The following is a 141,178-nucleotide window of genomic DNA, read 5'->3' as shown; positions in this document are numbered from 1 at the left end:
TAACAGCCGATCACACAAAGCACTCTATGGTACAAATATCTCTGCTAGGGTCCCTACAATATCTTCACCAGTTTCCCACAATGTCCTGAGATCCATTTGATCAGGTCCTGGGGATTTATCTACCTTTGTGTTTTAAAACCTCCAGCACCTCCTTTTCTGTAATGTGGACTCATTTCAAGACATTGAGTCATAGAGATGTACAGCACGGAAACAGGTCCTTCGGACCAACTCCTGCATGGCGTTTCTATTCACATTTGCCATAATTTTGCCAATATCCCTCTGAACCCTTGCTATTCATACACCCATCCACATGCCTTTTAAATGTATTTCTATCAGCCTCCACTATTTGCTCTGGCAGCTTATTCCATCCACTTTGCGGGAGCCAGTTGTCCTTTAGATCCCTTTGAAAAGTTTCCCTCATTTGGGGAAATGACCTTGTCTGTGTTGACCCTGTCGATGACCATCATGATTTTAAACACCTTTTATCGGTTAACTCCTCAGCTTCCCATGTTCAACGTAAAACAGCCCCAGCCTATTCAGGCTTCTCCCTGAAGGACAAACCCTCCAACCCTGGCAATATCTTTGGTCATTTCTTCTGAACCCTTTCATGTTCCACGACATCCTTCCGATGGCATTAAGACCCGATTTGCACACAGTATTCCAATAGTGGTCAGGCCAGACACTGTTTAGTTCCCTGAGTGCCCAGTCTTTAATCACAGTAAGTTCCAAAGTGAAATATTTGTTTCGGATCTTGTAGTTTCACACATCGTTGGCTTCAATGATCATTAAGGATACCGGGTTTGTCCCGAGCTCTTCTTTTGCTCTTAATATACTTGTTGAGTCTCTTTGGATTCTACTTAACTATCTTGTGTTCCCTTTTTACATTCCTGATTTCCATCCTAAATGTATTTCTACAGCCCCGATGCTCTTGAAGGGATTCCCTTGAGTCATCCAGTTATATCTGACATGTGATCCCTTTTTTCTTGACCACAGCCTCGAAACTCAGCCAGTGTTTCCTAATTCAGTCAGCATTGAGCTGCACACTAACAGGGACACACTGGTGCTGAATGCTCCTTTTATCTCGGTTTTAAAATATTCCGACTTCCCAGAATTTCCTTTATCTGCAAATAGCCTCCCCAGACCTACTTTTAAAATTCATGTCTAATACTATCTTGCTCCATTGAATAACTTTAACTTGTGGACCAGGCCTGTCCTTTTCCATCGCTATTTTCAAACTAATACAATTGTGGTAACTTTCCAAAGTGCTCCCCCGCTAACACCTCAGTCCCGTTCCCGACCTTGTTTCCCAAGGGGAGGTCAGGTTTAGCCCCATTCTCCAGTTGGGCCACTTACATAATGACTGGGAGTTTTTGGAACACACTTATCAAATTCCTTCCCTCCAAATGCTTAACTTAGTAGCACTCCCAGTCCAGGTTTGGAACGGTTAAGATCCCCTATCATTACAACCTGATTATTCGAAGAGATATCTGAAATCTCCTGACATATTTGCTCCTTCATCTCCCATTGCTTATCGCTGTAGTCCGACCGTAGAAAACTAATGGCCTATTTTTATTTCTCAGTTCCACTAATATCGCTTAACTGGGCGATCCTGCATGAATACTCCCTCTAGGTACTGCTGGGATGTTTCCCCCAATCAAAACCACCAGCTCTCCTCCTGTTTTGCCTCCTGTTCTATCCTTCCTGTAGCATCTGTCTCCGGAATATTGAGCTGCTGGTCCTGTTGCTCCCTTAGCAGTGTTTCCATAATAGCTATGGTATCCCAATCCCATGTTCCCATCCATGTCTGGGTTCATCTGCCTTATCTGTCTGGCTCTTTGCATTGAAATAACTGCAGTTTAATCTACCAGTTTTCCCTAATTGTCTGCTATGTTCTTGCCTGCCTTCTCTACTTATATTGCTCTCTTGAACATTTGTACCAGCCTCAACTTTCTTTCTGGCCTTATGGCTCTTGGGGTGACACAGCCCTGTCAGACAGGTTTAAATCCTCTCGAGCAGCTCCAGCAACGTTCCCCACCAGATGTGGGTCCCTCTCCTGCTCCCAGTTCAGGTGTATTCCCCACCCTGTCTATCTGTGCTAACACCTGCAGACATCCAGGGAATTGCCCACCAAGGTCCCTGTGTTCCTCAGTACTCCAGGTGGACCTTTCATTCATGATGTATATCATTCGTTTATTAGACTTCCTGCAGTGCATTACCTCAGTGATCAGAAGTAAATTCTGTCTGACATTACTCTGCTCAGTTTATCATCTGATCGATATCAGACTGTAGCCTGAGACCATCCCCCTCACTATGGACAACATCCTCACATTCCGTGTTATCTGCAAACCTACTAATGTTACCTTCTGCTTTCACATCCGAATGATTAATGTCCATAAGGAACAGCGATGGTTCCTGCACAGATCCCTGTGGTACACCCGCTGGGCAAAGGCTTTCAATCACAAAACCAACCCTCCAACAATTGTGCAGCCAATTTACTAACTTACCTTGGATCTCATGGGATCTTCCCTTTTGGACCAGCCTTCCCTGTGGAACCTTGTCAAAGACCTTAATGAACTCCATATAAACCACATCATCTGCACTGTCCTCATCAATATCAGAGGACAGTCATCTAGCAGATCCATACGGACAATCCCTAATGAAATTGCGGGGGTATCCGTTTTTGGCGAATACATTGTATAGGTGTTCTTCTTCCTCTTTTTGCAGTTCTGGTGTACTGCAGTGAGTTGTGGCCCTTTTGAACAGTGTTTTGATGCAACTTCTTTTGTGTGTGTTGGGGTGGTTGCTTTCATAGTTTAGGACCTGGTCTGTGTGTGTAGCTTTCCTGTATAAGTTTGTGGTAAATTCTCCGTTCGGTGTTCTCTGTAACCTCACGTCTAGGAATGGGAGTTGGTTGTCCTTTTCTTCCTCTCTCGTGAATCGGATTCCTGTGAGTGTGGAGTTGATGATCTGGTCTGTGTTCTCTATTTCTGTGTTTTTAATAATTACAAAGGTGTCAACCACATATCTGACCCAGAGTTTGGGTTGAATTTGCGGTAAGACTGTTTGTTCTAACCTTTGCATTACCGCTTCTGCTATGAGTCCAGAGATGGGTGAGGCCATGGTTGTGCCGTTGATTTGTTCATATATTTGGTTGTTGAATGTGAAGTGTGTTGTGAGGCACAGGTCCAGTAGTTTGAGTATGCCGTCTTTGTTGATAGGTTCACCGTCCTGTTGTCTGTTCTGTATGTCCAGCAGGTTGGCTATTGTTTCTCTGGCTAGGGCTTTGTCGATAGGGGTGAACAGTGACGTTACATCGAATGAGACCATGGTTTCTTCCTTGTCTATGTATATATTTCTGATGATGTCCAAGAAATCCTGCGTTGATTGTACAGTGTGTCTGCATCTGCTGATCAGGTGTTTCAGTTTCTGCTGCAGTTCTTTAGCCAGTTTGTGTGATGGTGTCCCAGGTAGTGATACTATGGGTCTGAGTGGGATGTCTGGTATGTACACTTTAGGTAGTCCATAGAATCTGAGGATGTTGTTGCTTTCAGTTTTCAATCTCTGTAGGTCAGACCTGGTTATCTGTCCATTTTTTTGTTGGTTTCTCAGTGTGTTGTTTATCCTATTGGTGAGCTGTGGGGTGTGGCAAACTCCACGCAATTACATCCACAGATGCCTCAGGGAAAGACAACGGAACGAAGACATGCCACGACTCAAAAGACTAGCCACACTACCATACATCAAGAACATTTCGGAACTGACAGCCAGACTACTGCGACCACTAGGACACATAACGGCACACAAACCAACAGCCACTCTCAGACAACAACTCACCAGGACGAAGGACTTGACACCCAGCATGAGCAAAACCAATATAGTGTACAAAATCCCATGCAAGGACTGCACAAAACACTACCTAGGTCAAACAAGAAGGCAGCTAAGGATCCGCATCCTGAACACCAACTACCTACGACTAGCTATCCTTCATAGCCACACACGCAGATGACAAGCAACATAAGTTCGACTGGGACAGCACGACTATTATAGGACAAGCTAAACAGAGAACAGCCAGGGAATTCCAGGAGACATTGCACTCATCCACAGTTTCAATCAATAATTACATCGACCTGGACCCAATATACCAGCCACTGCAGTGGACAGCTGGAACTAACAACTGGAAGCGTCAGATACAAATCACTATAAATGCCGAAAGATCACAGAAGCGCTTCACAGGAGGCTCCCAAGCCCTGAGGATGTCACCTAGACAGGGGACGAAATGTCTGCAACACAAATGCCCAACTCGGCGAACAGAACCGCAACAACGAGCACACGAGCTACAATCTTCTCACAAACTTTAAAGCCCTTTAGACTCTCCGAAGCTCCGTCATGAACAAGCCACCATCTCTCTATTTCCTCAGCCTTCTTCAGTGTCTGCATCTCTCTCTGTATCTTCCAGTAACGTTCTTTAGTTACTGCAGGTCTGCCTAGCTCCCCAGATAACCTGTTCCATCCCATACAACTCCCTCAATCACGGTAACACCCTCTGCTCTGTCTAACCCTCCTCTTTCCCACTGTCTTCCAGGCACACGGCGATCCTGTAAGAGAGCAGTGCGGAATGGGATGTTATAAATCTCAGCTGAGGCTTGATGCCGACCATTCCCTGGGAGTCACAAGGGGAGAGACCCTGAGAGAGAGCAGCATAGAGCGGGAGAATATACATCAGCAGCGAGGATCAAGGCCGACTGGGACCTGGTGTTGGATAAAAAGCAGAGCAGGAGGCTCGAAATCAGCACCGAGTCACAGAGGGAGTGACCGTGTGAGGGAGCAACTTGGAGCAGGAGCTTGAGGCTGACTCACACCTGGGAGAATATAAATCAGCACTGAGGATCGAGGCCTAGTTGTACCTGGGAGTCACAGAGACGGTGACCCTGTGAGGTTGCAGACTGGAGTGAGAGCTGGACGATTACACGTCCGAGGAGACACATCACTGTGTGTGCACGTGTCCCTCCCTTGTTCTGTGTTTGTGTGTGTGTGTATGCGTGTGTGTCCCCTTCCCTCGCTGTGTGTGTATCACTCCTCACTGTGTGTGCGTGTCCCTCCCTCGCTGTGTGTGTGCGTGTCCCTCCCTCGCTGTGTGTGCGTGTCCCTCCCTCGCTGTGTGTGTGCGTGTCCCTCCCTCGCTGTGTGTGTGCGTGTCCCTCCCTCGCTGTGTGTGTGCGTGTCCCTCCCTCGCTGTGTGTGTGCGTGTCCCTCCCTCGCTGTGTGTGTGCGTGTCCCTCCCTCGCTGTGTGTGTGCGTGTCCCTTCCTCGCTGTGTGTGTGCGTGTCCCTCCCTCGCTGTGTGTGAGCGTGTCCCTCCGTCACTGTATGTGTGTTTGTGTGTGCGTATGTCTGCGTGTCTCCCTCCCTCACTTTGTGCGTGTCCCCTCTCGCTTTCTCAGCACAAATCCCACCCTCGCTGTGTGTGTGTCCCTCCCTCGCTTTGTTTGTGTGTGTCCCTCCCTCGCTTTGTTTGTGTGTGTCCCTCCCTCGCTTTGTTTGTGTGTGTCCCTCCCTCGCTGTGTTTGTGTGTGTCCCTCCCTCGCTGTGTTTGTGTGTGTCCCTCCCTCGCTGTGTTTGTGTGTGTCCCTCCCTCGCTGTGTTTGTGTGTGTCCCTCCCTCGCTGTGTTTGTGTGTGTCCCTCCCTCGCTGTGTTTGTGTGTGTCCCTCCCTCGCTGTGTTTGTGTGTTTCCCTCCCTCGCTGTGTTTGTGTGTGTCCCTCCCTCGCTGTGTTTGTGTGTGTCCCTCCCTCGCTGTATTTGTGTGTGTCCCTCCCTCGTTGTGTTTGTGTGTGTCCCTCCCTCGCTGTGTTTGTGTGTGTCCCTCCCTCGCTGTGTTTGTGTGTGTCCCTTCCTCGCTGTGTTTGTGTGTGTCCCTCCCTCGCAGTGTGTGCGTGTGTGTGTTTCCCTCCCTCGCAGTGTGTGTGTGTGTCCCTCCCTCGCAGTGTGTGTGTGTGTGTGTGTCCCTCCCTCGCAGTGTGTGTGTGTGTGTGTCCCTCCCTCGCAGTGTGTGTGTGTGTGTGTCCCTCCCTCGCAGTGTGTGTGTGTGTGTCCCCCTTGTGCTGTGAGTATGTGTCCCTCTTGATGTGTATGTGAGTGTCACTCCCTCACTGTGTGTCTGTGTGTGTCCCCTTCGCTGTGTGTCTGCGTGTATCCCCTTAACTGTGTGTGTGTGTATGTGTGTCCCCTTCCCTCGCTTTATGCATATGTGTGTCTCTCTTGTGTGTGCGTGTGTCACTCCTTGCTCTGTGTTTGTGTCCTTCCCTCACTGTGTGAGTGCATATTCCCATTTACTGTGTGTGCGTGTGTCCCTCCCTCGCCGTGTCTGTGCATGTCCCCTCTCCCTGTGTGTGCGTGCTTCCTGTCAATGTCTGTCCACATGCCCTGCCCCTTGACGTGTGTGTGCTTGTCCCTCCTTCACTCTGAGTCCCTCCCATGTTACGTGTGTGCATGTCCTTCAATCCCTCGCTGTGTGTGTGTGTGTCTCCCTCACTCTGTGTGTGTCGCTCGCTTGCTGTGTGTGTGTCCCTCCCTCGCTGTGTGTGCGTTTCGCTCCCTCGCTGTGTGTGTGCATCCCACTGTCGCTGTGTGTGCGTACCCTTCCCTTGCTGTACGTTTGCATGTCCCTGCCTTGCTGCGTCTCTCAGCAAGTCAGTTGCTCGCTGTGTGTGTGCGCGCGCCTCTTTCGCTTGCTGTGTGTTTCCCTTCCTCTAGTGTGTACGTGTCGCACTCTCACATGTTTGTGTGTCCTCTCTTCGCTGCATGTTCTTCACTTGCTATGTGTGTGCATGTCCCTCCCTCGCTCTGTGTGTGAGAGTGTGTCTCCCTCCTTCGCTGTGAGTGTGCGTATGCCCCCTCACTGTGTGTGTGTGTGTGTGTGTGTGTGTGTGTATGTGCGTGTCCCTCCATCGCTGTGTATGTGTGAGTTTCTCCCCCTTGCTCTGTCTGTGTCCTTCTTGGTGTGCGTGCGTGGCCCTCCCTCGCTGTGTGTGCATGTACCCCTCTCTTGCTCTGTGTCTGTGTTTGCGTGTGTCCATCCCTCACTGTGTATGCATGTCCCTCCCTGACTGTGTGTGTGCGTGTCCCCCTCTTGCTGTATATGTCTGTTTTTGTGTGCTTCCACAAGCACGTGTCGCTCCCCCGCTGTATGTAGTGTCCCTCCCTCGCTACATGTGTGTTTGTGTTTGCGTGTGTCCGTCCCTCGGCACGTGTGTGTCCGTCCCCCGGCGTGTGTGTGTCCGTCCCCCGGCGTGTGTGTGTCCGTCCCCCGGCGTGTGTGTGTCCGTCCCCCGGCGTGTGTGTGTCCGTCCCTCGGCGTGTGTGTGTCCGTCCCTCGGCGTGTGTGTGTCCGTCCCTCGGCGTGTGTGTGTGTCCGTCCCTCGGCGTGTGTGTGTCCGTCCCTCGGCGTGTGTGTGTGTCCGTCCCTCGGCGTGTGTGTGTCCGTCCCCCGGCGTGTGTGTGTCCGTCCCCCGGCGTGTGTGTGTCCGTCCCCCGGCGTGTGTGTGTCCGTCCCCCGGCGTGTGTGTGTCCGTCCCCCGGCGTGTGTGTGTCCGTCCCTCGGCGTGTGTGTGTGTCCGTCCCTCGGCGTGTGTGTGTCCGTCCCTCGGCGTGTGTGTGTCCGTCCCTCGGCGTGTGTGTGTCCGTCCTTCGGCGTGTGTGTGTCCGTCCCTCGGCGTGTGTGTGTGTCCGTCCCTCGGCGTGTGTGTGTCCGTCCCTCGGCGTGTGTGTGTCCGTCCCTCGGCGTATGTGTGTCCGTCCCTCGGCGTGTGCGTGTCCCTCTCTCGCTGTGTGTGTCTGTGTTTGTGTGCTTTCTCATGCATGTGTCGCTCCCTCACTGTCTGTGTGTGCGTGCGTGTCCCTCTCTCGCTCTATGTGTGGGTGTGTATGTGCCTGCTTGCTGTGTGTTCACGTCACTCCCTCGTTGTGTGTGCATCCCTTCCCTTGCTCTTTGTGTATATCCCCCAAACTGCATGTGCACAATTCCACTCGCTGTGTGAGTGCATGTCCCCCCTTGCTGTGTGTGTGTGTGTGTGTGTCCCTCCCTCGTGTTTATGGATGCCCCCTCTCACTTTCTGTGCACATTTCCTCCCCCTCGCCGTGTGTGTGCTTGTCCCTTCTTCCCTGTGTGTGTGTTTGTGTGTGTGTGTGTACGTTTCACACCCTCGCTGTTTGTGTGTCTCTCGCTTGCTGTGTGTTTCTCGCTCGCTGTGTGCGTGTGCGTGTCCCACCCTCGCTGTGTGCATGTCCCACCCTCGCTGTGCGTGTGCGTGTTCCGCCCTTTCTGTGTGTCTCGCTGGCTCTGTGTGTGTATGTGTCCCTTCCTCGTTGTGTGTGTGTGTATGTGCCACACCTTCACAGTATGTGTTTGTGTGTGTCCCACTTCGCTGCATGTCCCTCACTCACTGGTTGCGTGTTTGTCACTCCCTCGTGTTGTGTGTATGTGTCTCTCTCTTGCTCTGTGTGTGCGTCTCCCTCCCTCGCTGTGAGTTTGCGTGTCCCCCCTCGCTGTGTGTGTGTGTGTCTCCATCCCTCTCTCTTTCTCTCTCTGTATATGTGCACGTGTCCTTCCCTTGCTGTGTACGTGTGTGATCCTCCCTTGCTCTATATTCCCCTCACTGTATGTGTGCATCTCCCCTCGGTGTGTGAGGGCATGTCCTCCCTTGCTGTGTGCGCGTGTCCCTCCCTCGCTGTGTGTGCGTGTGTCCCCCTCAATTTCTGTGCACATGCCCTCCCCCACGCTGTGTGTCTGCTTGTCCCTCCTTCCCTGTGTGTGTGCATGTCCCTCCCTTGTGTGTATGTGCGTATCCCTCCCTCGCTGTGTGTGTGTGCGCGCGCGCGTGTCCCTCCCTTGCTGTGTGTGCTTGTCCCTCCCTCGCTTTGTATATGCGCGTCCCTCCCTCGCTGTGTGTGCGCGCTTCACTCCCTCGCTGTGTGTCTCAGCATGTCCCTCGCTTGCTGTGTGTGTGTATGTATGTGAGTGTCCCTTCCTCACTGTTTGTGTGTACGTGTCACATCCTCACTGCATGTGTTTATATTTCCCCCTTCACTGCATGTCCCTCACTCACTGTTTGAATGTGTGTCAATCCATCGCGTTGTGTGTATGTTTCTCTCTCTCGCTGTGTGTGTGCGTATCACTCCCTCGCTCTGTGTGTGTGTTTACGTGCGTGTCTCTCCCTCTGTGTGTAAGTGTGTCTCCCTCCCACGCTGTGAGTATGCAGGTCCCCCTCATTGTGTGTGTGTGCGTATACCCCTTTGCTGTATCTGTGTGTGTGTGTGTGTGTCCATTCCTCCCTCGCTGTGTGTGTGTGTGTGCATGACCTTCCCTCGCTGTGTGTGTGCACATGTCCCCCCTCACTGTATCTGTGTGTGTGTGTCCCTCCCTCGCTCTGTGTGTGTGTGTGTGTGTGTGTGTGTGTGTGGTTCCACCCTCACTCTGTGTGTGTGTGTGTACGTGTGTGTGTGTGTGTGTGCACGTGTTTCTCCCTTGTGTGTCTGTGGGTAACCCCCTTCACTGTGTTTGTTTGTATGTCGCTCACAACTGTGTGTTGCGTCCCTTCCTCGCTGTGTGTGCACATGTCCCTCCTTTGCTCTGTGTGTGTGTGTGTGTGTGTCCGTCCCTTGTGTTTGTGTGAGTGTGTGTGCATGTGCCTCCCTTGCTCTCTGTGTGTGTATGTATGTGTGCGTGTGTCCGTCCCTTCGTGTGTGAGTGTGTGACCACCTTGCTGTGTGTGCGTCGCACCCTTGCCATATCTGCAACTCCCCTCTCGCTGTGTGTGTGCGCCCCCTCTCAATTTCTGTGCACATGCCCTCCCCCTCGACATAAGTGTCTCTTCCATGTTTTGTGTGTGTGCACGCCCCTCACTGTGTCTGTGCGTGTGTGTTCCTTCGCTGCATGTGTGTGCTTGTCTCTACTTCGAGGGGTGTGCGTGTCCCTCCCATGCAGTATATGTGCATGCCCCTCCCTCACTGTGTGTCTGCGTGTATTCCCCTCATCGTAAGTGTGTGTGTTTGTCCCCTTCCTCGCTGTGTGTGTGCGTCTCTCCCGTGCACTGTGTTTGTGTGTGTGTGTGTCTTCGCTGCATGTCTGTGCATGTCCCTCCCTCGCTGTGTGAGTGTGTGTGTGTGTGTCTGTGTGTGTCCCTTGCTCTGTGTGGGTGTATCTCCCTCGTTGTGTGGGTGTGTCTCCCTCGCTGTGTGTGTGTGTGCCTCTCCTTCGCTGTGTGTGCGCGTGTCCCTCCCTCACTGTGTACATGCGTGTCTCTTCCTCGTGTGTGCGTGTCCCACCCTCGCTGCGTGGGTGCGTGTCCCACCCTCGCTGCGTGGGTGCGTGTCCCACCCTCGCTGCGTGGGTGCGTGTCCCACCCTCGCTGCGTGGGTGCGTGTCCCACCCTCGCTGCGTGGGTGCGTGTCCCACCCTCGCTGCGTGGGTGCGTGTCCCACCCTCGCTGCGTGGGTGCGTGTCCCACCCTCGCTGCGTGGGTGCTCAGGTCCCTCCCTCGCTGCGTGGGTGCTCAGGTCCCTCCCTCGCTGCGTGGGTGCTCAGGTCCCTCCCTCGCTGCGTGGGTGCTCAGGTCCCTCCCTCGCTGCGTGGGTGCTCAGGTCCCTCCCTCGCTGCGTGGGTGCTCAGGGCCCTCCCTCGCTGCGTGGGTGCTCAGATCCCTCCCTCGCTGCGTGTGTGCTCAGGTCCCTCCCTCGCTGCGTGTGTGCTCAGGTCCCTCCCTGCGTGTGTGCTCAGGTCCCTCCCTGCGTGTGTGCTCAGGTCCCTCCCTGCGTGAGTGCTCAGGTCCCTCCCTCGCTGCGTGTGTGCTCAGGTCCCTCCCTCGCTGCGTGTGTGCTCAGGTCCCTCCCTCGCTGCGTGTGTGCTCAGGTCCCTCCCTGCGTGTGTGCTCAGGTCCCTCCCTGCGTGTGTGCTCAGGTCCTTCCCTCGCTGCGTGTGTGCTCAGGTCCCTCCCTCGCTGCGTGTGTGCTCAGGTCCCTCCCTCGCTGCGTGTGTGCTCAGGTCCCTCCCTCGCTGCGTGTGTGCTCAGGTCCCTCCCTCGCTGCGTGTGTGCTCAGGTCCCTCCCTGCGTGTGTGCTCAGGTCCCTCCCTGCGTGTGTGCTCAGGTCCCTCCCTCGCTGCGTGTGTGCTCAGGTCCCTCCCTGCGTGTGTGCTCAGGTCCTTCCCTCGCTGCGTGTGTGCTCAGGTCCCTCCCTCGCTGCGTGTGTGCTCAGGTCCCTCCCTCGCTGCGTGTGTGCTCAGGTCCTTCCCTCGCTGCGTGTGTGCTCAGGTCCCTCCCTCGCTGCGTGTGTGCTCAGGTCCCTCCCTCGCTGCGTGTGTGCTCAGGTCCCTCCCTGCGTGTGTGCTCAGGTCCCTCCCTGCGTGTGTGCTCAGGTCCCTCCCTCGCTGCGTGTGTGCTCAGGTCCCTCCCTGCGTGTGTGCTCAGGTCCTTCCCTCGCTGCGTGTGTGCTCAGGTCCCTCCCTGCGTGTGTGCTCAGGTCCCTCCCTGCGTGTGTGCTCAGGTCCCTCCCTCGCTGCGTGTGTGCTCAGGTCCCTCCCTGCGTGTGTGCTCAGGTCCCTCCCTCGCTGCGTGTGTGCTCAGGTCCCTCCCTCGCTGCGTGTGTGCTCAGGTCCCTCCCTCGCTGCGTGTGTGCTCAGGTCCCTCCCTCGCTGCGTGTGTGCTCAGGTCCCTCCCTCGCTGCGTGTGTGCTCAGGTCCCTCCCTGCGTGTGTGCTCAGGTTCCTCCCTGCGTGTGTGCTCAGGTCCCTCCCTCGCTGCGTGTGTGCTCAGGTCCCTCCCTGCGTGTGTGCTCAGGTCCCTCCCTCGCTGCGTGTGTGCTCAGGTCCTTCCCTCGCTGCGTGTGTGCTCAGGTCCCTCCCTCGCTGCGTGTGTGCTCAGGTCCCTCACTGCGTGTGTGCTCAGGTCCTTCCCTCGCTGCGTGTGTGCTCAGGTCCCTCCCTGCGTGTGTGCTCAGGTCCTTCCCTCGCTGCGTGTGTGCTCAGGTCCCTCCCTCGCTGCGTGTGTGCTCAGGTCCCTCCCTCGCTGCGTGTGTGTTCAGGTCCCTCCCTCGCTGCGAGTGTGTTCAGGTCCCTCCCTCGCTGCGTGTGTGCTCAGGTCCCTCCCTCGCTGCGTGTGTGCTCAGGTCCTTACCTCCCTGCGTGTGTGTTCAGGTCCCTCCCTCGCTGCGTGTGTGCTCAGGTCCTTCCCTCCCTGCGTGTGTGTTCAGGTCCCTCCCTCGCTGCGTGTGTGTTCAGGTCCCTCCCTCGCTGCGTGTGTGTTCAGGTCCTTCCCTCGCTGCGTGTGTGTTCAGGTCCCTCCCTCCCTGCGTGTGTGTTCAGGTCCCTCCCTCCCTGCGTGTGTGTTCAGGTCCCTCCCTCGCTGCGTGTGTGTTCAGGTCCTTCCCTCGCTGCGTGTGTGTTCAGGTCCCTCCCTCGCTGCGTGTGTGTTCAGGTCCCTCCCTCGCTGCGTGTGTGTTCAGGTCCCTCCCTCGCTGCGTGTGTGTTCAGGTCCTTCCCTCGCTGCGTGTGTGTTCAGGTCCTTCCCTCGCTGCGTGTGTGTTCAGGTCCCTCCCTCGCTGCGTGTGTGTTCAGGTCCCTCCCTCCCTGCGTGTGTGTTCAGGTCCTTCCCTCGCTGCGTGTGTGTTCAGGTCCTTCCCTCGCTGCGTGTGTGTTCAGGTCCTTCCCTCGCTGCGTGTGTGTTCAGGTCCTTCCCTCGCTGCGTGTGTCTATCGGTATCTCCATCACTGTGTTTGTTTGCATGTTGCTCCCTTGCTGTGTGTGTGTGTGTCGATTATTTGCACCATCAGTGGATTGGCCATCATAAATTGACTGTGGTATTCAGGAATGTGTGGGTTAAGCAATTACACCATGAGAATTGCACGGTTAAATGTACAGGTAGAGGGGTGGGTCTGGGTAGGATAATCTTCAGAGGTTTGGAATGGACTGGTTGGGCCGAATTGCCTGTTGCACACGATGGCGATTCTATTCAGGTTATTATCCAACCCTGTCAACCATCCTCGTCTCTTACACCTGGCCTTGTCCCCAATGTTCTCCTTAACACTGTAATCGCCTCCAGACTCTAAAACACCGCTTGCCTGTGTAACCTTCTCCAGTCCTTGCAAAGATCGATATGTCTGTCACCTCTTCCTGCTTTTATACCCCTCCCTATAACTATTACCATTTGGTACAGCACTTCCAATCATTGTTCCCTCTTGAAACTTCCATTAACATTTGTATCTCTGTAAACTCATCTGGACTGTCTCAATTTCCCTTTGACAGTTACGTGCTGAGACCTGCTCTATATCAGTGACGTAATTAACTCTTGGCAACACTCACTGTTATAATCTCCCTCCAGCCTTACAGCACTGAGGGTCTGTAGAAGCTCTTTTCAACCCAACAGCCATCTCTGTGTCTGTAATCTCCTCCAGTCCCCATAATACATTCTCTCTGAGCTCCCCTGTCGTCCACTAAACACTCTCTAACAATGTCTGTATCAGTGTAACCTTCTCCAAAAACACAACCTTCCCTATCCATGTAATTCCCTACACCAGTCCCTGTCCCTCTCAGCTCCATCTAACAATACAACCCTCCATGTCTGTGTATTCACCTTCAGTCCCTACTCACCTCCCTATCTGTGTAACCTTCTCCATGCATTTTTGCTTCAGTCTCTTCAACTGTCCCTGTCAGTGTAACCTCTTCCACATGCGAAAACTCTCCTCTTTTTGACTTACTCAGACCACATAACCCTCACTGTCTATAACCTACTTCTGTCTGAGAAACCTCCCTCTGCAAATTGCTCCAATCTTCAACTCTCCATAAGCTCTTACATCCCTCCCTATCTACCAAATCTCTTCCAGTCCCTAAACACCAACAGTCTGTGGAGACCCGGCCACCATCCCTATCAGTGTAATCCTCTCAGGGCTAACAATTAATTCTGATCTGTCGAACTCACTCCATGCCTGTGCCTCTCCCAATCCAGTCCCTACAAAACCCACTATCTATTTAACACCCTCCTGTCACTATCACCCACATGTCAATGTGAGCTCCTCCTGTGTCTCCATCATCTACCCATCTCCATTATACAGCTCTTACACCACTATCTGTTTAAACATCACCCTCCCCTACAACTTCCTCCTGATTGTGCTATGCTTCCTTATCTATGAAACTGTTTCTGACCAAAATTGTTATCCCAGTCTCTGAAAAGAAACCAAGATTCCACAGCCTCCATAAACCCCAGAACCTAAGCCTTCCTATGTCTATAAACATCTTCAGTCACGATTACCCTGCATATCTCTGTTTGTTCTTCCAGTCGATACAAACATCTTTATCTCTGTAATCTGCTCAGCTCCCTAAAACAGTCCCTGTCTGTGATCCAGCCCTGGCCTACAAACATCCTTATCCCTGTAAACATCTCCTTCCCTCCCAACATTCCCAACTCCATGAAAGCTTCAGCCCTACAGCACTCCACATTTCTGTCACCTCCAGTGGGTCTATGGTCCTCCCTCCCTGTGAAACCACCTCCAGTCCCCACATCCCTCCCAATCTGTGTCCTCTGCTCCAGATCAGACCATTGCTGTCTCTGTAAACACCTCCACTCCTGACAACTCTTCCCATTTGTGTAACCTCGTTCAGATCCCATACTCTCCAGCTCCCTGCACCCTCTTCCTCCCATTGCAACCAAAACCATGTTTGTGTAACAACCTCCAGTGCTTAAACCTCCCCGACTCAGTAACCCCTTGCAGCCCTAACAAAACACCTAAACTGTGAAACCTCTCATTTCCCTACAATCCTCCCTCCCTCCCTTCCTCCTCAAATGCCTTCTTCACCTTGAAACCTCACTGAAGCCTCCTTTTGGCACTGCAACTCTCCTAATTTCTGCAAGATCCTCCTGTCCTGATATTCCTCTCTATCTCTGTAATCCTCACCACCCTCCAGTGCCCTTCTGGGGAACATGGCAGAGGAGGGAAGATTTGTAAAGTCCGAGCCATGTTATAGAGGTAGAATTCTGGGAATTACAGATTTGGTCGAATGTCTGTGGTGTGCAGATTATTGGCGAGAACTCGAAAGACAGGATTTATGACTACTAGGAAAACAATAGTTAAATTAGCCACAGTCAGAATGGGTTTGTGAGGGGTCAGGTCATGCCTCACAAACCTTATTGAATTCTTTGAGGAGATGGCAGAATACGTTGATGGCTCATTCAAAAAAGAAGGATGATTTTGGATACATGGAAATCTCTGTCTGGATACAGGATTGGATACCCCAGAATAGACAGGGTATGGCAGCAGATGGACAGTATTGAGCCTGGAGCTCAGTGGCCTGTGGTTTTCTGTAACCATTGGCCCTGGGACTCTGCTCTTTGTGATTTGCTTTTTAAAAATGATGTGCATGTGGATGTTGGAGAGTGGATTCGTAAGTTTGCCAATTACCTGAGGGTTGGTGGAGTCGTGGGGAATGTGGAGAGCTGTTGTAGGTTGCGCTAGGATATTGACAGGACGCAGAGCTGGGCTGGAAGTGACAGATGGAGTTCAATCTGGAAAAGTGTGAAGTGATTCATTCTGGAAGGTCGAATTTGAATACAGAATACAGGGTGAAAGGCAGACTACTTGACAGTGTGGAGGAACAGAGAGATCATGGGGTCCATGTCCATTATTCCCTCAAAATCGCCACGCACGTTGATAGGGTTGTTAAAAAGGCATATGTTGTGTTGGCTTTCCTTAAGCAAGGGGATTGACTGTAAGAGCTGTGAGGTTTTAGTGCATCTTTATAGCGTCCTGGTGAGACCATACTTGGAATATTGTGTTCAGTTCTGGTCCCCTGTTTACAGGAAGGATGTGCAAGTTTTAGAGAGTGCACACAGGAGATTTACCAGGATGCTGCCTGGAATGGATGGCGGTTCTTACAAAGAAAGGTTGAGGGAGCTAAGGTGGGGCGACTTTGTGGAGGTGAACAAGATGAGGAGAGGCACAGAGTGAGTGAATAGTCAGAGACTTTTCCTCCTATCGCATAAATGGCTGTTACAAGGCGGCATAATTTTAAGGTGATTGGAGGATGGATAAGAGGATAGAGAATGATAGGTGGTTGGATGGACTGCCAATGGTGGTAGTAAAATTAGACACATCTGGGATATTTAATAGACTCTTGGACAGACACATGTATAATAGTAAAATGAAGGGTATGTTGTATACTTTGATCTTACAGTTGGATAAAATGTTGGCATGAAATAATGGCCGAAGGGTCTTGGGCTGAACTGTTCTGCCTTCTTTGTTCTGTCTGATAAACTGAGTAATAAGCTCAGATCAGTGTAAAAGGATATGGCATTAAGGAGGAACGAGGGAACTGGATACAAAATTGGGCTTGATGGTTGTAGACGGAGGGTGATGGGAGACATGTTGTTTTTCTGACTGCAGGCATGTGACCAGCGATGTAGGGGGTCCTCTGTTGTTTTTCATTTGGATAAATGGTTTGGATGGGTATATTGGTTTCCTGGTAAGTAAGGTTTTTGGGTGACACTGAAATTGGTGGTAAAGTGGACAGTGAAGAAGGTTATCTATGATACCACAGGATGAACAGTCCTGCTGGGATAGTGGGCTGAAGACTAGCAGATGGAGCTTAATTAGAGAAATGTGAAGTGTTCCATTTTGGTGAAACAAACCAGGGTGGGACTTGTACTGTTAATGTTCGGGCCCTGGGTAGTGTTGTCAGTCAGAGACCCAGTGACCCAGGTACACAGTTCTTTGAATGTGGTGACACAGGTAGACAGGTTGGTGAAGCAGGTGTTTGGGATGGTTACCTTCATTGGGGAGAGCATTGAGAGTAAGAGTTGGATGTCATGTTGTGGCTGTAAAAGACATTGGTGGGCCACCATTATAACATTGTTGAGCAGTAGGAAGAACTCATCTAGTTCACTAACCTCCTTTAGGGAAGGACATCAAATATTCTAACCTGGTCTGGCCGACATGTGACTCCAGACCCACAGCAATATGGCTGACTCTGAGCTGCCCTCTGGGTAATTAGCATGGGGTCAAGAATGCTGGTTCAGGCAGTGACACCCACATCCCATGAATGAATAAATAAAAATACAATTGTCCCTCCCTACCTCTGCAAACCCCTCCAGCTGCAGCAATCCGTCCTGGCTTTGTAACACTCTGACCACTCTTTGTACCACTCTCCCCACCTCCAGCACCTTCACCTCTCCCTGTTCCTATCATGTCAATGAACCCTGACCGTGGCTCCCCTTCCCACAGCCCTCCTCCTGCGAGCAGACCCATTCCAATCCATTAACATTTATTCCTAAAAAACACTCTCACTTCAGGATTTTAAGTATTCTTTGGTGATCTTCTCAGCCTCATAATCTAGTATGATTCCTTTTGTCCTGAGTAAGGGATCAGTGTGAATTTCTTACTGAGGTTTTTACTGTTTCAATCGAATGTCCGTTTGTTGAGTATTTTGCATCGTCCCTTCAAATGTTTTCCACTGTCCATTTATAGGCACATGTTTCAGTTTGTTTAGCCTATTTACCTTGGTCAGTTCTCTCAAACTCATGCAATAAGCTATTTTTGTTTCTAGTTGTAGCTTGTCCTTTCTGTGATTTACTTTAAAATTTTATATTTATTTAAACTGCACTTTATCACAATTTCCCGAAGGATCGCTCCCGGTGACATCACTCATTCACTAAGTTTCATTACACGGTCGCTCTGCAATAGTTATATCCCGAGCCAGTTGCACAATGTGTTTTTCAAAGAAAAAAATAACCAAACTCCTCTTCCAATATCAATGCTGCCCGTGTGATTGTCCCAGATTATACAAATATTGAAGTTTTCCATAATTATCACAATGCCTTTGTTAAAAAATTCCACTGAGTTCCTGTTTATTGCAGTGATGAGCAATGAAGTGCTGTTCTGTAGCTAAAACTGTTTGATTAGATTAGATTACTTTACAGTGTGGAAACAGGCCCTTCGGCCCAACAAGTCCACACCGACCCGCCGAAGCGTGACCCCCCCGTACCCCTAACCTAACACTACGGACAATTTAGCATGGCCAATTCACCTGACCCTGCACATCTTTGTGACTGTGGGAGGAAACCGGAGCACCCGGAGGAAACCCACGCAGACACGGGGAGAACGTGCAAACTCGCCTGAGGCGGGAATTGAACCCGGGTCTCTGGCGCTGCGAGGCAGCAGTGCTAACCACTGTGCCGCCGTGCCGCCCATGTTCTACTGCTTGTGTCCTTGGCAAGTAGTAGCCAGAATTTACATTCAGACTGACTCTACGTCATGATCTGAGACCAAATGCTTTCTCTGTGATGCCTTTCTTAGTGTTACCCATTTTGTCTGAGTTTCCGCAAGGTTGCGATCCATTGAATATTTATGTCCACCTTTTGTTCATCCTGTAACCATATCTCTCTGGTGTCTAAACCTCTTCTATCTCAGTGTCACAAATCCATCTGCCTTATTGATAAGACTTCGTCCATTCAAAGTAAAACATAATTTACTCTTTCCCACAATTTCCTATCACAAACCTGTTCACTGACGTACAGTTTTAGTGAATCGCTGTCCCATCCTGTTCCTTTCTGATTGCCTTCAGCCACATTCCCATGCTGTTCCGATGCTTCACCCTTTCTCTTTGGATTTGGAAAGCTCCTTTCACCTGGACCCTGCCCCTGCATCCTCTCTGTCAGTTTAAAGCCCTGTCCATAAACCTACTGAAATGATTGGCCAGGACACTGGTCCCAGCACGGTTGCAGTGGGACCATCTTATTGGATTTTCTTATAAATCAGGTATGGGATGTGTGTGTCTCTGGCTGACCAGCCTTTATTGCCCAGCCCTAGCTGCCCATGAGCTGAGTAGCTTGCTTGGCCATTTCAGAGGGCAATTGAGAGGCAAACACTTTGCTGTGGGTATGTCGTGCAGACCACGTGGTGATCAGATCTCGTTGTTGAAAGGACAAGTGGGCGGCACGGTGGCTCAGTGATGAGCACTCCTGCCTCACAACACCAGGGTCCCAAGTTCGATTCCAGCCGCGGGCGACTGTGTGGAGTTTGCACATTCTCCCCGTGTCTGCGTGAATTGCCTCTGGATGTTCCAGTTTCCTCCCACAGTCCACAGACGTGCAGGTCAGGCGAATTGGCCATGCTAAATTGCCCATAATGTTAGGTGTATTAGGTCGAGGGAGGTGGGTCTGAGTGGGTTACTCTTTGGAGGGATGGCGTGGACTGGTTGGGCCGAAAGGCCTGTTTCCACACTGTATGGAATCTAATCTAAGGGATTGTGATTTTTTTACATCAGCAATGGTTTCATATTTGTTTATGGATTGTTAATTGCTATTTTTAAAATTATTGATTTTAAATTACACCATATCTTATGATGGGAATCAAACCTGCCTCCCCTGAACATTAGCTGAGGTTTTGGACAAATGCCCTAACAATAATGTTACTAGGCCATCACTTCACCTGCTCACTGGTTGCTCATCCCTGAGCACTGATACATGAAGCTAAACCCATTCTTCCAAACATGACTGTGTGATCCTGAAGTCTTCCAACACTCTGGTGATATCACTCAGTCTCTCTCTCCATGTGGTATCCCCCACTGTGTGGGTCTAATTGCTGCCTCTGTCAGCGCCTCCCGCTCTTCAAGTTACTCCAGATCCTGAGCCAACAGAATTCTCCACTCCAGAGAGACGCAACAGCACAGGCCAGGGATGGAGTTTGGGATTTTCCAGATCTCTGTGGGGCTCATTTCCATTCTTCTTGTGTAACCCTCACTGCATCAGTCTAATTTCCCATTCTGTCTATCTCTCTGTCTCCTGTAGATACTCAGGAAGTTGCTGATTCAATAGACTTCCCAACTGCTGTGTGTCTCATCCATCACCTGATTGAAGATGGTTGGTCAGCCAGAGAGACAAAGGGAAGGGAGATCTGGAGCCTTCAATAAATCCTGCAGTGGGGTAAGATCACTCACAGTGCACAGAGCAGAAAGCAATGAGAGGGCTCCAAACATTGGCCATCAAGACATGACATAGATACAGTACTGGATGGGGAGCACAGGATAGACACACCCCATGCTCAATCACCACGTCTACTTTAACTTATGTTGCACTGAGACAGCATCGGGAGATCATCGTTATCAATCCAGGCCTGTGCTGTCTGTGTGAGCATCAGTACAGCAGAGGGGAAAGCAGGCCTCCGACGAGAGGTTGGGAATGCTGCCTGGGATCTTTCTGTTCTGTGTTCTCCCTCCAACACTGTACTAAGACTCACTACTTTGCAACACTGTATCTGTGGCTTGTGCACCAGTGTCTTCAGTCATTTTTAACTCCTATGACAGTAGTTGTCCCTGTAACCTGCTCCATTCCCGATAGTCCCTCCACATATTTGGAATGTACTGCATTCCAGACTACCATCCCTATCGCTGTAACTTGCTTCAGTGTCTACAACATGTTTTATTTCGGTACTGTAATCCTCTTTAACTGGATACAGAGTGATACAGAACGGAAACAGAACCTGCCCATGTGACCTAAACTGAATGAGTCTCATTTGCCTGCGTTTGGCCCTTATCTCTTCAAACCTTCTCCTCTCAATATACCTCCCCAAATGTCTTTTCCATGTTGTAATTGTTCTTGTTTCTCCCATGTGCCTGAGGCAGTCTGTTCTGTCTATGCACCATCCTCTGTGGATAATGTTCCCCCTCAGCTCCCTCTTTAAATCCTTGCTCTCTCACCTCCTGTTTATACCCTCTAGTTTTGGACTCACCTACCCTTGGTTATTCACTATTCTTAGGGTCACCCCGTGGCCTCCTCTGCCCAAGGGAAATATTTAGGATAATGTTGCAAATATCTCCAACGTATGTAACGAAGTGCTGGCCAATGTTGGCAAATGTGCCAAATGCCGCTTTCCCCACCCTGTCCACCTGCCACTTCCAAGGAACAATATAACTTGCACCCCCTGGTCAAAACCCTTCAGTTTATTTCTCAGTCATTTTGTTGTTTCAAACTGTTAATTGCTTTCATTGGAATTGCTTCTTGACATCATATGACTACTGGAAAAGTAGAATTTTTTTTTATCTTAAATTTTACTCAAGATTTGTTAGAACATATATATGTATGCTGTCTAGATCTCTGATTCTCCTATTGCAAACTTATTAGAAACCAGTAATTTTTTTGTTTTAAAGTAAAAAAAATTGGTAATTCCAGTTATTTGCTGAAATAAAAAGCCACAAGCTTTCACAGTTTAGAACGTAAGAGTCAACCAGGCAAAGTCAAAATAGTATCAGTCCTAAACTCCAGTTACGTATCGGAGTTAGGATGTTAGGTGGAGGTTGTACAGGACATTGGTGAGGCTTTTCCTGGAAAACTGTATTCAGTTCTGGTCACCCATTTATAGGAAGGGTTATTGAGCTGGAGAGGGTTCAGAAGTGATTTATCAGGAAGGTGTGAATTATAAAGAAAAGCTGGATAGGCTGGGACTTATTTCGCTGGAACAGAGGAGGTTGAGAAGTGACCTGATGGAAGTTTGTAAAATAATCAGAGGTATAGATCGAGTTGATGGTGGTTGTCTTTCCATAAAATGGGGAATTTTAAGACACAGGGGCGTATTTTTAAGGTGAGAAGAGGGAACATTTGAAAAGACATGAACCAATGTTCACTTGTGGAATGAACTTCCTGAGAAAGTTGTAGATGAGGGCATAACTATGACGTTTAAAAGACATTTGGATAAATACATGAATAGGAAATGTTTGGAGGGACTTAGACCAGGATCAGGCAGTGGGACTAGTTTAGTTCAGGATTCTGTTCGGCATCGAATGGTTGGACCGAAGGGTCTGTTTCCGTACTGTATGACTCTATGACTCTATTTAGGATTACCTTGAATTAAACAGGAAGTAACAAGCAAATTATGGATGAATATGATTTGTAAAAAAAGCTTTGCAAATTGGCTGTTTATTACAGTGTGCCACACATCTTTCAACTGTCTTTCCCACAAGGAATTTGAACTCATCTATTTCTGGGAGGTAGTCTAATCCACAGTCAACTGCAACTTTACTCCATATAGCATGGTCTTCATCCAGCAAATGACAGATGTTTTTAGAACCTGCTCAACTTGATTTGCATGGTGGGGATCCATCACTGTTATCTTTAAGAATGAGAAGCAGCTCTGGTTACTTATTATTTTTGCTTATAGTCAATTTCTGGATTTCTGTCTGTCTCTCTCGCTCTCACTCTCGCTCTCTCTCACTCTCTCTCTGTTCGACAACCCTGCCCAGAGCCCTTCCATTAACTGTGTTAGTCCTCCATGGTTTGTCTTAACAAAATCCAACACCTGGATTAAACTCCATCTTTCATTCCTTGGTCCACTGACCCAGTTGGTCACGATCCCCTTTGATAACCGTATTTACTGCCCACGACACCATTCATTTGATCATCAACAAACTTTCGCACAATCACTCCTATATTTTCCATCAAATTATTTATGAAGATGATGCACATCAGTGGGCCCAGCCCTGATCTTTCTTCAATAATGGAATAAAACCATATTCTTGTCATAGAGCCATACAGCATGGAAACTGACCCTTCAGCTGATACCCACCATAATCTAAAACTAAACTCTTCCCAGCTGCCTGTTGCTGGCCCATATCACTCCAACCCTTCCCTATTCACTTGTTTATCCAAATATCTTTCAAATGTTGTAATTGTACCCACATCAACCCCTTTCTCAGGAAGTTCATTCCACACTCAAACCAGCCTCTGTGTAGCAAATTGCCCCGTATCTTTTTTTTGAACATTTCTCTCCTCTCACCTTAAAAATGTGGCCCCTCCTCTTGAGACTCCCCCATCCTGAGGGAAAGGCAACTACCATTAAATTGATCTATATACCTTATTTTTTCCCATAAACCTTTATAGCATCATGTCTCAACCTCCAGGCTCCAGTGAAAAAGACTCAGCCTATCCAGCCATTTTTCAGAACGCAAGCCTTCCATACCCAGCAATATCCTGGTAAATCTCTTCTGAATGCCCTGCAGCTTAATAATATCCTCCCTATAACTGGGCGACCAGAACTGGACAGAGTATTGCAGAACAGGCCTCACAAATGTCTGTGCAATCTCAACATGACGTCCCAAATCCTCCACTCAATGGACTGAGCAATAGTCAGTCATGCCAAGCACTGTCTTATCTATCCTGTGACGCAAACTTCAAGAATTATGTACCTGAACCCAGAGGTCCCTCTGCTCTAAAACACTAACTGAAGCCTTAACATTAATTGTATAAGCTCTACCCTTGTTTGTTTTACCAAGTGCATTACCTCCTATTTACTCCGATTGAATTCCATCTCTAGCTTTTCAGCCCATTCACTCCCTTCATCAAGATCCCTTTGTAATCTCAGAAAACATCCTTCACTGTCCATGATGCCACCCTCCAGCCTGCCAGCCCATCACACATGGCTGTCAGTAGTACACATACCTTTGCTAGGAGCTCCACAATTTCTTCCCGAGCATCCCACAGTGTCCTGTGATACACTTAATCAGGTTCTGGGACTTGCCATAGCTTTGAGTTTTAAAACCTCCAGCACCACCTGTTTTATAACATGTGCTGTTTTCAAGTCATAGAGATATACAGCATAGAAACAGACCCTTCGGTCCCAACTCGTCCAGGCTCACCAGAAGATCTAATTAAATCCATTCCCTTTTCCAGCATTTGGCCCATATACGTCTACACCCTTTCAGATTAGATTACTTACAGATTAGATTAGATTACTTACAGTGTGGAAACAGGCCCTTTGGCCCAACAAGTCCACACCGACTCGCCGAAGCGTAACCCACCCATTCCCGTACATTTACCCCTTTACCTAACACTACGGGCAATTTAGCATGGCCAATTCACCTGACGTGCACAACTTTGGACTGTGGGAGGAAACTGGAGCACCCGGAGGAAACCCACACAGACACAGGGAGAACGTGCAAACTTCACACAGTCAGTCGCCTGAGGTGGGAATTGAACCTGGATTTCTGGCGCTGAGGCAGCAGTGCTAACCACTGTGCCACCATGCCGCCCACCCTTACTATTCAGATGCCCATCCAGATACCTTTTAAATGTTGTAATTGTATCAGTCTCCATTACTTTCTCTCTCAGCTCATTCCATACACACATCACCATGTGTGTGAAGAAGCTGTCCCTTCAATCCCTCTGTAAACCATTCACCTCTAACCTTAAACCTATGCCCTCTAGTTTTGGACTCCCCATCTTCTGGGAAAAGGCCTTGAATGCTTAGCCTATCCATACCCCTCATGTTTATATAAACCTCTGTCAGGTCATCCCTCAGTCCCCGATTCTCCAGTGACAGTAACCCCAGCTTATTCAGCAACAACCCAGACAATATCTTGTTAATCTTTTCTGAGCCCTTTCAAGTTTCACAACATCCTTCCTGTAGCAAAGAGACTGGAATTGCAGAGAACTCCAATTGTGGTCTAACGTATTACTCTTGTTCCCTGAGTTCCCCAGTCTTTCTCCACAGTAAGTTCTGGAGTGAAAATATTGTTTAGGATCTTAGCAAATATCCTGCAGTTCCTCACATCGATGGCCTCATTGATCTTTAATGGACACTATTTTGTCCTGAGTTACTTATGCACTCTTAATATACTGATACAATCACTTTTGGATTCCCCTTTCCTTCTCCATTCCTGTTTTCCACCCAACGTGTATTCCTACAGCCCCTGTATATCCTCAGGGATTCCCTTGATCCAGCTGGCTATACCTGACACGTGCCCCCTTTTCCTTGACCAGACCCTCAATAGACAGCCAGTGTTTCCGAATGCTGTCAGCAATGACCTGCACACAAACAGGAACATGCTGGCGCTGATCGATCAGTTTATCTCACTTTTAAAATATTCTCACTTGCCAAACTTCCCTTTCCCTGTAAATAATTCCCTTCCCCAATCACGTTTTGAAAGTTCCTGGCTAATACGATCAAGATTGGTCAGGCCCCATTTTATAACTTGCACTTGTGGACCAGGCCTGTCCTTTTCCATCGCTGTTTTCAAACTACTAGAACTGTGGTCACTTTGGGAAAACGCTTTCCCCTCTGACATCTCAGTCCCTTTCCCTACCTTGATTCCCAAGTGGAGGTCAGGTTTTGCCCATTTCTCTTTTCAGGCCATTTACATATTGATTGGGAGTTTTCTGGTACACAATTACCAAATTCCTCCCTTGCAAACGCTGAACACTGGCAGTCCCAGTCTAGGTTTGGAAAGTTCAAATACCCCAACCATAGCAGCCTTATTATTATGGTTGATATTTAAGATGTCCCGACATATTTGTTCCTCAGTCTGCCACAGATTTTTGGGGTCAGCAGTCCGATCGTATCAAAGTGATGACCCATTCTTATTTCTCAGTTCCACTAACGTAGCTTCACTGGGCGATCCCACAGGAATATCCTCTCTAAGTACTGCTGTGATGATCCATGCAATCAAATCCCACCACCACCCGTCCTCTCTTGCCTCCCCTTCCTGTAGCATCTCTACCTTGAAACAATGAACTGCCAGTCCTGCCCCTCCCTCAGCTGTGTTTCTGTAATAACTGTAATCTCCCAGTCCCATGTTCCAATCCATGCCTTGAGTTCATCTTCCTTAGCTGTCTGGCCCCTTGCATTGAAATAAATGCAGTTTAATCATCAGTTTTCCCCCATTCCCTGCTATGTTCTTGCCTACCTTGTCTGCTGAAATTGCTGTCTTTAACTCGTGTACCAGCCTCAATCTTCTTTCTGGCCTTACGTTTATTTAAGGTCCAACACCCTGCCAGACCAGGTTATATCCTCTGAAGCATCTCTAGCAATTCACCCCACCAGGATATGGGCCCCTCTCCCGCTCCGAGTTGAGGTGCCTTTCCCACCCTGTCTCCCTGTGCTGACACGTTCAGGGATCTATGGACTAATCCACCAAGGTCCCTGTATTCCTCAGTTCTCCGCAAGGACCTACCGTTTATTATGTTTGTACTTCGCTTATCGTACCTCCCACAGAGTATTACCTCACTTCAATCAGAACGAAACTCTGCTTAGATTATCATCCAATCGACATCGGACTGCAGACGGAGACCATCCTCCTCACTGTGAACAATACCCTCACCTTTCATGTCATCTGCAAACCTACTCTTGATACCTTCTGCTTTCACATCCGAGTTATTAATGTTCAATGGTTCCTGCACAGATCCCTGTGGTGAAAGTATTCTATCTATCAATTTTGCATCCAATTTGCCAACTTGCCTTGGAACCCAGTCTTTTTGGACCAGCCTTCCATGTTGGATCTTGTTTAAGGACTTATTCAAGTCTATATAAACCACATCATCTGCACTTCCCTCATCAATATACTTAAACACCATTTCAAAAAAACTGAACTGAATTCCTCAGACAGTATCTTCCTCTGCCAAATCCGTGATGACTAAACCGAGTTGATCCTTACCTTTGCAAGTGTTGATTCATCCTCACAATTGTTCCAATAATTTCCCTCCCCCTGCTGTCAGACTATCTGCTCTGTAATTACCTGGCCTACCCCTGCTGCCCTTCTTGAACAAAGGAACCACATGCGCTATCCTCCAGTCATTCAGCACTTCACCTGTGTTCAGAAAAGTATTATATTTATCCACCAGGGCCCCAACAATCTCTGGGTAATTAGCATGGGGTCAAAGAATGCTGGTCCAGGCAGTGACCCCCACATCCCATGAATGAATAAATAAAAATACATATGTCCCTCCCTACCTCTGCAAACCACTCCAGCTGCAGCAATTTGTACTGGCTTGGTAACACCGTTCAGGCCCTGACCACTCTCTGTAACACTCTCACCACCTCCAGCACCTTCACCTCTCCCTGTTCGTATCGTGTCAATAAACCTTGACAATGATTCCCCTTTCCATTGCCCTCCTCCTGCTAGCAGACCCATTGCAATCCCTTTAAAACTTACTCTAAAACTCTCTCTCTCTCACTTCAGGATTTTAAGTACTTTGTGGTGATCTTCTCAGACTCATAATCTAATATGATCAATTTTGTCCTCAATGAGGGACCGGTGGGGATTTCTTGCTGAGTTTTTATCTGTTTCAGTGGAATGTCCTTTTGTTGAGTATTTTACACTGTTCCTTCAAATGTTTTCCACTGTTCATTTACAGACACATATTTCAGTCTGTTTAGCCTGTTTATCTTGGTCAGTTCTCCTCTCAAACTCATGTAATTGGCTATTTTTGTTTCTAGTTGTAGCTTGTCCTTTCTGTGTTTCACTTTAAAACTTTATATTTCTTTAAACTGCGCTTTATCACAATTTCCCAGAGGATCTCTCCAGGTGACATTACTCATTCACTAAGTTTTATCACACAACAGTCTCTCTGAGACAGTTACTTCCCTCGCCAGTTGCACAATGTGTTATTCTAAGAAACACTGAAAAAGACTCTCCGAACTCCTCTTCCAATATCACTGTTGTCAGTGTGATTGTCCCAGACTTTGCGAATATTGACGTTTCACTAAATGTTCACCATGCCTTTATTAAAAATTCCAATGAATTCCTATTTATTGCAGTGACGAGCCATGAAATGCTGTTCGGTGGTCTAAAACTGTTCTGCTGCTTGTGTCCTTGGAAAGTAGTAGCCAGAATTTACATTCAGATTGACTCTACTTCATGTTCTGATGCCAAATGCTTTCTCTGTAATGCCTTTCTTACCCATTATTGTTAGCGTCGTCCATTTTGCCTGAGTTTGCACAAGGTTGTGATCCATTGAATATTTATGTTCCACCTTTTGTTCGCCCTGTAACCACATCTCTCTGGTGTCTAAATCCCTTTTATCTCTGTGTCATAAATCCATCTACCTTGTTGCAGAGTCTTTGTCCATTAATAAAAAAACATAATTTACTCATTCGCACAATTTCCTGTCACAAATGGATTTGCTGATCTACAGTTTTAGTTAAACTTTGTCCCATCCTGTTCCTTTCTGTTGTCTTCGGTCACATTCCCACGCTGCTCTGATGCTTCACGTTTTCTCTTTGGATTTGGAAAGCTCCTTCCACCTGAAGCCTGTCCCTGCATCCTCTCTGTCAGTTTAAAGCCGTGTCCATAAATGTACCAACGTAATTGGCCAGGACATTGTTCCACTGGAACTGTGCTGGGACCAATCTGAATGGATTTTTTTTAAAAAACAGGTATGGAATGTGGGTGTCTCTGGCTGACTCGCCTTTATTGCCCATCCCTTGCTGCCTTGAGCTAAGCAGCTGGCTCGCCCATTTCACAGGGTAATTGAGAGACAAACACTTTGCTGTGGGTATGTCGTGCAGACCACATGAGAGCGAACTGTTGTCTTTCTTTAAAGGTCAAGTGTTTGGATTTTTATCAATACTTATTTATGGATTGTTAATTCCAATTTTTAAAACATATATTCATTTAAAATTCCACATGGTTAGAAGTTAGAAAGAAGAAGAGGGGTGGTCACTATGTTGGGACTGTACTGGAGACTGTTGTAGACCCAACAGATACCAGAGGAGCAGCTGTGTAGAGAGATTGCAGATAACTATAGGAATAATAGAGAAGTATTGGCTGGAGATTTTAATATTCCCTGTATTGACTGGGCCACCTCGAGTATAAAAAGACCTGGACGGAGGGCAATTTTTCAAATGTGTCCAAAAAAGGTTCCTAAATCAATATGCAGAGGGCCCTATTCTACTCAGGCAGGTGCAACACTGGACGTCCCCTCAGAAAACGAGGTCGGGCAAGTGACTGAAGTGTCATTCAGAGAGCACTTTGGGTCCAATGCCCACAACTGTCTTCGTTTTAACATAGTTATGGAAAAAGATCAGCAGGTCCGCAGATTGAAGAGGAAAACTGGAACAGGGCCAGGTTTGGGGCCATTAGGCAGGATCTGGCCAGCGTCAATGCCGTGAATTTAAAATTGCACAACAGCCAGTTGTAGTCCAACTCGCTTTGGAAGCGCTGGTAATCACTGTAACAGATGAAGGGCTTAAACTAAGTATGTTTGATACTATATTCCATGACACTGCCATCCTGTTGCTATAAATTCTGTACCTTAGGATTGTGCTCCACAACCACCTGATGAAGAAGCAGTGCTCTGACAGCTAGTGCTTTCAAATAAACCGGTTGGACTGGAACCGAATGTCGGGTGATTTTTAACTTTGTACACCCCCAGTCCGACACCGGCACCTCCACATTATGATTCCAATCGATCGGGTGAGTCTGTTTGAAGGAAAAGGAACAACTGGCAAATGGGAGGCTTTTCAAAGTGTGATATCAAGAGTCCAGGGCCAGTATGCTCCATTGGATAAAGGGAAAAGCTGGCAGGTTTAGGGATCCTTGGCCGATGAGGGATAATAAGGCTCTGGTCTTGAAATGAAGACTGCATGCATTGGGTTTAAGCTTTCCGTATCTACATAAACTCTTCCATTCTTAAAGACGCAATCAATCTGTGGAGACCCTACAATCCTCTCACTCCCTGTAACACTCCCAATCTGCAGAAGTCATTCCAATGCCTGTGACTCTTCTGATCCAGACCAACTATCTATGCGCTATCTTTTCATTGCCAGCACCCACCCTGTCAATGTCTGCTCCTCCACTATATCCATCCATCTGCTCATTTCCATAATCTACCCCAGTTCTTACATGTATAAACATCACCCTCCCCGACAACCCTTCCCACTTTGACCAAACTGGAGGAGGTTACAAATGCTCCCTAATCTGTGAAACTGTCTCCAACCAAAATTGCTCTCTTTATCGCTTGGAAAATCTGTATGATTCCACTCCCTCCATATCAAAATAACCTGCAGAACCTAAGCCTTCATGTATCTATAAACATCTTCAGTCACGACTACCCTCCATATGTCTGTTTGTTTTTCCAATCTGTACAACCCACTTTATCTCTGTATTCAGCTCCATTCACCTGTAAGATTCATGTCTGTGTAAAACACCCCATCCTACCAACATCCTTATCCCTGTGAACTGATCCATCCCTCCCAACCTCCCCAGCTCCATGAAACTCCTGTAGGCCCTACAGCTCTCCACATTTCTGTAACCTGCTGTGGCTCTGTGCTCCTCCCTCCCTGTGAAACCACCTCCAGTCCCCACAACCCTCTGTCTCTGTTACCTCATACAACCTCAGCAACACCTCCTCTTTGTGTCTCTTCATTCAGACCCCATCCTCTACAGCTTCCCGAAACCTCTTCCTGCCATCATAACCCTCGCTATTTAGAACATAGAATAGGACAGCCCAGTACAAGCCCTTCAGCCCTCGATATTGTGCTGACCCTTTATCCTACTCTTAAGACTAAACAAACCTCCATTCCCTACATTTTGCTATAATCGCTGTGTCTATGCAAGAGTTGCTGAGATGTCTGTAATGTGTCTGAATCTCCTACCACGGCTGGCAGTCCATTCCACGCACCCACCACACTCTGTGTAAATAACTTATCTCTGATATCTTAGCTAAATCTTCCGCCAATTACCATAAAAAATATGTCCCCTTGTGATAGCCATTTTGCCATGGGAAGTTATCTCTGGTTATCCACGCAATTGATGCCTCTCTTGCCTGAAGATTCCTGAAGAAGGGCTCATGCCCGAAACGTCGATTCTCCTGCTCCCTGGATGCTGCCTGACCTGCTGCGCTTTTCCAGCAACACATTTTCAGCCCCTCTTTACCTTGTACACCTCTATCATGTGACCATTATTCTTTATTCACTCCGATCAGAAAAGCCCGAGCTTCCACAACTTACCTTCAATGGGCATGACCTCCAGTCCAGGCAGCATCTTGCTCAGTATCCTCTGTCCTATCTTTAAAGCTTCCCCATCCTTCCTATAATGAGGTGAACAGAACTGTTCACAGTATTCCAAGTGTGGTGTAACTGGGGCTCTATAGAGCTGCAGCAAAACCCTGGAACTCTTAAACCCAATCCCTCGCTAATGAAAGCCAACACACCGTATGCCTTCTTAACACCCTCTCAACTTGGGGAGTAACTTCAGGGACACAGGAACCCTCTGTTCGTGCACACTGCTAAGTATCCTGCCTTTAACCATGTAAAGTTCTTTTTCTGCAGAATCCTCCAATGTGAAACCATCCCTATCTTTGTAACTTCCTCCAGTCCCTACAACACTCATAAACTGTGAAACCTCCTCAAGTCCCAATATTCCTAATGCCTGCAAAATCCTCCAGTCCCGATAGTCCTCCCTAACTCTGTAAATGCCACCGGCCTCCAGTACTCTTCTGGGGAACATTGCAGAAGAAGGAAGAGTTGTAGTGTCCGGGCCATGTGACAGAGGTAGGAAGGGCTGCAGAACCTGGACGATGGTACAAACATGGGAAGGGACGTGGGTCCTGTAGGAGTGTAGAGGGAGCGGGATACATAGAGCCTGCAAGATGGAACCAAGAATGGATTACGGAAACTGAAGGATGTTATGATTTGAATCACAGATCATTTTTGATTGGACCATTCAGCCCCTCTTAGAGTAAAAGAGATGTACAGCAAGGAAACAGACCCTTTGGTCCAATCCGTCCATGCCGAACAGATATACCAATCCAATCTAGTCCCACCTACCAGCATCTCTGGTCAACATTCTTGCAAACCCTTCCTATTCATATACCCATCCAGATGTCTTTGTATCAGCCTCCACCACTTTCTCTGGCAGCTCATTCCATACACGTAGCACCCTCTGCGGGGGGAAAAAAAGCTCGTTAAGTCTCTTTTATATCTTTCCCCTCTAACCATAAACCTTAGCCCTCCAGTTCTGGACTGCCACACCCAAGGGTAAAGACTTTGTCTCTTTACCCTCTCCATGCCCCTCATGATTTTATAAACCTCTATTAGGTCACCCCTCAGCCTTCGAGGCTCCGGGAAAAACAGCCCCAGCGTATTCAACCTCTCAAACCCTCCAATCCTGGCAAAATCCTTGCAAATATTTTCTGAACGCTTTCAAGTTTCACAACATCTTTCCGATAGGAAGGAGACCAGAATTGGGCACAATATTCCAAAAGTGACCTAACCAATGTTCTGTACAGCCACAACATGACCTCCCAACTCCTGTACTCAATACTCAGACCAATAAAAGAAAGCATACCAAACGCCTTCTTCACTATCCTACCTACCCGTGACTCTGGAGCTATGAACCTGCATTCCATTTTCCCTATGTTCAGCAACACTTCGTCAGACCTTACCATTAAGTGTATAAGTCCAGCAAAGATTTGCTTTTGCGAAATGCAGCACCTCGCATTTATCTGAATTAATCTCCATCTGCCACTTCTCAGCCCATTGGTCCATCTGATCAAGATCCCATTGCAATCTGAAGTAACCTGTTTCACTGACCATTACACCTCCAATTTTGTTGTCAACTGAACACTTACAAACAATACCTCTTATGCTCACATCCAAATTATTTCTGTAAATAATGCAAAGTATTGGACACAGCACCGATCCTTCTGTCACTCCACTGGTCACAGGCCTCCAGTTTGAAAACCAACCCTCCCCCACCACACTCTGTCTTCTACCTTTGAGCCAGTTCTGTACCAATTGGCTAGTTCTCCCTGTATTCCGTGAGATCTAACCTTGCTAACCAATCTCCCATGAGGAATCTTGTTGAACACCTTACTGAAGTCCATATAGATCACATCCACCGCTCTGCCCTCATCAATCCTCTATGTTCCTTCTTCAAAAATCTCAATCAAGTTTGTGAGACATGATTTCCAACTCACAAAGCAATGTTGACTATCCCTAATCAGTCCTTGCCTTTCCAAATACACGTACATCCTGTCCCTTATGATTCCCTCCAACAACTTGCCCACTGATGTCAGGCTCAACAGTCTATAGTTTCCTGGCTTTTCTTTACTGCCTTCCTTAAATAATAGCAACACGATAGCCAACCTCCAGTCTTCTGGTTCTGATGTCCTGTTTCTATAGATCTTTGCCGGAATGGGTGAGCACAGCTTCAAATTCCCAGGCTGGGAGATGTGAATTCCAATGTGAATCTATTTTTCCGTTCTATCTGTGTGCCTGATGCTGACCTGGTGGTGCTCTGGTAGAAAGCACTCTCCGTGGATCTGGTAACCTCCAGGTCTGTGTTACTGACCAGAGCTCACCTCATCAAAGCCTTAATTTGGAATGTTCTTTATTTTAACATTTAAAAATGGCAGTTTTGTGAGATGCAGGTATTGAGGAGTTGTCATTTTTGAAAGAATGAAACTTTTGTCATTGACCCTGACCCATGCAATGGGGATTTGTGGATTCTGTTGTTCTCTACAGACTATCACTCAGAGGGTTGTATCACCAGGGAATCTGAGTGCAGATGGTCTTTGCCTGGAAGAGTGTGAATTTACCAGTTTATGTCGGCTAGGACACAGGGTTTCTGGAAATGTATAACTGTGTAAATACTTCACCGACTGGTTCAGGGATGAGTGCATTGGGCTCTGAGCACCAGCAGCTGGGAAACCTCATGCTGCTTGTATGTGGGGCATGGCACCAGACTGGGTGAGAGCCGCTCCCTGAGTAAATGACAGGTACGGAGCTTGGGATCCTCCTGCTGTGTTTGACCTTGTGCCATTTCGTTATCTCCCTCTCATGACGGTGTTCTCCAGTCCTGACAGTGTCCACTCCCTGTAAACCCTTCTTGCTGTTGAACATCTTCCTTCTCTCTCACTCCCTCCAGCCCTTCCAACCTGGCCTTCGTCTCATATCTCCTGCAGTCCCAAACAACCTTGCTCTTTGTTATCGCTTTGCTTTCCTTTGAGCTGTGTGGGAACAAACCTGAAGTAGGTTTGGGCCATTGGAAGAAAAAGACAACTCCCTCTTCTCCATCCTTGTCAGACTCTCGTTGTCTGCCTCTCTCCCATAAGGAGAAGGAAGCATCCTTTCAGCATCCACCCTGTACATTCCCCTGAGGATCTGTACATTTTAATGAGGAAGACTGTCTTCCTGATGATCCTCAGCGGCACAGCACCGAAGTGACATGTTTATGTTCTATAATTTTTGCAACCACTTCATTTTGCTCGACCCCTCCATCATTCTGAAGCCTCTCCCAGTCTGGACAGTGCTCCAAACCACTAATTACTGAGAATGCTCCAACCCCCGATCTCTGGAAACTTCCCACATTCCTACAATCCTCCTTGTCTGTGAGAACCCCTCCAGCTTCTACAGTCCTTCTAAATTATTGCATCTCCTACAGCCCTCACCATCTCCGTATGCTCCAGTCACTACATTTCTGCATGCATCTGTAAACCCCTCCAGTCCTTCCAAATCTACCTATCTTTCCAAAGTCCAACAATTCCAAAAACCATCCCTCTCCATGGAACTTCCACCAGAGGCAACTGGCCACCATATCTCTGTAATCCCCTGTGCGTCTCTCTTTCTCTGTTCCCAGCTTCGGTCCCTATAACTCTACTTCCATGTGCAACATCATCAAGTCCCTGCAATCCTCCCGAACTGTGGAACCTCCAAAAGACCTTACAATTCCATCTCGATCTCTAACTGCCTGCAGTGATTTGAAACTTCGGCAATTAAGGTCAGAGAATCATAGAGATGGTACAGCATGGAAACAAACCCTTTGGTCCAACTTGTCCATGACAATCCAGTCGCACCAAACAGCACCCAGTCCATCTCCCTGTAAACCCTTCCTATTCATGTACCCATCCATATGCCTTTTAAGTGTTGCAGTTGTACTAGCCTCCACCACTTTCTCTGGCAGCTCATTCCAAACACATACCATCCTGTGTGAAAACGTTGCCCCTTAGGTCTCTTTAATATCTTTCCCCTCTCAACCTAAACCTATGCCTTCTAGTTCTGGACACCCGACTCCAGGGAAAGTACTTTGCCTATTTATCCTATCCATGCCCCTCATGATTTTATAAACCTCTCTAAGGTCGCCCCTCATAATTTTATAAGCCTCGAGAAGGTCACCCATCAACATCTGACACTCCAGGGAAAACAGCCCCAGCCCGTTCAGCCTCTCCTTATAGCTCAAATCTTCCAACCCTGGCAAAATCCTTGTAAATCATTTCGGAACCCTTTCAAGTTTCATAACATCCTTCTGATAGGAAAGAGACCGGAATTGCACACGGTATTCCAAAAGTGGCTTAACCATGTCCTGTCCAGCCGCAACATGACCTCCCAACTCCTGTTCTCAATATACTGACCAATAAAGGAATGCATACCAAGTGCCTGCAACATCGTCGCACTCCCAAACATCTCTCCAACTCTGTGACCTCTATCCATCCCTCAAAGGCCCTCTCTCGGTGATACGCGCCATGCATTTGCAACAAGGCAGATGGAATGACAGCATTAACTGAAGAGAACAGATGTGATCGACATGTTGTTATGGAGATGTGGCTGCAGAATGACCATGGCTGGGATCTGATTATTGAGGGGTTGTAGGGAGTTAGGCAGGATAAGTAAAAAAAACAAACAAGGTCCCGTTTTGTTGTGAAGAAAGGATGCAGCCAGTGCATTAGTGAGACAGCCAATTTAATCTGGGAATCAAAATTTAGAGTAATGTTGAATGGACAACTTTCAAATAGCAAGGGAAATCTGGAAGATCAAATCACAATCCATGGAATCCATGGTCGTTGGTAAGTTGGATACAATATTTTCTTGGTGATAGTAGGAAGAGGCATGTGCAGTGGTGAGTTTCTGATTGGACGTCTGTGGCCAATGATGTTTCACAAGGATCAGTGCTGCGATATCTGTTTGTGATTTATATCTGTGATTCAGATGAAAAGGTCAGCAGTTGGAGTGGTAATTTTGCAGACGACATTTGGAAAGGCATGTAATGATTAGGGATAGTTGTGGATAGTGAGGAAGAGTGTTAAAGGTCGCAGCAGTGTGTCGATCAGCTGGAACGCTGGGCAGAGAAAGGGCAAATCGAATTTCATCGGGACAAGTGTGAGGTGATGCACTTATGAAGTCAAATGGAAGAGAGAATTACACCAATTGACTAATTGGAAACATTGATAAAACAGGCGACATTGGATGCAAATCCGTAGCTTCCTGAAAATAACAACACAGCAGGATGTGGTGGTAAAGGAGGAATATGGCATGCTTCCTTTCATTGGTCACAGTACTGAGTACAGACGTTTGCATGTCATGTTGTGACTGAATAAAACTTCATTCGGCCATGTTTGGTATGTTGTGTGTTGGTCTCATCGACACACTATGATGTGGATGCTTTGGGGACCGTGCAATAGAGGGTTACCAGAATGTTGTCTGGATGAGAATGTGTTTACTGTAAGGAGTATAGACACAGTTGGATTGTTTTGCGCGGGTATCGGCGGCTGAGGGGTGATCTGATACAGATATGTAGCATTAGGAGAGGCATGGATCGTGTGGATAGTTGGAATCCTTCTTCCAATGTTGAAATCTCAAATACTAGGGTGCGTTGGTTTAAGGTGAGTGTGAGAAGTTTTATGTGAGATGAAGGAGGCCAGTTTTCTTGCCAGAGAGAGTGGAAGCTGCTCAGGAGGTGAGAGAAGTGGCAACGAGTGCGAAGTTTTGAAGTGGCATTTCGATAGCCACATGAACAGGCAGAGAATAGAGGGATATCGCCCATGTGCAGGCAGATATGATTAGTTTAGATTAGCATCATGGTCAGCACAGCCATGGTGGGCCGAAGGGCCTATTACTCTGCTGTACTGTTCGATTTTCTAACTTAACGGCATCTACCCTGTCAAAGCCCCTCCGAATCCTGGATGTTTCATTCAATTTCTCTCCCATTCTTCAAAACCCCAATGGTTTAAAGTCAATCTACTCCACCTCTTCTCATTGGAAAATCTCGCCATCTCCAGGTCAGCCAAGTGAACCTTCTCTGGCCTGCCTCTGATACAGGAATATCTTTACTTAGGGCATGCATACTGTTCATTATAATCTAGGTGTGGTCTGACTTGCACCTTGCATCGTCTTCGCAAGACTTCCCTAATTTTAGACTGCATTCCCCTGTAAGAAATGCCAACATTTGATTTGCCTTCTCTACTACCTGCTAACACTGTAAACTACCTTTTACAGAATGATCCACAAAGATTCCCAAAACCCTTTGTGCAGTCAGTCTGAAACCAAACGGTGTTAGCCTGACAGTAAGTCGGGAACGTGCTGGAATGTGTTATAAAGGATATGACAATAAATGATAACTGGACGCTTATAAACAACGGGAGACGCATGATTTTATAAAAGGGGAATATTTTTTTAAATTTGTTGCATTCTATATTTTAGTGTGACTATAAATGGCAGAATAGTTAAATCTGGGGGAGGCTAGTAGCGCTCGGGGGATATTTTAAATTTCAGAAGCATTTTGACAAGTTTCAACAAGGGCTAAAAAATAGCCCGGGAGATAATAGGGCCCCTGAAATGTCAATGAGGCTGTCTATATGGAATCACTGCTGATGGGTGAGATACTGAACAAGTGTTTTGCATTAGGATTTACTTTGGAGAAAGAGATGGAAGCTCAGGACCTTGGGAAAATACATAGTGATGTCTTGAACAGAGTTCACATTGGAGAACAGGAGGTGCTGGATGTCTAATAATGCAAACCGTTAGATAAAACCTTGGGACATGATCAGCTGTATCCCAGCGCCTTGTGAGAAGCTACCAGGTCCCTCGCAGAGATGTTTGTGTCATCGACAGCCACTACAGACCAGTGAGACTGATGGTAGAGGTGGGTAAGTTGTTGGAGGTGATTCTGAGAGAAAGGATCATCATGCATTTGGAAAGGCAAGGACAGACTAACGATAGTCAGCATGGCTTTGTGTTTGGGAAATCATGCCTCAAACCTGTGTGTAGAGGTGGATAAGTGACAGATCAAAGCAGAGCAGTACATGATGTCCACATTAACTTTAGCAAGGCCTTTGACAATGGTCTGCATGGCAGACTGGTTAATAAGTTTAGATCACACATAACCAGGGAGCACTCACCAACTGGATACAAAATTGGATTGACGGTAGGAGACAGAACGTATTCATAGAGGGTTGCTGTTCAAACTGCAGGCCTGTGACCAGCGGTGTGCTGGGTCACTGTTGTGCATCATTTATATAAACAATTTGGATGAGAAGACAGGAGTCATGGTTAGTAAGTGTGTGAGTGACACTGAAATTAGTGGTAAAGTGGACAGTGAAGAGGGTTATCGAAGACTACAATGGGATCAACAGTACTGCTGGGTCAGAGAGGTTAGGAATAACAGGTGGAGAAATGCACAGTGTTGTATTCTGTTAAAGCAGACCAGGGCTGGACTTGTACAGTTAATGTTCGGACCCTGGGTAGTGTTGTCAATCAGTGACCCAGGGATACAGATACACAGTTCTTTTAAAGTAGCGTCACAGGTAGACAGGCTGATGAAGCCGGAATTTGGGATAGTTAGCTTCATTGGTCAGAGTATTGAGACTAGGAGTTGGGATGTCAGGTTGTATCTGTACCGGACATTCATGAGGTCACCATATAAACATTGTTGATTATCTGGAAAAACTCATCTTGTTCACATATGTCCTTTAGTTATGGACATCTGAAATTCTTACCTGGGCGTGCTGCCACACCAACGCCCCACCCACTCCCTTCCCACGGCAACCTGTTAGCCCAAGTGTAAGAGAACATATGGAAGGCCACATCGGTCTGTACAGCCACCTACAGGTTCCACTGAGAGTGAATGAGAGTCAGCCTCGTCTGTGACCCATCACCAATGAGATGATGAGATAGGAAGGCTGAATTCCCTCTCAATTATCCCAGCGCCTTTGTTACAAATTCCAATAACTCCCCGTTAATGCAGTGTCTAATAATGTAATGCTATAAAAGGGCTTTAACACTGTCCTTCCACTTTTGTGTTCTGACCGTTATTACCCAGAATTTGGTTTCCTATTGCATGATAATCTGAGGACACATATTTTGTTGGTAATCCCATTGTAATCTCGAACTGTGGGAGTTCCCCATTCTGCTTCCCATTCTGTCTGTCTTTCCACAATGTTGTCTGACCTCGAATATCAATGACTCACCTTTTTTGTTCACTCTGTGAAAATGTCACCGATTGTGATTAGACAGAAATCACAGTCACACGTCCATGTAACTTATTGCAAATACTTCATGCATTCAAATTAAGAAACAGCAATTTACTTTTTTTAATCACAATTTCCGTCACAAACCTATTTGCTGATGTACAATTTCAGTTAAATGCAGTCCCTTCCTGTTTCTTTCTGTTTGTCTTTAACCACATCCCATGGTGTTCCAGTATTTCAACCTTTCTCTTTGGACTTGGGAATTTCCTTTCACCTATACCGTGTCCCTCCTCATCTTTGTCAGTTTAAAGCAATCTGCATAATCCTGGTCATATGATTGACAAGGACATTGGCCCTAGCACCGTACCACCCATTCCAATATAATGGCTAACTCCTCCTTGAGTACTGGTAGCTGTTCCCACCGCAACAGAACCACGTCTTCTGACAGCATTATATAATCCTGACAACTTCCTGTACTCTGGTGATATTACTCAGTCTCTCTCCATGTGGTATCCCTCGCTGTGTGGGTCTATTTGCTGCCTCTGTCAGTGTTTCTCCCTCTTACAGCTTGTCTGATATCCTGAGTCAACAGAATTGTCCACTTCAGAGAGACGCAGCAGCGCAGGCCAGGAACGGAGACTGGGAGTTTTGTGATCTCTGGTGGACTCTGTGCCACTCTGCACAATTTATCCTCACTGCATCAGTCTAATTTCCCATTCTGTCTATTTCTCAGCCTCATGCAGGTAATCAGGATATTCCGAATTCATCACCTCATTGAAGACGCTTGGTCAGCCAGAGAGAAATGGTGAGGGAGGTCTGGAGCCTTAAGTAAATCCTGCAGCCGGTAAGATTACTCACAGTAAACAGCACAGGGAGGAGTTCGTGGCCTTCTATATTCAGACTCGGAAGACAGGGCATAGATACAGAGCTGGGCAAGGAACAGCGACATTCTAGGCTTCATTCCCACCATCTTGTGAGGGTCCTGCTCTCACCCCTGCTGTATTAGTCGTCCTTGAGACAGCACAGGGGATCGCAGGCATCAATCCTGGCCCATGCTGTATTAGTTATCTCTGTAATATCCTTCAAACACGATAATCCTTCCTCTGTTTAGAATCTCCTCTAGTCCACACCATTCTCTCTGTCACTGTCAGGTTGTCTAATCCCTAACGCCCTAATCCCTAACCTTCTCCAGTAGATGCTAATTTCCTTCATCCCTGCAAACCCCGACAGTCCTGTCTATCACTGTAAGCTCCTCCTACCAATACCACCCTCCATATCAATGTATTTGTCTTTTACCTCTCCATCGGTCCGTACCTAAGTAATCTTCTCCAGCTCCTACAACCCTTCCTTAGCTGTGAAAGATTTGTAATCTCCTTATCTTTCTCCAATTCTTCGATCTGAATTGTTTTGAATTTCACCCTCGTTCCCGACCCCACACCCATCTGGACCATAGGAACCTATTTCAGTTTGTGCAACCCTCCCCATCTGTGTAACTGTCTCCAACCCAGTAGCCTGGCATTCTCCATTGCCCTCCGATCTATGAAGTCTCCAGAAAGTAGAAAACGCCTTATATCTGTAAACGTCTTCTGTCACTACAACCTTCCATATCTCTGTTAGTATATACAATACTATCCTACTGAAACACACTCCTGTCTGTGCCGCTCAGTCTGCCCCTCTCCCTACATCCATCCCTATCCCTATTTCCAGAGTCTAATCCAGCTCCCTCTATCTCTGTAAATTCCTCTTATCCTCAATCCCCTTTGATCCACTGACATTTTTGACCAGATGTAAATCTGTTTAACTCAAACATCCTCGAGCCCCTGTAAGCCTCCCTATCTCTGTAACCTCTACCCGTCCGTTCAACTCCCCACTACGGAGGATTGACTCCCTGCATTTGCCATAAGGCAGATGGAATAACAGTAAACAGATATGATGGAACTGTCATTCCGGAGATGTTGCTGCAGAATGACCATCGCTGGGAAGGGAATATTGAAGGTTGTTGGGATATAGTCATAGAGCCAATGAGATGTACAACATGGAAACACATCCTTCAGTCCAACCCATCCATGCCGACCAGATATCCCAACCCAATCTAGTCCCAAGAGACAAACTAGGCAAAAGAACTCAACAAGTTGCGAAGAAAGGACGAGGTTAATGCATAAATGAGATAGCCACATGGAACTGAAGATCAAAATATGTATTCTATTTGGATGGAGCTGAGAATAAACAAGGGGCAGCAACCAGAAGCAGGAATTCCTTGAGAGGCACCAGTCAATGATGGTAATGTCAATATAGTTACAGTCAGATATAACTACATTGAATGTACTTGTAGCAAGGGCAATACAGTAATTGTGTGTGACAGTGGTCTCCATGCCGACTGGATTATTATTGAGTATCAGGGCTGGAATGGATGGAATCCTGGATTGGATACGAGATGGTTTACTGTAACATCACATCAAGGAGCCATCAACAAAATTGTCTACTGTAGCTCAAATGCTGTGTAACAATAAGTATCTAAAAATCCCATTATAAAGGAGCTTTGTGAGCAGAGACCCATAATGTTATGCTGGACATATTGAGTTTGAGTTCGGACCATGAGATGCAAGAGCGGAATTAGGCCATTTGGCCCATTGAGGATACTCTTGCTCTTCAATCAGATCATGGCTGACCTGATGATCTTTAACTCTACTTTCCTGCCTTCTTCACAAAACTCTTGTTTCCCTGATTCATTAAAACCTCACCATCTCTGCTGTAACTATTCTTAATGACCCAGCCTCAGCAGCCCCCGCAGTCAGGAATTCCCACAGAGTCAGTACCCTCTGAATGAAGACAATCCTCCTCCTCTCCATCTTTAATGGGTGAGCCTTTGCTGGGGTATTATGCCCTCTGGTTACAGATTCTCACACAACTGAAATGCAAGGAAGTGACAAATATGATTATTGCAGGTGACATGAAAATTGGTGGAGTTGGGGTGAATGAGCAAGGAGATCCAAGGTTGCAGGAGGTTACTGATCAGTTGGAAAGATATGGAGAGATATGGCAAAATGAGTTTAATCTGGACAAATGTGAGGTCATGTCAAAGTCAAGAAGAAAGTTAAGATACATAGGGACATTGATGAACAGAAGGATCTTGGTGCAAGTCAGTAACTCCCTGAAAATGGCAACAGAAGTGTTTCAGATGGGAAGGAAAGCAAATGGAACACTGGTCTGCATCGGTCACAGTATTGGGTACAGCGGTTTGCATCTGACGTTTGTTTGCCCACATTGGGAGTACTGTGTGCAGTTCTCATTTCCACACAAGAGGAAGGATGTGGAGACTTTGGAGAGGGTGCAAAAGGGGTTTATCAGCATGTTGCCTGCGTTAGGTTTTTTAAGTGTTGTTTGGTGTAAGAGGAAATTTAAACAAAGTTGATTTGTTTTGCGAGATTATCAGAGGGTGACAGGCGACCAGGTACAGGAACAAACATTGGGAGAGGAACAGATAATATGGATGGTCAGAATCTCTTTTCCAATGTGTCAGTTTTGAATACTAGAGCGCATAGGTTTAAGGTGAGAAAGAGAAAGTTTAAACGCGATGTGTGAGGCAAGTTTATTTTTTACATAGAGAGTGGAAGTTATCGAGGGTGTTTGTGGAAGCAAAAATGTGAGTGAAGTTTTGAAGTGGCATTTCGACAGAAACATGAACAGGCAGAGAATAGGGGGATACGGACCATGTGCAGATGGGATAATTTAGAATCGCATCACGGACAGCACAGACATGGTGGGCCGAAGGGCCTGTTGCTGTGCTCTACTGTTCTATTTTCTAACTTCCCAGCATCTGCCCGATCAGAGCCCCTCAGAATCTTGGATGTTTCATTCCATTTCTTTCTCTTTATCTAAACGTCAATGGGTTCAACCTCAACCTACTCCACCTCTTCTCATTAGAAAATCCCTCCATTCCCGGGATCAGCCGAGTGACCCTTCTCTGGACTGCCTCCAATGCGACAATATCTTTCCTTCGGGCACTCACACTGTTCATAATATTGTAGTGTGGTCTGACTGGTACCTTGCGTCATTTTAGCAAAATCTCCCTCGTTTTTAACTCCATTCCCTCTGTAATAAAAGGCAGCATTTGATTTGCCTTCTCTATTGCCTGCTGACCCTGTAAGCTACCTTTTTTAGATTGATAAACAAGAACTCCCACAACCTGCTTCCAGTCTGAAACCCAACAGTGTTAGCCTGACTGTAAGTCAAGAGCGTGCTGAAATGAGTGAGAAAGGATAGTCAATAAAAAAATAACTGAACCCTTAGAAACACATTTTATAAAGGAGAATGTGTTTTGAGCCTGTTGGATTTAATTTGTTGTGTGAGTATAAATGGCAGCATTGTAAGTATGTAGGAGGGATGTAGTGGTACGGGGGATATGGTGTATTTGATTTTTCAAAAGCCTTTACGCAAGTTTCAATAAGGGCTAATAAGTAACTTGGTAGAGAATAGGGCCTCTTAAATATCGATAAGGTCACCTATGTGCGGAACCTGAGGAGAAGGGTGACATATTGGACAAAACAATCTTGTCAGTATTTACTGTGGAAAAAAATATGGAAGCTCAGGAACTTAGGGATAAACATAGAGATGTCTTGGAAAGAATCCTCAACAGAGAAGAGAAAGTGCTGGAATCTTAAAACAAATAAAGTAGATCAATCCTCAGAAGCTCATTAGGTCTATGCTGGAACATTGTGGGAAGCTAGGGAAGAGATTGCAGTGTCCCGAACAGAGATATTTATATTATCAACAGACACAGTGAGGTGTCGGAAGACTGGAGGGAGGATAATGCTGGTCCGTCACTTAAGGGCTGCAGTGAAAAGCCAGGAAACTACAGCCCAGTGAGCCCAGTGATGGGGAAGTTGTTGGAGGAGATTCTGAGAGAAAGGAGCTACGTATATTTGGAAAGACAAGGGCTGATTAGAGATAGTCAGCATGGCTTTGTGAGTGGGAAACTGTGTTTTACACACTGGATTGACTCTTTGAGGAGGTGGCCAAGAGATGGAAAGTCAACGTTGGCCACATGGACTTCAGCAAAGCATTTAACTGGGTTAGAAGGGATGTAGAACATCTAGTCAAGAGGAAGAAGGAAGCTTATTTAAGGTTGAGGAAGCAAGGGTCAGACAGGTTCCGAGAGGGTAACATGGAGCAGCACGACGGCACAGTGGTTAGCACTGCTACCCCATAGCACCACGGACTCCATTTCGGTTCCAGCCTCAGGCGACTGTCTGTGTGGAGTTTGCCCATTCTCCCCGTGTCTGCGTGTGGTTCCCCTAGGTATTCCAGTTTTGCCCACAGCCCAAGGATGTGCATGTCAGGTGACTCAGCCAAGCTAAATTACCCATAGTGTTCACGGATGTGTAGGTTTGGCGAATTAGCCAGGACAAATGGAGAGAATTAGGTTGGGAGAATGGTTCTGGTTGGTGTACAGTTTGGAGGGTTGATATGGAGGCATTGGGCCAAATGGCCTGTTTCCACAATGTAGGGACTCTCTGAAGGTACCAGGAAGGAACTGATTAATGGACTTAGGACAGCTAGAAGGGGGCATGAAAAAGCATTATTGGGAAGGATTAAGGAAAACCGTAAGGCATTCTCCACTTATGTGAGGAACAAGAGTATGGCCAGAGTGGGGGTAGTGCCGATCAGGATAGTGGAGGGAACTTGTACCTGAAGTCGGAGGAGGTAGTGGATTTCCTTAATGCATACTGTGCTTCAGTATTCACTCCTGAGAGGGACCTTTGTTATTTGTGAGGACAGCGTGAAACAGGCTGATATATGTGAACAGGTTGATGTTAAGAATGAGGATGTGCTGAGTATTGTGTAAAACATAAGGATAGATAAGTCTATTGGACCAGACGGGATGTGTCCAAAGTTACTACACGAAGTGAGGGAAGAGATTGCTGTGCACTTGGCAATGACCTTTGTGCCCTCACTGTCCACTGAGTTGTACCAGATGGTTGGAGGGCGGCAAATGTTATTCCCTTGTTCAGGAAAGGGAATATGGATAACGCTGGGAATTTCAGACCTGTCAGTCTTATATCTGTGGTGAGCAGATTATTGGAGAGGATTCTGAGACAGGATTTATAATTCCTTGGAAAACCATAGTTTGATTAGAAGTAGTCAGCATGGCTTTGTAAGGGGCAGGTCATGCCTTACAAATCTTATTGAGTCCTTTGGCAATGTGACAAATCACTTTTATGGCTCATTCAGAAAGTATAGAGACATGGGATACAGGGAAACCTGTCTATCTGGATACAGAATTCCTGGCTCATAAAAGATCGAGGGTGATGATGAATGCAAAGCACTCACCCTGCAGCTCAGTGTCCAGTGGTTTTCTGTAGGGAGAGGTTACAGGACCCTCCGCTCTTTGTGGTTTTATAAATGACTTGGATGTGTGAGTGGAAAAGTGGGTTAGTAAGTTTGGCAATGACACGAAGGTTGGTGGAATGGCTGAGAATGTGGAGGGCTATTGTAGGTTGCAGCTGGGCAATGACAGAATGCAGAGCTGGGCTGCGAAGTGGCAGATGGAGTTGAATCTGCAAAAATATGAAGTCATTCATTTTGGAAGACTGAATTTGAATGCATAATACATGGTTAAAGGTAGGATCCTTGGCAATGTGGAGGAACAGAGGGATCTTGGGTTCCAAGCCCATAGATCCCTGAAAGTTGCCACACAAGCTGACAGGCTTGTTAAGCAGGAATATATTGTGCTGGATTTCATTAGCTGGGGGATTGAGTTTTAAAGCCATGAAGTTATGATGCAACTCTATAGAGCCCTGGTTAGATCCCACTTGGAATATTGTGTTCAGTTCTGGACCCCTCATTACATGAAGGATGTGGAAGCTTTAGAGAGGGTAAAGAGGAGATTTACCAGGATGCTGCCTGTACTGGAGAGCATGTCTTATGAAGAAAGGTTGAGGGAGCTAAGGCTTTTCTCATTGGAGTAAAGAAGGCTGAGGGGTGACTTGGTAGAGGTGAAGACGATGATGAGAGGCAAAGAGAGAGTGAATAGTGAGAGCCATTTTTTACCCTGACATAAACAGCTATTACAAGGGGGTATAATTTTCAGGTGATTCTCGGATGGTTAAGGGGAGATTTCAGAGGTAGGTTCGTTACATAATGAGTGGTGGGTGAGTGGAATGCATTGCCAGTGGTGGCAGTAAAATTAGATGCATTCGGGACATTTAATATACTTCTGGATAGGCACATGGATGATAATAAAATGAAGGGTACGTCGGTTAGTTTGATCATACAGTCAGATAAAGGGTTGGCATGGCATCATGGCCGAAGGGTCTTGTGCTGCACTGTTCTGTGTTCTGTGTCTGTATGGTAAACTGGGTAATAAGCTCAGATCAATGTAAAAGGATATGGCATTCAGGAGGAGCGTGGGAACTGGTTACAAAATTGGGCTTGATGGTAGGAGACAGAGGGTGATGAGAGACATTTTGTTTTTCTCACCGGAGGCATGTGACCAGCGGTGTAGTGGGCCACTGTTGTTTGTCATTTGGATAAATGGTTTGGATGGGAATATTGGTTTTGTGGTAAGTAAGTTTTCTGGGTGGCACTGAAATTGCTGGTAAAGTGGACAGTGAAGAAGGTTATCTGTGATACAACTGGATGAACAGTACTGCTGGGATAGTGGGCTGAAGAATAGCAGATGGAGTTTAATTAGATAAATGTAAAATGTTCCATTTTGGTGAAACAAACCAGGGTGGGACTTGTCCAGTTAATGTTCGGGCCCTGGGTAGTGATGTCAGTCAGTGACCCAGGGATGCAGGTAGACAGTTCTTTGAGTGTGGTGTCACAGGTAGACAGGCTGGTGAAGCAGGCGTTTGGGGTGGTTACCTTCATTGGGGAGAGCATTGAAAGTAGGAGAAGGATGTCATGTTGTATCTGTACAAGACATTGGCAAGACCACCATGAAACCATTGTTGATCAGCAGGAAGAACTCATTAGATTCACTTACCTCCTTTACTGAAGGACATCTGACATTCTAACCTGGTCTGGCCTCCACGTGAATCCAGATCCACAGCAATATAGCCGACCCTGATCTGCCCTCTGGGCAATTAGCAGTGGGGGCAAAGAATACTGGTCCAATCAGTGACCCCCACATCCCATGCATGAATAAATAAAAAATTATATGTCCCTCCCTACCTCTGCAAACCCCTCCAGCTGCAGCAATCCGTACTGGCTTTGTAACACCGTTCAGGCCCTGAACACTCTCTGTAACACTCTCACCACCTCCAGCACCTTCACCTCTCCCTGTTCGTATCGTGTCATTAAGCCCTGACAATTATTCCCCTTCCCACTGCCTTCTTCCTGCTAGCAGACACGCTGCAATCCCTTTTAAACATACTCCTAAAACACTCTTTCACTTCAGGATTTTAAGTACTTTGTAGTGATCTTCTAAGCCTCATAATCTAATATGATCCATTTTGTCCTTAATGAGAGATGGGAGGGAATTTCTTGCTGAAGTTTTGTCTATTTCAATCGAATGTTCTTTTGTTGAATATTTTACACTGTTCCTTCAAATGTTTTCCACTGTTCATTTACAGACACATATTTCAGTCTGTTTCGCCTCTTTACCTTGGTCAGTTCTCATCTCAAACCCATGTAATTGGCTGTTTTTGTTTCTAGTTGTAGCTTGTCCTTTCTGTGATTCACTTTAAAGCTATATATTTCTTTAAACTGCACTTTCTCATAATTTCCCAGAGGATCTCTCCGGGTGACATTACTCATTCACTAAGTTTCATCACACAACGGTCGCTCTGAGATAGTTATGTCCCTCGCCAGTTGCACAATGTGTTATTCAAAGAAACACTGAAAAAAAAATTCTGAACTCCTCTTCCAATATTGCTCTTGTCAGTGTGAATGTCCCAGATTTTGGGAATATTGAAATTTCCCAAAATTATCACAATGCTTTTATTAAAAATTCTAATTGATTCCTGTTTATTGCAGTGATGAGCAATGAAATGCTGTTCGGTGGCTAAAACTGTCCTGCTGCTTGTGTCCTTGGCAAGTAGTAGCCAGAATTTACATTCAGACTGACTGTACTTCATGGTCTGCGGCCAAATGCTTTCTCTGTAATGCCTTTGTTATCCATTATTGTTAGCGTTACCCATTTTGCCTGAGTTTGCACAAGGTTGTGAACCATTGAATATTTGTGTTCCACCTTTTGTTCACCCTGGAACCATGTCTCACTGTTATCTAAATCTCTTTTATCTCTGTATCTCAAATCCATCTACCCTATTGCAGCGACTTTGTCCATTCCAAACAAAACATAACTTTCTCTTCCCCACAATTTCCTGTCACAAACCGATTCACTGATGTACAGTTTTAACAAAACTTTTTCCCATCCCGTTCCTTTCTGCTTGTCTTCAGGCACATCTCCATGCTGTACCATTGCTTCATCTATTCTATTTGGATTTGGAAAGCTCCTTTCACCTGAACCCTGTCCCTGCATCCTCTCAGTCAGTTTACAGTCCTGTCTATAAACCTAACGACATGATTGGCCAGGACACTGGTCCCAGCACATTTCCAGGGGAACCCAGTGCAACGGGATTGTTTTTATTAACTCATGGGATATTGGTATCTCTGTCTGATCTGCCTTTCTTTCCCAGCCCTAGCTTCCCTTGAACTGAGTAACTTGCTCGGCCATTTCAGAGGGTCATTGAGAGACAAACACTTTGCTGTGAGTATTTTGTGCAGACCACGTGAGGATAGGCAGATGTCCTTCTCGAAATGACAAATGTTTGTATTTTTTGTACATCAGCAATTGTCTCATATTTATTTATGGATTATTAATTATTATCTTTAAAAGTATTGTTTTCAAATTCCCCCATTTCTGATGGTGGGATTCAAACATGTCTCCCCTGAACATTAGCTGAGGTTTTAAATACATGCTCTAGCAATAATACCACTAGGCCATCACTTCGCCTCTCACTGGTTGCTCATTCCTGACCAGTTATACCATCATGAAGCAGAACCCCTTCTTCTCACACAATTGATTGATTCTGAGACCTTCCGACACGATTGTTTGAGCCTGATACCTTCCAGCACTCTGGTGATATCACACAGTATCTCTCTCCATGTGGTATCCCTCACTGTGTGGATCTAATTGCTGCCTCTGTCAATTCCCCTAGCTCTTATAGTTACTTCAGATCATGAGTCAACAGAATTCTCCACTCCAGAGAGACGCAGCAAGGATGGAGTCTGGGATTTTCCAGATCTCTGTTTTACTCAGGACCATTCTCCATGTGTAACTCTCACTACATCAGTATAATTTCCAATTCTGTCTATTTGTCTGTCTCCTGTAGGTACTCAGGAAGGTCCTGACTCAATAGATTTCACAGCTGCTGGGTGTCTCGTCCATCACCACATTGAAGATGGTTTGTCAGCCAGAGAGACCATGGGCAGGGAGATCTGGAGCCTTCAATAAATCCTGCAGTGGGGTAAGATCACTCAACGTGCACAGAGCAGAGAGCAATGAGAGGGCTCCATATATCGGCTAACAAGACATGACATAGATACAGTGCTGGAGGGGGAGTAGAGTACAGACAAACCTCAGGCTTAATCACCACCCCTGCTGTAAGTTTTGTTGTACTCAGACAGTACCGGAAGTGTCACAGTTACCAATCCAGGCCTGTGCTGTCTTAGTGAGCATCAGTGCAACAGAGGGGAAAGCAGGCTTCCCAAGAGAGGGTGGGAATGCTGCCTGGGATTTCTCTTCTGTATTTCCCTCTCCAGAATTGTATCTATAGCATGTCGCATGGACCTGTGTCTTCAATAATTTTTAACTCCTATAACAGTTCCTGACCCTGTAACCTCCTCCCTTCCCTATAGTCCGTCCACATATTTGAAATGTACTGCATTCCAGCCTACCATCCCTATCTCTGTAACTTGCTTCAGTGTCTACAACATGCCTTATCTCGGTCGTCTCCTCCTCAAATGACACAGTCATGCAGCACGGAAACAGAACCTTTGCTTTGATCCAACTAGTCGATGCTGAACACGTTTCCTGAACGAGTCGCGTTTCCCTGCAATTGGCCCGTATCCCTTCAAACCTTCTCCTCTCCATGTATTCACCCAAATGTCTTTTCCATGTTGTCATTGTGCTTCTCTCCATCACTTCCCCTGGCAGCTAATTCAATTTGTGCACCATGCTCTCTGTGAAAAATGTTCTCCTCTGATCCCTTTTAAGCCTTCCCTCTCCCACCTCAAATTTCTGCCCTCTAGTTATGGACTCCCTTAGCCTGGGGTAGAGACCTTCACTATTCACCTTACCTGTACCCCTCATGGTTTTATAATACTTTATAAGGTCACCCCTCAGCCACCTACGCCCAATGGAAATACGAAGGACAATGATATAAATATTTCTGTTCGTGTCCCTGCCACTACTTTACTACAATGTTCTGGGATACAGTTGTTCAGGACCTTGGGCTTTTTCTACATTTGTGTTCTAAGACCTCCAGCACCATCTCTCCTATAATGGGGACTCTCTACAAGCCATCACTGTTTCTTTCCCTTTGTTTCCTAGTCTTTGTCCACAGTACGTTCTGACATGAAATATTCATTTAGGGTCTCGCCCATCACCTGAGGGGCCTTATTGTCTCTCTAGTTGTTTTTTTGTACTTGTATGCTGTAGAATCTCCTTGCATTCTCCTTAACCTTATCTGCCAAAACTATCTCATTCCCACTGTTGTGCTTTCCAGCTTATCCACCCTATCCTTGGAAGTCAAACCCTCCAGTATCAGTAACATCTTCATTAATCTTTGCTCCGTGTACAGTTTCAGAAAATGCTTCCTAAATCGGGAAAATCAGGATTCTACACAGTACTCCAACTGGGGACCCAGCAATGTCTTGTACAGCCGTACCATGATGTACCAGCTCAATGCTCTGACCCCATGAGGGCAAGTGTACCCAATCCGCTTTCACCATCCTGTCCACCTGTGACACCACTGACAAGGAACAATGTCACTGCACCCCTTGGTCTCACTGTCTGTTCGACAGCATTGAACAGGGCCCTACCATTAACAGTATTAGTCATCCCGGTTTTGTCTTAACAAAATCCATTAATTAAAATCCATCTTTCATTCCTTGACCCACTTGTCCAGTTGATCAAGAGCCTCTTCGATAACTGTCTTCACTCCCCACTGTAACACTTATTTTGTTTACTAACGATGATTCCTATATTCTCGTTTATGTAAATAATGCACATGTGGGCCAAGCACCTATCCTTGTGGCACACCGCTGGTCAGAGCTTCCAGTCCACACAACAACTCTCTCCCACTACCCTCTGTCTCTTACTGTCAAGCCCATTTTGTGTCCATTTGTCTCGCTCTCCCTGATTCCATGTGATCTAACCTTATTAACCAGTGCACCACACTAAACCCTGTCAAAGGCCTTGCTGAAGTCAGGATAGACAATGTCTACTGCTCTGTCTTCATCTATCTTCTTAATCACCTCTTCGCAAACTCAATCAAGTTTGCGAGACACTACTTTGTACACACAAAGCTGTGCTGACTATCCCTAATAAATCCTTGCCTTTCCAAATGTATGTAACTCCTGCCCTACAGAATCGCTTCCAACAACATTCGCACCACTGACATCAACTAATTGGTCTTTTGGCCCCTGGATTTCCCTCGCAGCCTTTCTTAAATACTGACACAGCATTAGTCACCCTCCAGACTCCCAGCTCAATACCTGTAGCTGTCTTTGATCGAAATATCTCTCTAAGGGGCCCCGCAATTTTGTTCCCTAACTCCCCTCCCCCCCCCCCCCCCCCAAATGTCATGGGATATACCTGATTAGTTCCGAGAGAGTTGTCTACTTTTTATGCGTTTTAATACTTTCAGCACCTCCTGTTCGCCAATGTGGACTCTTGTGAAGACATCACTGTTTATTTCCCTGACTTCCCCAGAGTTTCTCCACAGTAAGTTCTGACGTGACATTTATGTTCAAACTGATAGAATTGTGGTAATTCTGCCACAGTGCTCCCCGACAGACACTTCAGTCCCAGTCCCTACTTTTGTTTCCCAAGGGGAGGTCAGGTTTTATCCCTTTCTGCAGTCAGGCCATTTCCATATTGACTGAGACAGTTTTCTTGAACATCCTGAACGAATTCTTCCTATCTAAGCTGTATACATTATGGCAGTCCCAGTCTAGTTATGGAAAGTTAAAATCCCTGACCATTACAACCCTATTATTCTTAGATATCTGAGATCTCCTGATATATTTGCTGCTCTATTCCCCGTTGACTATTGGAGGCCTGTACTACAGTCATATCAAAGTGATGACTCATTCTTATTTCTCAGTTCCACTAAGAGAATTTCACTGGGCGATCCCCAGGCAAACCCTCTCTAAGTGCTGCAGTGATTTTTTTCACTAATCAAGAACTCCACTCTCCCTCCACTTTTGTTTCCTGTTCTGTCCTTCCTCTAGCATCTGTCCCTGGAACATTGAGCTGCTGGTCCTGTCCCTCCCTCAGCTGTTGTTCTGTAATACCTGTGATATTTCAGTCCCGTGTTCCCATCCATGCCATGCGCTCATCTGCCTTATCTGTCAGGCCTTTTACATCAAAGTAAGTGCAGTTTAATTGATCGGTTTTCCCTCATTGCCTGCTGTGCTCTTGCCTGCCTTATCGATTGAAATGACTCTTTGAAATTCAGTCCCAACCTCAGCCTTCAGACTCTAGCCTGAGACCATCCCCCTCACTGTGGACAACACCCTCACCCTTCATGTCATCTGTAAACCTTCTGCTATCACATCCAACTCATGAATGTACATAATAAACAGCGATGGTTCCTGCACAGATCCCTGTGGTACACCCGCTGGACAAAGGCTTTCAATCACAAAACCAACCCTCCACCAATTGCGGAGCCAATTTACCAACGTACCTTGGATCCCATGGGATCTTCCCTTTAGGACCAGCCTTCCATGTGGGACCTTGTCAAAGGCCTTAATGAACTCCAAGGAACCCACATCATCTGCACTGCCCTCATCAATATTTTTAATCGTAATTTCAAAGAAAACTCCACTGAATTCATCAGACAGGATCTTCCTTTGCCAAATCCATGCTGACTATCCCTAATTGCTTCCTGCCTTTCCAGTTATTGATTCAAACTGTCCCTCAGAATTGTTCCCAATAATCTCCCTCCCCCTGCTGTCAGACTGTCTGCTCTGTAATTACCTGGCCTATCCTTTGGGTCCAGTGACCACAACTGTCTTCGTTTTAACATTGTTATGGAAAAAGATTAGACAGATTGACAGATTACGGTGTGAAATTGGAGCAGGGCCAGATTTGGGGCCATTAGGCAGGATCGAGCAGAGGTAGATTGGGTGAATTAAAAATCACACAACACCAGGTTATAGTCCAACTGGTTTATTTTGAAGCACTAGCTTTCGAAGCGCAGATGATCATCCTAAAAGATGAAAGGCTGAAACTAAATGTGTTTGATATTACATTCCATGACACTGCTATCCTGTTGCTATAAATTCTGAGCCCTATGATTGTCCTCCACAACCACCTGATGAACACACAGTGCTCTGAAACCTAGTGCCTCCGAATAAACCTGCTGGACTGGAACCTGGTGTTGTGTGATTTTAAACATTGTCCACCCCATTCCAACAACGTCTCCTCCACATTATGATTACCATCGATTGGGTGAGTCTGTTTGAAGGAAAAGGAATGACTGACAAATGGGAGGCTTTTAAAAGTGTGATCTCAGGAATCCAAGGCCAGTGTGTTTGAGTGAAGGGAGAATCTGGCAGGTTCAGAGATCCCTGGCTGATGAGAGATCTTGAGGCTCTGTTTAGGAAAAAGAAAGCAGCATACATTGACTTTAAGCTATTTGTATCTTTTTCCAGTCCGAAAGATACAATCAATCTGTGGAAACCGTACAATCCTCTCAGGTCCGTGCAGCACTCCTGATCTGTAGAACTCACTCCAATGCCTGTGACTATCTGATTCACTTCCGAAAAGACTCACTATATGTGTAACATCCTCCCGTGGCTATCTCCTACCCTGTCAATGCAAGCTGTTCCAGTCTCTCCATCTCGCCACTCATCTCCATAACCTTCTCCAGCTCTTACACCCCTATCTGTGGAAACGTCACCCTCCCCGACAACCCATCCCAATTTGACAAAACTGCAGGAGGTTACTAATGCTCCCTTATCCGTGAAACTGTCTCTAACCAAAATTACTGTCCTTTCCTCCTGGTAAAAAATGTCCGACTCCACATCCTCTATATCGAAATAACCTGCAGAACTTTATTCTTTCTTTAACTATAAACATCTTCACTCGCGACTGCACTCCACATAGCTGTGTGTTCTTCTAATCTATAAAACCGTCTTGATTTCTATAAGCTGCTCCATTCACCAAAACCACTGCTGTCTGTGTGAAACTCCCCATCCTACCAACATCCTTCACCTCTAAACTGCTCCATCCCTTCCAATCTCCCCATCTCCATGAACACCTGTAGGCCCTACTTTCGAGGAGCTATGGACCTGCATTCCCTCGGACATTACCAGGATCTGATCAGGTGTACCCTTGAACTCTGTGGGAAGCTAGGGAAGTGATTGCTGGGCCCCTTGCTGAAATATTTGTATCATCGATAGTCCCAGGTGAGATGCCAGAAGACTGGAGGTTGGCTAGTGTGGTGCCACTATTTAAACAAGATGGTAAGGAAAAGCCAGGGAACTACAGACCGGTTCGCCTGACATCAGTGGTGGGCACGTTCAAGGAGGGAATCATGATTTGCATGTATTTGGAAAGGCAGTGTCTAATTAGGGATAGTCAGCATTGCTTTTTGTGTGGGAAATCATGTCTCAAGAAATTGAATTGAGGTTTTTGAAGAAATAACAAAAAGGATTGATGAGAGCAGAGCAGTCAATGTGAGCGATATGGACTTGAGTAAGGTGTTCGCAAAGTTTCCACATGGGAAATTAGTGAGCAAGGTTAAATCTCAGGGAATACAGGGAAAACCAGCCATTTGGTTCCAGAACTGGTTTGAAGCTAGAAGACAGAGGGTGGTGATGGTGTTTTTCAGACTGGAGACGTGTAACCAGTGGAGTACCACAAGGATCGGTGCTGGGTCCACTATTTTTGTTATTTATATAAATGATTTGGATGTGAACATAGGAAGTGTAGTTAGTAAGTTTGCAGATGACACCAAAATTGGAGGTGTTATGATAGCGAAGAATGTTACCTCAGATCTGGATCGGGTGGGTCAATGGGCTGAGGTGTGGTAGATGGAGTTTAATTTAGATAAATGTGAGGTGCTGCATTTTGAGAAAGCGAATCCCAGCAGGACTTATGCACTTAATGGTATGTTCCTGGGGAGTGTTGCTGAACAAAGAAACTTTGGAGTGCAGGTTCATGGCTCCTTGAAAGTGGAGTTGCAGGTAGATAGGATAGTGAAGAAGGTGTTTGGTATGTTTGCGTTTACTGATCAGAGCATTGAGTAGAGGAGTTAGGACGTCACGTTCTGGCTGTACAGGACATTGGATAAGTCACTTTTGGAATATTGCGTGCAATACTTGTCTCCTTCCTATCGGAAGGATGTTGTGTAAATTTAAAGGTTTCAGAAAAGATTTACAAGGATGTTGCCAGGATTGGAAGATTTGAGCTACAGCAAGAGGTTAAATGGGCTGGGGTATTTGAGGCTGATGGGTGACCATACAGAGATTTATAAAATCATGAGAGGCATGGATAGGTTTAACAAAGAAGGGCTTTTCCCTGAGGTAGTGGAGTCCACAACTGAACAGCCTAGCTTCAGGGTGAGAGGAGAAAGATACAAAAGGCAGAGGGTGATGCATGTATGGAATGAACTGCCAGAGGAAGTGGTGGAGACTAGTACAATTATTGCATTTAAAAGGCATCTGGATGGGTATACGAACAGGAAGGGTTGAGGGGGTTTTGGGCCAAGTGTTGGCAAATAAGATGATATTATGTTAGGATATGTGGGTGGCGTGTACGAGTTGGACACCGAAGGCCCTGTTTCTGTGCTGTACATCTCTATGACTGTAAATGTTTTCCACTGTCCATTACCAGTCACACACTTCCCTGTTTCCCCTGTTTACCTTGGCCAGTTCCCCTCTCAAATACATATCAATGGCTTTGGTTGTGATTGTAGGATGTGCTTTATGGTCACTTTAAAGTTCTTCATCTCTTTGAATTCCACTATACCACAATTTCCCAGACGATATCTCAGTGTGACATTACTTCTTCACTCAGCTTCATCACCCAATGATCGATCTGAGACAGTCACATCCCTGGCCATTTACTCAATGTGTTGTTCAAAGAAACACTGACACAACCATTCGGAGAGGAGTTCGGAGAATATCATTTTAGACAAAGATGGAAGTCTCCCAAAATTATCACAGTGCCTTTGCATTACACAAGAATTCATTGGAATGTGTAACAGTGTTGAGCAATGAAATATTGTTAGGCAGCCTAAAAATTGTTCTCTCCTGCTTGTGTTTTTGACGTGCATTCCTCATAATCTGCATTCACACTGATTCAGCTGCATCATCTGAGACCAAATGCTTTCTCTGTAATGCCTTTGTTACCCATTACTGTCAGGGCTACCCATCCTGCACTCCCTGACACCCCTCAAGGATGTGTACAATAGAATATTTATGTTCCACCTTTTGTTTCTCCTGTAACCACATTTTTCTGGTGACCGAATATTATTTAATCTGTGTCACAAGTCTATTATCTTAATGCAGATGCTTCGTCTATTCCAAAGAAAGAATATTGAAACTAACTTTTTCCCAGAATTGCCTGTCACAGCCTAATTCACTGATGTAAAGTTATAGTTAAACTCTGTCCCATCCTGTTCCTTTCTGCTTGTCTTCAGCCACATTCCCATGCTGTTCCGATGCTTCACTTTTTCTCTTTGGATTTGGAAAGCTCCTTTCACCTGAACTTTTATCCACATTCTCTCTGTCAGTTTAAAGCCCTGTCCATAAACCAACTGACACGATTGGCCAGGACACTGCTCCCAGCATGGTTGTTTTCAATTCACTCGTGAGATGTTGCTGTCTCTTTCTGGCCAGCATTTCATGTCCACCTCCAAGCTGCACTTGAGCTGAGTTGCTTGCCAGGTCATTTCAGGGGGCAGTGGAGAATCAACCGCGTTGCTCTGCGACTGGAGTCACATGTAGGCCAGACCTGCTGTCGATAACCGATTTCCTTCCTTAAAGGCTATTAAGCAGTTAGATGGGTTTAGCTGACACCGGCATTAAATTCTGGATGAACAGTCTGGTGAGAATAACCTGAGGTCATCAGCTGTTCCACTCGTAGTTCACCCGTCACTGAGTACTGATCCCCGTGCACCATGAATCGAAACCCTTTCATCATGACCGTTGTTTGATCCTGACACTTTCCTGCACTCTGGTGATAGCACTCATTATCTCTCCATGTGGTATCCCTCACTGTGTGGGTCTAATTGCTGCCTTTGTCAGCTTCTCTCACTCTTGCAGCTGGTCTGAGATCCTGAGCCAAAATAATCCTCTGATCAACAATAGCACAGACCAGGGACAGAGACTAGGATTTTTGTGATCTCTGCTGGACTCAGTTCTACTCTACATGAGCTGAAAATGTGTTGCTGGAAAAGCGCAGCGAGTCAGGTAGCATCCAGAGAACAGGAGAATCGACGTTTCGGGCATAAGCCCTTCTTCAGGAATCTCCTGTTCCCTGGATGCTGCCTGACCTGCTGTGCTTTTCCAGCAACACATTTTCAGCTCTGATCTCCAGCATCTGCAGTTCTCACTTTCTCCTACTCTATATGAGCCATCCTCACTGCATCAGTCTAATTTTCCATTCTGTCTATTTCTCTCTCATGCAGGTAATCAGGAGGTTGCTAAATCCTGTCTCTTTCATCACCTCGTTGAAGATGCTTGGTTAGCCAGAGAGAGATGGAGAGCGAGGTCTGGAGCCTTCAGTAAATCCTGCAGCCGGTAAGATCACTCACAGTAAACAGCACATGGAGGAGTTTGTGGCTTTCTGTATTCAGACACGGAAGACAAGACATAGATACAGAGCTGGGCAATGAACAGCAACATTCTAGGCTTCATTCCCACCATCGAGTAACGGTCCTGCTTTCACCTTTGCTGTACTGGTCCTCACTGAGACAGCACAGAAGTCCCAAGCATCAATCCTGGCCCATATTGTAGTAGTGATCTCTGTAATATCCTCCAGTCCCGATAATCCTTCCTCTGTTTGGAAGCTTCTCTCGTCCACACAATGCCCTCTGTTTCTGTCAGGTTCTCCAATCCCTAGCACCCTAATCCCAAAACTTCGCCAGTGGATACTAAATTCCTTCATCCCTGTAAACCCCACAGTCTTGTCTGTCCCTGTGAGCCCCTCCTAACAACACCACTCTCTATGTCAATGCATTTGCCTTAAACCTCTCCATCTGTCCCTATCTGGGTAAACTTCTCCAGCTCCTACAACCCTTCCTTTCTGTGAAAAAATCAGAACTTCCTTATCGTTCTCCAAACCTTCAGTCTTAATCTATATAAACTTCACCCTGTCCCCATCAACCCGCCTGACCACAGGAACCTCTTCCAATTTGTGCAACCCTCCCCATCTGTGTAACTGTCTCCATACCAGTAACCTGGCATTCTCCATTGCCTTCCTATCTATGTAGTCTTCCTGAACCTGGAAGCTTTCTTATATCTGTGAACGTGTTCAGTCGCTACAACCTTCCATATCTCTGTTAGTACACACAATAATCTTCTCCCTGAAACACCCCCTGTTTGTGCCTCTCAGTCTGCCTGCCTCTCCTTTTATCCATCCCTATCCCTATCTCCAGAAGCTAATCCAGCTCCCTCTAGCTCTATAAATTACTCCAATTACCCAAACCCCTTTGACCTTCTGACATTCTTGACAACCATCTGTTCTGTTTAACGCTAATATCCTCGAGCTACTGTAAGCCTCCATATCTCCTGTAATCTGTACCATTATTTTCAACCCCCACCCCCACACCCCCCCCACCCCCCCTCCCCCCCACTGCTGAGGAATGACTCCCTGCATTCGACATAAGGGAGATGGAATGACAGTGAACAGATATGATGGAACCATCATTCCGGAGATGTAGCTGCAGAATGACCATCGCTGGGAAGGGAATATTGAAGGATTGTTGGGATCGAGGCAGGCTAGGCAAAAAGGCAACAAGGTGTGAAGAAAGGATGAGGTTAGTGCAGTAATGAAATTGCCACGTGGAACTGAAGTCAAAATTTGGAGGCGATTTGGATGGAGCTGGGAATGAACAAACAGCAGCAATCATTGGGCGGAATTCTTTTATAGGGACCAACCAGTGATAGGAATGCAAATATGGCTACAGTCAGGACACTGAATATACTTGCAGCAAGGGCAGTACAGTATCTGTGTGTGACAGTGGTCTCCATCCGCGCGAAATAACTAATGAGTATCAGTGCTAGGATCCTGGATTGTATACTAGATGGTTTTCAATAACATCATTGAACAGACAGAGATTGGAGGGATATGGACCATGTGGGGGCAGATGGCATGTGTTGAGAATATCATCATGGTCGACACAGCCATGGTGGGCCGAAGGGCCTATTGCTGTGCTGTACTTTCTAATTTCCTACTTTCCAGCATCTACCTGATCAAAGCTCTTCTGAATCTTGAATCTTACATTCACTTTTTCTCTCATGTTTTCTAAACTTCAATGGGTTCAACCTCAACCTACTCCATCCCTTATTGGGAAATTCATCCATTCCCAGGACCAACCAAGGGACCCTTCTCTGACCTGCCTCCAATGTAAGCATATCTTTTCTTCGGGCACTCACACTGTTCATAGTATTCTGGGTGTGGTCTGACTTATATCTCGTATAGTTTTAGCAAGACCTTCCTATTTTTAGGCTCCATTCCCTTTGTAATAAGTCGCAGCATTTGATTTGTCTTCTCTATTACCTGATGACTCTGTAAGCTACCTTTTTCAGATTGATAAACAAGAACTCCCTCAACCCTTTCTGCTGCCTGTCTGAAACCAAATAGTGTTAGCCTGACAGTAAGTCAGGAGCATGCTGAAAGGAGTGAGAAAGGACCTATCAATAAAAAAATAACTGAAACCTTAGAAACACATTTTATAAAGGAGAATGTGTTTTTGAGCCTGTTGGATTTGTTGGTGTGAATGTGAATGGCAGAATAGCTAAGGGTGTGGGGATGTGGTGGTATGGGGGAAATGTACTATATGAATTTTCAGAAGCCTTGATGCACGTTTCAGTAAGGTCTAAAGAATAACTTGGAAGAGAATAGGGCCCCTTCAATATCAATAAGGTCGCCTATGTGTGGAACCTGAGGAGATGGGTGAGATCTTAAACAAAAAAAAAATCTTGTCTGAATTTACTATGTAGAAAGACATGGAGGATCGGGAGCTTGAGGCAATAAATAGTGATGTCTTGGAAAGAATCCTCAACAGAGAAGAGAAAGTGCTGGAATCTTAAAACAAATAAAGGTAGAGCAATCCTCAGTAGCTCATTAGGTTTATTCTAGAACACTGTGGGAAGCTAGGGAAGAGATTGCAGTGTCGCGAACAGAGATATTTATATTATCAACAGACACAGTGAGGTGCCGGAAGACTGGAGGGTGGTTAATGCTGTAAGGGCTGCAGTGAAAAGCCAGGAAATTACAGTCCAGTGAGCCCAGTGCTGGGTAAGTTGTTGGAGGAGGTTTTGAGAGAAAGGAGCTACATATATTTGGAAAGGCAAAGGCTGATTAGAGATAGTCAGCATGGCTTTGTGAGTGGGAAACCGTGTTTCACAAACCGAATTGACTCTTCGAAGAGGTGGCCAAGAGATAGATGAAGGCGGAGCAGTCAATATTGTCTACATGGACTTCAGCAAAGCTTTTGATTAGGTTCCAAGGGATGTACGATATCTCGTCCAGAGGAACAACGACGCTTCCATAAGGTTGAGGACACTAGGATCGTTAGATCTCTATAGGGTTACATGGGGGCGGCACGATGGCTCAGTGGTTAGCATGGCTGCCTTATAGCACCAGTGACCCGCTTTCAATTCCAGTCCCAGGCGATTGTCTGTGTGGAGTTTACACGTTCTCCCCATGTCTGCGTGGGGTTCCTCCAGGTGCCCCAGGTTCCACCCACCGTTCAGAGATGTGTAGATTAGGTGATTCAGCCATGCTATATTACCCAGTGTTCAGGGAAGTGCAGGATTGACACATTAGTCAGGGTAAATGGAGAGTAATAGGGTGGGGGAATGGTTTTCGGCGGGATGTTCTTCAGAAGGTCCATATGGAGTTGTTGGGCCAAATGGCCTGTTTCCACACTCTGGAGACTCTCTGAAGGTAGCCAGGAAAGAACTGAAAAATTGACTTAGGACAGCTAGAATGGGACATGCAAAAGCTTTTTTGGGAAAGATTAAGGAAAACCGTAAGGCATTCTCCACTTATGTGAGGAACAAGAGGATCGTCAGAGTGAGGGTAGGGCCGGTCAGGGATATTGGAGGGAACATGTGCCTGGAGTGACAGGGGTTAGGGAAGATCCTTAATGCATACTGTGCTTCAGTATTCACTACTGTGAGGCACCTTGTCATTTGTGAGGACAGCGTGAAAAGGACTGATATATATAAACAGGTGGATGCTAAGAAGGAGGATGTGCTAAGATTTGTGTAAAACATAAAGATAGATAAGTCTGTTGGACCAGACGGGATATGCCCAAAGTTACTACAGGAAACGATTGCTGCACCTTTGGTACCAGATGATTGGAGGGTAGCAAATGTTACTTCTTTGTTCAAGAAAGGGAATAGGGATAATCCTGGGAATTACAGACTTCACTTTCTTATGTCTGTGGTATTCAATTTATTGGAGAGGACTCTGAGAGACTGGATTTATGACTCTGTAGAAAACTATAGTTTGATTAGAGATAGTCAGCGTGGCTTTGTAAGGGACAGGTCTCTCCCTCACAAATCTTATTGAATCCTTTGTGGCTCATTCAGAAAGTACAGAGGCATGGGATACAGGAAACCTGTCTGGATACAGAATTCCTGGCTCATGGAAGACAGAGGATGGTGATAGATGAGAAGCATTCAGTATGGACCTCGGTGAACAGTGGTGTTCTGCAGGTATCAGTTGAAGGACCTCTGCTATTTGTGTTTTTTTATAAACGATTCGGATGTGGGTGTGGAAGAATGGGTTAGTAATTTTGTCAATGACATGGAGGTTGGTGGAGTGGTGGATAGTGTGGAGGTCTGTTGTAGGTTGCAGCAGGGTATTGACAGGATGCAGAGCTGGGCTGAGAATTGGCAGATGGAGCTCAATCTGGAAAAGTGTGAAATGATTCATTTTGGAAGGCCGAACTTGAATGCAGAGTACAGGGTTAAAGGCAGAATACTTGGCTGTGTTGTGGAACAGAGGGATCTTGGGTTCCACGTCCATCGATCCCTCAAAGTTGCCACCCAAGCTGATAGGGTTGTAATGAAGGAATATGTTGTGTTGGCTTTCAGTTGATGGGGGATTGAGTTTTATAGCAGTGAAGTTATTCTGCAACTCTATAGAGCCCGAGTTAGACCCCACTTGTGATGTTATGTTCAGTTCTCATCCCCTCATTACAGGAAGGCAGTGGAAGCTTAGCGAGGGTAAATTGGAGATTTACCAGGATGCTGCCTGTGCTGGAGCGCATGTGTTATGAAGAAAGGTTGAGGGAGGTTCGGCTTTTCTCATTGGAGTGAAGAAGGGTGAGGGGCGAGTTGGTAGAGGTGAACAAGATGATGTGAGGCACAGAGAGAGTGAATAGTAGAGACTTCTTTATATCATGGCATACATGGTGGATGGTTAAGGAGAGATTTCAGATGCAGGTTATTTACACAAAGTTTGTGTGGGGGGTGTGGAATGCACGGCCAGCGGTGGTAGGAGAGTCAGATACATTAGGGACATTTAATACACTCATGGATAATACATTTAATACACACATGGTGGCAGTAAAACGAAGGGTATGTAGGTTCGTTTGATCTTACAGTCGGATAAAAGGTTGGCGTGGCATCATGGCCGAAGGGCCGTGGGTTGAACTGTTCTGTGTTCTACGTTCTGTATGGTAAACTGGGTAATAAGCTCAGATCAGTGTAAAAGGATATGGCATTCAGGAGAAGCTAGTGAACTGGTTACACAGTTGCCTTGATGGTTGGAGACAGGGTGATGGGATACATGTTGTTTTTCTGACTGGAGGCATGGGACCAGGGGTGTAGTGGGTCCCCTGTTGTTTGTCATTTGGATAAATGGTTTGGATGGGAATATTGGTTTCATGGTAAGTAAGGTTTTTGGATGATACTGACATTGGTGGTAAAGTGGACAGTGAAGAAGGTTATCTGTGATACATCAGGATGAACAGTCCTGCTGGGATAGTGGGCTGAAGAATAGCAGATGGAGTTTAATTAGATAAAGGTGAAGTGCTTCATTTTGATGAGACAAACCAGGTGGGACTTGGACAGTAAATGTTTGGGCCCTGGGTCGTGTTGTCAATCAGTGACCCAGGGATGCAGGTACACAGTTCATGTTGTCTGAACAAGACATTGGTGCGGCCACCATAAAAGCATTGTTGATCAGTTGGAAGAACTCATTAGGTTCACTTACCTCCTTTAGTGAAGGACGTCTGACATTCTAACCTGGTCTGGCCTCCACGTCAATCCAGACCCACAGCAATATAGCCGACTCTGATCTGCACTCTGGGCAATTAGCAGTGGGGGCAAAGAATACTGGTCCAATCAGTGACCCCCACATCCCATGCATGAATAAATAAAAATGCAGATGTCCCTCCCTACCTCTGAGCACACCTCCATCTGCAGCAATCCGTACTGGCTTTGTAACATCGTTCAGGCTCTGAACACTCTCTGTAACACTCTCACCACCTCCAGCACCTTCACCTCTCCCTGTTCATATCGTGTCATTAAGCCCTGACAATGATTCCCCTTCCCACTGCCTTTTTCATGCTAGCAGACCCTTCGCAATCCCTCTAATACTTACTGGTTAAACTCTCTCTCATTTCAGGATTTTAAGTACTTTGTAGTGATCTTCTAAGCCTCATAGTCTAATATGATCCATTTTGTCCTTAATGAGGGATGGGAGGGAATTTCTTGCTGAGGTTTTGATGTTTCAATGGAATGTCCTTTTGTTGAATATTTTACACTGTTCCTTCAAATGTTTTCCTCTGTTCATTTACAGACACATGTTTCAGTATGTTTCGCCTGTTTATCTTGGTCAGTTCTCCTCTCAAACTCATGTAATTGTCTGTTTTTGTTTCTAGTTGTAGCTTGTCCTTTCTGTGATTCACTTTAAAACTTTATGTTTATTTAAACTGCACTTTATCACAATTTCCCAGAGGATATCCCCAGGTCACAGTACTCATTCACTAAGTTTCATCACGCAACAGTCGGTCTGAGATAGTTATGTCCTTAACCAGTTGCACAATTGGTTATTTAAAGAAAAACTGAAAAAAATTCTACAATCTCTTCGAATATCACTCTTGTCAGTATGATTGTCAAAATGATATGAATATTGAAGTTTCACTAAATTATCACAATACCTTTATTAAAAGTTCCAATGAGTTCCTGTTTATTGCAGTGATGAGCAGTGAAATGCTGTTAGGTGACTAACTCTCTTCTGCTCCTTGTGTCCTTGGCAAGTAGTAGCCAGAATTTACCTTCAAACTGACTCTACTTCATGATCTGAGACCAAATGCTTTCTCTGTAATGCCTTTGTTATCCATTATTTTTAGTGTTGCCCATTTTGCCTGAGTTTCTGCAAGCTTGTGAAATATTGAGTATTTAATTTCCATCTTTTGTTCGCACTGTAACCACATATCTCTGGTGTTTAAATCTCTTTCACCTCTGTGTCACAAGTCCATCCACCTTATTGAAGTGACTTTGTCCATTAAAAAAAAACATAACTTACTCTTTCCCACAATTTCCTGTCACAAATCGATTCACTGATGTATAGTTTTAGTTAAACTCTGTCCCATCCTGTTCCTTTCTGCTTGTCTTCAGCCACATTCCCATGCTGTTCTGATGCATCACCTTTTCTCTTTGGATTTGGAAAGCTCCTTTCACCTGACTCCTGTCCCTGCATCTTCTCTGTCAGTTTAAAGCCCTGTCCATAAACCTATCGACATGATTGGGCAGGTGGGACCATCGGAATGAATTTTTAAAAAAAATCAAGTATGGGTTATGGGTGTCACTGGCTGACCAAACTTTCTTGCCCAGCCCTAGCTGCCCTTGAGCTGAGTAACTTGCTCGACCATTTCAAGGGTTATTGAGAGGGAAATGTTTGCTGTGGATATGTCATGCAGACCACGTGAGGATGGGCAGATGTCTTTCTTGAAAGGCAAAGTTTTTGGATTTATTGTACATCAGTAATGGATTGACAATTACTATTTTTAAAATAACTTATTTCAAATTCAACATTCCTCCCCCGAACATTAGCTGAGGTTTGGGATACATGCTCTAGCAATAACACCACTAGGCCATCACTTCGCCTGCTCACAGGCTATTCATCCCTGAACACTGATGCCAGTGCACCATGGAGACAAACATGTTTTTCTTTCATGATTGTTTGATCCTGATACCTTCCTGCACTCTGCTGATATCACTCAGTATCTCTCCAAGTGATATCCCTCACTGTGTGGGTCTAATTGCTGCCTCTGTCAGTGTCTCTCACTCTTACAGCTGCTCCAGATCCTGAGCCTACAGAATTCTCCACTCCAGAGAGACGCAACAGCACAGGCCAGGAATGGAGACTGGGATTTTCCAGATCTCTGTGGGAATTACTGCCAGTCTCCATGTGTAATCCTCACTACGTTAGTCTAATTTCCCATCCTGTCTATTTCTCTGTCTCCTGCAGGTAATCAGGAAGCTCCTGATTCAATAGAATTCCCAATGTCTCATCCATCACCACAATGAAGATGGTTGGTCAGCCAGAGAGACAAAGGGCAGGGAAATCTGGAGCCTTCAATAAATCCTGCAGTGAGGTAAGATCACTTACAGTGCACAGAGCACGGAGCTATGAGAGGGCTCCAAACATCGGATAACAAGACATGACACAATACAGTATTGGAGGGGGAGCAGAGTACAGACACGCCCCAGGTGAATCACCAGCCCTACTGTAAGTTTTGTTGCATTGAGACGGTATCGGGAGTGTCACAATTATCAAGCCAGGCCTGTGCTGTCTTAGCGAACATCAGTATAACAGAGGGGAAAGCAGGTTTCTCATGAGTGTGTGGGAATGCTGCCTGAGATCTTTCTGCTCTGTGTTCCCCAACTGTATATATACCATGTCTCGTGGACCAGTGCCTTCAATAATTTTTAACTCCTATAACAGTTCCTGTCCCTGTAACCTCCTCCCGTCCCGATAGTCCCTCTACATATTTGAAATATACTGCATTCCAGACTACCATCTCTATCTCTGTAACTTGCTTCAATGCCTACAACATGCCTTATCTCAGTAGTCTCCCCCTCCAATAACTGGAGAAAGAGCCATACAGAACAGAAACGGTTCCTTCCATCCAACTAGTCCACGCTGAGCACGGTTCTTGATCGAGTTGCATTTGCCTGCATTTGGTCCTGATCCCGTCAAACCTTCTCCTCTCCATGTACCTGCCCAAATGTCTTTTCCATGATGCAATTGTACTTTTCTCTACCACTTCAGCGGCAGCTCATTCAATATGTGCACCATTCTCTGTGTGGAAATTTGCTCCTCTGGTCGCTTTTATGTATTTCCTCTCCCACCTCATATTTTTGCTCTCTAGTTATGGATTCCCCTACCCTGCTGTAGAGACCTTCACTATTCACCCTACGTATACCCCTCATGTTTTTATAAACATTTATAAGGTCACCCCTAAGCCACCTACACCCAATGGAAATATGCAGGATAATGATACAAATATCTCTGCCACGGTCCCCACTGCGACTTTGCCGCAATGTTCTGGAATACACTTGTTCAGGACCTTGGGCTTTCTCTACCTTTGTTTGCTAAGACCCCCAGCACCACCTCTTCTGTAATGGGGACTCTTTTCAAGACATCACTATTTATTTCCTTTTGTTTCCTAGTCTTTGTCCACGGTACGTTCTGACATGAAATATTGATTTCGGGTCGTGCCCATCTCCTGTGGTTCCAGGCATGGATGGCCTTATTGATCTTTGAGGAGCCCTATTGTCTCTCTCGTAGCTTTTTTGTACTTGTATTCTGTAGAATCTCTTTGGGTTCGCCTTAACCTTATCTGCCAAATCTATCTCATTCCACCCATGTTGCTTTCCAGCTTATCCAGCCTCTCTGTTTCTGTCAAACGCTCCAGTATCAGTAATATCTTCGTCAATCTTTGCTCCATTTACAGTTTCAGAATATGCTTCCTAAAGCAGGAGGATCACAATTCTACACAGTACCCCAACTAGTGTCCCAGCAATGTCTGAAACAGCCGTATCATGATGTACTCAATGCTGTGACCCATGAGGGCCAGTGTGCCAAATGTTGCTTTCCCCATCCTGTCCACCTGTGACACCACTTCCAAGGAACAATGTAACTGCATTCCTTGGTCTCTCTCCGTTCGACAACACTGTCCAGAGCTCTGCCATTAATTGTGTTAGTCGTCCCTGGTTTATCTTAACAACATCCAACACCTGAATTCTGCTCCATCTTTCATTTCTTGACCCACTGGCTCAGTTGGTTAAGAGCACCTTTGATAATTGCATTCACTGCCCACTATAACACTTATTTTACTATCCACAAACTTACTAACAATAATTTATATATTCTTGTTTATGTCAATAATGCACATGCATGACCCCAGCACCAATGCTTATGGTACACCACTGGTCAGAGGCCCCCAGTCTGCACAACAACCCTCTCTCAGCATCCTCTGTCTCCTACTGTCAAGCCCATTTTGTGTCCATTTGTCTTGCTCTCCCTGATCCCATGTGATCTAACCTTACGAACCAGTGCACCACGCTAAACCCTGTCTAAGGCCTTGCTGAAGTCAGGATAGACAACGTCTATTGCTCTGCCTTCATCCATCTTCTTGGTCACCTCGTCAACAAACTCTATCAAATTTGAGAGACATGACTTTGTATGCACAAAGCTGTGCTGACTCTCCCTAATCAAGTGTTGCCTTTCCACATGCATGCAAGTCCTGTCCTGCAGAATTGCTTCCAACAACATTTGCACCACTGACATCAAGCTAATTGGTGTTTATGTCCCTGGCTTTCCGTCGCAGCCTTTCCTAAATGCTGGCACAACATTAGGCAACCTCCAGGCTCCCAGCTCACCACCCGTGGCTGTCAGTGATAGAAATATCATTGTAAGTTTCTTCCCTAACTTACCCCAATGTCCTGGGATATACTTGATTGGTTCCCAGGCAGTTGTCTAATTTTCATGTGTTTGAAAACCTTCAGCACCTCCTGTTCTCCAATGTGGACTCGTTTGAAAATATCACAGTTTATTTCCCTGCTTCCCCACTGTGTTTTCCACAGTAAGTTCTGACGTGAAGTGTTTGTTTTAGATCTCACCCATTTCCTGTGGGTTCACACATAGATGACTTTAAGGGGTCACATTCTGTCCCAAGTTAATCTTCTATTGTTAATATACTTTTAGAATCTCTCTGGATTTTCCTGAACCTTCTATGCCAAAGCTCTGTCAGTTCCCCTTTAGGCCCTCATGGTTTCCCTCTTAAGAGTATTACCACACCCACAATGTTCTTCAAGGGATTGACTTAATCCAGCTGGCTATAGAGGACATGTGCCCCCTTTTGCTTTGACCAGAGCCTCAATATCCCCAGTCATCCAGTGTATCCCACTTGTGTCGGCATTGTTCTTCACGCTAACAGGAATATGCTGGCCCTGAAATATTAATTTATCTCTCTTTTGAAAGTGTCCCACTTGCCCGACATTCCTTTACTTGCAAATAGCCTCCACGAATCAATTTTTGGACAGTCTTGCCTAATACCTTCTGGACTGGGGCAAGGCCCGTTTTGATCTTTAACTTGTGGACGAGGCCTGCCCTTTTCCATCGCTATTTTCAAACTAATAGAATTGTAGTGACTTTGCAGAAGTCCTGCCCCACAAACTCTTCAGCCCCTTTCTCTCCCTTGTTTCCCGAAGGGAGGTCAGGTTTTATCCTTTTCTCCAGTCGGGCCAGTTACATCCTGATTGAGTCAGTTTTCTTGAACACACTGAACAAATCCCTCCCATCCAAGCTGTGAACACACTGACAGTCCCCCAGTCTAGGTTTGGAAAGTTAAAATCCCCTACCATTACAACCCTATCCTTCTTACAGATATCTGAGATTTCCGACATATTTGCTGCTCAATTTGGCGCTGATTACTGTGGGCTTGTAGTACAGTCATATCAAACTAATTATTCATTCTTATTTCTCAGTTCCACAACAGCTTTACTGGGCGATCCCCAGGAATATCCTCTCTCAGTGCTGCAGTGATGTTGTCACTGATCAAAAACTCCACTCCCCCTCCTCCCTTGCCTCCCTTTCTATCCTTCCTGTTGAATCTGTCCTCTGGAACAATGAACTGCGAGTCCTGTCCCTCCCTCAGCTGTGTTTCTGTAATTCCTGTGATTTCCCAGTCCCATCCTTGCATCCATGCCGTGCGTTCATCTGCCTTACCTGTCAGGCATTTTACATCAAAGTAAATGCAATTTAATTCATCAGTTTTCCCTCATTGCCTGCTGTGTTCTAGCCTGGTTATCAATTGAAATTACTCTATTGAAATTCTGTCCCAGCCTCAACCTTCAGACTGTAGCCTGAGACCATCCCCCTCACTGTGGACAACACCCTCACCTTTCATGTCATCTGCAAACCTAATAATGATACCTTCTGTTTTCATATCCGAATGATTAATGCCCCTAAGGAACAGCAATGGTTCCTGCCCAGGTCTCTGTGGTACACCCGCTGGGCAAAGGCTTTCAGTCACAAAACCAACCCTCCAGCAATTATGGGTCCAATTTGCCAACTTGCCTTGGATCCCATGGGCTCTTCCCTTTTGGACCAGCCTTCCTTGTGGGATCTTGTCAAAGGCCTTAAAGAACTCCCTGGAACCCACAACATCTGCACTGCCCTCATCAGTATTTTCAGACACCATTTCAAAAAACTGAACTGATTTCACCAGACAAGATCATCCTGTATCAAATCCGTGCTGACTAACCCTAATCAATCCGTGCCTTTCCAGTTATGAATTCAAACTGTCCCTCAGAATTGTTCCCAATAATATCCCTCCCCCTGCTATCAGACTATCTGCTCTGTAATTACCTGGCCTGTCCCTGCTGATCTTGAATAAAGGAACCACATTAGTGATCCTCCAGTCATTCGGCACTTCACCTGTGGCCAGCAAAGCATTAAATATATCCGCCAGAGCCCCAGCAATCTCCTTCCTTACCTCCTATAGCAGCCTGGGGTACATTTCATTGGGCTCTGTGGATTTCTCCACCTATTTATGCCTGTGAAAACATTTAATACCCCCTCCTTATTGATCTTACCATGTTCTAGAACCTCACCATCACGACTGAAATCCCCAGCTACAATGCCTTTCTCCTGTGTGAATACAGATGGGAAGTATTCATTGAAGACCTCACCTACTTCCTCTGGCTCCATGCACAGATTGTCCCTTTAGTTTCTAACAGGCCTCACCCTTTCGCTGGGAAGCCTGTTATGCTAACAATGGTGATCAAACATCTTGTGGTTTTTCCTCAGTTGTATCTGCCAAATGTACTTCATGACCATTGTTTGTCCCTCATTTTCTACAACTCGCTTGCCCTCTCTATACTTGTGAATGGCTTCAACTGATTTTATTGAACTGGATCTTCTTTATCAAACTCACGATATCACTTGATCAGTATTCGCTGGAGTTGCTGCCTTCACTAGTCACTCTTCAAGGAACCCACTGGCCCAGAGTTTTCACAGCATCACTTTTAAATATTCCCACTTTCCTAATATTGACCCAACAGCGGGTAGTTCCTCCCTGCTCTGTTTGTCATATCCTGTCTAATGATTGCAATACTGATAAGAGACTCAGTTGTGAGGGGGACAGACAGGAGACTGTGTGGCTGCAGAAGAGACCCCCGATGGTGTGCTGCCTCCAGGGTGCCAGGGTCAAGGATGTCTCTGAGCGGTTACTGAACATTCTTAAGGGGAGGGTGAACATCCAGAGGTCATTGTCCACATCGGCCCACGTGACAGAGGTAGACAAAGGGATAGGCCCCTGTGAAATAAGTACAGGGAATTAGATAAGAAGTAAAAAAAAACAGGATATTGAGGTTAATGATCTCCAGATTACTCCCAGTGCCACGTGCCAGTGAGGATAGAATTAGAAAGATTGGCCAATGGATGTGTGGCTGAGGCGCTGGTATAGGGGGTAGGGTTTTCAGTTCTTAAATCATTGAGATCTCTTCTGGGTGGAGGTGACATGTACCAGGGGGGATGGTTTGCACTGGAAGCAGAGAGGCACCAGTATCACTGGGAGGAGATTTGCTAGTGTTACCCGGCAGAATTTAAACTAGTTTGGCAGGGAGTAGAGACTCTGAATAAGACAGGGGCCATCAACTCGTCAGGGGAAAATACATGAGCCACCGAAAGCAAGTTTCCTATCCAGGATATCTGGGCACAGTACAGGGAGGGAAAAGACTTCTGGTTTAAAAGGCATTAATTTCAACGCACGAGGTCTGACTGGTAAGGCAGACAAGTTCAGACCATGGATTAGCTCTGGGGACTGGGATATTATAGCCATAACAGAAACATGGCTGAGAGAAGCGCAAGACTGACAGCACAATGTTCTAAGATACAGAAGCTACATGCGTGACAGAAGGACAAGTAATTGAGGAGGGTAAGTTGTCCCTTTGATTAGGGAGGGCAGAAAAACAGTGCTGAGAGACAATATTGTTAAGTGGTCATCAAATGAGGCCATATTTTTAAAAAGTTAGAAACAAAAAGGGGGTGGTCAGTCTGCTGGGATGGTGTTCTAGTCCCCCAAATAGCCAGCGGGCACGAGAGGAGAAAATGCGCAGTGAGATTTCAGGTACCTATAAAAATAATAGAGTAGTATTGGATAGAGATTTTAACTTCCCATGGATTTACTGGGTCACCCAGAGTGTAAAAGGACCATACGGGGTGGCATTTGTCAAATGTGTCTAAGAATGTTTCCTAAATCAAGATGTACAGGGCTTTATGCTACTCAGGTGGATGCAACACTGGACCTCCCCTCAGAAACCGAGGTCAGCCAAGTGACTGAAGTGTCAGTCAGAGAGCACTTTGGGTCCAGTGACCACAACTGTCTTATTTTTAACATAGTTGTGGAAAAAGATCAGACAGGTCCACAGTTTAAGGTCTTAAACTGGAACAGAGCCACCATTGGGGCCATTCAGCAGGATCGAGCAGAGGTTGATTGGGTGAAGGTAAAAATCACACAAAACCAGGTTAACATCCAGCTGTTTACACAGTCACCTCGATTATCTGAACGAGATGGGCGGGCAATAGTACATTCAGATAATTGGTTATTCGATTAATCGATTCCATGCCTTTCCTCTGGGGCTCGGAGTTTTGGTAATGTCTAGTCCCCGTTGAGATGACTAGGCAGCAGCAAACCATGCGCGAGCCCTCATGCCCCGCCAACCCCCGAAAACACCCCGCTGCTCGGCCCCAAACCCTTCCAACACCGCCCCCACTCACACTTCAATATCGCCTCCCACCCATTCTCAAACCCTTCCAACACCAACCTATGCCATCCCCCGCCACAAAGTCCTGCCCACCGCCACCCTCCACTTGCCACCCGCCCCCAACCCATCCAACATCACCCTCTCCCTGCCTCCAACAGTTCACCCCGCCCGCCCCCAAACCCATCCAACACCGACCCACGCCACCCCCGCCTCCAAAACGTCCAACGCCACCCTCCACTTGCCACCCATCCCACCCCTAAACCCATCCATCATCACCCTAGGCCCGCCTCCAACAGAGCACCCCTCCCATCCCCAAATCCATCCAACATCACCCTCTGCCCACCTCCAACAGAGCACCCTGCCTGCCCCTAAACCTATCCAACACTGACCCGCGACACCCCCCGTCTCCAAAACCGTGCAGCGCCACCCTCCACTTGCCACCCACCCTACCCCCAAACCCATCCAACATCACCCTCCACCCGGCTCCAACAGAGCACCTCGCCTGCCCCCAGACCCATCCAACATCACCCTCCGCCCGCCTCTAACAGATCACCCCGCCTACCCCCAAACCCATCCAATATCACCCTCCGCCCGCGTCCAACAGAGCACCCCACCCGCCCCCAAACCCTCCCTGTGAAACCACCTCCAATCCCCACACCCATCCCAATCTGGGTCATCTGTTTCAGATCAGGACATTGGTGTTTCTGTTACCTCTGGCACTCCGAGCAAATCTTCCTAATTGTGTCTATTCGTTCAGTTCTCATCCTCTTCAGCCTCCTGAAACTTCTTCCTGCAACTATAACCATCCCTATTTAGAACACAGCACAGTTTCTCTTGTAAACACATCTTTCTGGTGACCAAATCTTATTTTTCCCTGTGTTACAAGTTATTGCTGATACTTTGACAATTCCAAAAAAAACTGTAATTGACTTTTTCCCAGAAATTGCTGTCACAGCCTAATTCAGTGGTGTACAGTTTTAGTTAAACTCTGTCCCTTTCCCGTTCCCTTCTGCTTGTATTGTCACGTTCTTACGCTGTTCTGATGTGTCACCTTTTTTCTTTGGATTTGGAAAGCTCCTTTCACCTGAACCCTGTCCCTGCATCCTCTCTGTCAGTTTAAAGCCCTGTCCATAAACCTACCGACACGATTGGCCAGGACACTGCTCCCTGCAGTGTTGTTTTTATTTCACTCGTGGGATGTTGCTGTCTCTGGCTTGCCAGCATTTCATGCCCACCCCCGAGCTGCCCTTGAGCTGAGTGGCTTGATAGATCATTCCAGTGGGCAGTTGAGCGTCAACATCCTTGCTCTGGGTCTGGATTCATATGTAGGCCAGACCTGCAGCACATAACAGATTTTCTTACTTCAAGGGTATTCAGTAGTCAGATGGGTATCCCTGCTACCGGCATTAAATTCTGGATGAAGAGTCGAGTGAGAGTAACACGAGGCCATTGCCTGGCCCACTGATAGCTCCCTCAGCCCTGAGTACTGATCCCAGTGCACCTTCTTCCTAACCGTGGTTTGATCCTGATACCTTCCTGCACTCTGGTGATATCACGCAGTCTCTCTCCATGTGATATCTGTCACTGTGAGGGTCTAATTGCTGCCGGTGACCGCACCTTTTGCAGCTACTCCAGATCCTGAGGCAACATAATTCTCCACTCCAGAGAGACGGGCAGCATAAGCCAGGGATGGAGACTGGAATATTCCAGATCTCTGCGGGATTCAGTGCCATTCTCCATGTGTAATCCTGACTGCATCAGTCTAATTTCCCATTCTGTTCATTTCTCTGTCTCCTGTAGGTACTCAGGATGCTCCCGACTCAGCAGAACTCCACATTCCTGTTTCCTTCATCACCACATTGAAGACAGTCGGTCAGCCAGAGAGATGGAGAGTGAGATCTGGAGCCTTAAGTAAATCCTGCAGTGAGGTAAGATCACTCACAGTGAACAGAGCAGAGTGTATTTAAGGGATCTAACTTTGGTCCAGAAGACATGACACAGATACAGTGTTGAAGCACGAACACAGAGCATGATGGTCCCAGGCGCAATCCCCACCGTCTTGTTAATTTTCATCTCTGCTGTACTGAGCCTTCCTCTGACAATACAGTAAGTTGACAGTTATCAATCCAGGCCTGTGCTGTCTTAGTGAGGATCAGTACAACAGAGGGGAAAGTAGGCCTTCCTCAATGAGATGGTATTGAAACCTGGGATCTTTCTGTTCTATATTCCCTCTCTCACACTGTCTCTTGTCGTGTGATGCAGTTATGCAGCATGGAAACATGCCTTTTGGTCCAAATTGTTGTCTTGAATGCTTGTTATTCCCAGAAATATTATTATTTCTGCAACCTCCACCCCTCCCATATTCCTGCTGTATATTTGAAACCTACTCCAATGCTGATGACTCTCCCCATATGTAAATTGCTCCAGTGTCGATAACGTGCGCAATCTCACTAATCTCAGTACAATAATCCCGATTTCTGTAATCTTGCGCAATATTTACAGTGCCCCTCTCACTGTAAAATCCTCCAGCCTGGACCAAAGTACCCACCTGTGTACCTTTCTCAAGCCCCAGGAGAACATGATATCACTGTAACCTTCTGCAGGCCCTATAACACTCCTGCCTCCTGGCTATAGCACCACACGACCTCAGTAACCTTCTCCCATCCCTACCGACCTCCTTATCTGTATTAACACCTCCAGACCCTTTTCAAGCCGCAACAGCACTCCACATCTCTATTTGCTCCTCCAAACCCGACAGCCCTCCCAGCACCTCAAACAATATCTCTTCATGTAATTCTACAATTTGGGGGATCACGGTGGCTCAGTGGTGAGAAATGGTGCCTCACAGCGCCAGGGATCCCAGGTTCGATTCCAGCGTTGGGTGACTGTCTGTGTGGAGTTTGCACATTCTCCCTGTGTCTGCGTGGGTGTGCTCCGGTTTCCTCCCACAGTCCAAAGATGTTCAGGTCAGGTGGATTGGTCATTCTAAATTGCCGGTAGTGTTAGGTGCATTGTCAGCGAGAAGTGGGTCTGGGTGGGTTACCCTTTGGAGGGTCGGTGTGGCCTTGATGGGCCAAAGTACCTGTTCCCATGCTGTAAGGAATCTAATCTATACTCTCCCTCTGCATTCTATTTTACTGTCCCTAAATATATCCCTCTATCCATAAACAGCCCCAAACCCTTCAAACCTCCAAGTCTCTGTGAACTCCCACAGCTCCAACATCTCTCCTTAACTGTGTAACCTTTTCCATTCCTGAAACACTCTGAAAATGTGGGCATCCTACAATCCTCCCTATCTGCGTAATCCTCTCAGGTCCCTGCAACACCCCCGATCTGTGGAAACAACTCCAATACTTGTGACTCTCCCGATCAGTTTCTATAAGACTTACCATCTATGTAACATTCTCCCGCCGCTATCACCCACCCTGTCAATGTAAGCTCCTCTAGTCTCTCCATCAATCTAATCATCTCCATAACCTTCTCCAGCTCTTACACCCCTATCTGTGTTAGTGTCCCCAGGCTCTATTGCTGTTCCTGTCTCTGTAAGCTCTGACAGATTATCCAGCTTTCCGGTCCATATAATTTCCAGAACCTCAGCATCTGACATCAGCAAATGACTTCATTAACTACAGCCTTCCATATCTCTGTTCGTTCCTCAATTCCATATAACTTCATAATCTCTGTAAATAGCAACATTCCATAAAATACTCCCTGTCCGTGTAAACTACCCCAATCCTACACTGAGAAGCCTCACTGTCCTTTTGATCACTTGTAGTCCCTTCAGATCTCCCTGTATCTTCCCTGACTCCATTGAATACAGCTCATCTCATGTTATAACTCCTCTAACTCATATGTTACTCCCCATCTCTGTGATATTCTTCAGTTACTGCAATTCTAATTCTTTATCTCCAGAGCTTCCAATCCCCCTGATCTATGTAAGGTTATTGCAGCATGTTTAACACCTGTAGCAGCCTCCAACTCCTCAATGCATCCAGTCGCTGTAAACTCCTCAAATACTACAGCTCACTGTCTTTGTAATATCTTCCAGTAACTGCAACCCTGTCGATTTCTGTATCCTCCTCCAGAACAGCACTCCACATCTCTGTGTAACTGATGGGAATGCTGCAAACCTGCCTTCACCGTCCTCTCTAGCTCTCTGAACTACTGCAGCCCGAGAACCCTCAGCATCTCTGGCTCCTCCAATCCCTACACTTCTCCCTGGCTGTGTGAACTGAACAAACTCCTTCAACCCTCCCGATCTCACTCCTGCAGCTCCAACTATTGTCCATGTCAGTGTAATTCCCAGCACCAACAATCCTCCCAGTCTCTATAAACTCCTGTAGCTCCAACTACCACCAATATCTCTGTAATCTCCAGACCTGACAACCCCCCGCTCTCTGTATCTCCTGTAGCTCCAATGACCACCCCATCTATGTAATCTCTAATCCCTATATTCCTCCTGATCTCTGTAACTCCTTCAGAACTGATAACCCTGTAACACTCCTTGACGTCTTTCAGCCCGCCAACCACCTGATCTCGAACCACCAACAGTGATCTCAAACCACCCGAACTCTGTAACATCCTCCAGTCTCTCCAACCCAGCTTTTCTCTGTTAGCTTCTCTGGTGTCTGTATTCCCCTTTATCTCCAGTTACAGATCCTTGCTCAGGAGAAAATGTCTCAGTACCTAATCTGTAAGAACACAAGAATCGTTGGTGTATCAATACATTTGCCTCATTTTCTAAATTTTAACGACTGCAAGTTCAACCTTCTCCACCTCTTCTCATCAATATCCCTCCATTTTGAAGCCCAGCCTGGTGAACCTTCTCTGGGCTGCCTCCAATGCAAGGACATTTTTCCTCCAGATAGGGGACCAAACCTGATCACAGTATTCTCAGTGCGGGCTGACAGGAGTCCTCTATAGTTATTATAAGCCTTCCCTATTTTTATTCTCCATTCCCTTTGGAATCAATGCTAGCATTCCATTTACCTTCTCTATGTCCTGCTGGCCCTGTTTGCCACCTTTCTGAGGTTTATACACAAGGATTCCCACGTTATTCCGTGGTATAGCTTTCTGCAGTTGATCTGAAACCAAGAGGTGACAGCAATAATCAGAAAAGTGTTGGAATGTATGGTAAACGATATGCTAGAAATGATAACTGGACAGTTAAAAATCTATGGAAAAAGCGCAGTCCATTTATAGGGGTAGAATTAAGCCATTCGGTCCAACGGGTCTATTCCACTAATTGATTATGGCTGAATTGTTTCTCAACCCCATTCTCTCACCTACTCCCTGTAACCATTGATCTCCTTACTCATCAAGATCCTGGCTATCTCTGAGTGAGATATGTTGAATCACTTAGTACCCACAGCCCCATGAGGTAGTGAGTTCAACAGATCCATCACCCTCTGGCTAAATAATTTCCTTCACATCTCTATTCTAAAGGGTATTCCCTTCACTCTGAAGCTATGCCCTTGGCCCCGAGTCTCTCCTGCTCGTGGAAACATCTTGCCCACGTCCACTCCATCCAGGCCCCTCAGTATTCTGTAAGTTTGAATGAGATTCTGCCGCTGCCTCTGAAACTTCATCAGGTGCAGACCCAGAGACTTCACCTGCTCCTCATATAACACGAATTTCATCCCTGAGATCTTCCTTGGAAACCCATTTCTCGTACCCCTTCACATCCTTTGTCCAGATTCTTAATGTATAGCGTGTAGAGTGTAGTCCCAACACTGATCTCTGCGGAGCTCCCCTCATCACCAGTTCCCATCGTGAAAAAGACCCCTTTCTTCACACTCTCTGTCTTGTGCCAATCAGACAAATCCTTATCCATGTTCTGCATGTTGTTCTGAAAGGAATTTTCATTTCACACACACTGCTGGATTTATTTTTCTGTCTGGTTGGAAACAGCAGTTTCCCTTCCCATTACCTTCCCATCTGTAATTCCCTGGAGAAGGTGATGGTGAGCTGCCTTCCTGACCCATTGCAGTCCTTTAGGTGTAGGGACAGACACACTGCTGGGAGGATGGAGTGTGGCTTGAAGGGCACCTTGGAAATGCTGGTGTTCCCTTGTAGCTGGATCTCCTGTCCTTCCAGGGTATAGTGGTTCCGGGTTTGGGAAGTACTGTTGAAAGAGCCTGCCTGAGTGACCTCAGTGCTACTTGTAGATCTTTTATTCCTTCATTCATTCACGGACATGAACTTTGATGGATTAGTCAGCAGTTCTTGTTGACTTTGTGTTGTTCCTGAGAAGGTGGTGATCTGCCTTCCTGAGCCACTGCACCAGCCGTTGGAAATTCTGATCACCTAAAATCTCTCCCTTTTTAAATTTGTCACCCCTTCAGCTTCTGTAACTCTCCATATAACTGTAATCAATGACAGCACAGATTCCCTTCCTAAATCTCTATAATTACAATGGTAGTGTGTGCTAAATTGGCACTTTTCGTCCTCTTTATCCATCTCATGACTTCCAGCCCCTACCATCCCACTATTTGGAATGCTTCCATTATCTGCACCTCTTCATGTCCTGAGGGACCTTGAACACCACCAGTGCTTGAAAGTTTATATTCCGCCCAGTTACTGCGAGTCTTCTAACTCTGTAACATCCAACAGTTTCCAGTACCATACAACACTTGCTGGCTCTCAATTTGCATTTGTTGAAGTCTGCACATCTCTGTAAGCAGCTCAGAAAAAGCCCTTTAGACTCTACAAAGCTCCATCATGAACAAGCCACAATCTTTCTATTTCCTTTGCCTTCTTCTGTGTCTTCAACTCTCACTCTATCTTCCAGTAAACCTCTTTAGTTGCTGCACGTCTCCCTAGCTCCCCAGATAACCTGTTCCATCCCATACAGCTCCCTCAATCACTGTAACACCCTCTGCTCTGTCTAATCCTCCTCTTTCCCACTGTCTTTCAGGCACAACAGCGATCCTGTAAGAGTGCAGTGCGGAACGGGCTATTATAAATCTCAGCTGAGGCTTGAGGCCTACCATTACCTGGGAGTCACAAGGGGAGAGACCCTGAGAGAGAGCAGTAGAATATTAATCAGCAGCGAGGGTCGAGGCCAACTGAGACTTGGAGTTGGAGAAACAGCAGAGCAGGAGGCTCGAAATCAACAGCGAGTCACAGAGGGAGTGACCATGTGAGGGAGCAACATGGAGCCAGAGCTTGAGGCTCACTCACGTCTAGGAGGTGAATGCACCAACATGGGACGATATAAATCAGCACTGAGGATCGAGGCCTAGTCATGCCTGGGATTCACAGAGATGGTGACCCTGTGAGGGAGCAGAATGGAGTGGGAGCTGGAGGATTACATGTAGCTGGGAGTCACAGAGATTGTGACCCTGTGAGGGAGTGGGAGCTGGAGGATTACACGTATTTGGGAGTCACGGAGAAAACCTTCTGCTGCTGGGACCTGCCTGCACCGAGTTTGAATGAAGTGCAAGAGCCATCACAGAAAAGGTTGTATGTTCATTGGCTGATAAAATACACCGTTATTAGTGACTGTCAGTTAATTGCTGTAAGTCAGCAAATTTATTTTTTAACTTCTGAAGTAAAGATTGGTCTCAGAAATATGAGGGGGATGTGAAATTCTGAGACAGTATAATAAATTACGCTCAGTAAGCCACAGTGGAATAAGGGACTTTACCATATTATGATGTCCCTGATGTTAACTTAATTCTAAGTAATTAAGTAAGTTACTCGAGACATGTTGCATTTTAAGACATGGCAAGGCATGTTTGTCAAATGGAAAATGTGTTCTGTTACATTGGGAAGTCAGTGCGCCTGCTCGTGTCCTCGATGAACACTGGGTCGTGGAGCTCAGACAGTGACTAGAGACTCTGTCATGCTGAGAGTTATGGGGATAGTACACACACAGAACAGACCACCCTGCAGACATGACAGCCTGGAATAAGTAAGGGATGGGGTCTAGGCAATCGAAGAGAAACAGCCAGGGAATCCAGGTATAGCCTGACGTCTCCCTCCCAATTCAGTTTCCCATTTCGGAAGCTGATGAAGGTGCAGTCAGACCCATGTCTGTGGCCTCACAAGCAGCCTGACTGTATAGGAGTGGAGGGAGAAGGAAGGAGGAACAATAGTTACAGAGGAGTCAGGAAAGTGAAGAAGGTGTCAGCGTGTCTGTAATTCCAGAATAGTGGATTTAAGAATGTTACTGTGTCTGCACGACAATCGTCTGGTGGCCAGTGAGCAGTCAAAGGTCATGTCCACGTTAGTAGGGATGGCATGGCAGGAAGAGTGAAGTGGTCTGGGAATCAGAATTTAGGGAGCTAGGTGGATGGTTAGCAAATGGGAACTCAAATGTATCAATTCCTGGAATACTCCCAGGGCCGTGTACAAGTGAGAACAGGACTCTGAGTTTTAGGTAGATGAGAGTGTGACTGGAACGATGGTGCAGCTGGAAGGGCTTCAGATTCCTGGCTCATTGGGACTGATTCTGGGGAAAGCAGCAACTGTACAAGCTGGATGGGCAAACATGTGTCAGAGCTGGGACTGAATTCCTTACGGGGTGTGTGGGAGGGATTGAAAATAACTTGTTTACAACAACAAGTTTATCAGTGGAAGATGGAGTGAGAAAGAAAGCCTTAATTTGAGGTATTCTGCATGGACATGAATACTTGGAGTGTGGGGAGTTCCAGATGCAGATTGCTGTGTGGAAATCTGATGTACTGATCACCCAGAGCTGGCTCAAGGAATAGCAGGATGGGGTGTTAAATATTGCTGGGGATAAAGGATTCCAAAATGATAGAAGGGAAGAGAGAGGATGAAGGTAGAAGTACTGGTTGAAATTAGCGTTAGTTAAGGAGTCCAAGAGAAAGAGGGTCCATCCAAGGACAGAATGAATTTGGCTGGAGCTACAGAACAAAAAGTGTACAATGACACTGTGAGGTACAGTCTGTCAGCCAGCAACCATTGGAAAGGATGGAGAGAATAAATATGCAGGGGCATTTGAGAGGGATGATAATACTACAGATTAGTTATTACTGATAAACTTAGTTTATCCAAATATTGACTGGGTTATTGGTGGTGCAGGGTCATGAGGGGCCAGTATCCCTGGATTATATGGAGGAGAGCATACTTCAGGAGTATGTGTTCAGCCCAAGAGAGCATGTACTGTTGGACCTGGTCCTTGTGAAAGAGATGGGGCAAGTGGATCCAGTGTCAGTAGGGGAACGTTTTGGGAGGCAGCGATCATTTTTTTTTTTGTAAAGTTCAGAATGATGGTAGAGAATGATCTGCAATAATTGAGAGTGAGAAATATTAGTTGACTGAGAGCAGCCGTCAATAAGGCAAGAATGAAGCCGGGATCTTGTAAACAAGGCCAGTGAAATTGTAGCTGTAAATAGCTAGGTCAGATGGAGCTGGGATTGTGGAGATGTGGCTGCAGTGTGACCACGACTGGGAACTGGATAATCAAAGGTTTTCCCCATTTCTACAGGAATGATAAATAGGCCAACACAGTGAAGTAGTATTGTGTATAAAGGATGGGATCAGTATTATTGTGACGTTAATCAATTCACACACTGCTCCTCCCTGTCCTCATCCCTCATCACTGCGTATTGATCCTATCAGATATTGAGAACCTTTGAAAACTTCAGCAAATAGCACAGTATAGAGGAGATGACTCTGTCCACTGTCTGCATTGGTCAAGATGTAACGTTTGTTAAAGCCCTAGTTCTGTCTCCCCAGACAGTGTAGGACTTCAGGTGCAGATCCCGGCACCTTTTTAAAATGGTTTGAGGATTTCTGCATCTACTCCGCTTCCATGTGTGACTCCCAGGCCCCTACCATACTCTGGGTGAAATAACAACCTTCCTCACCACTTCTCTAATATTTCATCCAATTACATTAAAGATTCACCGCTGGTAATTGAGCTCTCTAACAGCAACAAGATGTTGTCTCCCTTTCTACCCATGTACAGTAACTACCCATGACAATATGTGCACCCCAATCAAATCCCCTCTCAGCATCCTCCGTTCCAAGTAAGTCCATATTAGAGTACTGTTGGAGCTGCACTCATTCAGACAAGTGTTTATTCCATCACATTCTTGACTTGAACCTTGGAGATTAGATTAGATTCCCTACAGTGTGGAAACAGGCCCTTCAGCCCAACCAGTCCACACCAACCCTCAGAAGAGTAACCCATCCAGACCCATTCTCCTGCACGATATTGAACCCTGACTAATGCACCAAACACTATGGGCAGTTTAGAATGGCCAATTCACCTGGCCTGCACATCTTTGGACTGTGGGAGGAAACCGGAGCACCCGGAGGAAACCCACGCAGACACGGGGTAAATGTGAAAACTCCACACAGACAGTCACCCAAGGCCAGAATTGAATCCAGGACTTAGGTGAGGCAGCAGTACAAAGCACTGAGTTCTTGATGGTGACTGTACAGTGGGAGGTTTGCCGGGCCGTGATGGTGACTGTACAGTGGGAGTTATGTCGAGCCATGAAGTTTATTGTACAGTGAGATGTATGTCTGGCCGTGATGGTTACTGTACAGTGGGAGGTATGTCGGGCTGTGATGGTTACTGTACAGTGGGAGGTATGTCGGGCTGTGAGGTTGCAGACTGTATGAGCTGTGCAGAGTATGATTCTCCTCCTGCCGATGGCCTACTGCACCTCAAGGATGCATCATTATTTGTTTCTCAATCGGTTTTAAGTCTGTACAATTCACTGCCCGGGGGCTACATATCATGGTGAGGGGAGTCTGGACAATGTGAAGGTAGCCCTTGCTCCCCATAAGGACTGTGCAGTGACCATTCTTACCGATGTATGAAATGGAGTGGTGTATCTGCAGCAGGCAGATCGGTGACGATGTGGTCAATTATATGTTTACCTTTTATTGATTCCCCATAACTTGCGACAGAGCAGTCTCGCAGTCACAGGATCCAGCATCAATGCTGAGCACTGTATTGACTATATACCAAGGAGCTGCCCCCTCAGCCTGGCTGTGTCTTGTCAGTGGGACAGACCCCACCAGAGAGGGTGGTGATGTTGCCTGGTACATATCCTGTTCACAGAATCCTGCTTTACAGACAATATCTGACTGTTGCTTGATGAGGTTGTGGGAAAAATACAACAGGTCACTTTTCCTTTTTGTACAATGAAGGGTTAATATCACGTTGTTTCTTACATATTTTAAAATAAACCAAACATCATTATTTTTCAGTTGAAAACAATTGAAGTGAACAATAATTGAATTACCACAGTGCACATCTAACTATGACACAATTCAGTACCTTTAGTAAACAGCTGATTGATGTTCAAATCAGTGAACACACCATCTTGCAGGCAGCAAAGCTGTTGAAAAAGACTGAGAAAAAGCCTGAATTCAGACACAGTGTTATTGGGCCTCACCATGACCTCCAAAACGCTGGCCATCTCCAAAATCTGTCCAGAGAGCTTCCAAACTGGAGCTGGACATTTACTGACAGAATCCCTCACAATGGACTGGTTAGAGACATACCTGAACATCGGAAAGATGTGAATGCGGAAAACTGGTCAATGGACTAGGAAATGGCGCTGGTCTAGACCCAGTTCAACATTTGTAACAATGACCTGTAAACAGCCATGTCTTGCAGGTATATCTCTTCTGGTATGGCATCTAAACTCTGTAGTTCTGTACCTTGGACCTGATCCTGAATGAAGGTGTTTTACAGGTGTTGGTCTCCTGCAGCACATTGCATCTTACAATTGGATCCCTCATAAACCATATCCAGTGTTATAATATCCAATATCCAAACAGAATTGTGCAGCTCCATTGATGGCCAGTATTATCTCAGCCCACCGACGTTGTGTGTGACTTAACCTGGAAGTTTCTATGGAAATGTTTTCAGCATTGTTCTAACCATTAACAGCAAAGACTCTTTACTGAATGTACGATAACCTTTCATAATACCAACTTTTAGATTGTCCAATAAGCACAAAATCGACCCATTTATTCTGTTCACTTTTATATCAACAATATGATGAAAACAGTGCCCAACTCATAGTAAGGAGCATTGAAATGTTGAGGCTCATTACCACACCCAAGACCAAATGATTATTAAGTGCAAGGACTTTGAAAGAATGCAATTATTTTCTCTTGTATTAATATTGTGAACTAATAGTCGACTTTCCTGCTCCTCAGATGCTGCCTGAATGGCTGTGCTTTTCCAGAACCACACTTTTTGGCTCTGATCTCCAGCATCTGCTGTCCTCACTTTCATCCTGCACCCATAATAATTTTCGTAGCAACAATATCACTGTGTGTTTAAACATGTTACAGTCAGATATGAGGATATTTTCAATTGCTTCTGTCTGTCTCAGAGCTCAGTAATGAGTGGTGTGATGCTTGGTATGTAGGCCATGCGTCTGAAAGACTGACAGATTATTTCAAACAACATATCCCTTCAGCTGTTCACAACAAGCAAGGTACTGCCTGGACCCAACCAGCCTGAGCTTCAAAGCCCAAAACTCAGGGTCCAGCATTGGGCAGTGTGGTGTAAAATTATGTCCCAATACATGTGTGATGGGCCAAGCAGTGGAATGTGGTGAAAGGGTTAAAATTGTGTCCCAATACATGTGTGAATCTAACCGAAAATGGAAGGTGTCGCTTAGTCCCGTGTGAATCTTATTACACACCTTCCCGTGTGAATCTTCTTATCTGTATGTGACCAGAATGGAATGTGTTTTTCAGCCTTGCTCTGCTGTTCACATGAATGTTTAGATCTCGAAAAGAGTATATCAGCTGGAAAAGTCTCCAGTTCGGTAGAGTCTGCTCCGGGGTTGCGTTTAACCGCCGAGCGTGGGTTGTTGGCAACCGCTCTACGAGAACTGACGGCTCCCAGTTCCGGTAACACGTAGAGTGAGTATAAACCAGACCCGTTGTAAGTACGAGACCTGGTTGTGGCGACGCTGCGGGGAATAAAACACTTATATTCTAGCAGACTCGCCTCTTGGCTGTTTGTTCTGTGTCAGACTACTTTCCTGCGAGCCTGGTCCTTGACCTTGAGAATTTTTTAAAACATTTTGGCGTAGTCGGCAGGATCAACCGCAATTGAGGAAAGATTTTGATACAGAACAATGTTTTGGAAAAAGGCTAAGAAACCAGAGGAACAAACTGTGGAGGTCCCGACCGTCCCGGGATGGCATGGACCGTGGCATGGCGTGGCAGTTTGTTTGAGAAATGGTGGGGGGCGACCGGAGAACTGGGAGGCCGAGGGCGTAGGAACCCCAGGGTCGCTGCTGTCCACCCTTGAGAGGATCCCAGTCCTGCCGAAGAACCCCTTGCCTGGGGTACAGCGGAGGATGTGGGCCTGTGCGGCGGCTTGTAGACAACAGTCAGACAAGCGCCAAAAAGCTGAAGCAGAATTAGCCCTCCTGAAACATGAGCAGGGACTCAGTTCGGGAGATGCCTCTATGTTGAGGCAGGAAATTATGAAGTTAAAAGCTGAATTGACAGCATTAACTGAACTAGCAGGACGAACTATTATGTATCTGTCTGCTAAGAAACGGAAAGAGAAAAGGAAGGTCCCTCGAACCCCGGACCCAGTACAAGTACGGGCGTTTGTAGCCCAGTAAAATAACGGGGATCGGTGGGATATCGATCATTGGGATGGGAACATTTGGGGAGATTCAGATGATCAGTACGAAGAGGACCCACCCGTACTCCAAGCTAAACCAGTGGTTAGGAGAAAGCAGGTTCAGAGACGTCTCCCAGTGCAACGGGAGGTAATGTTAGATGAGGAAGGAAACCCTATACGGAATGAACAAGGGGAGGCAATTATGCATGAATTACCGCGGGCTCAGCCTCCTGCAGAATTCTCTGAATTAACGGAAGACTTCACTACCGATGAGGTGCTGTTTATCACCCAGAAAACCCGACGTAATCCTGGGGAGCCGTTAGAGCTATGGCTAATTCAGCTCCTCGAGGAAGGGGGGCAACAAGTGCAGGTAGACTATCAGGATGCTCCCAAGTTTGGTGGATTAGCAAAGGATGCTGCCATAGACCTGGGGTACCGCAGACAAGCCAAGGATATGGTAATAGATCGCAGTATGGGGACCTTATTTGGGATGTATGCCAGGGCTGTGGCCGAACAGTATCCCTTCCCGTCCGATTGGCCCCCCTTGGAAGGAACTTGGACAACAATTAAGGAAGGGGTTCAGAGGCTAACCCGTTTGTGTGTGCGGGATGCCCTGTTGCTGGGAGTGCTGGACGAGGTAGATAACACAAATGTTAGTAGACAGACTAGAGACCACCTAGTGAAGACTGCCCCCCCCCCATTATAAACCACTGTTATTAACCATAATGTTGAGTGGACGGGGAGAAACCCTAGGAGATGCCCGTAGTATGATGAGGGAGATGGGTGGTTTGGGGGATTGGGGACCCACAACCCGTGCTTCTCAGGGGGGCACGGAGGGGCGTCGCCCTGAGGCTCGGGCAGGGGGAAAAGTAAACCCTAATCAAGGAAGTAACCAAGGCCCCTCACGGCGTGCTTTGTGGCAAGCTTTGATACGGGCGCAGGTCCCAGCATCGGAGATTGATGGCCTACCTACACCGGAATTAAAAGACTTATGCAGACGAAAGGGACTGAAGGTGTCCCGGGTAGAGACGGAGTCCCGACCCACTATGGAAGACCTAGTGGAATTACTAACACAAAAATGTCAGACACGGGGTCCGGTTGTTAATGAGCCTCGAAGGGGTAGAACTTCCACTTCCCAGCGGTGGGAATCCTCGGAGGATGAGGAGGAGGAGGAGGTACGGCCTCCCCTCCGAGAGTGTTATAAAGTGGATAGGCGTGGCCGGAAACCTAGTAAGAAAGACAAGAACAAAGAAGGGCGAGGCAAACGTCTTTACCCAGTGCTGTCTGGGGAAGATGAATGGGAGGAACAATAGGAATCGGGCCAAGCCCCAAGGGTTTGCCCACGAACGAGCCAATGGTCAGCAGACGACATTCGACCTCATGTATCATTGACTATCTATTGGCGCAAATCCGTCCAAACCGTTATGGCTCTAGTGGACACAGGGACGGAGGCCACCTTAATCTATGGGACGCCCCATAAGTTTAAAGGAACCCCAGTCACGCTGGTTGGGCTGGGAGGTAATCTGATTGAAGGAAAAACAGTACAATTGCCCCTAAAGATAGGTACAATGCCCATTAAAACTTATTCAATTATCATTACACCAGTTAGAGAATGGATCCTGGGAATGGACATTCTGGCCGGTTTAACACTTCACCTCCAACAAGGGAAGTTTGAATTTGGAATCACGAAAATGGCTTTGCGCTGTAGGACGGTGTTAGTGGGAAAGGTTAAAATGGACCCCTTCCCCATCCCGATCGCCGATCGCGTAATAAGTCTTAGACAGTATAGGATTCCCGGCGGACATAAAGAAATATCCGCCACAATTAAGGATTATTTGGAAGCGGGAGTGCTTAGGACATGCACCACGGCGTAGAATAACCCCTTATGGCCCGTACATAAAGCCGATGGGTCATGGCGGATGACGGTAGGTTATCGGCAACTAAACCGTCACACTCCGGCCTTGACGGCAGCGGTCCCGGATGCCGTCACTATTATAGGACGAATCCAACATCATCCAGGGGTGTGGTACGGAGTAATTGATTTGGCTAATGCCTTCTTCACAATTCCTATTCCCGAAGATAGGCAGGAACAGTTCGCATTCACTTGGGAGGGTAGACAATTCACGTCCACTCGATTGCCCCAAGGATATCTGCATAGCCCTACTATCTGCCACCGGATAGTTGCAGAACACTTGGCTGCCTTTAAAGTGCCTGACGAAGTGATGATCTCGCACTATATTGACGATATGATGATACAGGGGACAAGTCAGAAGCAGGTTCAGGAATTGCTGGACCAACTGGTTCAACATATGTGAGGATATGGGTGGGAGATCAACCCAGGCAAAATCCAGGGTCCCTCACAAACGGTAAAATTCTTAGGAATCGTGTGGAACAAGGGGGAAAGGGAAATCACTGCGAAAGCTAAAAATAAGATTCAGGTCTTTGCCGTCCCTCACACCCAGAAGGACGTGCAGCAATTTATTGGGTTATTCGGATTCTGGAGACAGCATATTCCCCATTTAGGACAAATTTTAAAACCTTTGTATCGAGTTACGAGGAAAAAGGCAGCGTTCGAATGGACGGAGGTCCATCAAACTGCATTTGAAATGGCCAAGCAAGCGATACAGCAAGCTGTATCCTTGGGAAAGATACAGTCAGGACCTGTAGAACTGCAAGTCTCAGCACAGGGGGATTATGCCAATTGGAGCTTATGGCAAAAACAGGGAAGAACCCGTAAGCCACTGGGATTTTGGTCCCGAAAATTACCCCCGGCAGGGGAACGGTATACCCCCTTTGAGAAACAGTTATTAGCATGCTACTGGGGCTTGGTGGAAACCGAAGCCCTGACCATTGGACATGAAGTGATCATGAGAACAGCTATCCCTATTCTTCCGTGGGTACTTAGTGACCCCACTACCCACCGAATAGGAACTGCCCAAGAGAGCAGCATCATTAAATGGAAATGGTATGTGTCGGAGAGAGTGCGGACTGGACAGAAAGGAGTGTCAGTCCTACATGAGCAAGTGGCGGAGGCCCCTGAGGAAGGGGAAAAACGGTTTGAGGTGATTGAATACAAGGAATCACCCGTTAAGATGGGAAAACGGTATGATGAACTGACCCCGGATGAACAAGCCACGGCTTGGTTCGTAGATGGGTCAGCCCAATGGAAAGCGGGACAGCGTAGATGGAAAGCTGCCGCCTTTAACCCAAAACAAGGCACTACCCTAGAAGAATTAGGGGAGGGAAAAAGTAGTCAGTGGGCAGAATTAAAAGCAGTGCATATGGTAGTCATGCAAGCAGGGGTCATGGGAGTTTGTTTGTTCTCTGACTCGTGGTCAGTGGTTAACGGCATGACACAATGGATGCCAACTTGGCAGGCCAATCAGTGGATGATCCAGAATAGGGAAGTATGGGGTAAACAGTTATGGGAAGATATATGGGAGAAAGCTCAATACCTGGTTATATACATCACCCACGTAGATGCCCATACATCTCGAAATGATGTGGAAGCTCTACATAACCGATATGTGGATGGTATCGTCCGAACCATGATTGTGCAAAGGGGCACCTCAGTGGACCTAGCTAGATGGGCACACCTTAAGGCTGGGCACTGGGGAGTGCAAGGAACCTTGCAATGGGCTCGAGACCGAGGAATAGATCTTATGGTAGATGATGTTAAGACTGCAGTAAACCAGTGTGAGCAGTGTCAACATCAGCGGCAGGGAGTGCCCCAACACATGATGGGACATATCCATCGGGGGGATGGTCCGGGACAGAGCTGGCAAATGGACTTTGTGGGTCCCTTACCCTCCTCACAAGGATGTAACCACATATGTACAGCTGTGGACACTATGTCTGGGGTTTTGGTAGCCCATCCCTGTCGTCACAACAACCAACAGGCTACCTTGCGATGTTTAGATTTGATTGAACAATTTTATGGATTGCCCATACAGGTCCAGAGTGACAATGGCTCCCATTTCACAGGAAGGGTGGTAAAGCAGTGGTGTCACGATAACCACGTGGAATGGGTTTATCATGTACCCTATCACCCACAAGCTGCGGGACTTATAGAACAAATGAATGGGCTTCTGAAGTCCTCACTACGAAAAGCAGGAGGTTGCAATGACTTAACAGGTTGGAAGAAGCAGCTAATTCAGGTGGTGAAACAAATTAATAACCGCCCATTAGGAAATGGGGTAACACCCTTGAATAGGATGATACGAGTATGTGATACCCCAAAGACTCAGCCTATTAAAATGTGGAAATTCGCTGAGGAAGCTGATATTCCCGTAAGGGCCACGCCGGCTTCGGCTGGACTGGACCTACGAGCACTAACTACCCAGACTTTGATCCAACAGAAACCTACGGTGATTAAAACCGGATTAGGATTGATTTGTCCCCCTGGAACCTATGGGCATATCCTCCCGCGGTCGGGACTGTCACTAAAGGGGATTGATGTGATGGCAGGCGTAATTGACGCGGACTACCAAGGGGAGTTGGGGGTGGTCCTGGTCAACATCACTGCTGAACCTTACGTGATACAGAAGGGGGACAGAATAGCGCAATTGGTCATTAAGCCATGTAACCTTACAACGGTGGAAGAGACGGGAGCTCCCGTTACGGTTACTGAGCGTGGGACGGGGGGCGTGCGGTCGCATCGAACACAGTTGGCCCCTATTATGTCAACTTGTCAACAGATGGCCCGGGCGGTACTGCACACTGATGTTCATTGGCGGGTACAGTTGCCCCTCATACCCGAGTGTCATACCAAGAGGCGGCGACGAGCGTGGTACGACACCCTGCTGGGAGGCGCAGGAACTGTTATGGGTATCTCGAATGCCATTGACTCTGAGGTAACCCGTACTAAATTATCTAACACGGGACAGGCCACCTCACAAGGACTACATACTATTGGAAGGTGGATGCCATCCGTAATGATGACTCAAGGAGAGACAGCTGAAATAATGATACGATCTCTGCAATGGGAACTGGATGTCTGGGGTGCCACTCAGGAACTGTTTGAGAACGTTACGGCTCAGTTAAATTGGACTGCCTGTCATATTCAAATGTTGCATGCTCAAATACAGAAAGAACGCTTTTTGCGTGTGGTAACATCCCCCAATGTACAAGCGTGGAGGGGAATATGGAATGTATCTGAGAAATTGTGGATGATAACCCATCCAGAACGAACATGGTGTAACGCAACTATGTGTAACGGATACTTTGTTACCATGAATGTAACCCACACTGTTACGGTCTGTCGATATTATGTATTACCAGTGATTACATCTTCTGGATATTATTTTCTGAAGACAAGGGGACAGTGGTTTAGCCCAGATACCAATATTACCTATGATCTGTCCGCTTGTGAACAGACTGATCAGGGGAAAACTTGCCTACTGATGGACAGGTATCGGGACCCTTGCTTGACCAAGGGAACGGCCCTGTGCGAATGGACTGTTGAAACTCCAAGGGACATGATGTGGCAGATTGGGCCACACACGCTCTGTGTGGCTACCAATAATCCACATCCTATGCTTCCCTCAGCACCGTTCTCGGGATGCCTCTCAAATGTCTATCAGTGGCACTGGCAGAATCAGACCTATCTGTTGACCACTTTTAGCAGTGCTCGCCACTTTACCAAGGTGCAGTGGAAAGTGCTGATGAATCCTTGGAACATTTCCCTGGATTGGTTTAAGCGAGCATTGGACCGATCCGAGGAGCTTAAGCAGATATTACGAAAGCATAAAACCAATGTCACCAAGGTTACGGTGTCTACCTTTATACATGGACAGGAGGTAGTACATGCTGCCCGTGTAGTGGACGTGGAGTCAGCTCATCATTGGTGGGACATATTGAGTGGTATGTCCTCCACTGCGGGGACATTCCTGTTCCCACCCTTGTCGATCCTGGTAGCGGTCCTGGTGATTTTAACATGCTGTAATGTCCTGACTTGCTTGTATATTTGGCGTGTACGTAGGCGCTTGTTAGAAAGAATACATATGGGCATAATGTAACACATGTATTGGGCCAAGCAGTGGAATGTGGTGTGTCCCAATACATGTGTGCTCATAATGTAATACATGTGTGCTCATAATGTAACACATGTATTGGGCCAAGCAGTGGAATGTGGTGTAAAATTATGTCCCAATACATGTGTGATGGGCCAAGCAGTGGAATGTGGTGAAAGGGTTAAAATTGTGTCCCAATACATGTGTGAATCTAACCGAAAATGGAAGGTGTCGCTTAGTCCCGTGTGAATCTTATTACACACCTTCCCGTGTGAATCTTCTTATCTGTATGTGACCAGAATGGAATGTGTTTTTCAGCCTTGCTCTGCTGTTCACATGAATGTTTAGATCTCGAAAAGAGTATATCAGCTGGAAAAGTCTCCAGTTCGGTAGAGTCTGCTCCGGGGTTGCGTTTAACCGCCGAGCGTGGGTTGTTGGCAACCGCTCTACGAGAACTGACGGCTCCCAGTTCCGGTAACACGTAGAGTGAGTATAAACCAGACCCGTTGTAAGTACGAGACCTGGTTGTGGCGACGCTGCGGGGAATAAAACACTTATATTCTAGCAGACTCGCCTCTTGGCTGTTTGTTCTGTGTCAGACTACTTTCCTGCGAGCCTGGTCCTTGACCTTGAGAATTTTTTATAACAGGCAGGTCTGGACAATATTTTTCATTTTAATTTCTACATGGAATATGATTGTGACGGTATTTATTGCCTGTCTCGTGTTGCTTTTGAGAAGGTGGTGTTGAGCTGTCACATTGACCCGTTGCAGTCCATGCGCGTTAGGGAGGGTCATTGAAACAGTGACACTGAATGAACAGCAATATACTTCCCAATCAGGATGGTGGGCGGCTTGGATCGGAACGTGAACATGGTGGGGGTCCCATGTATCCGTTTCCCTTGTCTCTCTTGATGGTCGTGGTTTCAGAGGTATGTTGTAAGGAGCCTTGGTAAATTTCTGCAGAGCACCGTGCAGATGGCAGATATTGCTGCTACTGAGTGTCAGTGGGTGAGGGGTGAAGCTACACTCACACAGGCAAATGGAAGTATTTAATCACACACACATTCAACATGTGTCTTATAGATGGAAGACAGGCTTTCGGAACTTTTAAGGTATGTTATTTCTGCAGGATTCCACCCCCTGACATACTCTTGTAGCCAATGAATTAATGTATTGTCAAAGTGTGGCGCTGGAAAAGCACAACAGGTTAGGCAGCACCTGAGGTACAGGAGAGTCGACATTTCAGCATAAGCCCTTCACAGGACTGGGTAATGTAATTATATGGTCAGTCCATTTCTGGTTAACGGTAATGCCCGGGATATTGCTAGGTGGGTGTTCAGTGATGTTGGTGGCATTGAACATTAAAGGATATGGTACACTTTTCTTTTGTTAGACGTAATCGTTGTCTGGCACGTGTGTAATGGAAATGGTACTTGTCACTGTTAAGCACACGCCTGCATATTTCCAGGTCCTTGTTGCATTTGGACAAGGACTACTTCAGTATCTGAGTGAATCACGAATGGTGTTGAACATTGTCCAATCATTGGCAAACATCTCCACTTGTGACTTTAATGTACAGGGAGGGCTATTAAGGATTGGTCCTAGGGCAGAGAGCACTCTTACAGCTCACTGATGCTGTCCCTCTCTCTGAGTTAAGAAGCTGGCTTCTAGTTCAACCTGCTCCAGAGGTGTTTAGCAACATATCTGAACGGATTAATATTACAATATTTATCCCAAGGAGCTGAGCGAGGACTTGGTTAGCTCAATCAGTTGGACGGTTAGTTATTAATGCCAACAGTGTGGGTTCAATTCCTGCACTGACTGGGGTGACTAACGGACTGTCCTACCCAACCTCTCCCTTACTTGAGGCATGATGACTGTCCAGTTAAATTGCCACCAGTCGTCTCTGTCGAACAAGAGAGCATCCCTATCATGTTGTAGGAGTATGGTGGCTTACTCTTCCATTTCTGATCTACAGGCTTACCCAGAAACCCTTTCCTGGAGAACTGCTGCAGAGCTGTCCTTGAGCGGAGATTGTTGTTCTCCACCAACCCCAGCCATCTTCCTTTGTACCAGGTATAACTTCAGCCAGTGCAGACGATTCCTATTTGCTCCAGGTTTGCCGTTAAGCCTGGATACGACACTTGGTCAAATGCAGTTATGATCATGTTAACTGAAACTGTCACCTTACCTCTAGAATTCAGCTATGTGTTTTCTTGTTGGACATCGTTAACCAAGGCTTCAATGAGCCCAAGGGATGAGAGCCCAAACTGAGCTTCAGTGAGCAGGTTAGTGCTGAGGAAGTGCTGCTTGATCCAACTGTGAGTGACATCTTCCATCACTTTATTAATGATCGGGATTAGAGCAATGGGGCAGTCATTGATTGTCTGATGTTTTGTCTGTGTGTACAGGACACACCCGGCTAGTTTCCCACATTGTCAGGTAGGTTCCAGTGCAATATCCCTGCAGGAATAATTTGAATGGAATGTTATCAGAGCCCATATCCTTTGCATTATCCCATCCCTCCAGCCGTTTGGATTTACCACACGCAGTGAATCAAATTAGCTGATGACTCCCATCTGGAGAAGTCTAAAATAGATCATCCCATCGACACTTCGGTCTGAACATTGTTGTGAATGTTTCTTCCTTAGCTTTTCTATTGTTGTGCTGGGCCCTTCCATCGTTGAGGAAGGTGATATTTGTGGATCCTACTCTTCCAGTGAGTTGTTTAATTGACCACACAATTTACGCTGATTGCATGTGACAGGATTGCAGAAATTAGGTCTGATTTGTTAGTTAGATCTGTCTGTCATTGGCTGTTTATGCTATTTGGTGAGTAAGTGGTCCTGTTTGGTAATGTCACATCATTGTGAGGTATACCTGGTGCTGCTCTTGACTGGCCATCCTGTGCTCCTCATTGAACAAGACGTTATCCCTTGGCCTGATGGTCAGGGTATTGTGCAGCACATGGCAGGCAGTGACAGTGAAAATTGTGCTGGAGTACAATTCTGCTGCTGTTGGTAATGACCCGAATCACCTCACACAGGCCAGTGTTGAGTTTTCGGTCTCTTTGAAATTTGTTCCATTGAGCATGGTGATAGTATCTCTCACGTGTGCTCATGCGTATACACACTCTCTCACTCTCTCACTCAGACATCACACACTTACACACTCACACACTCACACAATTCACACACACACACAATTCACACACCGCACTCACGCGCTCACGCAATTCACACAATTCTCACAATTCACAATGTAAAATCGGGACTTTGTCTATAGAAATACTGTGTGTGGTAGTCACCTTTCCCAATACGGTCATCGATCAATGTGCCTGCAGCCGGTAGGTTGGTGAAGATAAGGTCAAGAATGTTTCTCCCTCTCAGTCATTCCCTTCCCACTCCGTGCAGTCCCAGTCTTGCAGCTATGTCCTTTTGGACCCGACCGTCTTGATGAGCAATGCTGCTGCTGAGCCCCTCTGGGAGGTTGTTTTGAAATGGCCACCCAGGATACCTTCTCCAGCTTTGTCACTCTCGGCTTCCATCAGAGGGACACTGATTCATCAGCTGAGGGAAGGGAGTCAGCAGGAGGTTTCCGTGTCAGTGTTTGATCTGACACAATGAGGTTTCGTTATGACACATTGTTGCTTGAGGAGTCTGTTGGTGCCTCTCCCACATCTAGCCCTAGCCCCCAGATGTTAGGAAGGAGGGAGTTCCATGGTCTACAGGCCTTTTTTTGTCACTATCAATCGAAGGGCCTCTTCTGTGCTGTATGACACCCACTCTATGACTATTGTGATTGGACAGTCCAAGGTCTCACTCCTTCAGTTCCTCCCAGTGCCTTGTCTATTCCACAGATTTCTACAATATTTTCTCCATTAAGACATTGCATAATTCCGTTTTTAGACTATCTACGTAATTTCTGTTTCTTTCCCTGTCATCTGCTCCAGCCGCAATATCCATTTGTATCTCAGTAACCCTCCGTATCACTACAATCTTTATCTAATACTCCAGTCCCATCTATCGCTGTAAATTCCGCCAACCCCTACACTCCTCCCTGTCTCTCTAATCTTCAGCTGCTTCATCTTTCCCCATATTCTGTAAATGAATTTAAAAATATCCCGCTAACCTATTCTAGCATGCACAGGCCACGCTATCTCTGTAACATCTCCAGCCTTGCTTTCCTATCTCTGTAACGTCTCCAGCCTTGCTTTCCTATCTCTGTAACATCTCCAGCCTTGCTTTCCGCTCTCTGTGTAACACCTCCAGCCTTGCTTTCCTCTCTCTGTAACATCTCTAGCCTTGCATTCCTATCCATGTAACGTCTCCAGCCTTGCTTTCCTATCTCTGTAATATCTCCAGCCTTGTTTTCGCATCTCTGTAATATCTCCACCATTACATTCCTATCTCTGATTTCCTTCACATCTCAGTGATTTGTTTTTTATGCACCTCAGTGAATTGGTTATATATCTGCCCCTGTATTTTCATCTTCCTGGGGCTCTATAAAATATCTCCAGCAGTGTGATTGTCATCATTTGGGCACTAACCTCGACCCTATAAAGCCTCATTTGAAGACACGTCCAAGATATCGTCCCTCCTTACTGCAGTAACTGTTCCTTAATTAATAACGCAATACCACCTCCTCTTCAACACCCTCTCCTGTCCTGCCTATTGTTCCAGTACAACAGAATATTGAGTTGTTAGCCCTGACCTCCCACAAACATGTCTCTGTGATGGCAAAAATGTTACACCTCCACATGTCAGCTCATGCCATTGTCACACCAGTCTGTCCGATAATACACCCTGCATAATCGTAAGGTGGAATATAACACCTGGAGTACTCTGTACTTCGGAGTTCCTCAATCATTCACTATTTGTAATCAGGCTACCCAAACCATGAACCAAAATTGTAACTCTGGGACTGAATGGCTATTTGTTGAATTGCAATTTCTTTTTTAAAAATGTGTTTATCAAGTGCAACTTTCCAGAACTGAAACTGACTCATACAATGAGTCCTGATGGTTAATTTCCTGCTCAGTGTGTAGAGGGGACAGCCCTCAGTAATGGAGAAAGTGAGGACTGCAGTTGATAGAGATCAGAGTCGAAAAGTGTAGTACTGGAAAAGCCCAACAGGTCAGGCAGAATCCGAGGAGCAGGAGAATCGATGTTTTGGTCGTATGCTCTTTATCAGGAAGGCATTGGTGCCTTCTTTTCTTTTAATTCTGTGATTCATACGACGTTGGGAACCATACTTGCTCAGGAAGGCAGCACTGTCTATTGCACTGAAATGGAAAGCAGTCAATCAGTTGATTGGACACGGTGTAGACAAGTTGAGGGGAAGTACAGACTGATTGAAGTACAAACATAAGGATAGATAAATCCCGTAGGCCAGATGGGGTATACATGAGGTTACTCCAGGAAGTGATGGAAGAGATTGGTGTGCCTTTGGTGATGATCGTTGTGTCTTCACTGTCCACTAGAGTGGTGCCAGCTGTTTGGAGTGTGCCAAATGTTATTCCCTTGTTAAGGGAAGGGAATAGGGATAACCCTGGGAATGACCGAACAGTCAGTTTTACATCAGCGGTGGGCAAAGTATTGGAGACGCTTCTGAGAGACAGGATTTACAATTACTTAGAAAACGATAATTTGATTAGAGATAGTCAGCATGGCTTTTGAGAAGCTGGTCATGCCTCACAAACCTTATTGAGTTATTTGAAGATGTGAAAAAAACATGTTGATGAAGGTAGACCTGTAGATGTGGTGAACACGAATTTTAGCAAGGCGATGGATAAGGTTCCCCATTGTAGGCTCATTCAGAAGGTAAGGAAGAATGGGAAGCAGGGAAATTTGGCTCTCCAGATACGGGCATGGCTGGCCCATAGAAGACAGAGGATGGTAGCAGATGGAAAGTATTCAGCCTGGAGCTCAGTGACCTGTGGTGTTCCACAGGGATCGGCTCTGGGACGTGTGCTGTTTGTGATTTTTATAAATGACTTTAATGAGGAAGTGGAACGGTGTGTTAGTAAGTTTACCGAAGACATGTAGGTTGATGGAGTTGTGTATAGTATGGAAGGCTGTTGTAGGTTGCAACAGAACATTGACAGGATGCAGCGCTGGACTAATAAGTGGCAGATAATGCTCCATCTTAAAAAAGTGTGAAGTGATTTGTTTTAGAAGGTTGCATTTGAATACAGATTACAGGTTAAAGGCAGAATTCTTAGCAATGGGAAGAAACAGAGGGATCTTGGGGTCCATGTCCATAGATCCCACAAAATTGTCACCCAAGTTGATAGAGTTCTTAAGAAGGTGTATGATGTGTTGGCTTTCATGAGCAGGGGGATTGAGTGTTAGAGCGGAGAGGTTAATGCTTAGCTCTAAAAAGCTGTGGTTCAAACACACTTGGAATATTGTGTTCAGTTCAGGTTGCCTCATTATAGGAAATATGTGAAAGCCTCAGAGAGTGTGCAGAGGAGATTTACCAGGATGCTGCCTGGGCATCTCTTCGCACAAACTTTGAAAATCTTAGGAAGAAGATTTGAGGGAGCTAGGGATTTTCTCCCTGGAGTGAAGAAGAATGACAGCTGACTTGATAGAGGTGTACAAATGTTGAGAGACAAAGATTGGATAGCCAGAGTCTTTTCCCATGGCAGAAATGGCTATCCACAAGGAGCGTAATTTTAAGGTTGCGGGGGGCTTTGGAGGAAGGTTTCAGGGGGCTGTCAGAGATAGCTGCTTTACACAGAGTATGGTGGGGTTAGAATGCACCGCCAGTGATAGAAAGAGAGTCAGATACATTAGGGATAATTAAGAAGATTCTTGAATAGGCAAATGGCAGCTAGTGCATTGAAGGTTATGTAGGTTAGTCTGATCTTAGAGTAGGATAAAAGGTCGGCAAAGCATTGAGGGCTGAAGGGCCCTTATTGTGCTGTACTGTTCCATGTTCCAAGATTCTCTCAGCTGGTGGATTCTCAACAGTTGGTGAATGTGTGAGGGAGTGAGGTGTGTGAGGTCAGGAAGCTGGAAGGGGCGTGAGGCCAAGACTTCCAGTTATGGTGTGCATAGTTACAGTCAGCTGAGTGCCAGCACAATATGTGTGGTAACCTAGACCAGACAAAATACACCAAGTTTAGTAATTAAACTGATTTTTGGTTTGTCGTTAGCTCCTGGTTTCTTCAGATACATTCTGTTGGGTGACCAGTGTATTAATATCTGACCATCCACAGACATGTACAATTTTATTTTCATACTGGTGAATGTGAAGGTACATTTATTGGATATAATTTCAGAGGATTCACTGTGAGTCACAAGATGCTGCAGAAAGCTGTCAATTGTGAACATTTTCACACAGCGTCTGGACCAGGGAGCAGATGTAGGAAGTATGGGAACCATGCCAGATGTCAGCACCATAAGCAATACCATGTGATTCTGACACTCCATGTCCAGAAAATGCTCTCTGGGTCATGCTCTGACTGAAGATGAATTTGCAAGACCTGGTTCCTGATCAAACATTGGTATCTAATTTAGACAGTATTTCTAACTACACTGAGAACATTGATAGGTAAAAACAAGGACTGCAGATGCTGGAAACCAGAGTCTAGATTAGAGCGGTGCTGGAAGAGCACAGCAGGTCAGGCAGCATCCGAGGTGCAGGAAAGTCGACGTTTCGGGCAAAAGCCCTTCATCAGGAATGATGACTGATAGCCTGTTGGCTAGTTTCCTCCTGCCAAGGTGGAATCCAAATGATTTCTTTTGAAGGAATGTTTGAATGATTGTCCTGAGGTGAAAGTGAGGACTGCAGCTGCTGGAGATCAGAGCTAAAAAATGTGTTGCTGGAAAAGCATAGCAGGTCAGGCAGCATCCAAGGAGCAGGAGAATCGACGTTCCATGCGTCTCCGTCTCCGCCTCCATGCCGACCTCCTGATTGTCCTGACCCAGGTTGGAATCTTTCTGGTCAGATTCTGGAGCAGGCCAGTATCTCACTCAGTGTCACAGGCAGCTGTGAGGTCCAGTAGCACGGTGCCTGAATTCAGGCCTTTTGGAATCCATTTTTAATGTCGGTCATGATTGCAACGTGGTGGGTTTACTGACCTGAACAATAATCAGGAGTTAGCCATGTTTGTGAATTGGACAATGATGAGATATGAACTACAATTATTCAACTGAACAATAATTGCATCATCCCTGAAAACAATTAAGTTGATTCTATATTGAAGGAACTAAAATGCAAACACCCAACAACATTTTATGATACAAAAGTAAAGAGTGCGCGTTTTGTTTTATACCAAAAAGAAAATGTTGTCTGATCATTCTGGTGATCACAATTACACATTGAATGCCAGTTGTCAAATCCGTACATTGTCGCTATATCATTTACAAAGTGGTTGCCCTCTGACTGATTGCATATTCAGAGTGAGCAAACAATTGAACAATCGATAGAATTATCATTCTGACACATTTATATATAATCAATCGATTTAATTCTCACTGAAGTGTGTGAGCTTCAGCTATTTGCCAACAATTCTTTTAGTTTTAAAATAGTGATGGAAAATGATAGACCAGATCTAAAAGTTTAAGTTCTAAATTGGTGTAAAGCTAATTTCGATGATATTAGGCAAGAACCTTCAAAAGCTGACTGGAGGCAGATGTTCGCAGATAAAAGGGCAGATGGAAAGTGGGAAGCATTCAGAAATTAGGCAACGTGAGTCTAGAGACAGTATATTCCTGTTACGGTAAAAGGAAATGCTGGTACGTATCGGGAATGCTGGATGACTAAAGAAATTGAGGGTCTGGTTAAGAAAAAGAAGAGAGCATATATCAGATACAGACAAAGTAGAGCCCTTAGAAGAGTACAAAAGGCAATATGAGTAGATGCAAGGTTTGTGAAGGTTTGTAGCTCAGGTTGAGGTTTAGGGTGTAGTTTTGCTCACTGACGTGTAGGTTTGATATCCAGATGTTTCATTAACTGGCTAGCTAGTTTCATTACCAGGTGGCGACCTCCAAATGAAGTGAAGTTGTTGTCTCCTGCTTTCTATTTACATCTTTCTCCTGGATGGGGTTCCTGGGGTTTGTGGTGATGTCATTTCCTGTTCGTTTTCAGAGGGGTTGATAGATGGCATCTAGATCTATGTGTTTGTTTATGGCGTTGTGGTTGGAGTGCCAGGCCTCTAGGAATTCTCTGGCATATCATTGCTTAAGCAGTCCGTGGATAGATGTGTTGTCCCAGTTGAAATGGTGTTTTTCTTTTCATTCATGTGTAGGGCTACGAGGGAGAGAGGGTCGTGTCTTTTTGAGGCTAGCTGGTGTTCGTGTATCCTGGTGGCTAACTTTCTTCCTGTTTGTCCTATGTAGTGTTTGTGGCAGACCTTGCGTGGAATTTTGTAGATGACGTTGGTTTTGTCCATGGGTTGTACTGGGTCTTTTAAGTTTGTTAGTTTTTGTTTGAGAGTTTTGGTGGGTTTGTGTGCTACTAGGATTCCGAGGGGTCTTAGTAGTCTGCCTGTCATTACTGAAACTTCTTTGATGTATGGTAAGGTGGTTAGGGTTTCTGGCTGTGTTGGTCTGCTTGTCGTGGTTTGTTCTTGAGGAAACTGCGCACTGTATTTTTTGAGTATCCGTTCTTCTTGAATACGTTGAGTATAATATGAGTATACTTAAGAGGGAAATCAGGAGGGCAAAAAGAGGACATGAGATAACATTGGCAAATAGAATTAAGGAAAATCCAAAAGGATTTTACAAAGACATTAAGGACAAAAGGGTAAATAGGAAAAGTATAGCGCCCCTCAAAGATCAGCTTGGAGGCCTTTGTGTGGAACGCAGGAGTTGGGGGCGATATTAAATGAGTATTTTGCATCAATGTTTACTGTTGGAAATTAGATTAGATTAGATTAGATTACAGTGTAGAAACAGGCCCTTCGGCCCAACAAGTCCACACCGACCCGCCGAAGCGAAACCCACCCATACCCCTACATTTACCCCTTACCTAACACTACGGACAATTTAGCATGGCCAATTCACCTGACCCTGCACATCTTTGGACTGTGGGAGGAAACCGGAGCACCCGGAGGAAACCCACGCAGACACGGGGAGAAAGTGCAAACTCCACACAGTCAGTCGCCTGAGGCGGGAATTGAACCCGGGTCTCTGGCGCTGTGAGGCAGCAGTGCTAACCACTGTGCCACCGAGCATGACTTGGAAGATATAGAATGGAGGGAAATAAATGGTGACATCTTCAAAAATGTCCATATTGCAGAGGAGGATGTGCTGGATGTCTTGAAACATATAAAAGTGGATAAACCCCCGGAACCTAATCAGGTGTACAGAGAACTCTGTGGGAAGCCAGGGAATGGATTGCTGGGCCTGTTACTGAGATATTTGTGTAATCGATTGTCATAGGTGAGGTGCCAGATGACTGGAAGTTGGCAAATATGGTGCCAATGTTTAAGAAAGTTGGTAAGGACAAGCCAGGGAACTATAGACCAGTGAGCCTGACAGCGGTGGTGGAAAAGTTGTTGGATGGAATCCTGAGGGTCAGGACGTACATGTATTTGAAAAGGCAAGGACTGAGTAGGGATAGTCAGCGTGGCATTGTGAGTGGAAAATCATGTCTCAAAACCTTCTTTTGCAGAAGTAACAATGATCATTGATGAGGGCAGAGTGGTGGACGTGATTTATTTGAACTTCAGTATGTCGTTCGACAAGGTTCCCCATGGGAGACTGGTTAGTCAGGTTTGATGTCATGGAATAGAGGTAGAACTCGCCATTTGGATCCAGAACTAGCTCAAAGGTAGAAGGCAGAGGATGGTAGCGTAGTGTTGTTTTACAGACTGGAGGCCTGTGACCAATGGAGTGCCACAAGGACTGGTGCTGGGTCCAATACTTTTCGTCATTTGTATAAATGATTTGAAAGTGAGCATAAGAGGTATAGTTGGTAAGTTTGCAGATAACACCAAAATTGGAGGTGTAGAGAACAGCAAAGAAGATTACCTCGGATTGCAACAGGATCAGATGGGCCAATGGGCTTAGGAGTGGCAGATGGAGTTTAATTTTCATAAATTTGAGGTGTTGAATTTTGGGAAAGCAAGTCTAAGCAGGAGTTATACTCCTAATGGTGATGTCCTAGGGAGTGTTGCTGACCAAAGAGACCTTGGAGTACAGGTTCATTGAAAGTAGAGTCATAGATAGATAATATAGTGAAGAAGACATTCGTATGCTTTCCCTTATTGGTCAGAGTATTGAGTACAGGAGTTGGAAGGTCAAGTTGTGGCGGTACAGGAAGTTGGTGAGGACTCTTTTGGAATATTGCATGCAATTCTGGTCTCCTTCCTATCGGAAAGAAGTTGTGAAACTTGAAAATGATCAGAAAAGATTGACAAGGATGTTGCCAGGGTTGGAGCCTTTGAGCTACAGGGAGAGACTGAATAGGCTAGGGCAGTTTCCCCTGGAGTGTCGGAGACTGAGGGGTGACCTTATCGAGGTTTATAAAATCATGAGAGGCATGGCCAGGGTAAATAGACAAGGTGTTCTCCCTGGGGTGGGGGAGTCCAGAACTAGAGAGCAGAGGTTGAGTGTGAAAGGGGAAAGATACAAAAGAGACCGAAGGGGCAACGTTTTCACGCAGGGGGTGGTACGTGTATGGAATGAGCTGCCAGAGCAAATGATGGAGGCTGGTACAATTGCAACATTTCAAAGGCATCTGGACGGGTATATAAATAGGAAGGGGTTGGAGGGATATGGCCGGGGTGCTGGCAGGTGAGACTAGATTAGGTTGTAATATCGGGTCGGCATGGCCGAGTTGGACCAAAGGGTCTGTTTCCATGCTGTACATCTCTATGACTCTCTAACTCTAATTTAGAAATGACAATAATTTAACATGCACTGTCAAATAAATAAATGATTTATGCTATTAAATTGTAACATACAATAAGTTGAAAACTTGCAATTTTTAGAATGAAAAGTAAAGAACGAAGAACAAAGAAAATTCCAGCACAGGATAAGGCCCTTTAGCCCTCAAAGCCTGCACCGATCCAGATCCTCTGTTTAAATCTGTCGCATATTTTCTGAGGGTGTGTATCCCTTTCATGTATCTGTCTAGATATATCTTAAATGATGATATTGCAAAATACTCCAAATATGGTCTCATCGAAGCCTTGTAAAACCTCATAAATCCTTCCCTGCTTTATTATTCAAGTCATCTCAAAATAAATGCCATCGCCGTATTTGTCTTTCTGACCGGATAGGCCACCAGAAACAATGAACACATGATGGACATTAATAAACTTATCCCGGAGTTCTAAAAATAAACAATGATTAAAGCATGCTGGGAAAAGGATCCCTGCCTTAATAAACTCTCTGCTAATCCATATGCTGCAGAACCCAGACAGGCTGCAGCTCCCCACAGACGGTTTGCAAAAAAAAAAACTGACAGCTACAGACCCTGCAATACCCACCTAAAATTGGACTTGAATGGTCCAATGGAATGTCGCCCTTGGGCCATAAATATGCCAACCCCTGGTTGAGTCTGATTGATCTGGGTAAATGAACTTGATCATTCCATTGGAAGATCTTCCACACCATTCCAAGGGCTTGAAGACTTAGAAGGATAAGAATCACCTCAAAATCCCACAGAGTGCAGCAACTGGAGAATAACCACTGAGAAAGAAGGCAACTCCAAGACCATCAGCAGAATAAGAAGGCGTCACCACGTGGAGCCAGGCCAAGTTCTAGTGTGGTGGTACATAATCAGCCAAAGTTAAGTTAAAACATAAGACAGTTTGCAGTATTTTTCATTACTTTATTGTACAAACATTGAGTGTGCTCAATAAACAAATATTATTGTATGTAAGAGTTGACTCAGTTCCTTTGCTGAATGGAAGAATTTAAGCAAACTGTGCGGCAGGTGCAACACCTTCCTAACAGTTGACTCAACCTGCAAGTTTACCTTGAAGCAATCCTGTACGAGAACGCACAACTCTCTTTGAACTTCAGACTTCTGAATTTTCTCTCCATTCATAAAATAGTCAATGCCTCTCTCCCTCCTCACAAAGTGCATCAGTTCAGGTTTTCCAAGATGAACTCCATCTGCCACTTCTTTGCCCACTCTCCTATCCTGTCTAAATCCTTCTGCAGCCTCCTTGCCATCTCAATGCTGCCTGTCCCTCTACCTACCTTTGTATCATCTGAAAACCTAGCCAGAATACCGTCAGTTCCTTAATGTAGATCGTTAATGCACAAAGTAAAAAGTTGTGGACCCAACACTGAGCCATGTGGAACACAAGTTGTCATCGGCTGCTATCCCAAGAAGGACGTTTTTATCCCCACTCTCTACTTGCTGCCAGGCAGCCAAGCTTCTGCTCACACTAGTAACTTACCTGGAACAAAATGGGGCCTTACTTTACTCAGCAGCCTCCTGTGCGGCACCTTGCCAAAGTCCTTCTTGAAGTCCAGGTGGATAATATTCACTGGCTTTCCTTTGTTTCACTTGCTTGTCGCATCCTCAAATAACTTTTACAGATTTCTGAGGCATGACGTCCTCTTGATGACACCATACTGACTTTGCTCAATTTTACATTTCACTTGCAAGTATTCAGAATCTCATCCTTCACAATGGATTCTAGGATCTTACACATGACTGAGGTTAGGTTAATCGGTCTGTCACTTTCTGCCTTTTGCCTTATTCCCTTTATAAAGAGGCTGTCACGTTTGCAACTTTCTAGTCTTTTGAGCCTCTCCCTGATTCTAGAAATTCATGAAAGATCACCACAAATGTCTCCATTATTTCTTCAGCTAACTCCCTTGGAACTCTGGAATATTGTCCAGTTGGTCCAGTTTATTTACCCATTTAGTTGTTCGAGCAACTTCTCCTAATAAGCTCTGTCCCCTCGCTATCTTGAATTTTTGGGATACTATTCGTGTTTTTCACTGTGAAAAGTGACGTGGAATAATTATTTGTTCCCCATTACTATATCTCCAGCGTCGTATTCCGCGACCCACGTCCATTTCTTCCTCTCTTTTGCCCTTTACATATCTAAAGAATCTCTTACAGTCTTTTATATTACTGGCTAGCTTACCCTCATATTTAATCTTCTTCCTTCTATTTCTTATTTTGTTGCCCTCTATTGGTATTCGTAAGCTTCCAAATCCTTTGGTTTCCCACTGCCATTTGCCATGTTATTTGATTTCTCTTTTGTTTTTACGCTATCCCTGATTTTCCCTGTCAGCCATTGTTGCCTCATCCTCCCTATACCATGCTTCTTTTAGCTTGGGATGAGTCTCCGCTGTCTCCTGAATTACCCCCAGAACCTCCCACCATTACTGTCCCACTGTCTTTCCTGCTATCCTACTCTCCCAGTCAATTTAACCCAGATCCTCCCTCATGCCTTTGTAGTTGCTTTTATTCAGCGGTAATATTGTCAACTCTGATTCTACCTTCACCCTCTCAAATCGAAGAGTAGGTTCAATGATATTATGATCACTGCCTCATAAATGTTTCTTTACCTTAAGCTCCCTTATCAAGACTGCCTCATTGCACAACACTAAATTCAATATTGACCGTTCCCTCGTTGCCTGCACCATAAGCTGCTCCAAAAAGCCATCTCGTAGATATTCCACAAATTCCTTTCCTTGCAAACCACTGCCAACCTGAATTTTCCAGTCCAGCTGCATATTGAATTCCTCCCAATCACTGTAACTTTGCCTTTCCGACACATCTTTTCTACCTCCTGATGTGACGTCCGACCCAGCTCCTAACTACGGTTTGTGGACCTGTACATAACTCCAACTATGGTTTTTCATCTTTGCCTTTCCTCAATTCTAACCACACAGATTCTACACCATCTGTCCCTACTTTGAGTTTTGGGAACTGAGTGATGGGACTGCAAAACACTTTAGCATTGTCATAAGTTCATAGTTGAGACATTAATTAAAAATATTACATTGTCAATTCCTTTGGAATGTGGCCACAATATATTTCTTTGACCAAATATTCTGTGTGTGCTATGGAAGAATGCAGACTTTTGGAACTGTTAGAAAAGCATCATATGAAGAGGATTTGAGTCTATAAAGAGATTAAGGTGGGTCAAGTGAACAGAAAAATATTGTTGTATGGAGCATCGTAGGATGTGTTGTCTGTGCGCTCAAAGATGTTGGCGGGTTGAATCGAAAGGCAGTGTATTATTTCAATGGACAGATTTGGCTTGAGACGCAGAAGAACCGGGCACCTGGATTACAAAATAAAAACTTTATGTTTGCGTAAAGTTTTGAGGGAGTTAAATAAATGTAGACATTTTCTGAAACAGAATACATTTAAAATTAGGGAAGATTTTCTACAGTTTTGCAGAGTAGTGGCGAGGCCACATCGAGAGAACAATGGTCATACTGACATGCAAATCAGTCCAGAGAAGATTTACTGAACTGATTCCTGTGCGGAACATTTATTTCAGGTGGAAATCTTGAACTGACTGACTGTGGATCGGCTGGAGTTTAGGCGAACAACATGTGACCTTGGTGACTCCAGAATATTCCAAGTATTCTTTTCAAGTTGAATTCTGAAACAATATTTCAGCTTGTTTGAGAGATTACCAGGAGTGGATGGACTATGAAACTGAAGGTTATCTCAGTTAAGAAAATGTTGGATGTTTTAATCTTCTCAAAGTTTCGAGTATTTGTGAACTCCCTTCCCAGATAGTAATGGAGGATAAAATATTGAATATTTCTAATGCAGAAGCAGTCAGATTCTTGACTAAGAGTAACACACTAACATTTTAAAGGCAAAGGAGGAATGTGTGATTGATGTCACAGTCAGATCATCCACGATCTTATCGCATGACGGAGCTGTATTGGTGACTTACTCCTGATACTCGTTTCTGCACTTCTGCTGAATTTAGATACAGAAAAAAATATGAGATGATTCTCATGAACATGGAGACATTTCCTTTCAGATTATTGGGCACAGTTTTCCATGTGACTTTTAAACAGCACTCAAAAGCACTCAGGGAAGTTTCATGGTAATGGAGAAAGGTCAGGAGTAGAGGGCAAAGTGAAAGCCTGCCTTGAAACTGCTTTAGAAATCACGTTGGGTCGAATGGATAACTTTAATTCTGCTCATACCTTTCAGTTCTTGTTGTGAGGTGAGTCTCATTAGCAAGGCCAGCATTCTGTTGCCTATGTGTAATTTCTATTCAGAATATGGTGATAAACCCCAGGGATTCTTATGGTGCAGGAACACTAACAGGTATGTTACAAAGAGAGAAACAGGGTTCTGAACCATTTAACAGCTTCAAGTCGGTGTGCTGCGTGACCTTGGAAATTGCATTCCTTACCACTTGATGCTCACAAGCTGTGGAAATAGTGAGACTACATTCTTTATTTTCAACAATTAAAGTGATTGTCATACAGCTTATAAATAGATACATCTACGCCAGCCAGAAAACATCAATGTACATTATTCCCAGTTACCTGAAGACCTGTAGCCTACTATGCCCTGGCCATTTTTGCTTAAAAGCTGCATTGTCTTCTTACACACTTAATGGTAAGGTACTAGGGAGTGTTGCTGAACAAAGGGACCTTGGAGTGCAGGTTCATAGCTCCTTGAAAGTGGAGTCGCAGGTAGATAGGATAGTGAAGAAGGTGTTTGGTATGCTTTCCTTTGTTGGTTAGAGTATTGCGTACAGGAGTTCGGAGGTCATGTTGCGGCTGCACAGGACATTGGTTAGGCCACTATTGGAATATTGCGTGCAATTCTGGTCTCCTTCCTATCGGAAAGATGTTGTGAAATTTGAAATGGTTCGGAAAAGATTTACAAGGATGTTGCCGGGGTTAGAGGATCTGAGCTACAGAGGGAGGCTGAACAGGCTGGGGATGTTTTCCCTGGAGCGTCGAAAGCTGAGGGGTGACCTTACAGAGGTTTATAAAATTATGAAGGGCATAGATAGGATAAATAGACAAAGACTTTTTTTCCCTGGGGTCGGGGAGTGCAGAACTAGAGGGCATAGGTTTAGGGTGAGAGGGGAAAGATATAAAAGAGACGTCAGGGGCAACCTTTTCACGCAGAGAGTGGCACGTATATGGAATGAGCTGCCAGAGGAAGTGTTGGAGGCTGGTACAATTGCAACATTTAAGAGGCATTTGGATTGGTATATGAATAGGAAGGGTTTGGAGGGATATGCACCGGGTGCTGGTAAGTGGGACTAGGTTGGGTTGGGATATCTGGTAGGCATGGACAGGTTAGACCGAAGGGTCAGTTTCTATGCTATACATCTCCATGATTCTACGACTTTATCTGGGAGTTTTTTGTTCTTTTAGTATGTGTACAAAATGGTTTCATGGACATAGATAACACAACGATAAAGACAGTGGCAAACTCATCAAATGAATAAAAAAGACTCTACGTTTTTCAATAATTATAGAAAATCCGATTGTCGTTTCAATTCATTTGGGATTTTAATGGAGCGAGACCAGCATTAATTGCCTTTGAGACGTTCCAGTCCAGTTGATGTTGGTCCGTCCAAATGGCTGGTGGGAGGGAATGCCAGCAATGCATCTCATGTGCTGGGTTATCTGAGAGTAAACATTACTGGTGGTGGATGGAGTGTTACACAAACCGTCATGCTGTGATGAACAGCTCGCAGGAAAACAGGAAAACGGACTCATTGGCAAAGCGAACATATAGGATGGAGTTTATTATTTTTCTGAGAAATAGCAACCTTACAGATACAAGTCTATATAGTAATGAAGGGAAGTCTGTGTCTATGTTATTGGTGTCCTTAAAATAACGGTGCCAAACAGTTGGAATTATGTTATTGCTTTGGAGGGACGATGCTTGCACTGAGCATGTGATTTATCCTGGATATATTAACAGATGGCTGAGCTGTCCTAGGTTGAGTAAGTGCTGATACTCCATGGGATGATGTTGATTTGTTATCTCGCCACTTACTGAGCACAGTTCGCCAGAACAAACCAACAAGTACCATTGGTTGGTGCTTCAGAATGTATCAGAGTTTTCATGGCTGCCACCTCATGGAAACATGTATAAAGACATGGCCAATCGAGTCTGCACCATCCAGTGCTGATGCTAGTGCTTTATAAAGTGTGTGAGGTTACCTTACTGAACTACCCTCCCAGGCAATGCATTCTAGACACAAACCATCCTCTGGGTTCAAAACGGATTCCCCAAATCCTCTCTCAATATCTTCTCTTGCGCTTCAAACATGTGTCCCTTGTTTTTGACCCTTTGATTAAGGGGTACAGCTGCTGTCTGTTCACTCTGCCCATACGTCTGATGCTCTTAAACACCTCTGTCAGGTTCACCCCTCACCCTTCTCTGCTCCAAAATCAAGACTAGCCTACCTTCATGGTTTGAGTTGTCTCTTGTATTGTTACTTCTTCCAAAGTGCAGCATCTCACAAATTTCAGTGCTATTTTTTATCTGTCATTAATCTGACCATCTGAACAATCAGTTGGTACCCTCCTGTAACCTAAAACATTCCTCCTCACTGTGACCCATCCGGCCTATCGTTGTGTCATCCACAACATTGTTTATCATTCTCCGACCCCCCCCCCCCCCCCCCCCAACCTCCCCATCTCCCACATTAATATAATCAACAGTTCGGAGCAGCGAGAGGTGGGAGCCAGGAGGAAGTGACGTTGGTGCAAGGTGATTGTCGGAAAGGCCGGTAAGTATGTTTAAACTTCTTACCATCAGGCCAGTGAGGGAGGAGCGAGCAAAGGACTTCTGGGAAGGGTAAGTAGAACAGTTTATTTTTGCGTGGTTTCGTTGCCCGAGACACTACTCGGGTAGTATCTCCCACCCATCCTCCTCCTCTAACCTAAAAGAAAGTTATGGGAGCCAGATTGACAAGGTAAGGTAACCATGTAATTTCCTAATTTTTTTTTAGTAGTCACTTCGGAGTTAGAATAGTGGGAATGGAGTTTAGGGCAATGGAATTTTCCTCTTGCAGGAAGTGGGAATTAAGGGTCACCACTAGTGTCCCTGCTGACTACATCTGTGGGAAGTGCACCCGACACCAGCTCCTTGAAAACCACGTTAGGGAACTGGAGCTGGAGTTGGATGAACTTCGGATCATTCGGGACGCAGAGGGGGTTATTGACAGGACTTACAGAGAGGTAGTCACTCACTAGATAAAAGAAAAAGACAGATGGGTGACAATTAGGGGACAGAAAGGGGACCGGCAGGCGGTGCAGGGATCCCCTGTGGCATTTCCCCTCAACAATAAGTATACCGTTTTGGATACTGTTGGGGGGGAAGACTTAACAGGGGAAAGCAGAAGAGAAGAGGAAGAGGAGCAGAGCCGTAGTCATTGGGGACTCAATAGTTAGGGGACAGATAGGAGGTTCTGTGGGGACAAGAGAGACTCAATGTTGGTGTGTTGCCACCCGGGTGCCAAGGTCCGTGATGTCTCTGGTCGTGTTTTGGGGATTTTTCGGGCGGACGGAGAGGAGCCCCAAGTCGTGATCCACATTGGCACCAACGACATAGGTTGGAAGAGAGAAAGGGACTCGAGGCAGACACTCAGGGAGCCAGGATGGAAACTTAGAGCTAGGACAAACAGAGTTATTTTCTCTGGTTTGCTGCCCGTGCCACATACTAGTGAGGTGAGGAATAGGGAGAGAATGGAGTTGAGCACGTGGAGACAGACATGGTGTAGGAAGGAGGGTTTCGGGTTTTTGGATAATTGGAGCTCTTTCTGGGATAGGTGGGACCTCTACAAGCAGGATGGTCTTCATCTAAACCACAGGGGTACCAATATCCTAGATGGGAAATTCGCTAAAGCAATTAAGGTGGATTTAAACTAATACAGCAGGGGGATGGGAACCAAAATTGTAGGACAGATACAGAAGAGGATGAGAGTAGGGAGTTCCAAAGTCAAGTCTCTGACACTGGCAAGCGAGAACCTGGTTGGAAGTGTGTGTACTTCAACGCAAGGAGCATCTGAAATAAAGTGGGTGAAGTGGCAGTGAGGGTCTATATGTGGGACTTCGATGTTGTAGCCATTATGGAGACATGGATAGAACAGGAACAGGAATGGCTGTTGCAGGTTCCGGGATTAAGATGTTTCAGTAAGAACAGAGAAGATGGTAAAAGAGTGGGAGGTGTGGCATTATTGATTAGGGGCAATATTACAGGTGTACAAATGATGTTTGGGGACTCGTTAACTGAGGTAGTGTTTTTGAGGTTAGAAACGGGAAAGGAGAAGTCACCATGCTGGGAGTTTTCTATAGGCCTCCGGATAGTCCCAGAGATGTAGAGGAAAGGATAGCAAAGATGATTCTCGAGAGGAGTGAGAGAGGCAGGGTAGCTGTCATGGGGTCTTCAACTATCCAAATATTGACTGGGAACACTTCAGTACGAGTACCATAGATGGGTCAGTTTTTGTCCAGTGTGTGCAGGGGGGCTTCCTGACACAGTATGTAGACAGGTCTACAAGGGGCGAAGCCACTTTAGATTTAGTTCTGGGCAACGAGCCTGGCCAGGTGTTAGATTTGGAAGTAGGCGAGCACTTTGGAGTCAGCGATCACAATTCTGTCAGGTTTACTTCAGTGATGGAAAGGGATAGATGTACTCCACCGAGCAGGAGTTACAGCTGGGAGAAGGGAAATTATGATGCAATTAGGAAATATTTAGGAAGCATAGAATGGGGAAGGAAACTGCAGGGGATAACCACATTAAAAATATGGAGCTTACTCTAGGAAAAGCTCCTGTGTGTCCTAGATAAGTATGCACCTGTCAGGCAGTGGGAAGATTAGATTAGATTACAGTGTGGAAAAAGGCCCTTCGGCCCAACAAGTCCACACCGACCCGTCGAAGCGCAACCCACGCATACCCCTACATTTACCCCCTACCTAACTCTACGGGCAATTTAGCCTGGCCAATTCACCTGACCTGCACATCTTTGGACTGTGGGAGGAAACTGGAGCACCCGGAGGACCCCCACGCAGACACGGGGAGAACGTGCAAAATCCACACAGTCAGTCGCCTGAGGCGGGAATTGAACGCTGGTCTCAGACACTGTGAGGCAGCAGTGCTAACCACTGTGCCACCGTGCCGCCCACTAAAGATCTAGAACGCGTGAGCCGTGGTTTACTAAGGAAGTGGAATCCCTGGTCAAGAAGAAGAAAAAGAAGGCTTATGTTAGAACAAAATGTGAAAGCTCAGTTAGGGCGCTTGGGGGTTACAAGAAAATCAGGAAAGACTTAAAAAGTGAGCTCAGAAAAGCCAGGAGGAGACATGAGAAGTTGTTGGCGGATAGGATCAGGGTTAACCCTAAAGCTTTCCATAGGTATGTCAGGAATATAAGAATGACAAGAGTTAAATTAGGGCCAATCAAGGATAATAGTAGGACGTTGTGTGTGGAGTCAGAGGAGATAGGGGAGGCACTAAATAAATATTTTTCGACAGTATTCACGATGGAAAATGAAAATGTTGGCGAGGAAAATACAGAAATACTTGCATCTAGACTAGAAGAGATTGAGGTTCACAAGGAAGAGGTATTAGAAATACTGCAGAGTGTGAAAATAGACAAGTCCCCTGGGCTGAATGGGATCTATCCTAGGATCTTCTGGGAAGCAAGGGAAGAGATTGCCGCTTTAGCATTGATCTTCAAATCATTATTGTCTACAGGAATAATGCCTGAGGACAGAAGGATAACAAATGTGGTTCCCTTGTTCAAAAAGGGTCATAGAGACAACCCAGGTAATTACAGACCAGTGAGTCTGACTTCAGTTGCTGGTAAAGTGTTGGAAAAGGTTATAAGAGATAGGATTTATAACCATCTAGGAAAGAATAATCTGATCAGGGACAGAAGCACGGTTTTGTGAAGGGTAGGTCGTGTCTAACGAATATTTTTGATTTTTTTTGACAAAGTGACCAAACAGGTAGATGAGAGTAAACCGGTTGATGTGGTGTATATGGATTTCAGCAAGTGGATCGATAAGGTTCCCCACAGTAGGCCATTGCACAAAATGCAGAGGAATGGGATTATGGGAGACGTAGCAGTTTGGAACACTAATTGGCTTGCTGAAAGAAAACAGAGGGTTGTAGTTAATGGAACATGTTCATCTTGGTGTCCAGTTACTAGCGGCATACTGCAAGGGTTGGTGTTGGGTCCACTGCTGTTCGTCATTTTTATAAATGACCTGGATGACGGCTTAGAAGGGTGGGTTAGTAAATTTGTGGACGACACTAAGGTTGGTGGAGTTGTGGATAGTGATGAAGGATTTAGTAGGTTGCAGAGAGACATACATAGGAGGCAGAGATTGGTTGAGAGGTGGCAAATGGAGTTTAATGTGGACAAGTGTGAGGTGATACACTTTGGACGGAGTAATCGGAATGCAAAGTACTGGGCTAATTCTTGGGAGTGCAGATGAGCAGAGAGATCTCGATGTCCATGTACACAGATCCCTGAAAGTTGCCACCCAGATTGACAGGGTTGTTAAGAAGGCATGCAGTGTTTGGCCTTTATTAATAGAGGGATTGAGTTCCGGAACCAGGAGGTTATGCTGCAGCTGTACAAATCTCTGGTACAGCCACACTTGGAGTATTGTGTACAGCTCTGGTCACCACATTCTCAGAAGGACGTGGAAGCTTTGGAAAGGGAGCAGAGGAGATTTACTAGCATGTTGCCTGGTATGGAAGGAGTGTCTTACGAGTAAAGGCTGAGGGCCTTGAGGCTGTTCTCGTTAGAGAGAAGTAGGTTGAGAGGTGACTTAATAGAGACACACAAGATAATCAGAGGGTTAGATAGGGTGGACAGGGAGAGGCTTTTTCCAAGTATGGGCACGGCAATCAAGAGGAGAAACAACTTTAAAGTGAGGGGAGATAGGTATAAGACAGATGTCAGAGGTAGTTTCTTTACTAGGAGAGTAGTAAGGGTATGAAATGCTTTGCCTGCAACAGTAGTAGATTCGCCAATTTAAGTACATTTAAGTCGTCATTGGACAGGCATATGGACGTACATGGGATAGTACAGGTGGGATGGGATTCAGATTAGTATGATGGGGCGGAGCAACATCGAGGGCCGAAGGGCCTGTACTGCGCTGTAATGTTCTATGTTCTATTTATGAATATCAGATACAAACCTTGATTTTCTACGTGTTCTACAGATCTGTTGCAGAGGAAGATTTGGGAATTCCAGTATCTTGTTTTCATACTTTGGTGAATTTACAGCGTGATGCAGTTGAGGTCTTTTATAAGGAAGCCAGAAATGATATTTTGGACATGGAGCTGAATTCTGCTTTTGCACTCCACCGCTCTGCATGTATTATTCATAAGACTTGTATATCATTAATTTTGGAATAGGGTTTGGCACTGTGCACTGTGACAGTTCAATTTGATGTGGGCCTGCAGCTTATTCTGTAATAAATTCGCTGCAATAGTCAGAGCTGAAGATTTTTCTTTTCATCTGCAGGTTGGACTCAGGCTCATTCATTAAGTTTGTTTGAAAGAGCTAGAGGGATGAGGATAAAGATTAAATTAATTTTTACATTATAAACACACTATAGAAGATCAATTCACATTCTCATTTCTACGTTGGATTGGAAGCAAATTAAAAGAACAAGGACCCATCGTTCTGAATATTGTTTTAAAAAGTGACATCATGTTGCAATAATGCATTGGGGAAAAATAAAATGCTGTCTGCATTTGATAGAGATACAGAAATGCAGAGTGAATGTACAATATGAACAAGAATCAAGTGTTAATAAAAAGAGTATGAGAAATCTTTTCTTAATTTCCAAAGGAAACCAGATCCCAATTATCCTGAACAGTGATGTTTGATTGTCCATCAATCTCACTTTTACAACTCTATGCTTTTCCTGCCACCGATGCGCCTTCTGGCACACCTCGTCCTCCCTTCCTATTCGATCTTTACCCACCTACTTCCCTTGCATTGCCTATTCTGATGCTACATACCCTTTCACTGAACATCTCCCTTTACACTTCTCGCACTGTATGTCACACCACTTCCCCGGACCCTCCCTTTCCCTTTTTGCTCTCACACTAGATGTTGGAATCTGCTGATTTATGTGCTACTACTGGTCATCAGTTAATGTTGAGTTTGTAATGATCAATGTCCAATAGCAACAGACAATAGGATGTTTGCCACTATCTGATGCACCGTGAGCAGGATAGTTTTGTTCACTATTGGTACAGATTGGAGCAGCTTCCTGTCCGTGTGTCACAATGTTTAGCCAAACAGCCTCATCACCAACAGGACAACACCTTCTGACAGAATCGTAAGACCATGTATCAATTTTCTTTTGAATATTGCGAGGACATTGTTCTAACAAACAGTGTTCTTGTCTTTTGCTCTTTATTCTTTCAACTGATCTTCCCATGTAATTTGGGCTGAGATCAGAGTGACTTCCCTTTCAATCGAAGCATGACTTGACTGAGGGTGGAATCAAAGACCCTGAGCTAAACTGTGGTTAATGGTCATTAGACAAAATTCTGCAATGGAAATGGGAACAATGGAAAAAGCGGTCTCTGCAAGGTATCTTCCAAGTTGCATGACATTCTGACTAGGGACTAATTTATTCTTACTTCATTATCGGTTGTTAAAAATCTTGGAATGTCTCAACAACAGCTCTGTGTGGATCTGCATTACTTGGATTGAAGAGGTTCAAGTAGGCAGCTCTCTGGCGCTATTTCAAGAGCTACTTGGGACGACAAATAATCTCTGCCCTTGCTAGTGCCTTCCAAAACCATGGATAAATATGTCCTGCTTAAAAGAAAAACAAGATATATTCTGTTTGCACACTCTCATCTGAAGTTTCGGAAAGGTAAGACCTTGCTGGATGAGTTTGATGCCAGTGACATCAGGAGCATGACAAGACATTGATAACAATTGGAATAGTTAATTCAGTTAGTTAGTTACAGATGATTGATTGTGTGATGTCAGTGCCACTGAGTTCAACATTTTCATAATGCGTAATGGTAGTCATTCTCATATATTTAAATTTTTCATTCAGAATCCACAACCAAATACTCGAGAGCTAACAGAAATGGCAGCTTTACTGTTCCCTTTCAGATCAGACAAATATCCACAGTCCAAAAGACTAAGTAAGTTGAAAGTGCTGGAAAACCTTAACAGGTTCTGAGCAGAGAGAAACAGATTTAACTTATTGAGTCGAATATGAGTTTTTCCCAATAGGGTAATATCAGGCTTAATATTCTAATTCTGTTTCTCTTTCCAGATACTGGCTCCTCTGTAGTGTTTTGCCACTGTATTCTGTTTATATTACAGATTTACATTTTCCCCAGTATTCCCTAGCACAGTGATTCATTGTGGGAAGCAGAGTGGGAGTGGGAGTAGCATGGTGTCTCAGTGGTTAACACGACGGTCTCACAGTACCAGGGGCCCGGTTTGCTTCCACACTCAAGACTATTTTTACTGAGTTTTCATATTCTTGCCCTGTCTGCAAGTGTTTCCTCCAGGTGCGCCAGATTCCTCCCACAGTCTAAAGACTTTCAGTGGATTGACCATGCTAAATTGCGCATCTAACACAATTTTGAATAAATGCAAACACACAGGTACCACAGACCTGTGGGGAAGATAACTCCGACTCACGGTCCTTAGAGAATTTCTCCTTATCCCTGTTCCTACAGAGGTTGGAGAGTCATTGTATCTTCTTCTAGTCCCACTCCTCCATCGGTCATGACAAATTATCAGTGGAAACAAGTGTGTGATATGGCAAATGATATCAGTCTCAAACTGGGTCAGGTACAGTGTTAGGAACATGTCAGGCATGTTTCTTAAATTTGCAAAAACAATTAAACTAAAACAAAAACAAAGTTACTCAAAAAATGAACAAGTAAAGCGATGGAGCAATGGCTGTGGCTTCTCAGGCAAGTTACATTTTCTTCCTCTCTGAGCTGAAACATATAATAATGTTACCCGGACAGCAACGTGAATCATGTAGTGTCTGGTTAAACATTCCCCTGATTGCATACTCCATCCCTGTTATCTGCTCCATTGAGGAGTGATTTGTAATTTATCTTTTGAAAATATTTTTATATGTGTCTTCATAATTATTGTACAATAAATTCATGTCTTCAAAGAACTGTGTTAAAATGGATATATTGTTTTATTAAATTAAATCCTTAGTTTTATTCTCTCATTCCTCAGCTACGCCCAGTACTCTCTCCTCAGGGTCCTTTATGTTCAATATGAACATCTCTTATTCTCAGACCTGAAGTGCCCTGACCTTGTAGAGCATGGATATGGTTATTTTCCAAGGTTGGAGGGCTCCAAACCAGTGGGTATAAATGTAAGGTGAGAGGGGTAAGATTAAAAAGATTAATGACATATAGTTTGGACATTGACAATATGTATATCATTATTTATTTTCCTATAACTCTGAGACACACGCATACGTCCGAAAGCAAACAGAAAAAAGAAAGAAATTCTGCAGAATATTAGTTTGGAAGAGTTTTGTCCAGATAATAGATAATTTCATTGCAAAAGGAAAATTGAGATGGTCCCAACTGTAATTCTGCCTCACAGATGCTGATGGCATTGGAGATCCTTCCTGGAATAGCTGGACTTGGCTGAATTTCCTTCTCTGCTGGCAGTGGGAGATTCCAATGAATCCTCAAAAGGAACCCTCCATGAGTGGGAAAGATGACTGATGGATTTTCTGCTCCCTCTGAAAGAGGAATACGGTGTGTTAGACTTCATTTGTCGAGCGATTGAGTTCTGGAGCCATAAAGTCATGTTGCAACTATACAAAACGCTGGTGCGACCACACTTGGAATATTGTGCACAGTTCTGGTTCTCATATTATAGGAAGGATGTGGAATCATTGGAAAAGGTGCAGAGGAGATTTACCAGGATGTTGCCTGGTCTGGAGGGAAGGTCTTATGTGGAAAGGCTGAGAGGGGGTTTGATAGAGGCATACAATATGATCAGAGGAGTAGATAGAGTAGACAGTGAAAGCCTTTTTCATAGAATGATGATGTCAGCTTGTACGAGGGGGCATAATTACAAATTGAGGGGTGATAGATTTAAGACAGATGTCAGAGGCAGGTTCTTTACACAGAGAGTGGTAAGGGCATGGAACCCCCTACCTGCTAATGTAGTCAACTCAGCCACATTAGGGAGATTTAAACAATCCTTAACTAAGCACATGGATGATTTTGGGGTAGTGTTATGGGACGAGCTGAGAATAGTTCGAGGGCCGAAGGACCTGTTATGCGCTGTATTGTTCCATGTTCTATGTTCTATATGTTACTGTCGAGATGAACAAGTAAAGCGATGGAGCAATGGCTGTGGCTTCTCAGGCAAGTTACATTTTCTTCCTCTCTGAGCTGAAACATATAATAATGTTACCTGGACAGCAACGTGAATCATGTAGTGTCTGGTTAAACATTCCCCTGATTGCATACTTCATCCCTGTTATCTGCTCCATTGAGGAGTGATTTGTAATTTATTTTTTTGAAAATATTTTTATCTGTGTCTTCATAATTATTGTACAATAAATTCATGTCTTCAAAGAACTGTGTTAAAATGAATATATTGTTTTATTAAATTGAATCCTTAGTTTTATTCTCTCATTCCTCAGCTACGCCCAGTACACTCTCCTCAGGGTCCTTGATGTTCAATATGAACATCTCTTATTCTCAGGCCTGAAGTGCCCTGACCTTGTAGAGGCCATGGGGGGCATGGATGTGGTTATTTTCCAAGTTCGAAGGGCTCCAAACCAGTGGGCATAGATTTAAGGTGAGAGGTGTAAGATTAAAAAGATACTTGAAGAGGTAACTTTTTTACACAGAGGATAGTGTGTGTATGGGACGAACTGGCAGAAAAAGTGATGGAGGCTGGTTCATTTACAACATTTAAGAGGCAATGGATGGGAATGTGAATAAGAACCGTTTAGAGGATTTTGGGTCTAATGCTGGCAAAGATTACTACATCAGATTGGAATATCTGGTCGGTGCAGATAAGCTGGACTGAAGGGTCTGTTTCCGTGCTGTATGACACTATGATTCCATCAGGCCTTCATTCTAGCAAAGAGTAAAGTAAAACATCAGTGAAAAGCTTCTAAAACCATTGCATATTTTCCTTTCAGTTTAGGGGTTCATTACGAGAGACAATACTTCAGATGTAGTCTCAGCATTGTCATGTACAAATGCAGTAGATTAGATTAGATTAGATTACTTACAGTGTGGAAACAGGCCCTTCGGCCCAACAAGTCCACACCGCCCCGCCGAAGCGCAACCCACCCATACCCCCACATTTACCCCTTACCTAACACTACGGGCAATTTAGCATGGCCAATTCACCTGACCTGCACATCTTTGGACTGTGGGAGGAAACCGGAGCACCCGGAGGAAACCCACGCAGACACGGGGAGAACGTGCAAATTCCACACAGTCAGTCGCCTGAGGCAGGAATTGAACCCGGGTCTCTGACGCTGCGAGGCAGCAGTGCTAACCACTGTGCCACCGTGCCGCCATTAGTAGTACATCCTAATGGTTATAACTAATAGCCTTTGCATAAAACAGCAAGATTCGATACCATTTTCTAATTATTGGCTGAATCTGCTGATTAGGTTTACGTGGCTCATGTACCGGAATGCACAAATCCTTCTAAACCAATGAGTTGTGTGATTTTCTCTCCATTTAAGTAGGTTACTGTTATTTTCTCTTTTCAACACAACACTGACTTCTCTTAACTAACATTGTACTGTTTTCTGCCAAAGTTTTGATCACTAACCTCCCGTCTGTATCCCATTTCAAAGTCTCTGTGTCTAGTTAAATGATTATCTTTGTGAATGAGCTAACTGAGCTCCAAGCCAATCAGTCCTCTCATCCAAGTCATTGGTATAGATTGTAAATAGTTGATAATCTCACACTGATCCCCGAGGAACTCCAACACAGTTACAACTTTACAACCTGAAAAACCCGAATGTTTATTCCCTGATAGTTAACCAGATTGCTCCTGTTGCTGGGTAGCAGGCTAGAAAGTAGGCGGCACGGTGGCACAGTGGCACAGTGGTTAGCGGTTAGCACTGCTGCCTCACAGCGCCAGAGACCCGGGTTCAATTCCCGCCTCAGGCGACTGACTGTGTGGAGTTTGCACGTTCTCCCCATGTCTGCATGGGTTTCCTCCGGGTGCTCCAGTTTCCTCCCACAGTGTGAGATGTGCAGGTCAGGTGAATTCAGGTGAATTGGCCATGCTAAATTGCCCGTAGTGTTAGGCAAGGGGTACATGTAGGGGTCTGGGTGGGTTGCGCGTCGGCGGGGCGGTGTGGACTTGTTGAGCTGAAGGGCCTGTTTCCACACTGTAAGTAATCTAATCTAATCTAATCAAAAAAAAAGGTTGGTTGGCCTCATCCTACGCTGTGTAATGTACTTAAGCGAGTTGAATGACTTCAATCTATTCATGCGTAAATCCTTAGAGGGCAGAAGGATCTCCTCCTGTCTCATAATGATGCTGACTGGCTGAATGGGATCTTTCTTTACCCGTGTAACTTTACGGAGTGCTTGAGAGAACAACACATGGGTTAAGAGTAGCAGCTGGCCATTCAGCCCCTTGAGCCTGCTGCACCATTCGGAATGTGCATTGTTGATGCGATTGTAACTAAACATAATCTCCCTGTCTGTTCCTAATAAACATGGATTCTCTAGTTCATCAGAGTTCTATGGAACTCAACCTTGAGTGTTTTCTGTAATCCAGACATCACTGCTCCCTCGAGATGAGAACACCACAGATTACACAACCCTAAAGAGAAAGGAGCATCCCTGTCTCAGTCTGAAATGGAAAGGTCCTTATTCTCAAAATGTGTTCCCCTCAAACCAATCACCACTCTTTTGATATATGAGGAGTTGACAATTAGAAACAAATATCGACCACTCAGCCCCTTAAATCTGTTCACATTTCCATTAACTCTCCTAAACAAAATACTAATCAAATTCAGTCTCCACTGACCTCGTGGAAAGACAATTCCAGGAAAGATCATATAAGCAATGAACACTGGAGCATAATGAGGCCATTCAGCCCATCTTTTCTGCAATGACATTTGATCACTGCTAAAATATTTCTGAACTCCATTCTCCTGCCTTCTCCGACGAACCAATGATAACTTATTAATTAAAAAAATGTATATATCTCTGTATTAAAGATCGTGTGTGCCTGTATATGGGGTTATGTTTGTGTGTTTGTGTGTAAATGTCCATATCTACGTGCGTATCTCTGTGGGCATGTGTTATGTGTGTTAGTGTCAGTATCTCAGTTTGTGTGTACCTCTGTCTGCATCTCTGTGCAAAGTTGTTTTTGAAATAAATAAATTGAACTTGGAATCAAAGTCTTCCTCCTTCACTCTCTCTGTCTGTCCCTGTTTTTCATAGAGTTCATAGAATCGCTACAGTGTGGAAACAGGCCCTTCGACCCAACGGGTCCACACTGACCCTTCGAAGAATAACCCACCCAGACCCATTCAAATGCTATCATACGCTTACCCATGACTAAGGCCCCTAACCTATCCATCCCTCGGCACTATGGACAATTTAGCATGTCCAATTCACCTAACATCCACTACGTTGGACTGTGGGTGGAAACCAGAGGACCCACGCAGACACGGTGAGAATTTGAAACTCCACACAGACAGTCGCCTAAGGGTGGACACGAACTTCAGAGTTCTGTGATTAGATTCATACAATACCTCTCTCTGCGGGACTGCCCACACCACTGCATCGGTGGCACAGTTTTTAACTCTGAGAAGATAACAAATCCTTTGCTGTGAATCTGACACATTGCATGGCCATTTGATTTTTCAAATAATATCTTTGGATGCACAGAGCAGTTTTGTCTGATACTAAGCAATGTTGTTCCTGCGGCATTTTTCAGGACTTCTCAATACTTTCTCAGGTACCTTTTAAGCATTGGAAGTCACAGAATGAAAAGTAAATTCATCTACTCTCCTGACGAAATGGTTCACTCAGAGGTGAGCATTTCCATTCTGAAAGGCCCAAGTAAATTTCCAACCCTCCATCTACCAGCATTGTGTGTGTGAGGGTTGTGTGTGTGTTGATGGTGCTGTCAGTTTGAATGGTGTTATGAGCTGCTTCCCTCTCTCCCTCCCAGACTGAATCACGCTCTGCCATTGTCACTGCAGTGGGTTGTGGAGGCCAGCTGAGGGAGAGATTGTGTCCTTTTAAACACCACAGAGACTGTCAGACCTGCACCCACGTATAGATATTCACAGAGTCAAATACAGACACACTGGTACGTAGTGTTGGGGTGGGGAGTGTAGATTGATATCGGACACTCCATCACCCGGCTTGGCCCTTTCTGTCCCATTCCAAGCTGTTTCTCCTGGAATAGGAGACGGGGAAGGATGGAGTGAGGGTGGGATTGTGTGACCGTGCTGAAAGTGCTGGTGTAGGTGGGGGGAGGGGAGTGCGGTTGGAAAATGGTGACGTGTCCAGAGGGAGTCAGTCAACAGTGCTGTATCCATCCAGTGCTATTAGTGATGGAGATATAGTAGAGGGGAAAGACAGAGGGATGGTGCAGCATGCAGCAGTGAGAGTGTGGAGCATGAGCCTTGATCGGGGATCGGTGCTATAACAGATATGCAGTGATGTTGAGGGAGCAGAGAGTATACGGTGACCCTTATCCTGACAGAGTGGGGAAGGTTATTGATGCTTGTCCTGTATTGCTGGACATTCCTTCAGACCACAAATACTGCACTGAGCTCAGACCATGCTTGGTGGGTCTGGTGGTGTGGCCCCCTCTGGGAAGAAAATGGTCCTCGTCTGTACTAGCCTATCCCTCGTCTGTACTAGGACCTCTGTGCCCCTGCTGACAAACCGTGGTGTAATTGCCCCTTATCTGCCATGCTCGGGGTAAACTGTACAGGGTAGCTCCAACATGAGAAAGCTCATCCATGTGCCCATTGGCCTTTTAAAGATGGCACCAGTGCCAGGGATCACGGAATATCCAGGGATATACGGTCGATGCTGAGTACTTACTGCCATGATGGGTGGGAGAATCGGGCTGGCATTTAATGAGAGGGATACCATGGGGTGAGGTTGGTAAATGATTAGTCGATTTACATAACATAGCACCAGGAAATTAGTTCAGCTTCGTGCAGAAAATCCCGATGTCACACTCAATGAAAATGTCACTGAGACAAATTATTGTTAGATTCAACCCAATGAATCGAAGACTCTGCCAACCCCCACCCCAGTTACAAAGCTGCAGCAGCTTGACCAATGCTCTCCATCACAGACAAGGAGTTAAACGTCAACATATCCTTGGGACATAAGGCAGTGGGGAGTGGGTGTTTGAGGTATCAGTGGGGGAGAACTTTATGGCAAGTCTTCAGAATTCTATTAGTTTTAAAATAGAGATGGAAAAGGATGAACCACGTCTAAAATTTAAAGTTCTAAATTGTTGAAAACCAATTTTGATGATATTAACTAAGAATTTTCCAAATTCGATTGGGACAGATATTCTCAGAAAAGGGGGTCAGTTGCGAAGTGGGAAGCCTTCAAAAATGAGATGTCAAGAGAACAGAGACATTATGGCCCTGTTAGGGTGAAGGGTAAGGATGGTACGTGTAAGGAATGCTGGAGGATTGGAGAAATTGAGGCTCTGCACGGACAAACAGGAAGCATATGTCAGGTATAGACAGCAGGAATTGAGGGTTTTTCTTAATTCATTCACGGGATGAAGGCGTCCCTGGCTAGGCAAGCATCTATTACCCATTTCTAATTGCCCAGAGGGCAGTTAGCAGTGAACCGCATTGCTGTGGGTCTGGAGTCACTTGTCGGCCAGACCAGGTAAGAATGGCAGTTTGTTTCCTTAAAGCGTGTCAGTGAACCAGATGGATTTTTCCGACAATTGAAATGGTCATCATTAGCCTCTTAATTCCTGATTTAAAGTGAATCATTACAAGAGTCTGAAGGCAACGAGAGTATAGTTAGGAGGGAAATTGTGAGCATAAAAAGGGGACATGTGATAGCTTTGGCAAACAGAGTTAGGGAGAATCCAAAGGAATTCTACAAATACGTCAATGACAAAAGAGTAACTGTGGAGAGAATAGGATATCCTTAAAGATCAGCAAGGCTGCCCATGTGCAGAGCCACAGAAATTGAGGAGGTGCTGAACGTTTTTTTTTGTATCAGTATTTACTTCGCAGGAGGATATGGAAGTTAGAGAATTTGGGAAATAAGTAGTGACATCTAGGAAAGTGTCTCTATTACAGAGGAGCTGCTGAATGTCTTAAAACATGCAAAAGAAAGAAAATGTCCTGGCTTTTATTAGAGGTACTCTAGAACTCTGTGGGAAGCTAGGGAAGTGATTGCTGGGCCCCTTGCTATCATCAATAGTCACAGGTAAAGTGTCAGAAGACTGGAGGTTGGCTAACGTGGTGCCACCACTTAAAGGATTTAAGAACGGTGATAAGGAAAAGCCAGTGAGCCTGACATCAGTGGTGGGTAAGTTGTTGGAGGGGATTCTGAGTCATCGGATTTCCACACATTTTGAAAGGTAACGACTGATTAAGGATAGTTTACATGACTTTGTGCAAGCAATATTGTGTCTCACTGACTTGACTGAGATTTTTTTTGAAGAAGCGACTAAAAAGAGTAATTGAGACAGAGTGGTGCACTTTGTCGATATGGACATCAGTAAGGCGTTGAATAACATTGTGCATGGTCATCTGTTTAACAAGGTTTTTTTCATATGAAAGCTATTTGGATACAAAACTGTCTCAAAGGTAGGAGGCAGAGGGTGTTGTTAGAGGATTGCAATTTCCTGGCAAAGATTTGCAATGCTCCCCATGCTGTGCAGATAGTCCAGCTTATAGAGTTATCCACTAGCACGGTCTGCTGGTGTCTGGGCTGGTTCTCAAAGCAGATTCAGAATTTGAGGCAATGGACCATTCTAGCGGACCTGGCAATGTCTCCATTCAATGTTTGCTTTCTTGGGGACTGGACCCACCATTGTCTCCCTTATCCCGTTATCCCAATCCCCCCATCTCCTTATCCATATTTTCAGCAAGTTATCAGTTAATAAATTATTTGTTTTTTTAAATTATGTATCTTTCCCTGGCCTTAGTTTTTGACTCCCTCGTGCATCGAGTGCTGGCATGATGAAGCTCAGAAACATTGAAATGGTGTGTATCAGATTGTTGTTCACTTCCCGATGTGTCCCATGTGGTGCTTCATGGACAACGGTGTTCCAGCAGCTCTGACTCACGTGTTTGAAACTTGGTATGCGCCTGCCCGAGGAATGCCTGTTTGTCTCTCTCAGTAACACGAGGAAGACCCTTGAGTATAATTGTAAAGTACCAGACATCTAACTTGTAGCTGAAGGGCTTGTAGCTGACTCCTGTTATTGAAAGGTTAGTGGAGCTGCTGGGGATGGTTTGCTGGAGGTTGTGCTGTGAGCTGCCTCAGACATTCAGGGAGACCTGAGGATTTGGTGACCCAACTCTCGATGGAGCATGGGGACTGTAGTTACAGCATCTGGGTCTGTAACATGAACAACAAGTGGAGCAGAGGCTGCAGAGAGGGGAATCTCTGAAACCACGGAGTGAGTGTGTGGGGAAAGTGATCAGCCGTATCTGTCTGCATCTTAGCCAGGACAAGTACACATTCTCACTCTCCCCGTTACATACAATGATGCACACTCTCCCTATCTGCCCCTCATACACATTCACACAACCCCTCTCTCTCATTCCACACGCGCAGTCCACACTGTCACACGCACGCATGCACACAGCCTCTCTTTCTCCCTCGCGCACTCACATACATACTCCCCCTCACTCTCTCTCACGTACACGCAGTGTCTCTCTCCCTCCCCTTCACACAGACACGCCCCCTCTCTCACACATACGCACACGCGCTACTCCTACTTTGTAAATAAAAACAGTCTAACTCCAGATCAAGACACAGACAGATTCCAAACAAGGCCTCACGCTTATAATACATTATCTGACCACAAGTGTTACTTAATTTACATCGATAGTACCTGAAGGTGTCTCCAGGCAGTGACTTGAAATAAATTCTGCGATTTGCATATTAATCTGTCAAACTCGCACCTAATTCTAACTGATTAAGTACTTAAGAGCCATCTTAGGTGTGTGGACAATTCATGTGCATGAGTTGTACAACCATTTGATTTTTTCCTTATAATTTCTTTATTTAAGGTCTTCCTCTCTCTTACACCTGATGAAGGAGCAGCGCAATGAAACCTTGTATTTACAAATAAAACCATTGGACTCTAACCTGGTGTCATTTGATTTTTGACCTTGTCCAACCCAGTCCAAAACCAGCAGCTTCATATTATGTCTTTTACTGGTTAGCTAATCCTCTCCCATAGCAATTAAATTGTACCTAACCGCATGTGTTCTTGTCTTGCATATTAATCATTTGCGATTACGCACTCATTTCTGGAAGTCCAGATATAATACATCTATAGGATCCCCATTATCCATCTTTCTTGTTACGTTTTATTAAAGAAAGTTAGTCACATCATTCAAACATGATTTATCATTCATAAAACTATGTTGACTGTGTTAGATTGTGGCTTGGCTTTGGATATTTCCTGTTATTACTTCCTTCATAACGTATTCCAATACTTTGTCTTCAATCTCAACAGTGTTTTCACTACTTTTCATTTCCCAGTGAAGCTGGTTATTTGAAGTCCTTCCCTTTCTATAATCTCTACGTTCCCTTTCACAATTCCTGTGTAACAAGCACAAGGCTGTAAAAGATCTGCCCCAGTTGCTCTATAAGAGGCATGAGTGACTAAATGGACTTATTGTGTTCCGGCTTTACACACACAGGATGGGCTGAAAGTCCTCCTGGTGTTCTGACATTAGTCCTGATGGCCTGAATGTCCTGCCCCTTTTCCTGACCAAGCCGCTCAAGACCTCAATGTCCTCCTCCTGTTGCACAATGACAGGTTTGGGGAGTTATGAAATCTCCCGGCTCAAATGTCATTTTTCAAGGACTGAACTGTGCAGGCAAGTTGTGTTGCCCACTTTAGGTAGCATAGTGGGGTTAGCATTGCTGCCTCACAGCACCAGAGATTCAGATTTAATTTCAGTCTCCAGATTCCTCCCTCAGTCCCAAGGTGTGCGTGCTAGGTGGATTGGCCATGCTAAATTACCCATAATGTTCGGGGATGTGGAGGCCATTTGTATCAGTTATGGAAAATGCCAGGTTACAAGATTGGGTGGGGTGGGTGGTGGAATTGGATGTGATGGTCTTCGGAGGACCATGGTGGAGTCGATGGGTCAAATGGCTTGGCTTCGCACTGTAGAGATTTTATGCTTAACACCTTTATTGCAGAAACCAGTAAAGGGAATAATCTCAGAGGTAATTCCAATATCTTTTCCACAGGGAGGAGGTTAAACCTGTGCACAGTACTCCAGATGTGATTTCAACAAGATCCGGTACAGCAGCAGCAACACTCTACCAGCCTGCTGTAAGGTTCCCACCCAGGTTAGAGCAGGCTGAGCTGTCTGGGGAATACACAGCATTGTTGAAAGATCATTGCCCTTCTCTACTTCACCAGCATAACCGGAGATCTGGAGAAAATTTCACAATGACACTTGAGAGGAACGGGTAAGATGTGGTGAGATAATTTAAATGATGAGATATGCCTCGCCAAACATCTCGCCTGAATCTACCATTAGCCTCCCGAGAGCCCACGTCACTCAGATTCCACAGCATCTGGTGAGGTGGATCTTAGGAACAGCAAGGAGAAGCAAAGTTCATGGGAGTTATGTATCAAAGTGAAAGCTGCAATACAAGTGTGAATATATCATAAAACAGAAAAGTAGACATTCAGGTTTGTGGGTACTGCAGTAATAATGGACAGCTTGAAGTTACACCTAACCAGTGTTTACCCAAGTGAATGTTAATGTTGAGTGTGTATGAGATAGGTTGCTTTAGAAGTATGTTGAGCAACGAGCAGTTGATCAGGCAATTTTGGAGTTGGTGTTGTGTGATCAGCAGAGCAAATCGAAGAATTTGCTGTAAAGGACCTTTTGGGAATAGTGATCTTAATACATTGAATTTTATAAGTATTTTATAAATACAAAAAAAGTTTTTTTTTCTTATATTTCGAGTATATACCTGAGTCATGCAAGCCATTAAGATATGAGAATAACGTTGGCTTTAGTGAATTTGAAAAGTACATTAAATGAATTAATGAAAGACAGGCAATGTCTGTTATTTACCAAAACACTGTAAAGTCTACTTTATACATATATCCCTCCAAGGCATAAATCGCAAAAGTGAAAGGTGATTCAACGATGGTGAATAAAAGAAGTTAAGAATTGCATTAGATCAATGAAAGTGCTTTAGAAAAGAGTCACATATTGTGGATTCATTGAAACTTTGGACGAAATGAAGGAAGACTTATAAACTGATAAGTAAATTAGAAAGAGAACGAGAATGCAAACTAACCAAAAACAAGAAGACTGATGAAAAACTGCCATCAATATTTGAAAGGAAAATAAAAGCAAAGTCAAATGTGGAACAGTGAATGTGTGGACAGGACAATTTATTGTGGAGAACAGACAAAAAAATGATAAGCCATCTAAACAGTTACTTTATGTCTGTCTTCACGGAGGAAGATCCAGAAAATCTCCCAGAAATACCAAGTGGCCATGGGACTTGTGAAACTAAAGACTAAAATCATTCATATCAGTGACGAGGTAGCATTTGAAAACATAACTGTATGGATAAGTCTGACAGACCAAATGTACTTCATACCAGAATTTCAGAGAAAGCAGAAATGGAGAAATAGTTGCATTGCGAATCACTGTATTTTTCCGTTTTCATTTTGGAAGGTTATAAGAGCATTCCAAGGATTTACAAAGTGAAGAAGAGGGAGAATGGTGAACTACAGACTAGTTAACTTATTGTTCACAGTGGGGAATCTGTTGGAATTTATTATAAAGAATGTGATATCGGACACTTGGAAAGTTATAGCAAACGTCTGGAGAATAATGCTAGATTTTTAAAAGGGAAGGCAACATTTACAAAATTTTTCCTTGACGATGTCCCTTGTCGATATAAACAATGGAGAACCAGTGGATGTGGTATAGTTGGATATCAGGTGAATGTTTGGAGAAATCATACAGTAAGTTAGCCCTAAAACAAAAAAACTGTATTGGGAGGAACGTATGCAAATGTGGGAAGGTAAAAGTTAAGTTTCCCTTTGTTTGAAGGGAATCAGAATATAGGCGATGAAGGGCTCTGTGCTCTCTCTCCATGGATGATGGCTGAGTCCGTGCGATCTCCAGCATGTGTTGGTTTCTGTACAGATTCCAGCTTCTGAAGTAATTTGCTCCGACTAGGAGTAAAGATGTTCTGCACCAGTGACACAATATGTTGGTTAGTCTGTACCTAGAGTATTGTATACAGCTTTGATTTCCTGATTCAAGTAAATCATACTGATCTCATATACTGAATGGACATTCTCCAGTATAATTCCTTGTATGGCAAGATTATCTGATGAGCGAACTCCGCCTGTATTCTGTAGAGTTTCAGAGAATGAGAGATGATCGAAATGAAACTTTAAATATATCACACAGAGGGGAGTGACAAACATAGGGGCATTGAAAAGTGTGAGCAAGGTTAGCGAGAATTTCAAAATATTCCACAAGGACATCAAGCAGAAGAGAATAACCAGGGAACAATTAGGGCCCATTAGAAACCAAGGGGCCAATTTGTGTGTGAAGCTGGAGAACATTGATAGATTGTGACATGAGAGCTTCCCATCTGTTTTACTTGGGATAATGTGGAGGCAGGTACATAGTTCAAGAAGATGGAGTGGGAAGATCTTAAACAGATTGATATAAGATGCGCGCAGAGAATGATGGTTTTGGATGGTATAAAATTGGACAAATCCCCAGGGCTGAATGAGTTGTATCCTAGGCTGCTGTTGAAGACGAGGGAGGAAAGGCACTCACTCAAATGTTTAAGTCGGATCTGGTCACACTGGAGCCTTTGCAGGAGTTCGGGTGGAGATAGACCAGGGAATTGTAGATCAGTGAGCATCAGATCAGTGTCAAGGAAGCTATTGGGGGAAATAGGGAAGGAGAAAATTCATCTTCATTTAGAGAAGCAATATTAGATCAGGGATCGTCAGCATGAAGATATAAGAGGGAAGTCATGCCGAACAAATTTTATTGATTTTTTGCGGAAAGGTCACTTATATGGTTCTTCAGCAAAACCTTTGTCAACGCCCCGCATTGGAAACTAATAAAGAAAGTACAATCTCATGCTATCAAGTGTAACTTAGTAAGTTATATTCAAGTTGTCTAACTGGCAGGAAACAGAGTGGTGGTAGAAACCTATTTGTGTGATTGGAGACCAGTCTCCCCTGGCGTATCACAGGGATCAGTGCTGTATCCCTTATTATTTGTGGTATTCAGAAATGATGTAGATGCGAATGTGGGGGGGGGGGGGGGGGGGGGAAGAGTGTGTTAAGTAAGTTTGCGTTTAGCACAAAGATTGTCTGGGTGGTTGGGACTGCGGAGAAAAGTCTTATGTTACAGGAAGATACAGATGGAATGATCAGAAGGGTGGATCAATGGCAGATGGAATGCAACCCTGATAAATATGAGGTGATGTACTTTGGATGAAGGAACCAGACAGGGGAGGACTCAATGGATGACAGCACACTAGGAAGCTCAGAGGGTGCAACTCCACACATCCCTGAATGTCACTAGGCAGGGTAATAGGCTAGTTCAGTAGTCACATGCGACTGTCGGCATAGCCTTTATTCATTGAGACATAGATTGTAAGAGTTATACAAAAGATTGATTCGGCCACAGATGGAATACTGTCTGGAGTTCTGGGAATTACATTGTGGAAGGATGTGATTGCACTGCAGGGGGTGCAGAGGAGATTAACCAGGAAGTTCCCTGGAATTGAGCATATCAGCTACGAAGAGAGGCTAGATAAGCTCGGGTTGTTTACGTTGGAGCAGAGAAGGCGGAGGGGGACGTGATTCAGAAGGATAAGATTACGAGGGGCATGGAGATGGTTGGTAGACAGCAGCTATTCCTTTTAGTAAAAGGGACATGAACAAGGAAACACACTTTTAAAGTGAAGGGATTGAGGATTAGAGAAGATATGAGGATTGTTTTTCACCTAAAGGGTGTTGGCGTCAGGATTAAACTTCCTGAGAGGATAGTTGTGATGGGTAATCTCACAACGATTAAAACGTACTTGAAGTATCATAACATTTATGGCTACAGATTCTCATGTAAGAAAGTGGGACTAATGTAGATCGTACTGCTCTTCTGACAGTACACAGTCTAAGCTTCTCTGATTGTTTGATTATGGGACGGTGCAAACAGTTAAGAAGATAAGTGGTACGTTGACCATCATTTGAGTACAGGAGTAAGGGTGTCTTACTGCAGCTGTACAGGCCCTTGGTGAGACCCCATCTCGAACATTGTGCAGTATTGTGTACAGTTTTGCTCTCCTTACCAAATAAGGCACAATGCTGACATTGAGGGAGAGCAGTGAAGGATGACCAGTCTTGTCTCTGGGTTGACAGGCTTGTTGTAAGAGCAGAGTTTGGGGTGACTGGGCCTGTATTCCATGAGCTTTAGGAAAATGAGTGAAATATATAAAACTCTGACAGGGGGAGACAGCATGGAAGCAGGGATGATAATTCCCCTGGCTGGAACGTCTCAAACAGGCGCCCACAGTATTAGGTACAGACAAGCCACACTGCACTCAGATGAGAATAAATGTCTGCACTCAGAGACTGGTGAATATGGGGAATTCTCTCTCAGATCAGGCTGTGGAAGACAAGGCATTGAATATAAATAATGAATTTAGACAGGAAAGGGATGGGAAGAGTGCAGGAGTATGGTGTGAAGATAGAGGAATAGCGATCATTGCAGGTTGTTCTCTGATAACGCGGCAGCTGTGTTCCTGTGGAACACTATTATAGAAAGCAGAGCAATATAAATAATGGGGGCTGTAGGAAAAAGAGGGTAAGGGGCGAACGCCCAATAGTGTCAGGAAAAATCAAAACAAAAATAATAGTCAACGTAACACAAACAACATCACAGTCTACGTAAATCTTAAAACCATATATTGCCATGAAATAGTGCTGTAAGTGCCACACTTCCACAAAACAGTTACTGACTACAGCACTGTATATTTCACCAAGCTCTTCACCAGAAAGCACGCGAGCTGACTGACCACTTGACTCTACAGCGGGATTCCAGTTGGATTAGATTCCCGACAGTATGGAAACAGGCCCTTCGGCACAACATGTCCACACCACCCTCCGAATAGTAACCCACCCAGACCCATTTCCCGACCCTATGTTTACCTCTGACTAACACACCTAACACAATGGCCAATTTAGCATGGCCAATTCACCTGACCAGCACATCGTTATGGGAGGAAACTGGAATACCCGGCGAAACCCACGCAGACACGGGGAAAACGTGTAAACTGCACACAGACAGTCACCCAAAGCGGAAAGTGAACCCGGGTTCCTGATGATAACCACTGAGCCACTCTGCCGTCCCAAGATTTCTCCCCAAGATTCTTCCCTTGGTTTGAAATAAAGTTCCTTCTAAATGTCGACTACAATTCCCAGTTCTGGATGCAGGTTTGCTCGCTGAGCTGGAAGGTTCATATATCTACAACCTTAACCTGAGCTACAAATCTTCTCAAAATTCGCAAACAATTCCCAGTTTCAGGCTCAGTTTCAAGGCTTGCAGAGCGGATTACATTCCTGCTTTAGCTGAACACACTGAGGGTGTATTTAGCAGACAGAGGATCCTGAGGCTGGGTTTTACTGTTCAGCTGGGACCGGGAATGGAATCACGTCACAGTGAACAGGAGCTCACATTATGAATCGTGTTGCAGCCAAATAGTTTTTAATAAACCCACATTATTGGAGATCTGCCTGTATATTGAATGGAGGAGCAAAATTGATGGACCGAAGGGACTACAGTAATTCTTATTTTATGTGTCCCGATGTTTAAACATACGAAGGGTTATGAACACTGTGTGGGGAAAACTGCATTTAGGAAATTTTCACCATGAACTAGAATGGAGAAAGCTCAATGTGTCAAAAGACCTCCTCCTTTCCCGATATTTCTGTGCAGTCTGTGGGAAAGCTCTATAACTGCTGTCACAAGCTCCCAGATGTTAGGAAGGAGATCTGTGCAGGATGACAGGGCTGTATTTCCCATTCCCCTTTCTAATGCCGAGGCTGAGGCCGGGTATACTGTTCAAGTTTATCCTTTACGACCCGGAGCAGCTTGATACAATTGAGTGCCTTGCTTGGCCGATTCAGAGACCATTGAAGAGTTTATCACATGTCTGTGTGTCTGGGGTCACTTTTAGGCCAGACCAGGAGCGCATGGGAAATTCACTTCCTGAAAGTACATTGTGGAAGAAGATTGGTGTTTACAATCGACATTGGCTTCAAGGTCACTGTTACTGAGGCCAGATTTTGCATCTCAATATTTTATTAATTGTTATTAACTTCCACCAGCTGCCAGAGCATTAGCCTGGTCTGGTGGAAGTTAATAACAATTAATAAAATTAGTAATCCAGTAACATTTCCACAACAGCACCATCTCCACATGGGGACCTAAGGCAAACCACACTGAGCAGGTTATTTCTATGCTGCTGGACTGCTCTGTCAAAAAGAGCTCTCACCAACGTGACTATCGCGACGGGACTGAGGACGTGGTAAATGGTCAGACTGTAGTCATTCCCTTGTTATGGGACTGGATATAGTTGAGTAATTTTCCACAAGGCCAGGCAGATGGAGCTGGAATGAAACAGCTTCCCAGGGACACGGCTTGTTGTGCAGCAAAGGTCTTCAGTCCTATTGCAGGAATGGTGTCAGGGCCCATTGCCTGTGTCGTATCTACTGTGTCCAGCTGTTTCTTCATGTCACGAGCAGCGAATCGAATTGGTTTAAGACTGGCATCTGTGATTCTGAGAGCATCATGGCGAGGGTGAGTTGGATCATCCACTCAACACTTCTGGCTGTGGATGGTGCAGACACTATATCCTTATCTTTTGCACTGATGTACAGGGCTGTTCCAGTATTTAGGAAGGGGATATTTGTGGAGTCCTCTCCTCCAGTAAGGTTTTTAATAGTCCATCGACAATGATGACTGAATGTGACAGGGCTGCAGAGTTTCGATCTTAGCTTTTTGTCTTGGGATCATTTCCCGCTCTCTATCAGATGGTAGTTCTGCTGGTTGGAATGTAATCAGTCAAGTGCGGTAGCTTTAATGGATTGTCATCAGGTTTAGATACACATGGTTCTGACTCTGGCATGTTCACCCAAACTCGGCACTGAACCATCACTCGGCTTGATCATCATGGTACAGTGATGGATTATCCTGGGGGAAAAGTTATGGATTGTGATTGAATGCAATTCTGCTGCGCCTGTTGCTGTGATCTACAGCATCACATGATAACCCAGTGTGAGCTGCAATATCTGCAAATCAATTCGACTGACTTTCCCCCAGTTCACACCGAGACCCATTCACCCAACAGCCCTGTACTCAGTGACCGAACCTGGTTTCCAGTTTCATATTCTCATTCTGCTGAGGGCCCTGATGTCACGTCTCCAATTTGTTACATTACTCAGATACTTTAACACATTAATCTGAATCATTTTCTTTCACGTAATACCATCTGCTGCATTTGAAGTGAATGTTTTTTTGCCTCTGTTTTTCTCCCTGACCATGATTAAGACCTCTGTCGTGTCAGTGATGCCAGCCTTATGTCGATTCAGAGCCAATGAACTTGTGCACTTTGCGTTTTTGTTCCCTTCCCAATGTACAGCACTCTGTGCTGGACAGGGCGTTTGAGCAGATTCAACACATGTCTTTGGAAAATGTTCAAAAACAGAAATTGCTGAAGAAACTAAGTAGGTCTGGCTGCATCTTGTGGAGTGAAAGCTGAGTTCATGTTTCGGGTTCAGTGACCCTTCGACGAAGCTCCCAGTTTCTACAGCAATTTGTGTATTTTCATTTTCAGTATCCATAGTTATTTATTTAATTGAAAATTTGTGCTGTGCCTATTTATTTCTGGAGAAACTCAGCAGGTCTTTCAGCATCTGCAGAGACAGACAAATAGAGTTAGCGTTTCAAGTCCAGTGTGACACTTCTTCAGAACTGAAAACGATCAGAAACTGCGCATTTTAGTTCCTTGCCAGAGGTGGGGGGTAGGTGACAGGGAAAAGAGGATGTGACAACAGATAAACAGACTTTTTTAGCAGTGGTGAACGAGAAGATGATACAAAATGAATTTAAATTAAGATGTGAATTGGGGAAAGGGGTTCTCTTTATTGAGTGCAAGATAAAGAAGACACAACCACATGGGGTCATAGGGAGGCCAAGAGGGAGAATGCTGAACATGTGGAATTACATAGATCTGGCCAGAGATACAATTTGACTGTAGAGATCATCACCACCATCAGACAAAGGAACACAGGTGCTTGACGGCTTATTGGCACTAGTAACATTTTCATGCTTCCTTCGTATTGTAACATAAAGAGGAAAGCAAATAACAGGATGACGTTTGGGCTGAGTGCTGTTTACCTGTCACTTTTAATATTGTTTCAAATTTATAGTGCTTATCTTTAAATGCTTGTTTTTGAAGTTAATATCAGATGGAGTGTAGGAGGTTGAGGGGTGACATTATAGAAATTAAAAAATCTGGGGAGACTTGGGCAGGGTGAAAAGCCAAGGTCTTTTCCGCAGGATAGGAAAATGAAATCATAGACCCATAGGAGTCTGGTGGAAGAGGGAAGATTTAAAAGGGAGGAAGAGGGAGCTTTCTTTTGTATTTATGAAATGGCAGATGCAAGTACAGTTCCAACATTTAAAAAGACATTTGGCCAAACATATGAATGGGAGCCATTTAGAGCATATGGGCCAAATATAAGCAGATGGGAATAGTTTAGTTTGGAAAACCTGGCCGGCATGGACAAGTTGGACCAAAGATTGTGTTTGCGCGTGAGACGACTGTATAAATATAGGAAGTGAAGAAAAGGGAAGAAAAGATGTGATGTAAGCAAATTGGCAAGAAATATAAAAAACAAGCAGCACGAGCTTTTCCTTGTATGTAAGAAGAGTTCAAGAGGTGTGTGTGATCTTTGGTAGAAAGAAAGTCAGGGAAGTATATTGAGGACATTTGGAGTGTGTGACTGGGGAACTGGATACAGGGAACAGACAGATAATTTATACCTGTATTTTGCATCGTCCCTCACATGTGAAGGTGCTGTAAATATTTCAATGGTATAAGCAAAATGGTAATAGGAGGGAAGATCTTGAGCTATCTCTAACAGAAGGAACAAGGCAATTCTCAAACAGATAAGACCAAGGTTAAACAGGTCATCAACAATTCATAGCTGATTTTAAAAGAAGTGGTCACAGAGTGGCTGGTGGCACTGTGTGAAATATTCCATAACTCTCTGGATTAAAGGAGTGTTCCAGTGAAACTGGAGACCCTCCAATGTGGCGACCGTCTTCAAGAAACGAACGAGACTGAAAGCAGGAAACACTTAGCCTCAATATTATTGCGGGAAATCTGTGAGAGTCTGTTATTAAGGAAGGGACTGCAGGGCATTTAGAAAAGCTTCACACAGAGTCAGCATAGTCATGTTAAAGGCGAATTATATTTTGCCTGTAAAACCATGCAAAGTTTTTCTGGAAATCCATGAGAATGTAACAAGTGGGCTTGATAAACGGAGACTGATAGACATGAGGCTTTCCAGAGATTTTCCACAAGGTATCACAAAATAAAGGTTCTTACGCAAGACAGAAGCTCATAGTAAGATGGATAATTCATTAGCATGGGAGGACACTTCGTAAACACTTACAAATCGGAGAGTCATGATTCATCGATCTTTATGAAAAGAATGTACCTACTGGAGTACCACAAATATCAGTCCGATGGCAGGAGCTGCTTACAAGATCTGCACTTAGCTACTGATGGCGGGAGCTGAGTGCAATATACATTCGAGTTTGAGGATGACACTGACGATCAAAAGGCAGGCTTTTATTAAATGGAGAGGACTCCCTAAAAAGGAGCAATACAACAGATTGGACTGTTCCTGTATATGAAACATAACGTCAGCATGCTGATGCAGAAATGTTGGTTCATTAGATTGGTTCCTGGGAGCAAAGGGTTGAATTATTGATTACATCAAAAATGCTGAGGCGATTATTCATTGTGGTTTAAATGAATGAGCGTGTCATTACTGAAACGGACAAGATACAGAGGGGGCTTGATAAGGTCGGTGTTCAGAATATGGTTCTACACCAGGGCAGAGTCTCGAACTCAGGGACGTAGATACAGAGAAAGGATTTCAAATTGAGATGTAAAGAAATGTCTTCTTTCAGAAGGTAGTGAATGGCTAGAATTTCCAAGCCCAGGGTGCTGTGGAGGCTGGGTCACTGAATGTATTTGCAGACGGGTGAACTGGTTTGTGACATTTCAGCGAGTTGAGGGTTGCAAGGAGTTACTAGGAAACTGGCGTTGAACCGTGGAGTACATCAGCCATGTTCTTATTTAATGACAGCGCAGGTCTAAGGGGCCGAAAAACATGCTCCTGGTCCTATTTCTTACGTTCTTATTTATGTTTTTGGAAAATACTTTGATTATTTTCCTGGAAGTCATGATGTAAAATGTTGCATTCAGAGACAGCAGAGGATTTGTCTGACTTGACCTTGTGTGAGGCACGGGGGCTGTATTCAATGCGAATCTGGGCCTGTAACATGACCTACACCAGCAACAGAAGTTATAGAGAGGGGAAGCCTGAAAAGAGGGATTTGGGGGAGGGGGGTCACTGACTGACCCAGCCTGGATTTTACAATACATTTGCCAAACTACACCAAACCATCGGAGTGGCCTCAATCTGATACTGTACAGCAGGACCGAAGGGCCGAATGAAATATGAGAACATAGGGCTAACAGACACAACTGGGCCATTCGCCACATTGACACTATTCCACCAGTCAATAAGGTCATGCCTCATCTCATTGTGTTCCCAGCTGCACTTTTCTCTGATTTCACAATGATTCCTGATTCACCTGTCTATGGAAAATCAGACAAAGTCAGCCTCGATATAATATGAAAATTCAGCCCTCCCAAATATCTGCGTGAGAGAATTCCCACTTCAATGAATTCCTACTTTGTGAATTTCTCCTCACTACGGTTCTGACTGAGGTCGGAGCGTGTCACTGTTTCCATTTCTAGTCCCACTCATCCACTGCTCACAACAAATTTTGAATGTAACCAGGTTGGCGATATGGCCGATGATAAAGGTCTAATACTGGGTCAGGTTCAGTTATCAGAACAAGCCAGTTGGATTTCTTCAGTCAGCTACAAGTATTTAACAGAAATAACTGAAGAGAATGATGGATATGTGGTTAGCACTGCGGCCGCACATCACCAAGGAGCTGCGTTCACTTCCAAACTCAGGTGAGTTTGAACATTCTCCACGTATTTGCGTGGGTTCCCTCCCACTGCTCCAGTTTCCTCCCAGAGTACACAGATGTGCAGCTTAGAGTGGATTGGCCATTCTACATTGTCCATTGTTGAGATAGCGTCCTTTCATGGTATCCTCTGTCAGTGTGGGGGAATTGAACCTGTGCTGCTGGCCTCCCTCTGCATCACAAACCAGCCGTCCAGCCAACTGAGTGGGAGACAGTGTTACTGTTACTGACAGAAACAGGCACAGGCAAAGGGCAAGAGAAACCTTCATAACAAGAAAAATAGTACAATTTAGATAACGGTCAAGATAACAGCTGAGGATAAAAAGTTCTCTGCTCAAATTGATTGTATTTCATAACCGGACAAGTGTTTAGGAGTAGTGTTTGGCTGAATACAATAAAGTGAGACGAAGTGAACTAGCCAAAATTACTAATTGTGATTGGATATAAAATAAGTGCATATTTTTGCAGGAACTCAGGGGGTTGAAAGACTGAATGTTCCTGTACCTGAAAATGGGACTTTTTTGGAACACTATCTGGAATTTTCCATATTCAAAGTGTGCGTGTGAGAGGGAGAGAGACCGCAGACACTGCACTGAGCTGGGTGGTAGATCAGACCATGCTCGATGGGGCTGGTGGTGAGGTCTCCTCTGGGAAGATAATGGACGCCCATATACTGGCCCATTCACTAGGACCTCTGTGTCCCGTTGAAAAACCGTGGTGTTAGTTCCCCTTATCTGCCATGCTCGGGGTCAACTGTGCAGGGTGGGTCCAAACTGAGGAAGTACAACAGTGTGCCCATTGGCCTTTGAAAGAAGGCACCAGTGTCAGTGATCATCGAATATCCAGGGGCATCAGTGCGATGGTGAGTCCCTCCACCTATGTTGGGTTGGAGAATCGGGGTGGCATTGAATGAAAGGAACACTATGAGATTAAGTTGGTAGTTAATGAGGTGAGTTCGATAAAATAGCACCATGAAACTTGTTCAGTCTCGTACAGACAATCACATCAATAAAAATATCACTGAGACAAACTATTGTTAGATTCAGCCCTGAGTCGAAGACTCTGCTGACCCCACACCCAGTTACAAAGTTGCAGAACAAATTTTCATCTAAAAATCTCCATCATCTTTTTTGACGCCAACATCCCCTTCATCTATCATCCTGGGAATAATGGCTCATGTTGCAGCATGCTGTCGAACCGTCTTCATTCTGAAACCTGTGATCTTACATGAAACTATCTCTCATCTCCCTTTCTCTTTTTTCCCAAAATCCTTTTGATTGTTGGTAGTTAAGCTGACTTCACCGCCATCTCTCTCTGGCAGTGACTAGGGAATACAGACTAGGCAATAAGAACTCTGTGATCAGAGTCATCATGTTCAAAGTTTTTGAGAAGATTTGTAG

General features: G+C 45.4%; 1 long non-coding RNA gene across 1 annotated transcript; it reads left to right on the top strand.

Moving 5' to 3' along the window:
• Positions 1–19,836: 19,836 nt before the first annotated feature.
• Positions 19,837–94,577, top strand: LOC148135644 (uncharacterized). The gene is made up of 9 exons (XR_015755054.1): positions 19,837–19,958; positions 39,718–39,828; positions 48,626–48,696; positions 57,854–57,965; positions 65,881–66,007; positions 74,487–74,614; positions 79,603–80,147; positions 94,268–94,365; positions 94,487–94,577. It is a non-coding gene; the product is annotated as an uncharacterized LOC148135644 (long non-coding RNA).
• The last annotated feature ends 46,601 nt before the right edge of the window (positions 94,578–141,178 follow it).

The sequence above is a fragment of the Chiloscyllium plagiosum genome, unplaced genomic scaffold (genome assembly GCF_037043375.1).
Source record: "Chiloscyllium plagiosum isolate Xiang-an unplaced genomic scaffold, Cpla_swu_hap1 HiC_scaffold_49, whole genome shotgun sequence".
NCBI lineage: Eukaryota > Metazoa > Chordata > Chondrichthyes > Orectolobiformes > Hemiscylliidae > Chiloscyllium > Chiloscyllium plagiosum.
This window is presented reverse-complemented; position numbering and strand designations above follow the sequence as displayed.